The following is a 130,760-nucleotide window of genomic DNA, read 5'->3' on the forward strand; positions in this document are numbered from 1 at the left end:
GCTCCGACCGCGAGTCCCTGGCGTAACTTCCGCTTTCAGGCTCCAGACACGTAGAAACGTGGTACGTGGCTGCTGGCGTTAGCTCGGAGGGGCGGGACTAAGCCCTTCACCGACCAAGGAGACGCGGCCTAGGAAAATGAGGGGTGTGGCTAAGGGAGAGAGAGGCTTCCCTGGAGGCCGGGGTGCGCGACCCGACGATCTCGGTGTTCCTTGTGAGCTCTGAGTAGGGTGAGCGAGGGGGTGGGGGGGTTACCTACCAGGCCTGGGTTCGCTGGGTGTCACGGGTGGGCGCTCAGGTCCGAAACGGCGGGGCCCCAACAGCTGAACCGACAGGTCTCGAGCAGGGGATTTCAGTTACCGGTTTCTAGGCGCTCGTGAAGTTGCGCAGGCGCACATGGCACCGACTAGTCTTCAGTCTTGGATACACATTACTCATCACGTCCTGGCACATGGTGTGTGCTCACCTCCACAGATGCATGCATGTCATGTATAGGGGCGCAGGCTTAGTGCTTTTGCTTCATCTAGATAATAAGCTCCACGTAGTGGATGAATGAAGGAATTCTTTACGTAAAGACCCAGTCTGGACATACTTGGTGCACTGATGAAACATACATCTATGCCCCATATTCATATTAACTAGGAGTCCAGTCTTGGGTTCCTTTTAAGAGTATCTGGGCCCTGTAAAGTCATCTCGTTCAGTAAAACACACTAGACCTGGGGTGGGAATAAGCCACGACTGGCTGCTAAGTAATTGGACGGATCTTTTCAGTGTGATGGAAATGTTCCCAAATTGAATCATGGTGATGATTGTGCTGTAAATTTATTAAAAGTCATTGTACACTTAGGGCGCCTGGGTGGCTCAGTTGGTTAAGCGACTGCCTTCGGCTCAGGTCATGATCCCAGAGTCCTGGGATCGAGTCCCACATCGGGCTCCCGGCTCGGCGGGGAGCCTGCTTCTCCCTCTGACCCTATCTCCTCTCATGCTGTTTCTCTCTCTCTGTCAAATAAATAAATAAACAAAATCTTAAAAAAAAAAGTCATTGTACACTTAGAACAGATGAATTTTACAGCATGTAAATTAAATCTAAAGTTGTTTAAAAGTATTAGGCAAAGCTGCTTGGTCGTACTCTTTACAACTGAAGTTTTAATGCTGGGCTATGGCCCTGACTGCATTTCTCCATTTAAGGCTGCCCAAACAACAGACCCAGATGAGGTCTTAGTCTGATGGCAGACCTGGAATTCTCAACCTTCCTATTCCCTCGGAGGAGGCCAGCATAGCATACAGCTCACCTATGCTATACATTCCTTTCAAATACATGCCCATCTACTTGAAGTAGTTCTCACTTGCAGGAGGCCAACTCTACAAATATTTCTCCATCATGATTATAGATTTAGAAGCTTGAGTGTAATGTACTGAAAAAGCTAGCAGATCCCAGGTGCCTCAACTGTAAAAAAATTAAAACTAAGATTTTTGAATTTCCTTCAAGTGATTCTCTCTATTCAGCGGGTATAGTCATCTTTCAATGTTTTCTGATGGTTCTTAGGATAAAGACCAAAATCTTAATCCTAACTGTAGGATTGTAAGGACTGCCATGATTTGCCCTGGCTCACTTCTGTAACCTCATCAGCTCTACTTTTTCATTCCCTTATTTGTGCCAAGCTCTCTTGCACTCCAGGTCCTTTCCCCCTTTCTCCCCTCTGCCTGGTCTATTCCCTGTAAACTTGCTGAGCCAGCTCTAACTCATCCTTCAGCATCATAAGCCTTTGGTGAGTGGTTATCTGGGTTTAAGCCCCAGTTCTGTTGATTCCTAGGTATCGCTTGACCTTAGGGCTTGACCTTAGTCAGGGCTTGACCTCTCTGTACATCAGTTTAATCTATAAAATTAAAATAACAACGATAGGATTGCTGTAAAATAATTCAAGTAAGCACTGTAGTACATGGCTGTTATGGGCTGAGTTGTGTGCCCCCAAAATTCATATGAAGTCCTAATCCCCAGGACCTCAGAGTGTGACCATATTCGGAGATAGGGTCTTTAAAAAGATAATCAAGGGGCGCCTGGGTGGCTCAGTCGTTAAACATCTGCCTTTGACTCAGGTCATGATCCCAGGGTCCTGGGGTCAAGCCCCGCATCACATCGGGCTTCCTGCTCGGTGGGAAGCCTGCTTCTCTCTCTCCCACTCCCCTTGCTTGTGTTCCCTCTCTCTCTGTGTCTCTCTCTGTCAAATACATAAATAAAATCTTAAAAAAAAAAGATAATTAAGTTAGAATGAGGTCATTAGAGTGGACCCTAATCCAATAAGATGGGTGTCCTTATAAGAAGAGGAAACATGGACATAGACAGGTACAGAGGAAGACCTTGTGAAGAACAGGGAGAAGATGACTATAAGTCAAGGAGAGGCCTCAGAAGAAACCAACCCTGCTTACACCTTGATCTCAGACCTCTAGCCTCCAAAATTGTGAGAAAAGAGATTTCTGTTGTTTAAGCCACTCAGTCTGTTGTACTTTGTTACAGTAGCCCCAGCAATCGAATACACTGGCATATGCTGAGTATTCAATAAATGTCAGGTATTATTTCTCAAGGAAGCACTTTCTGAACTAGTTCAGGACCCCTTCTGTGAATTCTTACAGCTCCCAGTATTTTCCTTAATGGAATCTTTCATGGTTTATATTTACATGTTTGTGCTTTTTTCTTTCTAACTCTTGGTTATGTCATGCTAGATTGTAAGGTCTATGAGAACAGGGACCACGCCTATATTACCCATTACTATTCCCATCACCAGCACAGTTCCCTGTTCATGTACATAAAACATGACGCATATTTGAAAGTTGTTAAGAGAGTAGATATTAAAAGTTCTCATCACAAGAAAAGAATTTTGAAACTATGGTGACGGATGTTAAACTAGACTTACTGTGGTCATCATTTCACAATATATACAAATATTGAATCATTATGTTGTCCGCCTGAAACTAATGTTATGTGTGAATTATACCTCAATAAATAAAGGAAAAAGACCTACCATCAAAAAATTTCTACATTTTGGGACCAAATTAATGAATCTTTAAATGAAAAGCCTTCAATATTCAATATCATAATAGCTAATATATGTTGAGCCCTTACTATATATATATATATATATATATATATATACCAAGTGCCTGACCTGGATATCATCTGATTTAATCACAAGTGCCTATAGTAAGGCACTTCTTGTTACTATTTTATAAATGAAAAAAACTGGACTAATATTATACAATTAGTCAATGGGAAGCCAAGACTATCTGTGAGACATTAGCCACCATGCTAGACTACCTCTTTATATTTCAATTAGTCCATTTGAACTGGTGTAAATATATACACATAAGATCATAATCTAAGAGAGCTTAGATTAGGTAACTAATATATAGTTACTCAAAATCATCAAGAACAACAGTTGGAGGTGGGAGTGAAGTAAGGAATGAGAGGGAAGGTGCCATTTTCCTGTACCCAAATAAAAGAAAATGTATTATCATTGAATTCAGCAAATATTTCCCGAGGAACTACTGTGTGCCCAGCCCTACATACAATATAAAGAAAGGAAAAACGAAGCCCTTGCCTGGTCAGGGCCTTCATTCTTACATGAACACAAGTAACAATGATATATTAACCGCATTAGGGTACAAAGTACTGGGGATAGAGTTGACAGATTTAGCAATAAAACAAGATGCCCAGTTGAATTTGACTTTCAGGTAAACAATAAAAACCACTAGAAACAATCGTTTATCCGAAATTGAAATTTAACTGGGTGTCCTGTATTTTCCTCAGCAACCGGAGAAGTGATAGAATTCCAGTTAGAACAGGAGCAAAGACAAGAGAGGCAGGAAAGAACACAAGAGGATTCAGAGAACAAGTCGTGGATGTATTTAGAAGAAAATAAAGTCAGGAATAAGGGTAGGAGATAAGGTCAAAAAAGTAGATGAAGCCATATTGCGAAGGTCTTGAGAGCCAGGAGGGCAGGAGGAAGAGGAGCTAGGAAAAGACCAGGCAGAAAGGCAGGCAGAGAACCAAAGGAGTAGAGTGCAGTGTTCCCGGAAGCAACAGAGAAGACTTGCCAAGGAGAAGGGGACAAGCTAATAGGTCTAGGCTTCACATGTCAAATGCTGCGAAGAGGTTCAGTAGGAACAGGACCGTGAAGGTCAACTGAGTTGATCATAGGAAAATTAAAATCACGAGGAGGTACCCTTTTTACCCATCAGATTAACAAACTTCAAAAAGTTTGAAAATAAGCAATGTTGGTGAGGGTCAGGGAAATAAGACACTGTGGTGGGAATATAGATTACCTTAACCTCTTTGAGGGCAATTTGACAAACTAAAGAATTAATATAATATACTAAAGACCCATGCTATATGTTTATTGCACACCAGGTGTTCTTCCAAGCAGTTTGTGTATATTAACTCATCCAGTTTTCACAGCAACCCTCAAGACGGAGGTACTGTGACAGATGGGGAAACTGTGGCACAGAATGGCTAAGGGACCTATCCAAGTGCACCCAACTAGGAAGTGGCAGAGCCGGCACTTGGCTCCAGGCTTGTGTTGTTACAATATACCGGCTTTCTCAGTCAAAAGTCTAAAATACAACTACTCTAACACAGAAATTCCCTTTATAGGAGAATGTTCTACCAGAATATTCACACACGTGTGCAAAGACAATTGAACAGAGTTATTCACCACAGCATGGTTTGAAAAACAACCTGAATGTCCATTAGTAGGAGACTAATTAAATACATATTGATACAACCTTAGAATGGAAAACTATGCAGCTCTTACAAAGACGGAGGCAGATCTATATGTCTATTTCTGAGGTATACGGTTATCAATCAATATCAATCTCTGAGATATATGGTTAAGTGAAAAAAGCAAGATGTAGAACAACGTGTGCTATTAAGGGGGTTAGAAATGAATATAGATATATATATATACACATACATCTATCCTCGTACGTGGAAAGATCATCTTCGAACAGATGGGTGCCGAGAGGATCTAGAAAACAGCTGTCTCTGGAAGAGAGAACTCAGTCACAAGTGGGAGGGAGGGAGGCTTACTTTCACCTCCTTCCTTTTGGTGCTGTTTGAATGTTTTTCCTTGTGCCTGCCCTGCCTTTTCAAAACAAACCACGTTTTTTAGGTTTTAAAAAAGGGATCATGGCAGCCAGGGGTTTTGTAGCACTCCCCACATGCATGTTGTTGTTTTTTCGTTTTTTTGGAATTTAAATTCAGTTAGCCAACGTATACTACACCATTAGTTTCAGATGTAGTGTTCAACAAATTATCAGTTGTGTATAACCCCCAGTGCTCCTCACATCATGTGCCCTCCTTCATGCCCATCACCCAGTTACCCTAGGGGCATCCGCACCCCGGTGTTCATAGCAGCAATGTCCACAACAGCCAAACTGTGGAAAGAGCCGAGATGCCCTACAACAGATGAATGGATAAAGAAGATGTGGTCCATATATACAATGGAATACTACTCAGCCATCAGAAAGGATGAATACTTACCACTTACATCGACGTGGCTGGAACTGAAGGGGATTATGCTGAGCGAAATAAGTCAATCAGAGAAAGACCATTATCATATGGTTTCACTCCTATGTGGAATATAAGAAACAGAGCATGCATGTTTTTGGGTTTGTTTTTTTCATCCTCAAACAGTCTTTGAGGAAAGCCTTATTTATTCCTTCCTGGAGAGTTGTTTTATAGACATGAAATACTCCTATCAGAGACGTCCTTCTGGAATGGAGTCTGGGCCAGCAGAACTGCTGCAGTGGCACTTTTGTGATCCTTAGTAGTGACAGAGGCCTGGGCCGGGCAGGCCGGTGGGGTTAGCTGTCTCAGCACGTGGAGCTCCCCCAGTAATGAAGCAACCCCAACCTGACAGCGGGGCTTTTATAAGCAGTTTCAGCAATGTGACCGGGGGAGAACAGAGCAACTAGGGGCCAATGGGGTGGGAGGAAGGACAGGTGGCCATGGTCTTTAAAGGTATTTGGTGAAGAAAAGGAGAGAGACATGCGGTAATGAGGGTGGAGGGTAGGGGCTCTTGGGGGAAAGGCAAACTCAGAGAGACTGTGTGACCGGTTAATAATGGAATGAGCTGGGTCTTTGCCAATCACAGGTCTAGGCTTTTATCTTAGCTCTGTCAGGGGAAAACCGTGCCTCCTTAGGCAAGTTACTTTTTTTTTTGGTTATTTTTTTAATGTAGGTATTGCACAGTATTTGAATACAAGTCTTGATGTAAAGAAATTCATGCTATATGAATAACATAAAAGCCCCCATCAGCCCTACTCAGTTTCATTTCTCTTACCAAAGAAAACTACTGTACCAAAATTCTGTGGTCTCTTCTGAGATGTTTTTTTTCCCTACAATTATGCCTAAGGTACAATATATATGTAATATACATACTTAGGGTACAATATATATAATATCTACATAGCAATACAAATCTACAATATGTATATTTGGAAGCACAATTTGGTTTATGGAAATGAGATCATTCTATGTATGTGTGTATATATATATATATACATATGTACATGTAATTTTTTCAGTTTAAAATATGTCTTAGAGCTATCTTCAGATCAGTACACATTGATGTACTTTATTTTTTATAGCTGCTGCATCACATTCCATAGTACATATTTAGCATAGCTTATTTAACCACATTCCTGTTAATGAATTTTAGGCTTCTTATAAATTTTTACCAACACGAACAATGCTGCAATGAATATCCTTGTACGTGCTTGTATGTGCATATATTCCTCATGTTCTTCTATGTTAGATATTTAGATAACTAGAAATTGGGTTGCTGGGATGAAGGGTATGTATGCATAATTAAAATTTTGGTGGCTACTACCTAATTGTCCTCCAAAATGTGCATAACTCACTTAGATTTTCACCAACAATATATTGGAGCACACTTTTCTCTATATATCAGCTCTGGACACTATCAAACTTAAATTTTTGCCAGTTTGATGAGTGAAAAATAACTCGTTTTATTTTTCCTATCCTCAATCACTAGCCAGGATCTTTTGATATGCTAATTGATAATTTGTTGTTCTTTTTCTTCTTCTGGAAATCGTTCACATCTGCAATGGATATTTCAATTATTTCACTGGCATCTGTCCCTTTCCTTCTGCCATTGTATAGCAGAAATTCCATCTGGGTGGGATAGACCCTATTCCCAGCCCTAGTGAATGCCATAATCTAATCAGTGTAATCTCACCCCCATTTTCCATGTGATTAAATTAAAAGCCCTGTGGATCCAGACCTAAATCAGTCAAGCAGGAATGTGTATTCCTCAAGTAGAGTAGGCAAATTGCCTAGGGCCCTCAATCTTTTTAAGACTTAAGAAAAATGTCTTAATTTTTTCTAGAATCAAAAGGAAAAAAAGTGAACTTTTAGGTTAAAGAAGATGCTTTACTATATCTTATGGACTGAATTACGTTGCCCCCCCCCCATTCATATGTTGAAATCCTAATCCCCAGTGTAATATAGTGTGACTGTATTTGGAGATAGGACTTTTAGGGAGGTAATTAAGGTTAAAAGGTCATGAGAGTGAGCCCCTAATCCCATAGGTATCCCAAGGGATACCAAAAAGTTCTCTCTCTCCACATCCACATGGAAGAACGGCCATGTGAGGATACAGCAAGGTGGCCATGTGAAAGCCAGAAAGAGGGGTCTTACTAGACACTAACATTGACAGCACTTTGATCTTGATCTCAAGACCTATGAGAAAATAAATTTCTGTTGTTTAAGCAACCAGTCTGCAGTATTTTGTTAGGGCAGTCTAAACTGACTAATACAATACATAGTATTGGTTATTCGTCTTTACCACTAGTACAGACGTATAATCTAATTAAAAATATATATTTTTAAATTTTTATGGAGGAAGGGGTCCATGAAGGCAAAAGTGATTAGGGCCCACGAAAGTCATAATTAGCCCTGGAGTCAGGCCCTGGCATTCTCTTGGTGCAGCCTTTAGAGTGATGGCAGGGAAAGAAGACTGCTCTGGATGGTTAGGTGTGCTAATAGGAGGGCCTGGCCTGGCTGCATCGACTTTGTTATTACAAGGGAAGCTGAAACCCTGAAGAGAGCAGAATAAAGGTCACTGAAAATGCAGTCAGAGGTCTGGGCCCTCATGCCTAAAAAAACTTAAGAAAAAAAATTTGGAAGGGCACCTGGGTGGCTCAGTTGGTTAAGCGTCAACTCTTGGTTTCAGCTCAGGTCATGATCTCATGGGTCGTGAGACTGAACCCCGCATCAGGGTCCCCCCAACCCCAGCTCAGCGGGGAGTCAGCTTAGGATTCTCTCCCTCTGCCCCTCCTCTCCTCTCTCTCTCTCTCTCTCTAAATAAATGTTGAACAAAAAACTTATTTTTAAAAAAGATTTTATTTATCCATTTAAGATAGAGTGAGAGAGAGAGAGAGCACAAGCAGGGCGGAGTGGCAGAGGGAGAGGGAGAAGCAGGCTCCCCACTGAGCAGGGAACCCGATATGGGGCAATGAGGGGCTTGCTCCCAGGACTCAGAGATCATGACCTGAGCCGAAAGCAGACGCTTAACTGACTGAGCCACCCAGGTGCCCCCAAAACTTATTTTTTTTTAAAGATTTTATTTATTTATTTGAGAGAGAGAGAGAGAGGGAGAGCACAGGAAGGGAGAGGGGCAGAGGGAGAAGCAGGATCCCCACTGAGAAGGGAGCCCGATGTGATGTGAGGCTGGATTCCAGGCCCCTGGGATCATGACCTGAGCCGAAGGCAGATGTTTAACTGGCTGAGCTATGCAGGCACCCCTAAGAAACTCATTTTCAATAAAAGTAGTCTTTTATCCCACCCCTTTCCATACTTCCTGGTGGAAAACCCCCCTCAACTCTTCTGGACGCCTCCATAGTATTCAACTTTCATGTGTCTTAATATCTTTATAATTGCTGTGGGTTTTTTTTTACTCTAATAATAATAATAGGAACTGACACATGTAAAGCACTTAATAAATGGTAGCTTTAATGTTAGAAATCATCAAAGCAACCCAATGAGGAGAATACTCTTATTATTCTTATTCTCCTGATGAGGAAACAGGAGCACCAGAGAGGATGTTCCTTTCACAGGATTTCACACCTTGTTAGTGGCTGGAGCCAGGATTCAAATCCAGAGTCAAGGTCTTAACCACAGTGATTTATGTAACACCTGCAACCATAATTTTGAAAACTGCTGGGTTGGAATGTAGCACAATAGAACTTACTGAGAATAAAGGAGGTAAGGCATGGTGACGATGGGGACCCAGAAGGAAGCCTTGGAATAGGGTTGCCTGATAAATTACCCAACACCTAGTTAAATTTGGATTTCAGAAGAATCATGCATAATTTTTTAGTATAAGTATGTAGCAACCAAAAAGTTATTTGTCGTATATATGAAATTCATATTTAACTAGAGGTCCTGCATTTTTATTTGCTAAACCAGAATCCCGGGTGCCGAGGGCATGATTCCAACAGGGAGTTAGGCCCCAGGGAGGAACAGGCAGTTAGAGCATCTGTGAGGGCCTGTGGTAAATCCAACCCCTGCCACTAGGCGGCAGTAGAGGACCGGGCAGGGCAGGGGGAGGGCCTGGTGGTGGGTGGAGAGCAGGCCTAGGGCAGGGCCTTGGGAACGCTGTGCACCTCAAATCAAACCACAAAAGAAGTAACAGACAGGGGCGCCTGGGTGGCTCAGTCGTTAGGCGCCTGCCTTCGGGTCATGGTCCCAGGGTCCTGGGGTCGAGCCCCCGCATCGAGCCCCCGCATCGGGCTCCCTGCTCAGCGGGAAGCCTGTTTCTCCCTCTCCCACTCCCCCTGCTTGTGTTCCTGCTCTCACTATCTCTCTCTGTCAAACAAATAAAATCTTTAAAAAAAAAAAAGAAGTAACAGCTCACAGAAAAAGAACAGCTTACACATGACTAATAAACATGAAAAGAGGCTCAATCCCTATTCATAATTAAATGAATAAACCTAATATAAAATATTTTCCACCTCTCACATTGGCAAAAATAAAAATATCAGTAGAAGGATTAATAACACTCAGTGTTGTGAAAGTGTGAGGACGGTGTGAGGAGACTGGTGCGTCGTCTTTGGATTAATAATCAAAACTAAAAATGCATGCTGCCTTTAACCAATGATTTAACTCTTAGGGATTTTTCAAACCAGATTTGCTCATGTGAAGATGTTCATTTTTGTACTAACCAAAACCAAAACCAACAAACGGCCTAAATATCCACCCAAAGGGACCTGACTGACGAGCGATAACATGTCCAGGTAACAGAATGCTGGGCAGCCATTTAATGAATGATGTAGGTCTGCTGGTGGATGGTGTATACATGTGGATGAGGAAAGAGTTCCAGGATATTTTGCCAGGGGAATAAAACAAGATGCAGACCATTATATGTAGTTTTTTCCAATTTGTGTGTAATAGAGAGGGGAGGGATGAGACCTATTTATAAATTCATTGAACATGTTTGAGAGGATATCCAAGAAACCATCCACAGTGGTTCTCCTTGGGGAGGGAGGCAGGGGGTCCAGGATGGGAAGGAAACTTACTGTGTACTCTGCAGGTTTTACTTTCTATTATTATTATTATTATTATTATTATTATTATTATTATTATTATTTTAACCACCAACAGGTATTACCTTAGAAATTTAAAATAAAAAAGTTTGAAAAAACAAAGAATATCAAAGTCAGACCAAGAAGTAGAAGGAAAAGTATCCAAAAAGTAAGATGGGAAAAGAAATATGTCCAGCCCCTGAGGTTGGAGTGAATCATCAAGGCAGTAGCAAGCTGCTTGGAAAAAACCTTTGGTTTTCAGGATGCCTGTCCTGGCCTCCCTTGGTGTGAGCTGGGGAAATGCTCACCATCTCAGAACTCAGGGAGCTGCTGTGGGTGGACCCCGCCCACTGGCTCCTTCTTGGGCAGCTGGAGGGTAAGAAAACATTCATACAAACTGAAGGTGAACAAGGCCAGTACAGGGTGGGGCCTGAAACCTCTTTTCACCTTGGTACTTTACTTCAATTACAATTTACTTCAAGTCTTGCACATCACTTTTTTAAATTTCACAAAGAGCTTGTGGTCAGCTTAGCCGCTCAAGCTAGAAGATTAACAGTAGCCAGAAAAGAAAGGCAGAGGGGCCTGAAGTAAGGGCAGTGCTAAGGGAGAGAAACAAAGAGAAGTTTAAGTCCAGGAGATAGAATTTAGAATGGGAACAGTGGTTCTCAAAAAGTGTACTCCGGACAGGGCCCTAAACATTGAAAAACGTGGACTCCACCTCCTACCACATATGTGATTAAGAAATAAAAAGGTATGGAAGTCCAGCAAAGTTCTGAATATTCTCACTGTGATGACTTTGATCTTTTAAATACCAGACATGAAATTCTTTTCTCGTATTTCTGCTTCCCTTATTTGTTGACACTCTGACCGTGCGCTTGTCTCTCTACTGGAGAATTCATCACTGTCTGCACACGACAGCATCAAACTTATCTGGCTTTCTGAGGCTACTTCAGTGCTACTAAACGGGAAGCTCTAGACGTGGGTCCAGGAAACTGAATTTTAGCCAGACGAAGAAATAATAGTAATAATAAATACGGTAAGTAGCCAGTGTCCACTTTGGCTCTCATGACTTTTGCCTCCTGATATTCACACCCTTGTGTAGTTTCCTTCCACATTGTCCTGGGGGGGGCAGCATATGACAGAAGTGAAGCTATGCTGCTTCTGAGATTAGGTTATAAATGAGTTAGGCTTCCCTCTGGGGTGTCCACTCTCCCTCTCTTTCTTGGATCTGTCACTCTGGGGAAGCAAACTTCTATGTTGTGAGCAGCCCTATGGAGGGGCCCATGTGGCAAGACCAGGAAGCCTCTGTCCAGCTAAGAACTGAAGCTTGTCAGCAACTGGGTGAGAGGTTGGAAGCAGATTCTTCAGCTCCATTTGAGTCTTGTGGTGACTGTTGTCTCAGGCCACCAGCTGACATCTTGCCTAGAACCTCAGGAGAGACCCTGACCCAGACTTACCTCTGCTAAAGCCACTTCTGGATTTCTGATCCCTAGAAACTGTGAGATAATGAATGTCTATTTTTTTAAGCTGCTAAGTTTAGGGATAATTAAGCAGAAATAGATAACTAATATAAGTACCATTTGTTGAAAGCTTACTGTGTATCATGTTCCCTTCCAAGTATTCAACAGATGTTATTCTATGTGAATTTCTCAACCTATGTGTGAGGTAGGAATTATCAACCCCATTTTGCAGGGGAAGAAACTAGAGTTCAACACAAGTGCTGAAAACCACTATTGTGCATATAAAGTTTAAAAGAGAATATCCAAAATGTTGAGTGAAAATATTACCAACCAGTTACTTTAACCATAAAATACTTTTTTTTTTTTTTTTACTAGACCCGTGCTTTGGTATAATTATCAGAAAAGATAATTTTATATTTCTTCCAAAAAATGCACTCCCAAGTGTACTCAGGGGAGCTGAATTAGTTGACCGTTAAGCATAATGTTTTCCACTTAAATTTTGGAGAATTCCTGCCAAATCCAGCATTTTAAAATTTAGGCACAATTAACACGAAGGCAGCCTTTCTGACAATTAATTGGTCCTAAAGTAGGTTTCCCTTTTTATGAGTTTGTTTACTTATTTGTGTCAATAAAATCATGCCATCGGCACAAATGACAAACAGTGGTGAGTTGACTTGCTAAGCCTGGACTGGAGCCTCGGCCTCTGGACACCTAGACGGGGGCCATTCCTATAGCTTGCCATTTTCTCTCTCTACTTTGTGAGATCCTGTACGGTTCCCATACATTCCAGTCACACCGGCAAGGTGGAGCAGGCTTGCAGGTCCAGAAGTCACCTTGGATGTGGGTGTGCTGTGTGACTTTACCACTGGGAGGAGAGAGGGGAAGCTCTGGCTTAAGGAGCTGAATGCTATCTAACCCCCTTCCCCCAGCTTCCTCCTCCAACTGTGCTCATTTCTGCTGTTCTGGGAAGCAACAGTAGAGAAAGTATGGATTTTTAGAACCCTCTAGACCCGATATCAAATCCGGGCTCTACCAGTTACTTGCCGTGTGATCTTAGCCTAGCAACTTTGCCTCTCTGTACCTGAGCTCCTTATTTTCATTCATTCATTCATTGGTTCATTCATTCATTCAATCACGTGTTTATTTAAAAATATTTATTGAGAGCTTTCTAGGCATAGAATTATGTGGTGAACGAAACAAAGTCCCTTATCTCTAAGAGCTTTCCTTCTAGCAGCTGTGGAGGGTTGTTGGAGAGACAGACAATAAACAGGAAAACTAATATATAATGTTACATGGGGATGGTAGTAGGTGTTGTGAAGACAATAAAATAGGGTAAAGTGATAGAGGGACGAGGGGTGCCACTTATCTGTAAAAGGAGACAGTAATTCCTACTTCACAGGGTTGATCTAAAGATTACATAAGATGTAACATAGGAAGCACTTGGCGCTGTACGTGAGACAGAGTATTAATCGTTGAGTCCTTGTTATGTAATAGACACTGTTCCAAGTAGTATAGATATATTAACTCATGTAATCACCTCGTTTTACAGATGAGCTGAGGCACCGGTGGGTTGTATTATTTGCCTAAGGTCAGGTAGTTAACAGATGGTAGAATTAGAACATGAACCCTAACATTCTGACCTCAAAGCCTATGTTTTTATTTGATTTGCTAAATGATAGTGTCTCTCTCTGCCTTTTATAACTTGATTTATGGAAGATGGAGGGACCCAGAGTAGGGTGCATTCAATTTTGTTGGGGAGGGGGGGCAGCAGACAGAGGCCAGGTGGGACCTAGGGCAGCTTGTGAAGCAAAAGCAAGGGCATCTGGAAGTTGAGTAACCATGTAACCTGGTGATGCAACTAGATGATAAAAAAGGTGACAGTTGAGGATAATGGAGTAATGAAATACTTGGATGAAGAGGGTATCTTCATTTAGCTTAAGTTGCTATAACTAAATATCATAGGTTGGGTCACTTAAACAATAGACATTTCTTTTTTCACAGTTCTGGAGGCTGGAAGTCTGAGATCAGGGTGCCAGTATGGTTGGGTTCTGGTGAGTACCCTCTTCCTGGCTTGCAGACTGTTGTCTTCTAGGTGTGTCCTCAACATAGAAAGAGAGAGAGAGAGAGAGCAAGCTCTCTGGTGTCTCTTCTTATGAGGGCACTAATCCCATCACGAGAGCCTTACCCTCATGACCTCACCTAACCCTAATTACCTCCCAAAGGCCTCATCACACTGAGGGTTAGGGCTTCAGTATATGAATTTGGAGAGGGGCACAATGCAGCCCATAGCAGAGGGGATGGACAGGACCTATGGAACTTATTGCCAGAATCTAAATCCACAAAGCTTTCATGGGCAGGAATCTAACAGAGATTAAACGTAATAGGAAAAGTGCCAATCCCTGAATTTGATCCAAAAAATTGCAAAGTCAGGGGATGGAGGAAAAAATTTTGGATTTAGTTAACTATAAGCTCAGTCCAAGCAGTTGGGACAATGTGGTCACCAAAAGAACGGACACCTCTCTGGTCAGATGCATCATTCCTGGGCCAACATTATATTTGGGCGCCCCTACAACACAGTCCTAAGGTGTCCTTTCCTTTGGGGTCTCCCTGCCCCAACCACCTCAAAACACGTCTTTCCATCTGCAACCCTCTTCCTCAGCTATTTTCTTTCTTAAGTTTTTTTTTTTTTTTTTTTGAGAGACAGTGTGTGTGGGGGGTGGGGCAGAGAGAGAGAGAATCCCAAGGAGACTCCGTACTGAGCATGGAGCCCGATGTGGGGGTGGGGCAGGAGCTCGATCTCATAACCCTGAGATCACGACCTGAGCCCAAACCAAGAGTTGGATGCTCAACCAACTGAGCCACCCTGGTGCCCCTTCCCCAGGTATTTTCAAACAGACCGTCAGCTTGTTATTTGTGGGCTTTCTAAAGTATCAATGTATTAATTTTTAACTGAACATATGTTACATAATGTGCCACAATACAGGAGGCCTTTGTATGGATAATAGCAGGAATTAAAATTTAAGAAAAATACATGAAATAAGGAAGATGGAGAAAACTAAAATTGAAAACAAGCCTAGGTTTATTTTATTTTAGTGGTACAAAGCCACTTTCAGGCCAGCTCACAGAACATTAAGGAACCACTGAGGTCCTGCAGGAACACTGTTTGAGAACCACTACTTTACTGTACAATCCTCTCCATTCTTGTTGACAAGTGCCTCGTTACCAGTGGGCTTTTTCCCTCTGGCCACAATATCCAGTCCTTCCGCTTCTCCCTCTTTACCATTTCTAGTTCTCCTCCCTCCCTGGGGGCCCTTGCAGGCTGAATGGCAGGTAGACTCAGACAGTCACTCGCTTATTCAGCAAGTTGTCAGGAGAACCTACTATGTGCCCGACTCTGCTTTAAACACTGGTGATAAAATGACCAGAAACCGGCATGGGCTCATCTCTTACGGGGCTTCTAATCCAACTGGGGGGAAGATAATCAAATCCAATTAGTTACGCACACGATTATAAATTGAAATGACGTCTAGGAAAGAGCAAATGGATACAGCCACCAAAAGGGCAGATAGCAAAGGCAGTGCTTGTGGTGCTTCCGACAAACAAGCGAGGTCACCTTTATTAGTAAAGTTACATAATCAAGTCCAGAAAGTCATAGGGAGATAATTTTTACAAGTGGGTAGGTGACTTCAATGTTTTATGATAAACACATAATCTTAAACAACACAATTTCACAACACAAACAAAAGTTTCCTGTGAATATATTTATGGTCTCAAGGTTGTTAGTCAGCAATCCTTGAAACCATTAAAACCAACCTGTCCTATTATAAGGAAGTCATTTGATATTCTTAGTCCACAAACTTTAAAACTTTATAATGACAGGATATAAATAAATACAGATTTAACATAAATTTTATGGTAACCTGTATGTAAATATTCTCAATTCATTATCCAAGATACAAGGCCAGCTGATACTTTATCTCTAAGCCCCTGTGTCAACAGTCTTATGCAAGATTCCTCAATAATTGGGGAACTAAGGCTTGTGACTTCTGGCTTCAGATATAACTTCTGGCCAAGTCCAATTAAAGAATTTTGGGGGGTTAATCATTACCTGTTTCCTTATATGTGTGGTAGGTCAAGTCCCTTAGCCTCTCTGAGCCTCAAGTTCCCCATCTGTAAAATGGAACAATAATAGGGCCTATATCACAAAGGTATTGTGAGAATTAAAAAAGAAAATACAAGCACAACACCTAGCACAGTGCCTGGCATACGGCAAACACTAGAAAACATCTGTTGTTATTAATCCCGAAAGTAGAGCTTCCAGGAAATGTATTGAAACAGAAATGTGATCTTTATGTCATGCTTCAGTAAAGAATTTACATGTTTATTTAACAGAGGAACTAACGTTCTTTATAGCTGTCACAAAAGCAGAAACTCTTTTCGGCGATTTATCTGGAGACCAATTTGTGAATCATGAATATAATAATTCCCTTTGGTCTAATCATCCTACTTCCAAGAATGTTTCCTAAGAAAATAATCAAAGATGTAGACAAAGATTATATGGAATATGTTCATTGCAGCATTATTTATAATAGCAAAACAATGTACATATTCAACAATGTGGGAAAATTAAATTGTGGTGAATTTAGATTTTAAAACTTAAAACATGCATGTAAAGCAATTGGAAAGAAATATACTAAAACATTCAACAATAATTCTCTCCGGACTGTAGCATGCTAGGTGATTCCTATTCTATTATTTACACATGTCCATATTTTCCAAATTTTTCATAATGAATATGTGTTACTTTCACAAGGAAAAATGTTCTTTTTAATAGCCTCATAGACAAATTTTTTTCCCTAAGCTTTTTAAAACACCACACTGGGATGTCAGAATCCCGAAGTAGGAAAGAACTACAGAAAAATCATCTCTCCACCCTCTGCTGCCATTCCTCCAGATCGAATCTTTCCCAGCTTCCTCCTGGATGACTGCAACAGCTTCCTAATTGTTCTCCTTGCCCCCAGTACTGACTGTGCCATCCCACTCTCCAAATCAGTTGCCGTCAAAAATGAGCTTTCGACAGTGAAAATCTGTTTGTTCGCCCCATCTGCAAATCTTCCTGGCTCCCCATGGACTTAGTCATCAATTTTTTTTTTTTAGATCTCTTCCAACTGAATGATTATATATTTATATATATATTTATATATATATATTTATATATACATACACATATAATTGAATTATTCAATTAATATATTAATACTATATATTAATTGAATATTATAATTGAATATATTAATTGAATATATATAATTTAAATTCAATTCATTAACATATAATGTATTGTTTGTTTCAGGGGTACAGGTCTGTGATTCATCAGTCTTACATATAATATCCAGTGCTCATTACAATACATGCCCTCCTTAATGTCCATCACCCAGTTACCCCATCCTTCCACCCCCCTCCCCTCCAGCAACCCTCAGTTTGTTTCCTATGATTAGGAGTCTCTTATGGTTTGTCTGCCTCTCTGGTTTCATCTTGTTTCATTTGGTCATCAATCTGACTCCTTAGCCGTGCAGGCCCACCGCAATCCAGTGTCCAAAGCAAACCACCTCCCGCTTCATGTCCCACCACTTGCCCTGGCACCCTATGCTCCGGACATACCTACTCACACTCTGTCCCACTTTGATGTCTTTCCACACGTCCACACTGCTCTGCCTGGTAAACCTGGCCTGCTCTTCAAGCTGCCTGATGCCCCCAGTCCTGAGAAGTCTCTCCAGACATCTGGTTACCCTTCGGCTACCCTTTCTTTGGTGCCCTTTTCATCACAAGTCCCTGTGGCTAGTTACTGATTTGTATGCTTGTATCCAGTACAAAGGTTCTCAAACTTCAGTATGCATACGAATCCTTTGGGGGGGAGCTTGTTAAAACGCAGATGCCTGAGCCCCACCCTAAAGCGACTGAGGCAGAACTCCTGGGTGAAGTTCGGTCAGCTGGAGGTTCAGCAAGCTTCCCAAGGGACTCTGATGCACTTGGAAGTTTGTGAAGGTTAAGTCCCACTCGTCTGCAGAAGAGACCGTGCCTAAGTCATTCCAGGCAGACAAACGCCCACTCCGAGAGGAAGGTGAGCATTCTCTACGGAGCGCTTAGTTCAGCATCGGCGCATTTATGTGTAGGCGCCTTCCGTACTTTTCTCATGAAACTCCCACCAAAAACTCTCTGAGGGAACTACTCCACAAAGGAAACTGAGACTCGGAAAGATTCAATCCTGCACCCAAGAGAAAGTGGTGGTGCTGGGACTCTAACCTGGAGCCACGGGCCTGTGAGAGCCAGCGCGCTCTCTGCGCGTCTCGTTCTTCACAGGGCCCCATGCCTGCCGCTGGCCTAGAAGAAATGGGAAAAATCAAGGTCATACAACTCTAGGCTAGGTTCCAGTCTATTTACAGGATTGGCCTCAATTCTGAGACCGTTTTTCGTTTTTAGGGTTAAAAATGTTTTTTTACCTTTACAAAGTGATTTTGATGGTAGTTGGTTGCTTTCCCTTTTTTAGTCTTTATGTGGCAAAATAAAAAATTGGCGGGGCGCCTGGATGGCTCAGTCGGTTAATCGACTGCCTTTGGCTCAGGTCATGATCCCACGGGGGTGGGGGAGGGTGGGGAAGGCGGGGGGGGGGGGGGCGCTGCTCAGCGGGGAGTCTGCTTCTCCCTCTCCCTCTGCCCTTCCCCCTGCTCCTGTTCTCTCTCTCTCTCTCTCTCTCAAATAAAATCCTTAAAAAAAATTGGCAACCCCTGTTCACTGTCCTTTTTTCTTAAATTAGACTTGTTCTGGAAATCCTAAAATGCGGTACCGCTGATTTTAATGCAATCTTCTTTCTATAGCGTGAGCCTGTTTCCTTGACTCATCCTGCAGCAAGTAGAGATCACTCATAACACTTCTCGGCACAGTGGAGTTTTGGATATTATTGCGGAGTGTGTGTGTGTGTGTGTGTGTGTGTGTGTGGTGGTAACGAAGAAGAAGGGGCCAGTTTTTCAGGGATGGGAGAACTGCTCAGCATCCCTCCCCTTCTGAGCCTGGCTAAGTGGGCAGCCATTACAGCTGGGGGCCGGGGGAGGGGTATGGTCACAATTCTAGCTCTTTCTCTTTTGCAGTTTAAACCCTATTGTAATATTTGAGCACATCATGCTCCCAAAGCCCTCTCTTCTCCGGATGGGAGGCAGGAAGCCAAGCTGGAATAGGGAAGGGTTTGGACAGGACTGAGGTGACACGTATAATTCTCCTGGCCCCTGCAAAGTCACCTCAGCCTCACTGTCCCATCAGGGAGGAATGTCCTGGAGAAGGTCCAGCCAGTTCTCGTGGTCCCTGCCTAATTTTCTGGTCTTGGGAGATCTGAGGAGAGGAGACAGGACAGAGGTGGGAAGCTGAGGCCATGGTCGTTGCGTTGGCCATTCCCACTAGACTGTGGGCTCCATGAGGACAGGGAAGGTGTGTTTGCTTCATATCTGTGTCCCAGATACAGCCTGGCCCATTAGAAGTGGTTAATAAATACCTGCTACACAAATGAATGGTCGTATCTGAGTGAGACAACTAGAAGAAGGGTCTTGGCAGGGGCCAAAATGGGGTCTTTGAGAGGAAGAGACAGGAGGGTGTGGGCTCTGGCCTGTTACCCCAAGACTGGTCTTCAGGCACTGGTGTTGTTAAGGAGATAATTAGTCATGCAGGGTCCTTGACGAGTGGGATCATCTAGGGTTTGTTTGTTTGTTTGTTTTTTCCCCTCCAAAACCATCCTCTTGCCCAAACCCCAGATAGTTTTCCTTTCTTGTTTCTACTTCCTCATATTAACATCCCAGCACTGAGGAAGGAACAACTCAAAAGCACAACCCAAAGAGTTTGAGTTTGGATGAAAAGGGAAGATGGAGTGGGCCTGAGGTTGGTGAGACAGCTGAACCTGAGTGACCCCCACATGATGACTGACTAAAACACTTGGACTTCACAGAGCCAGGGACTCTAAAAGCTTGGGCATTAGAGGTCATCTAATCCCACACAGCGCATTGAAATCAGGGATCCCGCCTGGGGCATCTCTGGTATTGAACCGCATTAGGAGACCCTTGGTTTGGTAGTTTTATAGTCAGAGAAATCCACTTAGGTCTCAAGGCCTCATGATGCCCTTGTCAATAGACAAAGGAAAGGAAAGAGGAGTAAAAACCCAGGTGTGTCTGGCTACAAGCCCAGAAGTCAACCAAAGAGCCTAGAATGTCCTTAGGGACACTGACCCACGTACTATCTCAAGAGAGCATTAAAATTTAGCCCTGAGTGTCTGGAAAGAGTTCTGCTAAAATCTTTGTCTCTTTCCTAAAGGCTCCAGGAGCAGACCTTGTATCACAGGCTACGTCAGGCACTCCAGGGCTCACCTGCCAGGCCCACGTGGGCTCCAGCATGACAGAGGCATTCTGGAATGGATGTCTTCAGAGGATGGGTGATACTCAGATTTCGTATTCCTAGGCTGACTCCTGTAAGCAGAGGGGGACCTGTAGGAATGTCCTGGGCTGGGGTTGGGGGAGTTGAACCTCACACAGACCATGAGCTGATGGAGCACACAGTCAGGAATGGAGATGGGTCATTGTCCTCTGTCTTCAAAGCTTCTGACCTACTATAATGGGGAAGCAGAACCACCATCTGTCATCTGTTCTAGAAGGAGGCAACCAAGCACAGAGACCGCAGATCATCCGTGTAAGCATATACTTCTCTGGGTGTGTCTGTCTCTTTCCTTGTGAGTGTATTTCACCCTGGGTATATTTGGATACAGCCAGATATAGCTACTTATCTGTGTGTTTCCTTCCCGGTTCTCCTTTTTTTCCCTCCCTCTTAAATATCCTATCCCCCCAGGGGTCTGGCCCCTCTTCTCTATTCCCTCAAGACCTTTCCCTGGTTAATTTCATCCACATAGCCTCAGTATGGCTATGAATTCCAAATCTATATCCCTGTCTTCACCTTGGTCCTGAGCCCCAGATTTGTGTCCGGGTCCTCCCAAACACCTCAGTTTGGCTGACACACATTCAGCTTGCTCCTAAGAACTCACCAACTTCCCCACATTATTATCAGAATATCTGAACTTGCCACACCCTCTTGAATACCTCTTCACTAATGTCTGATTTTCCTCCCCAGATTTATAGGTGGGGCAGGGGTGGGATAGAATATGGTGGGGTGGCTCTGAGAGTTGTTTAAAAGTGTTCTGGGGGCCTGGAACAAACATGGAGAAATTAGCTGGGATCCAGCAATGGGTCAGGAATAAGGTAAACAATTGTCTACGGCCATACCACCCTGAACGTGCCCGATCTTTTCTGATCTCACAAGAATAAGGTAAACAATTTAGAGCTGGATTACAATGCCAAATGGAGCAAACCAGATGAGAACAAAGCATCCTGTGGCAAAACCATGGGGGTCAGAGATGGAGGAGCTACTGGGTTAGATGAAGCCCCATTGGAGAAAGTGAGGCTAGCCCAGAATGATGGTTGATCATCATTTTACACATTATACGTGTATCTGGCACATGAGATCTGGGAACAATCAGAGAAGCTAGGGAATAATAGCTTACTGTCATCTATAGATCAAGTCCAAACTCCTTAGCCAGAACTTTCAGATCCCCTCTGACCTGGATCATGCTTACTTCTACAGGTTCACTCTTTTCACTTTCCAGCTCATGCCAGTACTGCAGGCATTTCCCTGAATTCAGCGTGTCTCTTGTGCTCCTATGGGCACACACAATTCCCTCTGCCTAGAACATTATTTCCACTAGTGTTTACTCAGTAAAGACCAACTCATCCGTTTGGAGTTAGCCCCAGCTTCCTCAACTCCTCCAGGCATAACGAATGATTCTGACGTCCTTCTGATGTCACCAGAAACATACGTTTATATCTCAATTATTTCAATTGCTGCACTACATGATAATTGTTTACTTGCCTGCCTGAACTGAACCGTGTGCCCCATGAAGACAGAGCCTATCTCTTACTGCCGTGTTTAAATCCCCACATCTAACATGGTAGATAGCACATAGTTGGTGCACAGTAAACATTTGCTGGATGAATGAATGAATGAATGGACTCACATTTTTATCAGGGAGACAGACAAGTAAAGAAAAGAATTACAAAGCTATGAGGAAAAGGCCATGCTAACAGGTCATTTTGGGTACAGAGAGGAAGGAATGCCTGATTTCAGGCAGCCCTATCCCCCTTTCTGCTCCCTGCAATACGTAATTCAACATAAAAGCACTAAACAGTAAAATAAAATTTTTGAAACAAACAAGAAATCTTATCCATAGACATGAAATGACATAAGCTCTTTCTTTTGGGGAAGGGGGCAGTACCTCTGCTCTGTTGGTGACTGTAGCCGTCAGGACGCTGGCATCCTCAAGAATTTAACAGAAGAGAACGTCATGACTCTTGGCAGAGATGTGGGCGGGTTAAAGAAACCGGCCGGGACTGAAGAGGCACCTACCTGAGACTAACGACAGGAAGAAGAAGTCGCCCTCTCTGGGCCTGAGGTCCAGGGTGGGAGCCTAGAGCTGTGGCCATGCAGGAGCACAGCCACCGCCAGAACTTGAGCTCAGCCCAGCAAGCTGGTGGTGCAGGTGGGGGTGGGAGAATCCCCAATCACGCCCTCCGCCCACCTTCAGGTCTGCCTCTCACTCTTGTTAGCCAAATGCAATCAGGAGCCAGAGGGCAAGTGAGCCCAGGTTATAGTCATAGAGGTCAGCCTCCAGGGGCAGGGGAAAGAAGGGCTGGGAATGGAACTGGGTAGTGAGAGGGCAGAGAACAACCAGCACTGGGGGGAGATGCCTCTGCTTTGCAGGTGACCTATGTCTATGATTATTGCCTGTTGAGGAATCAAACATTGATTCGTGCCCTGCAGATGAAAATTCTACGTCTCATGCTTTCTCTATTTGGATATTTGTGTAGCCGAGCTTATTAAAATCTGTGCCGCTTATTTCATAGGTCTGGGATGGGGCAAGGGTATCTACGTTTTTAAAAAGCTTCCCAAGAAATTTTGACAGGCCTCGCTTGATGAGAACCACTTTTATAGTCCCATCCTCTCAATTTTATCAACAGGGAAACTAACGTCCAGAGAAATGAAAAATGCCCTGACTTGGCCATGCTCCGAGAACTATCCCTTAGGTGACATTAAACGATTTGGCTGGAAAAAGGACATGTTTGCACATGTCTCCTAGCCCCATTTCTCCATTTTCTGGTGAGAAAACCCAGGCTCCAAAGATGGAGTGAAGCCCCTAGTTAAAAGAGCTAGTAAGTCCCAGAGAAGGACAGGTTAACACCAAGTACAGTAGTTCTAACTCTCAATCCAGGCTTTTTTCTGGGCAGGACACTGTAGGAAGGTAGGTGTGTGTGTGTGTGTGTGTGTGGCACCAAGCCCTCCGGGCAACAACTGTAGTCTCCCGTTCTGGTAAGGTAGGTCTGCCCACAGTCCCTGCCTAGGAAGAGAGCAGAACAGGCAGAATTCACTGCCCACTGGGGCTCAGTGCAGAAGGGGCTTGGAGGCGATGGGAGAAGGCTGTGGGTGACCCCCAGTCCCAAGTCTTGATTCTCACCCTATTGCCCCTGACTCTGAATCTCTGCTTGTCAATTCTATTACCGAGAGAGGGCTGCTCCCCACTTCAAGTGGGTGTCAGGTCCGCACAGGCTTTGGGGAAAGCTGGGCGGGTCCCAAAAGAAAAAAGAAAGAGGCCCATTGTGGGAAGGGCTCACAGAAGGCAAGCTGTAGGCTTCTTCTGGCCCAGCACCAGACTGGGGTGCAGCAACAGGGCCTTAGTGTCACCCCAGGATGTTTAAAATTCCTTGTTGGTTGATAATTAGGGCTAATTAGGGCTGGTTATCCCCTCCAACCCCAGTTCCCAAAGCCTGACACACAGCTCCTTCCCTCCTACTGCAGATCAAAGACCACAGGCCATCCTTTAAGAAGTATCTGAAATCTCGGTCTCCAGGAAGCATCCTGGACTTTCCTAACACCAGCAGCCTGCTCCTTCCCCATCCTACACAACATGTGGGCTTGGGAGGAAATGTAGAGATTATGTGCTTATTTTATATACGAGGAAATCAAAGCCAGAGAGGGCAGGTAATTCACCCAGTCACCCAATGTGGACCTGGCAAAACTGGACAGAGATTGCAATGCATTTGACCTCTTACCAGTCCACCCATTTAATTCCCATGATTCTGATGAGGCCCGGTTCCAAATGTGCCTGTGTCCCTTTAGTCTCTGTAATCTCGACATCCAAGCTGCCTAAACCGGATTTTGGCAAAGTTAGTTCCCCCTTGTGTGGGTCCTTAAGTATGCTCAGGTCTGCCTGTCATTCCTGATGTGTTCTTATGCTACAGTTAGTTGTCTCTGAGCTATGAGAGGCATGTGCCTAAGAGCAATGAAGTATTTGTGGTCTGTAAGCTGCTGCGGGCTTGTCTCCGTGTCTCTTTTTATGTCGAAGGATGTGTGTCGATCTGCGGCTGCTGGTTTTGGGTCTCCGTACTTGTGTGATGCCTAAGGGTAACTGTGATTCTGTATATGTTTGTATATACGTGGGGACGATGAGTCTACGGGCTGCTGTGGACCTACTGATGTGTCTCTTTTCACGTTGAAGGTGGTATGTACGCTGACCATTGTGTGTCCATTTGGATGCGTGTTTGTACACAATGAAGGTTGTGGGTCTAACCGTAACTATGTCCGTGTGAACGGCGTGTTTAAAGGCTGAAGGGAATCAGCTTTTTACCCCCGGGTTATGAGAAGATGTGTGTAGCCGTGTGCCCACGACAGGAATGTGTTTGACTCTCAGCCCAAGCTCGCTCCTCACTCCGGGGTCACAGTCACGTTCCGTCCGGGGTGCGCTGGCCCGGTTTCCCGGAGGGGCGGGGCCTAGAACGCCCCGCCTCCCCGCCTCCAGCCCTCTCATTGGCGCTGTGTGCTGTGACGTGACGGGGATCGCAGACAGGAATCGGAGCGCCCGGCGAGCGGGAGGTATTGTCCGTCACCCTAGGCTTTGTCTTCGCCTGCTCACCTGGCCGCGGGCACGTCCTGGCCGCTGCAGCCCAGAGCGGAGTGTCAGCCGCTGCCGCCGCCGCTGCCGCCATGGTGTCCCCGGTCACTGTGGTGAGTGAGCGAGCGAGCGAGCCAGTGTCCGGCGCGGCCGGAGCCCACCGGCCTGGGGACTGGGCTGCGGCAGGCCAGGCCGTCGGGGGCCGAGGAAGGGCAGGGATCCCGCGGCGGTCGGCGTCCCCGGGCGGGAGGCGGGCGCTGTCAAGTGCCCCCGCAGGCCGGACCCGGGGCGCCCCTCCTCCACGCAGCCCCTGCCCGCCCGCGGGAGGGAGGAAGGCAGTGGGCACGTGACTCGGAAGCGTGACTTTGTTGATGTCTGTGTGTCTGACGGGGGTCGGCGGGGTGGCTGCCGGGGAGAGAGAGGGGACAGCAGCTGGCCGCCAGGTTCTGCGTAGGCAGACCACAGGGAGGCGTGGGAGAGGGCGGAGAAGGGCAGGAAGGTGACTGGGACCTCCTGGGAATCCTGGCCCAAACTTGTTTCCTGGCGTCCCTCATCCTATAAACAAGCCTGGGGCGCAGGAGGGGACGCCCCTAAGTCCAAGCAGCGTTGGTAATGCGCTGGAGGAAGAGGGGTCATTCTCTCTTGACATCTCTCCCTATTCAGACTTTCTCAACTCGAACCTTTGTCTCTTCCCCACCCTTCCTCTTCTAGTGTTGGATTCTCTATGACTGTCAAAGTCTCACCAGCTACTACTACTACGGCCTGTTTCTCCTTACAGGAAATATGGGGCTGGGGGAGCGGTATGGAGCAGAGGTTGATGCTTCCAAGGACTGGCTGGTGGTTGCTGGGGAGAACTGGGGACTGTGGGGTTGTTCATCTCCTCCAGTCTCCTCCTCTACCCATGCCCCTACCCTGACGAGCCTGGATGGGGCAGATCTCCATAAGAAGGGACTTAGTCATCTTTTCTCCCTGCTCTCATCCCTGGCAGAGCAAGGGCAGGCTTGGACCCTGGACCTACCCATCTGCCTCTTCCCAACCTCCTTCATCACAGTCTGATCAGTCCTCAGGTAACCGGCAGTCTGGGAATCCGTGTGTTCCCAGAGCCTTGTGCTGGACAGCTCACCCAGCCAGAGTCACAATCATTTTGGGCAGAGTGTGTGTATACAGGGAACCTCAGCAGTTCTGGATCACCCACAGAGACCCTGTACCCGAAGCCCAAAAAAAGGAGCTTCAGGGGATCACAGATTCAGAATAGCTGCAGTAGCCCCCTCCCTCAGCTTGGAGAGTACCTGCAGTGGCCTTGGACACACCTTGCTTTAGCTGCCCTCCCTCCTAATCTGGCTGAGGCTGAGTCAGCTGCTCTAACTTCCCCCTCTCAGTTCCACATCTCCTCCCAGCCAGTCTGCTGGCTTCAGATCAAAAGCTGGAAAGAGAACCCCTCCCCTGCTTCCTTCCTCTCTTTTTGATGAGCTTTTGAATTGCTCTTGTTCTCTGGGAAATGAGACTGACCAAGAGACACCCCGCCCCTTCAACTCCCCAGTCCCTGAAATGGTTCTCTAGCCAGCATCCCTATCTCCTCTCCTTGCTCTTGACGGTACCTTGAGGCTGGTACCTTTCAGGGCAGCTGGAACAAAGGCTGAAGGGCAGACTGGCCAAGGAGAGAGCCTGTGGGGGCTGAGGGCCCACCCTCACGCATTCCTGGCACTCACCGGGTGTTGCCAGGGCCCTAAGCCTGTGCCCTGGCCCCACTGTGGAGGATCACGAGTTGGCCAGTTGTGGCGTCTCTGTGGTTTCCTGCTGACTCCGCTTCATTCCAGACAGCTGGTGGTTGATGCTGGCAGAGAGGGGTTAAAGGGGTTTTGGGGAGGGACAGGGAGGAGCCAGAAAGGGAGAAATATTGCCTGCAGGAGGGGACTTTATCCCAAGATCTGCTTTCTGCCCAGCGAGTGACTATTCCGGTCCTGCTTTGGGCCAAGAATGCCCACGGGCAGCAGGAACAGTGGAGCCCTTCCCTGCCTAATCAGTTAAGCCTCAGGGTGATGATGGGAATGTTCATACTCTGCTGGCTGGTTGGGGCAGGCCAGACTGGCTTTCTGTGTGTCAGTTCTCCCTACTTGGGAGGTGGGTCTGGCTCTGGGGTGGTATATGTCTGGGTCGAGGGTGCTGGCTTGGAACACCTCTGTGTGCTTCTGAGCTCCAAGTGCTGAGTGCTTCCCTTGTCCTGTGTCCTCCAGGTGAAGAGTGAGGGACCCAAGCTGGTGCCCTTCTTCAAGGCCACCTGCGTGTATTTTGTGCTCTGGCTGCCCTTGTCCAGCCCATCGTGGGTCAGCGCCCTCATCAAGTGCCTGCCCATCTTCTGCCTCTGGCTCTTCCTTCTGGCCCATGGCCTAGGATTCCTGCTGGCCCATCCCAGTGCCATCCGCATCTTGGCGGGGCTCGTCTTCTCCGCTCTAGGTGATGCCTTCCTCATCTGGCAGGACCAGGGTTACTTTGTGCACGGTCAGTTGCCGCAGTAGCTATCTGGGAGGAATCCTGGGGCTGGGTGCCAGAGGGTCTTAGGTGGCCAAGGATTTGGGAGAAGGAGCTTTTGAACAAGAATATGGGGAATCTGAGGGTTTCTGAGGCCAAAGACTGTGGGGCCCTTGTTGGAGGATTACCTTGCAGATGATCTGGTGATCAGTTCTAGAGTTTCTCAGGGGAAGGGAGGGTGTATCTTTACCTCTGTGGATTTCTTCCCACTCCTGATACTCCCCAGACAAAGCTCCTGGGTTTTCCGAAGCACTCCCCTCCTACCCCAACCCTGTTACTCATTAGTCCCCCGAACCTGCCCTCAGCATCCCCTCATCCCCTCTCACTCCTAGGTCTGCTGATGTTTGCTGTGACCCACATGCTCTACGCCTCGGCCTTTGGCATGCGGCCATTGGCTCTGCGGACAGGTCTGGTGATGGCAGTGCTGTCGGGCCTGTGTTATGCTCTTCTCTACCCGTGCCTCTCAGGTGTCTTCACTTGTCTGGTGGGGGTCTACGTGGCCCTCATCGGCTTCATGGGCTGGCGGGCTATGGCAGGACTACGGCTGGTCGAGGCAGCCTGGCGCTGGACTGAGCTGGCGGCAGGCAGCGGTGCGCTGCTCTTTATCATCTCAGACCTGACCATCGCCCTCAACAAGTTCTGCTTCCCCGTGCCCTACTCACGGGCACTCATCATGTCCACCTACTATGCTGCCCAGATGCTTGTCGCCCTATCAGCTGTTGAGAGCCGGGAGCCACTGGAAGACTGCAGACTGAGCAAGGCTAACTGAGAGGCCAGAGGCTAGTTACCCTCTCTCCTCCCGGGGCAGGGGTCCAGAACCTGCAAGGACTGGGTCAGGATGGCTGTAGGCCTAACCTGGGGCAGCAGATACCACCCGGGAACTGTACAAGTTGGAGGGGGTGAGCAGGAAAGGGATCTCTCTAGCAAAGCTAGTGGTCCGGAACAATTCTGAGAGCGAAAAAGAGCCAGCCTGATTCTCCTTGCTGGAGCTGAAATTAGACATCTCCCCACCTCTAACCCCATCGGGACTGTCAAAACCCCTCTGGAGGGTGATGGTGCTCAGAGTCTTGTCACCCCCGCCCACTTCTTCTAGATAGAAAAGTCTGACTCACCCACTCCCACTCTTTCTGATCTGCACAGAGTTGAGGGAAGAGAGGAGAAATCTGAGCTGAGATGACCCAAGCCCAGGGCTTGAAGCCCCTTTTGCAGGCCCCTAGTTGGGAAGATTGGATGAGAATGGAGTCTCCCTTTCCTTCATCTATCCTTGTTACTTGAACAATCTCAATTTCTAAGTGTTGGTGGGAGGTGAAGGGGTGTCTGTCCGGGTAGGTGAGACTGGGGACTTCATTGGCCTGGGAGCTTGCGTTACCAAGGATTCACGTTGGTCCCATCTCTCTCAGAGGCTAGCCCAGAGTGCAGGCCCACCACCACCACCCTTAGACCCTATCCCCAGGGCTCGGGTGAACCATGCCAAAGGAAGGGGCCAGCCTGTATGTGTGTCTGTGCATGTGAGTCCGTGTGTGTGTGTGGTCTGTCTCCCAGTCTATGTCTGACTCTGCCATCTGTCTCTGTCCTGCTGTCTAAGTCTTATAGGGAGAGGGCCTCAGGGAGTTGCTGAGGGGGTGCTGAGCCTGGCTTAGAGAGCTGGGACCCCACCCTGCCTCCATCAATGCTTTCCTCTCTGCCCCTTCTGCACTGGGAGCCAGAGGAGGGGGCTCCAATGACATTCTAGGGTCATAAGACCTAAGGCATATTCAATGCAAAAGGAGCAAAAGGATGGGACAACTCCATCCTTTGCTGCTCATGTGAAAAAAAAATAAAAACCAAGGACCATTGACTGTCTTGCTTGTCTGCCTGTGTGGCATGTGGCTCTCCTGGAGAGGAGGGGGTGGGACATGGTGCCAGGGGCCCTGGATGTCCTTACAGCCTGGGTCACAGTCTTGGCCAGTGCATCTTGGCGCCAGGCTGGCTCCCTGGCTCTGGTGACACGGTGCTGGTTGGAGTGGGTCTCACTTCCCCGGTCACGTGTATGGGCGAGGATGTAGTTCAGGAGGATGGGGGATGGGTAGTATTTACCACCATCCAAGTTTCTCCTTGATACATTCCCCTGCGCACGGGTGCCTGGCCACCTTTGGTAAGTCTTAGTTACCCAGTGTCCTCTGCTGCTGCCCACCTCCTCCCAGACCTGCTGCCTGCTCCAAAATGATCCAGATTCCCATCAAGCCTCTCCTCTCTCCTTGGCCTGTGGGCTCAGTTAAACAGCAGGGAGGAGGGAGATTAGATTGGTTGATTTGTACTTTAGATGGGAAGCCCTGGCGAAACAATGGAGTGGAGTCACTCCACTCCAGGGGCATTTGCATCTTAATGGGCAGTGCCCCGACCCAGAAGCAGAAAAGGAAGCCTTGGGTGGTGGTGAATATGCCCTTAGTAGAGAGGTTGTAGAGTTGTAGAGGAAGAGGCTCAGTCCCATGTGGGTGATGGGTGAATTAGTGATTTCCAAACTAGGATTTTTACAGAGATACCTGGTGGGGGACAGTGAAAGAATAATTTGAGGAAGGAGGCTCAGAGATCCCCCCTATCCTTGTGTGATGTCCAGTAGTTTCTTATGATTTTTTTTTTTTTTAAAGGGAGAATTCTGCTGTAAAACCTAAGTTTGAAACCTAGTGAGCTGGATGACCAATTCCTTCTAGCTCTGAGATGCACTAATTCTGAAATAGTGGGAACCCTGGGCACTAAAGAGGCAAGGCCCTGATCCCCTCAAACCCCAAAACTCTGACGACAGACCTACCTGGTGAAGAAATGGGAGGGGGGGACCTGGAGAAGGATGAAGCCTCTCAGGACTTGCTGTCCCTTGCCCTGAGGGGAGAGGAGGGTGCAGTGTGGCTGCAGAGGATGGGGAGGCATGTCAAGGCCCAGTCTAGAAGGGGCTGCTCACTCCCAGTGTGTGTGGGTTTGGACTAAACTCTTGGACTCCATGCTCCGTGTGTCCCCATCCACTCCCAAGTCCATGTCCTTGGTCCCTGCTGCACATCACCCTCAGGAACAGGCAGGGGTGAGCTTAGTCAATTTATTGTCCCATGCCTTCGTGGACTGTTTACATTGACAAGCACCAGAGAGCTAACGGGGCTGCCCTCACTGGGGCCACACACAGGATAGGCCCCGAAACCACATATCCCAACATCCTCCTGACGCTTGGGCTGGGCCGGAGCTCACATAAGGTACTTTGACTTCTTCTGCAGACTTTCAGTGACTGATGCTAGAATGGACTTGTCATCTTTGTCTGAAAGAGCAAGACAAGTATTTGTCAGTGTTAATGTTGCTAGGAGGAAGGCAAACTCCAAATTGCTGGACTTACAGTTAAGGCCCCAGTCTCCCAAGGTCAGTTGAATGTATGGGGCCAAGAGCTACCAGTTATTCAGCACTTAATATTTGCCAAGCATTGCGCCAGGCCCTTCTACGCACTATCTCATTTAAGCCTCAGAACAGCCCTAAGGGACAGATGAGAGAGCAGGCTCAGCGTGGTTTGCCAAGGTCACACGGCTGGACAGCAGTGGAGCCAGGGCTCTTGGCCCACGTGCTTACAACCCGAATTAAGTTGTCAGGGATTTCTCTAGCTGTGGAATGAAAGCTGGATGTCTCCCACCGGGCCTTCCCTGGCCTACTTCTGTCACACAGTTCCGCCGCCACCATGGAGGCACCATCTCAGGGCCAGACGGCTAGCCGAGTACTCGAGACAGACAGCGACAGGGCGTGGCACCTGCCCCAAAGAGAGGCACCTACAACAGGACACCAAGGGACTGCCATGGAGAGTTCAGGGAGTGGCAGAGGATGAGGCTGGAGAAGTAGATGTGAGGAGGAGCCTTGCTGGCTGGGGTTGTCCCAAAAGGATCATGGAAAAGTTAGGGAGTTAAAGCAAGAAGGGAGCGGGGCAGGTCAGCTTTGCATTTCGAGAGTTCATGCTCCTTGCTGTGTAGTTGTGAAGATAGTAGAGTGTGTAGGAAGAAATGAGATAGTTCCCCTACACGGACGCACCTGAGCGGAGATGTGGCACACCTGGGCAGAAAAGGGTCTCCACTAGGTTCCCTTCGGTCCTTCCCCCCTTTGTACTTCCCGTCTATCCTTATCCTAGACCAGTAGTTTTCGGTCTTGGTTGTATATCAGAATCCCTTGTCAAATCTTGTAAACATAAAAATTCCTTCCAGAACCCTGCCACAGAGATGGTGACTGGTGAGTCTGGTTTAGGCCTTATCACCAGTATCTTTTTCAAAGGCAAGTCTAGGCCCACCAAGGGCTGCAAACTACAGTCTATTGAACTCCCAAGTCTGCAGCGGCCAGACACATAACAAATGACACCCAGAGGATGGGAGAGAGGAACCAACTATGGCCAGTTGGTGAATGTTTACACCACCGGATGGCAGAGGAAATAAAAAACGGTGCCAAGAGACGGCCATCTCGTGCCTCTGGACCAGGTGGGCCGCAGGGACACCTCCCTGCCCCCAGCCGGCCCTGCCCGGTGCCCTCACCGTAGACCGTGAGCGTGCAGCTGCTGCGGTCCTTGCCCAGCTCGTTCTCCACCAGCACGCTGTACTCGCCGCTGTCCTTGAGCGTGCAGGTGGGGATGATGAGCGTGCAGACGCCGCTGGTGGAGTTGTACCAGAACTTGGAGTTGGCCGTGATGTTGACGTCACCCTTGTAGAGGGTCACCGTGGGCCGCGGGTTCCCAAGGAAGGCGCAAGTCATGGTGCAGTCCTGGCCGCGCAGCACCGTGTGTGGCTTGAGCGGGGTCAGGAAGCGCGGCGCGTGGCGCCAGTCCTTCTGCTGGTACGGCTTCAGCTTGGCACTCAGGTCCTCGACTGCGCGGGGCAGGACGCGGCGGGCGGTGAGCGCGCCCGGGACCCCAGCCGCCGCCCGCCTGCTGAGAGCTCCGAAGGCGCCCCGGACACCCAGCTCCCCGAGCCCCGGTGGCCTGGGCTACATTCCCACGCGCTGGCAACTCTGGGGCCCCGACTTGACACTAGCGTGCCCGAGCTTCTCCTTCCGCCCCCCTCCCACCCATTGTCACTCCACGGTTCCACGATCAAAGCCAGGTGCGCGGGTTTTTACCCTTTTCCAGACGCGGGAGTCCTAAGTTCTTGCCAGCTTCGGGCCCCAGCTGTTCCCCGGCTGTTAACTGCCCACCCAGGCTTTCCCCGGCGTCATCTCAGCCTCCACCGTCTCCCCTCGCCTCCACTTAGCTCCTTGCAAGTTTCCCTGACCCTATCCCCACCCTTAACCCCTTCCCTTCCTGGACGTCACCCTCGGGGACCCTCCCCAGTCCTCACCCCCGTGGACCCCCGGCTCAGCTCCACACCGCCCGCCTTCCCCCGTCATCCCCGCCCGCAAGGGCACCTCCCCACCCCCACGTTGGTCCCACCCCTCAGATACCCAGAAAGTATCTCCTCTGGGCTTCAGGGTCGCTACTTCTCTTCCCAGCATCCCTGACGTTAACCTTTCCACCTCAGCGGTTCTCAGATTTTACCTCAAATCTTGGATACCCCGGCAACGCCTATGTCCTCCCTGCCATCGGGGATATAACCCGAACCCCCGAGTCCCCCAACACTCACTTTTGTCCTTGTTGATGAGCCAGGTATCCTTGGAGTCGAGCGGGTCGCTGTCACCGATTTCGTTGCGGGCCACCACTCGGAAGTAGTACTTCCTGCCGGGGAGTAAGCCTGTCACCGTGTACTTGTTGCTGAAGACGCGGTCGGCTGCCGTGAACCAGGCCGCAGTACTGGCATCCCGCTTCAGGATGACGTAGTGGGCCTCGCTGTCCTCCTGCACGTCAGGGCTGTGGTTCCAGGTCAGGGTCACTGTGTTGGGGACCTCCTCAAACAGCTGTAGGTCTGTGGGTGGCCGCGGAAAATCTGGAACGGCCACAAGGTCCGTCAGCCACCCTTGGGGGCCTGAAGACTTGGGCCCACCCCAGCCACCTGCCAAGCCCTGTGGAAGATGGAATGGGGAACGTGTCTTCTTTGAGTCTCAGGCCGCTGGTGTTTTGGAGTCAGAAAGAACTTTCTGAGGTGCAGCTCTGCCATTTACCAGCCCTGTAAACTCTGAGACCCATCTCCTCATTTGCAAAATAGGCCTAACAGTAACTCCCACAGAAATGTTGAGTCAAGTGCCTGGCACATAGTAACTATTCAATAAAAGTTTATCCCTTCATCCCTTGAGGGCTTAAGGCTTGATTATAAAGCTTCTAGCCCTCACTATGAGGTCACTCCAGTTCCGAATGGACTCATCTCCTCCTGTCCCTCCCGCCTCCCACTCATTTTCTGCTCTCCCTCTGCCAACCATACCTTGCATATGCCCCCGAAGCTCACCAGATACGACTGCAGAAACTGAAACAAGGGTTTGGTCCTAGTTCAATGCCTCTAGGGCTTCTGGACATTGGGAAAAAGTGGAAACAAACCTCCCCATCAAGGCAAAGGCCGATGACGTCTTGCCCTGTGGCGCCAGAGCAGCCTTCACTACCTTCAGGCATGACTTGAGGGTGCCAGGAACTCGAGCAGCAGTGCGGGGCTCGGTTTTGGGGTGTGTGCAAGGACGCCTCCCCGAGGCCTCCGCCCGCTGTCGTACCTGCCACCCGCACGTGGATGTCATAGTATGCCTCTCCAAACTCGTTCTGGAGCAAGATGCGGTACCCCCCTGAGTCGGAGCGCCTGGTGCTGTTGATGAGGAACTGGGAGTGGTTTTTGCCCTTGGTGATGGTTTCCCGGCCCTTGGTGGGGATGCCATCTTTCTGCCAGATCACGTTCGGTGCGGGTGAGCCCTGCGTGGTGACAGGAGATTGGCACTGGGGTCACCCAGGTGATATTTGAGGGCAGGGCCTCTCCCACTCCACTGTCGAGGGCTCTCCTGCCAGGCTCTAGTGCCAGGCGTCTGGCGAGGGGCAGAGACAGAGATTATGATAGCTAGAGCAGCCATCTTCGTTAAGTGGGGGGCACCGGGGGGCCAGGGTCTGGAACGACTCACAGAGAAGGCAGCGTGGATGCAGAGGGCTGTCCCAGCGCGAACCACCATGTGACTCTTCAGCCGGGCACTGAGGTCAAACTTGGGGGCAGCTGAGGGAGACGGAGGAGACAGAGGTGGGGCCATGGACTCAGCTTTAAACCTCCCCCCAGAGCCTTTCCCAGCCTCTCGTCCATGCTCTCACAACAGGCCATACCTACAGCGGGCAGCCCCAACGCTGTGAAGCATTTAGTTGTTCCTCCTTTGTCTTCCCCTGTTAGTATGTAAGACTCCAGGCCAGGTCCTGTGTCTTATTTGTTTCTATATTTCTAACACCTCCCTTGGCACACAGTAGGTACTATTTGGCATACAGTGAGTGGTGTTTTTTTTGGGGGGGACAGGTCACCCCTAGCTCTGTCTAAGCACAAGTATGGATGAGTTCTTAATCATAGCATCACCCAGTTTTTCCCTGTGGGATGAGGTCCCAGAGAGGAAAGTATGGGGCCAGGATGTTAGGGCCTAAACCCCAGCTCTCTCTGCATCCTCACCTGGTGGTGGCATGGCACGGACCCCCTCATCCAGCTCCACAGGCTCCCCAACTCCAGCCTCGTTCACAGCTCGGATTCGGAAGAAGTATTTCTGCCTCTCGGTGAGGCCTCCCACCACGTAGCAGGTGCCCGAGATGGGGATCTTTGTGCACTTGGACCACTCCTTATTGTCTTCAGCCCGCATCTCAAGGATGTAACCGGAGGGTGGGTCTCCCTCTGCAGGCTCCCGCCAGGCCAGGGAGATGCTGGAGTTGGAGGAATCAGACACGTGCAGACCCTGCACCAGGCCTGGGGGTTCTGGGTGGCACAGACATCCAGTCAGCCTTCCGACTCCTCTGCACTCAATCCCATGCCCAGTTCCCACATTCATTACCCCTGAAACCTAACTTCCACCACCTCTGCCTCCAACTCCTAGTTAACACTTTCCACACCAACCCTGCACACTCAACAACCTCCAAATTCAATTCTCTCACTGGATCAACCCTTTCACCCTTGAAGTCAATACCCTCCAAATTCAACGTACCCTACACCCTCAATCCCCTTATATTCTAAACTCCAGCCTTTAGCCCAACTGTCTCTACCACATCCATTCATGTGCAGTACCCCCACCTCACCTCCTAAATCAGGACCCTCCCAAACATCTACCCTACAGCCCTACCCAATCCTCAAATATGCATCCACCACCTTACCTAACCAGAAATACTCAGAGTTTGATAACTTTTTTTTTCCACCCTGCCTCCTCGCTGTCCCTGACTCTCAATCTTTATTTGCTGGCTTTCTTTTGGGTGTGAATCCTGTCCCTCTCTTAGGCTGGCAGACCCCAGAAAGTGGAGACTGTGTGGTAGGGTCACCCTGTTAGACCTTCCCAGAGAAGAAATCCACTGTCTACCTTGAATGGGCTAATTCTACTATGTGTTGGGGCTTGGCAGCCCCCTACTCACTGACAGGGTCCTTGGCTACCACTGAACTGGATGCCATACTGGGCTGTCCAGGGCCTGCCTTATTCACAGCTATAACTCGGAATTCATATTCTGTGTCCTCCAGGAGACCATCCACAGTGCACTTGGTGTCTGAAATGGGAATTTGAGGGGTCATGAGGCAGGGGGTCCATGAGATGGGAGACCATAGAGTGAGAGGACATGGAAGGGGGGGTTATGGGGTGCTATTAAAACCCCCAAAGGAGTTGGGGAACAGAATATGTTCAGGGCAGCAGGGGTGCATAGGTCCACCCAGCAAAGCCTCCCTTGGTCCTCCTGGGCCTCTCTCCCTAGGACCTCACCTTGGATGGGGTCCTTGTTGACTGGCACCCATAGGTTACTGCCTTTCTTCCTCCGCTCCACAATGTAGCCAAGCACTGGGGCTCCCCCATCCTGGGTAGGGGCATTCCATGTGATGGTCATGGCCTCTTTGGTCACATCAGTCACTTGAGGCTGGGAGGCAAGACCAGGGGGCTCTGTGGGAGACAGAGGGCAGAGGTTGGCGGGGGGAGCATGTAGATGGTTGCCCACCCTATGCTGATCTCTGGCTCCCTCCTTTAAGAAAACCCTGATGATTCTTAACTGTGGTTGCACATTAAGATCAAATGCAGAGTTAAAAAAATACCATCACCAAAAGACACTGTCTGGGTTTTACCTCCAGATAGTTTAATTTAATTGGCCTCGGGTGGAGGCCAGTCATCAGCATGTTTTTCAAGACCTCAGGTGATTCTACTGTGTGGCCAAGACTGAGAATCACCAGCTCGAATCTACCAACCTGTGTCATTCTCAATGCCACAGTTCTTAATGTTCTCGACACAGGGAGACATGGAGACCGACTGGGAGGAGTGCAGCAAGCAGTTAATTAGCATTCATAATTAAAATGCCAATGTTGTCAAGGGTTTTCTTTGGGGGAAAGTTAGAACAGATTCAAGGTTATCTCTAAAGTAACATCACTCCCACTTGGATTTGGGATGATTTCTGGAATGGAGAAACAAGTGGAATCATTTCCCTGGAATTGAATGCACTTCTGGATATACACACGGGAGTGTGTTGTGCATGAGATCTGACTGGGAAAAGTCGAGAATTCCCACCCAAGATGATGTTCGGCTCTTACTCTGGATTCTGTCTGTCTCATAGGCTAGCTACAGAGGTGACCCCAGGGAATTCCCCCACAGACTAGCATTCCTCACTGTCTGACCCCTGAGTTTCCCACTGAGCATGGGGCTATCTCACTGACCAATGGGATTTCCTGCAAACACTTCGTCTGTTTCCAGCGGGTCGCTCACTCCTTCTGAATTAACCGCCAGGATACGAAACTGGTAGGCTTTCCCCTCTTCTACCTTGTTGGTGGAGAATTTCGTGAATTTGCTGTCCACCTCGCCTATCTTAATCCAGGCCTTCTTGCCGACCATCCTCCGTTCCACAATGAACTGTGTCACTGGCCGCCCGCCATTGTCCTTCGGAGCCTTCCACTTCATGTGCACACAGTTCCCCGAGAGTTCCAGGAACTCCACCCGGCCCTGGGGAGGCTTGGGACGGTCTGAGGACAGAAGAGAGCATCAGAATGGGAGCCAGGGATGAGAAAGGCTTTATCCACCTGCTGGAGGTCCAGCCAGACTGGGGGATAGTTAGAGTCTGAGCTTTATGGATGCCTCGCCCTTCTCTGTGTTCACTGCCCCTCCTTGTAAGACTTGTCCAAAGAGTTGGATCCTTGGCCCCCTGAGACTCTCACTTGCCTAGCAATGGGGGGACTGGGGATCTGAGGGTCCCCTGCCTCAGCATATTCCCTCCTTGTCTCCTTCCAGACAAGATCTGCCCCTCCTCTCAGCTTCCAGAACTCCAGTGCTTTCTGGTATTAATAGTTTATCTTATGTTATAATTACATGTCTGCTAGTTTTCATCCCTTTTGGGTTGAGAGACTGCTGGGATACTTCCATCTCTGTCCTCAGCACTGAGAACACAGAAGAGCTCAGTCATGCTGCTGAATTGAATTGAAACCCAAACCTTCTCACTCCACAGCTTGATGGCGTGGGGTGTGTGTGTGTGTGTGTGTGTGTGTGTGTGTGTTGACTATGAGCTCACTAAGGCCAGCTCATCTCTTTCCTTAGCCTTATGATTAGACTCATCCCAAATCCCATTCCTACCCGCTCCCATTTTTCCAACCTCATTTTATCCTCAACCGTATCTCACCTCCCCTGACTTCATTTCACTTCAACCCCCAAAACTTCCCCACCAACCTCACTTCTATCCCTAAATCCCACCTCTTTCACTTCATTTCTACCTTCCAACCATGTCCTCATCTTCAAGTCAGTGACAACACAACATTGGAAGGTCTATTATGTGGTCGTGCACTCCGCTATGTGCCTTAGATTCACTTGAAAGAGATACAAAAAGCAAACTAACAAAAAACCAAGTCATCCTGTTGCAGGTAAGAAACTGAGGCTTCAGAAGGTTCATTGACTTGCCCAAGGGCACAGGATTAGGAAGTTAGAAAGTGGGCTTCTGGCTGCGATCCCTTTCTCAAGCCCCAGCTCCAGCGCTATCCCCACCCCCAGCGCTGAGCAGCAGGTACGCTCAGCCCAGCCCAGCAGAGTCCTGCCCTCACCCAGCACGCTGAGGTGCAGACTGGCTGTGGCTGTGCCGTGGTCATTCTTGAGCTTGAGCAGAATAACGCCACTGTCCTCACGCACACAGTTGGAAATGGTGAGCAGCGCCTGGTCCTCCCTGCGCTCCATGGACACACGGTCCTCCTCCGTCACCTCCACGCCATCCTTGTACCATGTCACTTTGGGCAGCGGTTTAGCCCGGAAGGGAACCTTGATGTTCGCAGTGTGGCCCACCTTCACAGTCATGGGGTGCGCCCCCAGCGCCTCCAGCACGGACGGGTCGATGGTAGGAGGATCTGTGGGGCGGTGGCGGGGCAGGGTCGCCCAGCAGGAATGGGGGGCGGGGCGACAAGGGGTGGACGAGGACCCCATGCGGGTGGGGGAAGAGCTCTGAGCACGTGGGCAGGCCAGGTCTGGTTGAGTTTTGCCTCTAGGGGGTGGTGACCTTACCTGCAATGAATACCGAGGCTTCGCTCTCTGTGCCCTTGGCCCGGAATGTGTACTTGCCCTCGTGCTCCGGGCCCATATTGGGGAAGATGAGCTTGTGCACTGCACCCTGCTTCACGATCTGCATGCCGGGCAAGTCCGTAATCTGGGAGGTGGGGGGGGTGGCGAGGGCGAGGGGCGGGCGTGTGAATGTATGCCCAGTCAACCCCTTCCCTCCTTGGACCCCTTCTCTATCCCTTGCCTCAGACCTCCTTGCCATCCTTCAGCCACACGCCCTCCACCTTCTCGTCGTTTAGCACGACGCACAGCTCAGCCAGGCTCCCAGTAGCCGCGTGCACGTCAGACAGCCCGCTCTTCACTGTGGCCAGACGCTCTGGGGAGAAAGGGAGCAGGGGCTAGGTTAGGGTGCTGGGGGCAGAAAGGACTCATGGGAAGATTGCTGGTGGCCATGGCCAAGGGAAGGAGCAGGGGTGCCATGTCTATCAAAATAATTTACGATTAGCAGGAAGTTTGGAAATGGTCAATGGGTGATTGGAGAATGGTCAGTGGGGGGACTGGAGCAAGTAGGTGGGAGGTTGGGGAAAAGTTAGTTGCATTGGGAAATGGCCAATGGGGGGCTTATCATCGGAGGATGGTCAGTGGGGACTTGGGATGCTCAGCTGGAGAAGGGGAGTAGATGGTGTGGATGCGGGTGGTTAGCGGAGCTAGATATGCTAGACTGTTTTTAGGAGTTGAGGGTGGTCAGGGACAGTGGGGAATGGTCAAGGTTAGTGAGTAGGGGCTGGGCAGGGTCAAGGAGTATAGAATGATCAGGCCTGCTAGGGATGGTCAGAGTCTGAAAGTGAAGGATGGATAAAGTCAAGGGATTTCAGATAGAGTTCGAGAGATGGGGTATGATCAGGGTCTAGGAGGTAGAGATGTTCAGGGCCTGGGAGGTCGAAGATGGTCAGAATTTGGGAGATGGGGGTGGTCAGAGTGGGGAAGTAGAAACTGATCATGGTCTGAGGAGGGTTGGAGTCAGTAGGGGGCTGATCAGTGTCCATGGTAGGGAGCTGTCAGGATGGGGGGGATTGGTCAGTGGGGACTGACAGGGTGGGTGTATACCCTCCACGGTGACCATGGCAGTACTGTAGTATTCAGTGGGGTCTCCATCCTGCATGGCCACCACGGTGTACTCGCCACTGTCACTGAGCAGTGCATCCTCAATGACCAGCTCTGCTCGCTTGCCCTCATGGCTCATGCTGTACTTGCTGCTGCGCTCCAGAGGATGCCCGTCCTTCTTCCAGTGCAGTGTCACATCCTTGGACGTCAGCTCACACTCAAGGCATGCACAGCTCCTCTCTTTCACACGTACGTTCTTTAGGGTTCTCACAAACTTGATGGGGATGCCTGTGGACAGATAGATCTGGATCTGCACCCAACCCCGACATCCCTTTTCTGCAGCTACCTGCCGCCTTGCTCCTCTTTTTGGTCCCAGAAACACAGGGACCTGTGACATGGAATGTGTTTGTGTACAACATGTGACCCATAGAGGTAACTGGCAGGGAGAGTCCCAGCTCTATCCCTTACTTCCTAGCTGACTCTCTGCAATGCATTCACTCCCTGAGCCTCAGTTTCCTCATATGTAAAATGGGATAACAACTTTTACCTCCTCACAGCATGGCAGTCAATATCTCTAATGCCCCTTTGGAACTCCAGCCATAATTGCACTGTCTTTCTGGTGTCTGGGCCTTGATACATGCTGTTCTCTCTGCTGAGAATTTCCTCTCTTCTTCCCCATTTGCTGAAAGCTGAACTCCTTTTTTGTTCTTCTGGGAAAGAAGCAGCTTGGCCATCACCTCATCACATCCTTTCTGACATCACCTAGTGGTGCCCCTTCTTTGGGTTCCCACAACCTCTGTGCCTCTCTCCGTCACAGCCATGATGATTCCATGTCACATGTGTCAAGTGCGGTTCACATGTGTGTCATGCTTCTGGGTGTACCCACCATCATGTGTAACTCTCCAAACTTGCTCTCATACAAGAGCGCAAGTGGTTAAGAGGGATATGCTAGAATATATGAGATTAGAGCCAGAAGGGCTAATAATTTCTTGACCCATTATCTCCCAGCTGATAATAAGACCCTAGCATGTCTTGACTCCTTGCTTGAGAACTTATGTTCTAATTCACACCTGCCTCCCCCACTATACTAGGAGTTAGTGAAGAGAACCCTCTGTCTTTCTAGTACCCATCACAGGGCTTTGCAAGGAGAGATGGATGGATGGATGGGTGGATGGATGGATGACTGCCCACATGGAGGTGGCTGTGGCATGAGGCCCACCCCTCAAGCTCTGGCCCAACCACTCACGGTCAATTGTGAGCTGGGCCTTCTGTATCAGGTCCCCCACCTCAGCAGAGAGCTTGCCCGCATCACAGAGTCTGGCGTCCTTAATCTTAAGTGTGTGGGTCAGACCATCCTCGGACACTGTGATTTCATACTTTTCGTCCCTCTTCAGCTCCTTCCCGTTGAACTTCCACACAAAGTTAGGCACTTTCTTGGAGAGGCGGATCTCGAATACAGCTGTCTGGCGCTCTGTCACCTTCATTGGCTTCATCTCTCCCAAGAACTTTAGGGGCTCATCTGTGGAAGAGTAGGAGGGGCAGTCACTGGGCTGCAGCCCTGGTCTCTCCTGAGGGGTGGGGTGATGAAGGGGGCATGGAGATTCAGGGGTCACTGGCCTCCTGTAGCCCACAACTGGGGAAAGCATCCTTCCTTTCATTCTGCTTGTGACCCCTTCCCATGATGTTCATATGGTCTCCTCCCCAGTTATGTTAACACAGCAATTTTACAAAGCACTTATGTAGTTTTCGATAAGTGCCAGGCACTCTTCTAGCCAATTTGCACATATTAATGCATCCAATTCCCATATAGGTAGATTTTACTATTATTCCCCATTTTACAGATGGGGAAACTGAGGCAAATAGAAGTTAAATAACTTGTCCCAAATCACAAGCTCACAAGCTCATAGTGAAGCTAGGATTCGAGCCCCACTAGTCTCACTCTGGAGACTGTGCACTTAACCACGATGCCACACTGCCCCATGGCACTTACTATCTCATAGGCCTCTCCCCATGTTTCCCTCCTCCATTAATGTCCATCCCCATACAGTCCTCAACTGCACAACCCCACAGTCCTCTCTCCCATATCCCCATGGACCCCATCCCTGGCTATTCCTCCCTTGACCCTGACTGTGTCCTCTTTGTCCCCCAGATGCCCACACATTCATACCCAGTACTGTGAGTTCTGCTCTCAACCGCTTGTCACCCACGGACAGGCTGTAGGTGTCTGCATCGTTCATGTTCACGTTGGTAATAACTAGCATGTACTTGGTGCCCATCTGCTTCACATCATACTTGCCTAGGGAGTACTGGATCCTCAGTGGTTCATTACCCTGCCTCATGAAGAAGGTAGAAAAGCTGATGAAGGACTTTAAGAGGAGAATTCCAGAGGTCCTCATTCCCCAAGGCCAGCCTAAGGCTACCTCTCTAAGATCCTCAGACACACCAGAGATCCCTAAGATCTCTTTAGCCTTATCTTCTGGCTCAGTGGGACCCAGGATCCCTGCTTCCTGTGAGACCTGAGCTCTTAATGTGACCTTCAGGACTACCTAACCCAGCCTTTTCAGATGGCTAGACTGAGGCATAGAGAGAGGAAGGTAACTGTCTCAAATCAAAAAGCAAAGTGATAGAATAGCTAAGACTAGAGCCCAGCTCCCAGTCAGTTTCAGTCATACCAGGAGGCATCCTCTTGCTGGGATGGAAGAGAGGACCTGGTTGATGGATAATGAGGGGGTCTGTGAAGGGAGGAGGTACAGAGAGGAAATGATATTGCCAAGGCAGGCCCTGCCTAGGTGCCCCCCCCCCCGGCCACCTTCATCCATATCATCTTGACATTGGGGTCCTTCAGCTCCATGATGCAGTCAAAGACCACAGTGGTGTCAATCTTGGTCTCTATGTCTTCCAGGGGCTTCAGAATCCGGATGGTCTGTGAGATTGTGATAATAAAATGGCAGGCATCAGGGACATCTGGAGCCTGACCAGTGTGTTAACCCAATGCTGGAGGAACCCCCTAAAGGTCTGGGCAGAAATGACTAGGCTGATTGGATAGCCATGATTCCCCCCCACTTCCTGTCACTGAAAGCCTCTAGCACTTAGGGGGAGACAATGAGAAATGAACCACCATTTGCAGAACAGTCACTCTGTACCTGGGCCCATTACATAAGTCTTCTAATTCCACTGTAGATGCTTAATAATTGAGAGTTGGTTGAGTGAATGAATGATGACAACGCAAAAACAAATGAAAGACGAAAGTAGAATTTTCATTTTGCAAATGAGAAATTGAGGTTCAGAGGGATGCCCATGTTCACATAGTTAATAAGGCAGTAGAACTGGGATTTGAACCCAGGGCTGTCTGACTCCAAAGTCCATGCAAGCACATTAGGGGGTAGAGGAGGGAGAAGAAGTAAAAGGAAGGCAAGTTCCTTTCCTGCTCTCACCCTTGAGCATGTGTGTGCAGGCTGGAGAGGCCTTGCCACTGGGGAACACACAGGCACTAGCACTTCTGGAGAGACCCAGACCCCTACCTGCAGACCGCTGCCCCACTATGGGCACTGACCTCCACCTCCACTTTCTTCATCTCTTTGAGCTTCTTGAGCAGCCCCCGGAAGTCAGTGAAACCATACTCCATGCAGACCTTCTCAAAGTCCTTCTTGGGCACCTTGGACAGAATCTCCAACATCTCTTTCTCACCTATCCCCTTCTTCTGCTTCTTCTTGGGAGCAGGGGGTGCCCTGCGAGGAGGTGGGTACCAAGCCTGGACTCAGCACCTCCCTCTGAAGACAGAGGGAGCCTCTCCCAACCTTGAGATTCCCCTCCCTACTTCATGGGTTCTAGGAGCCTGGGTCATTAGCTCAGGGCCCTGCTGAAAGGCCTTCAAGAAGCCCTAGCCTGGAGGGTGGAGGGACAGCACCCCAGGCAGAGGGGCCTCCCAGCCTCACCTCTTCTTCAACATCTTTTTGAAATCCATTTTCTCTTGACCTGAGGACCAGAGAGATGGACAGGGTCAGACAGGGGGAGTCTGGTCCCTAAGAGGAAAGGCCAGGAGGAGGGTGCTGGCTCACCTTCTGTAACGAGCAAGGACACGGTGTAGATGGCATCTGCATGGTCATTGCTTGCGATGCACTTGTAGTTGTCAGAGTCATCGGAGGTCAGTGACTCCAGCTGTATCAGAGACAGGCCATTAGTGGTGGGGGGGGACCCCAGGGAGACTCTCTGTGAGAAGGGAGAGGAGCTGAGCGCTGGGCATATGTGTGGAGGACTGAGCAGCCTCTATGATTTGGAGGTTCCAGGTAGTAGTCAGTGTGAGTGTGTTTGTAGCCTGATTCTGCATGGGATTCTCCTTCTTGGCTGTGAGCTGGAAGACAGGGACTTCCTCTGAGTTGTAACTATGTGCAGTTTCTATCAGTGGGATGGTATTCCTTCCTTTAACACATATTTACTCCTCTGTACCAGGCACTGGGCTGAGCCCGAGGAAACTGATGAATTAGGCTGCCTTGGTGCCTGCAGCATGGACAGCCCAGTGGGGCCTCAGAAGGTGCTTGCTGAGTGAATCAATTTGTGTAAGGGGTGGCCCGTAGGGGGACCCTGGGGCAGCTTGTGTGTGCTATGTGGGGCTGAGGGTCAGTAATGGGACCATGAGAGGAGAAGGAACCGAGTTCTGTCTGTGGGGGAGAGGGGAGGCTCTTTGCCCTTCACAGTGGTAAGTCCTGGCAGGACCAATTGGGACAGGTCTCCGTACGACCCATCCCTCCTTTTCCTCAAGGGTCTAGAGCTAAAAGATGCAGAAGCTGGTTAGATCTAAAGATGATCAGCCCTTGGTGAGAGTCTGTTGGAAGGCTCCCTGAAGAGCCCAGGAACCCCGACCCTCACGCGGACACTAGGCTTGGTTCCTCCCTCTGTTCCTATCTGCCCCTATTTAGCCTGACTCCACCCACTACGGCCCTGCCCCTTCTAGCCACGCCCACATATTTGGCCTCTCTTCCCTTTTGGCTCTCTCTCTTCTGGAACAGCTGGGTCTCTTCCGGTGGGGCCTGTCCCTCCTTGGCTTTGCCCTAGTTCTGCTTCACCTTGCCCCTGAGTTTGGTCCCCTGCTCACTCTAGCAAGGCCTTAGCTCCTCATTCAGCTTCTCTTATCCTGCCCCTCCTCTAGGGCAATGACAGCCTCTTTTCCCATGGCCCAGTTCTTGGGTCGCTGTTGTGGCTCTCTTGTCCACGAGGGGGGCTGCAGCATGCCCTGGGGTCCCTGCCTCTGGCTTCATCCATAACTGGATCTCTGGCTCGGGTCTCCACACCTTCAGCACATGCTCCTTATTAACGCTGTCGTAGAACATCTTGGCCGACTCCTTGATGGGGATGCCGCTCTCTCTCTTCCAGGAGATGTTGGGTTTCGGGTTCCCCCGCACCCGGGCTCGGAACACGGCTTTATCCCCTGCAGTGGGCACAGGACGCACGTTCACCTCCTAGCCTCCAGGCCGGACCTTCTGCCTGCACCCTGCCTCCTGCCAGGGATCTCACGTCCGCCCTGGGCAGGGAGGGACCCTCAGCCTGGCACGGCTGATATTCGTGAACTGGGGGTCAGTGGGGTGGTGGTGCGGGTTGGGGCACTGGGTGAAGAATGGGAAGCAGTTAGAGGCGTGGGGAGGAGACACGGGGAGCAACGCACCCTCAGATGCGGTGACCGGATGAGGTTTCTCCACGAACTCTGGGACGCTCTCGCCCGGAGGGATGTCAGAACTTCGAGTGACGAAGCTGAAGAACTCTACGGTGCTGGAGGACTTCCTTGTCACGACTTCCTCTGTGGTGGCAGGTGAGAGGTCAGAATGGGCTCCAGGCAGAGCTCAGCCCGGGATTGGAGGGCTGATCTTTTCTTTACGGGACAATGGAGCATTTTAGGCCAGCGTGGGGACTTTGGCCAGGAAAAGAGGACTTAAGAGTCAGTGGGTCGTTGTGTTATGGCAAATTTCAAACACCAGGGGGAGCCAACTCCTCTTACCTTCATTGGACCACAATATTGGGAGCTAATTTTTTTTTTTTTTTAAAGGAGACTTATTTTGGGAGTTTTTCTTGATCTCCTGGACTTCTGTCCTGGAAGTTCTGGTCCCCCAGTTGCCTTAAGAGGGGCCAGGGCTTTCTGCTTGGGAGGCCTGGTAGCTTAGTTGAGCTCTGCTGTAGGCCTTCCCCCTGTCCTTCTGTGGTTCAGCATTCATTGCTATGGGAGTAGTAGTGATTTTTGAGTGAGGGACAGGAAACATTCCCCCTCCAGGGGGGCTATATGTGGGCATCTCCTTATCTGAGAGAGCATATTCAATGTGGTAGGGTAACTCTATATCTGGAAAATGAAAAGTTGTATTTTCAGCATAAACTACAGAAAATCTTGTTGGCTGGTGAGCTGACAGTTAAAAACAATTGCTCTGATTCACGGAGCACTTTCCTTGGGTCAGGAACTGTGCTAAACACATTTCAGAGATTATTTTATCTCATCCTCACAATACCCCAGTGAAGTAGGTGCCTTCATTATCCCCGCTAATCTGAAGGACTGAGATGCGAAAAATGTCTTAAGAAACTCTGCGTTTAGAGTGTGCTGGCTGAACCTGCCTGCAGATGTGTGGTATTTGACCTCGTCAATGGTTAAACAAAAAGGAGCCCTAGATCTAAAAATTGAGAGATTTCACATAAAAATTCAGATTTCTGGATTCTCAGCCCTGAGCTCATACTCCCGTATGGCAACGGTCAGTGGGCGGTGACTAGAAGGGGCCCCTCTAGGTCGGGCATGTCCTCTGCCATTCTCCTCTGTCTTTTTTCTGGCATTTACATTCCCTGCCTGGACCCTGTTGGCCAGTGGTTTTAAACTCTAGCTGCATGCTAGACTCTCTGGAGAGCTTGAAACACACACACACACACACACACACACACACACACACACACACACACCTGATTTAGCAGTTGAGCCAGACTTCTGTATTGCTCCTTTTTCATTCCCCTCCTCTCTGCCTGCTACACTAAGATAATTCCAATGTGCAGCCAGGGCTGAGAGTCATTGCTATAATCACTGAAATTTGCAACTTCTGGTCTCACGTCCCAGCCGTTCTCCTTGCGTTGCCCCAACTGACCAGCAGGAGTTGGTACAGAGCTTTCATCTGGCCCTGACCTCTGTGCACAGAGGAGCTGGAAGGACTCTATCCCTCCAGGACTTTGAGGGAGGGGCAGTGACTGGGAGGAGATATTGGATATCCTGGCCCCTGGCCATCTTTTAATCACTTTCCACTAGAGACATGACTAAAACAATCTGTTCTGCTCTGAGACCATTTCTCAGCTTTCCCTTGGATCTGCTGTCCCCCAAGTTTGGTCCCCAAGGACTGAGAGCCTGGAAGCTTAGGTCACTTGTTTATGTGTTCATCCTCTCTCCACTGACGGCTCCAAATCTCCTATTTCTGAAGTGGAGCAGGGTCAGCATTACTCAGATCTAGGACGGTAGCTACATCCCTAACTTCCTCTGTGCCTGCAATTCTGCCATCAGAGATACATCCATCTGCCTGTGACCCTGTTTCCTCAAGCAATTAAGCTCATCAATCACTCATACACACTCACGGGGTTGACTTTTCCTAAGCTGTTTTCCAGAAGATCTGATCTGTGGGTAAACATCCCACTGGCTGAAGCTTTATCAAAGCACAGATTAGGAGAGGGTTGCTCTTTGTATCTCGGGCTCCTGAGGGGTCCCGGCACTCACAAAGCCTGAGGCCACCCAGGGAGTGGATGTGGAAGAAGAAAGGCTGCCCTTTCCCGATCAGCCCTCCCACCCACTCTACTTGCCTCCCACAATCTTGGTTGTCTGGGAGAAGGTCTGCATGTGGGTGGTGGAGCTGGAGAACTCCATGGACACGTGCTCCTGCAGCATCTGCTGGTGGTGAATGGTTGTCATGGTGACAGCAGGCGTGGGCACTCACCTGGGAGGACCAGGGAGAGGATGAGGCCATGAAGGACAAGGAAGGGAATAGGAGAGAGATCCAGAGAGGTTATTCTGCGCGCGCGCGTGCGTGTGTGTGTGTGTGTGTGTGTGAAGGGACAGGGCAGGTGGACACAAGGGGAGATGACTGTGCACAGGGGAGGGTGAGGGGAAGTAGGACAGCAAGCCTCTTCTTTCTGGCCTTTCTTTTCTTCCCTTCGTGTCTCACCTTCCCAGGATGGTTACAAGGACCCGTGGGCCTGTCATCCCCACCAAGTAATCCCAAACCATTCCAAGTTTCAGGGGGAGAGAATGTAGGGCTTAGATTTACCCAGGGAACCAAGTTAGGCCCAGGGGGAGCTGAGGATACATATTGATAGCTACATGGAACAAGGGAGGTGGTGCTGGATATTTCAGCAGGAGGGAATGAAGTCAGACCTAAGAAGGAACTTCCTGACTAAGCCATACTTCAGTGGGCCTTAAAAGGAAGCCGGGGATTTTCCTCCTGAGCCCTGGGGACCCCTGGCATTGGTGGAATGCTAAGACAGATGATGGCATGTGTCTACAGCTCTGCTTTCATTTGTGACTGGGTAAAGACAGAGGTTGAGTTTTCATGTCCTATACTTCTTAAAAAAAATCGGTAATTCAATCTCATAGTTAATAACAATATAAACATCTATATGAAGAGGCTCCCTCCCACTCCTGAGCCCCCAACTCCTAATCCTCCCCCAACATGTAACCACTGTGGTCTCTCAGCTCCTTCTGGAGCGCCTTCATGCAAATACGAGTATGTTTTCACCCTCATCCCTTTCTTGCACTTCAGGGAGCCCTCCTATATACACTCTTCAGCCCTTTCTTTTTCATTTAATACATCTTGGAGATCTCTCCAAACCCGTTCATAAAGACTGTCCTCGTTCTTGCTAACAGCTACACAGTGTTTCAACGGATGGATGTTGCATTTTTATTTAACCAGCATGGCAGTTTTTCCATATGAAAGAAACCGATGTCTGAGAGAAATCGCCTGTTCGAGGTCACTCAGACTAGAATCCTGGCCTCTTGACTCCCAGTCCACTGCCCTCCCTAGGGACCCAAAAGCCTGGCTCTAAGCCAATTCGAGGCTAAGCTTCACCTCCCCGCTATGACAGATCTCTGCCTGGCCTGCTTCCACCTCTGAGCTCTAAAACTGTCACCAGCTAGACCCCAAGAGCTGATCTTTACTCCTCACCTGCTTGTACCCAAACTCTGTCCCACATTTTTCCTTAAGCTCTTCTTTCCAGCTTATCTCTTCACTCAGGCAAAAGACCCTAGGGGCCTAACATCCCGTGATAGAAACCGAAACTACCCCTCAAGCAGTACCCATTGCCTGGATGGGGGCTCTGTCAGCTCAGGCGGCCCAGACCCGTCTGAGCTCACCCTCCCGACTCATGCCTGCGCAGATGGACCGCGGAGTGACCGACGGTTACCTTTACCTCAATAGAACACTAAAATCTCCACCCAAGACGGAGCACGAGCCTGCTTTACATGACATACAATGTACGTATGAGCATGTTTCCGTAAGGACCTTATGCCCGCCCCGACACAGGACGACAAGGCTCCCCTATCTAAATATTCATCCTAGCCCTCAGTAAAAGAAACCCATTCGCCCTTGCTCGGGGAGTCACAGCTTTGGAAGTTACTCCCCATGATCTCCTTATTTGCTGCAAATGACGTTTCCTTCGTGCGACAACTCACCTGGTGTAGTTTCTAGCTATGACTCACCGAGGAGCAAACTCACGTTAGTTGGGTTACTCTGGCTGTCCTGCTCTGGGCTCCGAAGGTAGCAGGCTCTGGCCCCTTCTTAAGGAAAGAGGGGAGCCTTACCTTTGTGCGACCAGTTCCTCCTAACCCTTGAATGCTGTGTCCACGGCTTTGGGGGTGCAGCTATGCCCGGGCTATCGGCAGGCCGGTCTCCTTCTTCTTTTGCCCCAACAGTGGAGCCACCAGGAGTCACGGGTTCCTTAAATGTCCGGCCCCCTGGGGGCGATCCCTTACTGAGGCCCCACAGCCGACCCAGCTAGCCTGGCACATTGCTTTGGGGGGAGGAGAGTGGGGGAAGGGAGGCTGGAGCCAAGGCTGGAGGAAATGCCGGGGACCAGGCGTGTGGGCAGGAGTCTGAGGGCGGTGGTCCAGGTTACTTTTCCTGTTCCCTCTTAGCAGAGGTTTTGGTTCTCACTGCTGGTGCCGAGGGGCTCAGGGTAGTGTGTGTGTGTGTGTGCGCGCGCACGCAGATACATACACACGCATATGTACATGTGCCCACAGGCCAGTGGGGTGGGGGGGTCAAGGGAGTCGGCCATTTTGCAGAAATCCAGGGGCACCATTCTCGTCGTACTCTGTGTCTGGTGCCCGCACAGCTTGAGTGGCCTCCCAGGGCCACCCTGGGGGAGGAGATAGAACTGTTAGCTCCCCTCCTCCTTCCCACTCCTACAGCTCAATCCTCATCTGGGTAGAGGGTAGGAGGCCCACCCTCCATGGCTGGAGAGTATCCCCCCCCCAACCGCCCCACCGCCCCACCACCCCGGGACCTGCATCCCAGCTGTTCAAGCCTCTCCCTGTTGTTTCCTCATTGTCTGTAGCTTAGCTGTGTGTGTGGACCCTCAACCAACCCACACAAAATGCTGGTACCTCTTAAGGACCCACTGGTTGGTCAGCAGCCATGCCCTGGACCCTCCCATGCCCTGGAGTGACCCCACCTGCCTGCAACAGCATCACAGCTACTTTTGCTGCCTCCCTGAGGGCAGGGGTAAGAATAGAGCAGGAGTGTCCGGGATGGCTCAGGATCTGAGCCCTGGGGCAGAGTCTCTGGGCCCCTAGGGAGAGGCTACTGGCAGCCCGGGCCTTACAAGGGAAATTTCCAGGTTGCAGCTGCTGTTGGGACCTGTAAGGCTCACGGGGATAAGTGGGTGGGCCAACAGGGAGGGGCCTGGGTGTGACCTGAAAGTCTCCCTGCCCTAGCTTTGGCCTCCCTGGCCCATCTGTCAGAGCTCGTGGCCTGCTAGACACTTGGCCTTCTCTGGAAGCCTCCCACACCTGTCCTTGAGGCTCCTCATGGTCCAGGGCTCCCAGATGGGTTGGGGGGGAGGGGGATGGTGCAGGAGAATCCTGCCAAAATCAAATGGATTTGGTGTGTATTTCCAATCTGCACGGGGGGCACCAGGGAGCTTGAGAGAGAGAGAGAGAGAGAGAGAGAGAGAGAGTGTGTGTGTGTGTGTGTGTGTGTAGAGGGTACACAAAGACCAGGTTACAGGGAGGCAGGGAGGGGAGAGGCAATCACACAGACCCAGGGGGCTAGTTTTGCTCAAAATGCTCCGTTTATTGCTCTATTCAATGACCACGAGCAAATTATAAAAAGACACCAAATGTCTCTGTCTGCCGTGGAATAAATATTTAAAGTCAGCAATAAAAACACGTGGCTCCAAGATAACACATGTTGCCAAGAGTCATGCATGCCCTGCTGCCGGGCTCTCAACACACGCATGGACACAGGAACACGCAGGGCGACACGCAGCGAGACTGCTGGGAAGGCTTTCCCACAGGGACACAGAGAAACGTTTCACACAGATCTGGGGCCCAAACCCCACCCCCCCCCCACAGCGCCCCCCCTTCCCCCCCCCCCCCGGGGCCCCGGCCCCTGGGGTTACAGCCCCCCCCTCTCCCCCTCCCCCCCCCCAATGCCTCACAGGCTGGTCACTGCCTCCTGAGGGCATCTGACACCACGAGGTCACCCTTGCTGTGACACTCCTCCCCCCCCCCAACCCAGAGACCTCTGCCCCCAGCTGAGATCTCTCCGCCAACTCCTCAGGAGCTCCCCATCCCTGTCCCCAGAACTGGGGCAAAATGCAATCTGCTGCGTGGGAAGCGGGGGTGGGCGCCCGAGGCAGGCACCTCTGCCTGGGCTGCCTTGGAGCTGGAGCTCATTACCCCTTTCCCGGGCTGAGGGGACACAGTGTCCGGTACAGACAGCAGAGATGGACGGACAGACAGAAACGCTGCGGCAGGACGCTTGGAGTGCGGCACAGAAACGTTTAGGATCAGGTAGCAATGGAACCATCGTTAAAAACTGAGGCCCCAGGTCTGCATGGCACGGGTCAGGCCCCGGGGCCCCAGGCCTGGCCTGGCACATCCCTCCCCCACCCCGCCCCCCGCCCCGGTATGTACAGTAGGAAGAGCTATGTTGCGGGGGCAGAGGCCAGGCCAAGGCTGGCAGAGGAGGGAAGGAGGGAGGGAGGGAGCAGACTGAAGAGAAGGAAGCAGGAGGGGTGGTGGTGGGGGGGCAGGCCAGGACCGAGGCAGGGCTCTGCATGTGGCCAGGGTGGGGGCCCAGACTCAGGTTGGGTGGTGCCCAGAGGACCTCAGGGCAGGAGTGCGGTCACTCTGGGGACTGGCGGGACAGCTGCTTCTCGTAGAGGCTCATGACATGGTGCACAAACTGGTATTGCTCGCATGTCTGGATCATGCCGCCCCTGGGGGCAGAGACACACGGTGGACATGGGGCTGTGGACGGATGGGCTGTGGGGGGGCGCCCCCAAACCCATGACTACCAGTCATTCGCGAGGGGCCTTGTCTTGCCCTCCCTGCCAGCCACGCCCCTCTGCTCCTTCCTGCCCCTCCCAGCTCTGCCCGGATAGGAGAGCAGGGACAGGGATGACAGGCCCCTCCAGCCCTAGCCGCCCCCCTCCCCTCTGCTCACCAGCCGTGCTGCTCCTCCCTCCCCGTCAGGCCCCCAGCTGTCCGGATCCAGCTCTCCCCATCCGTCCTCTCCACGCCCTATCTGCCAGGCTGTCCACCTGCAGCATGTGCCCGGCCCCTCAGCCCTGCCGCCCCCGGACTCCGGCGCCCCGTGCGCCCCGTGCGCCCGGGCTGACCTGTCCTGACGGAGCTGGCACGTGGTCTTAAGGATGTCCACCACGCCCTCCTGGCGCAGCTGCTGGCAGCAGATGCTGGTGGCGATGAAGCAGCCCGTCCTGCCGATCCCCGCACTGAGAGCGGAAGGGACGCCGGGGTAAGGAACGGGGCGGCTTCGGGAGTAGGGAGGCCACCCTGCCCAGGGGGCCGGCTGCGAGGACCCACCTGCAGTGGACGATGATGGGGGCACAGCGGGGCCCCTCCTGCTGGGCTGCCTCCTCCACCTCCTGCACCAGGTGCAGGAGTGGGGGCGCCCGGTCGGGGGTCTTCTGGTCAGGCCAGGATGTGAACCAGTAATGCTTCAGGCCTCGCTCTTCGGTCCCGCTCTGTCCAGGAGACAGAGACCCACCCCAGGTACATGTGAACGCTTAGAACCCATAAACCAGCCCAGAGATGGGATGGGAGCGGCAAGAACACAGCGAGGAGGACCCAGGGAGTGAGGCCATCCGTATATGGCTCAGTGGCATCAGAGACCCAAATCCAGCTTGGTGGTGGAAGCTGGTCAGTGACACAGGCAGTGGTCTTCACTGGTCAGTTCTGCCCCAACAACTCCAGGATCATCCAAGAGAGGCAGAGAGTCCCTCTCCAATCCACTCCTGTCCTCTGGTTCTTTATCTTAACAAACTGCCCAGTCACCTGTTAGTCCCACGACACGGAGCACCAGGACTCTCCCTCTCCCATCACCGCCCTGCTCCGCCTGCCCACCCCCAGCGAGTCTTGTCAGTTTTCTCTCCTCTCCTCCAGGACCACCTCCACTTTGGCCGTTACCATCTCCGCCATCTCTCACTCCTCCCTGACTGCTCCCTCCCCACCGAGGTCAAGCGGCCTTTGTCTGCAGCACCAGTCTGGACATGCCGCTCTCCTGCTCAGAACCCTCTCAGGGCTCCTGCTTCTTTCTGAATAAAACCCATTCTTCTCAGTCTCCAGGCTGGCAAATAAGACCCATTGTCCAGGGTCTAGCCCTCCAGGCCCTTCTCCTACCCCTGTATCCTCGTGTTCAATGCTCCTGCATTCCAAATGGTCTGTAGATAAAACCTCTGCCCCCCTCCCCCACACTCTCACGGCTATTCTATCTTCCATGCCTTTCTTTTTTTCCTCTGCCTGGAATGTTCTTCCCACTTGTTTGCCCCCCAGTCAATTCTTACTTATCCCGCAAAACCCCAGTCAGCACCACCACTTCCAGGAAGTCCTCCTTGAGCACCCTAACAGAGTGTCCGTCTTCTGTCTTCTTGCCTATCTCTAGCTTGGTACTTACCATCTATGGGTGCTCCTTTAGGAGAGAGTCCAGGCTTTAGACAGCTCTGTGTTCCCAGTACCCAACCCAGAATGAGGCTTAGGGCAGGCGCTTGTAAAGACTCAGGGACAAGTTGTCCCATGGCACTGAGACAATGAGGCAGCCCTCACCTCACTTCAGCCTCCTTCCAGGGAAGCAGAAAGCTGGTTCCTTGGGCCCCTAGGTTATCTGGCTGTGACAGCTACCAGAGCCTCTGCCCCCACCTCCCGGCCCTCTCATGCCCCCCAGCAAGGCCTAGATCTCAGAGCTGCTCACGTGGCCACTGCCCTTCCGGGGCTGAGCGCTTTGACACCCCACCTTCTACCTTCTCCAGTGGGAGAGGGCAGCTCAGAGGGACAAGTTTCAGGCCTTGAGTTTGACCCTGAAGCTGCCAGTGTCAGTAGACTTCTGACTGTTTCTGGATAGAGCACAGCTTCCTGGTGCCTGGCTCACCTCTTCCAACCTGTGGGGTTATTACATTGGGCTCTACCTTCCCGGAACATGGGTCTTATTTCTCAAAAACAGAACCCATTAATCCTCCTGACTCCAAAGGAACAATCTCCTCTATTATGCTGAGCCTGGAAGAAACACAACTTCAGGGTGGGAGGATACCTCCACCCCTTCTTCTGGGATGTTTTGTATTGCTCATATATATGCCTTTTTTTTTCCTTTTTGTGTAAGCATCACTTCCCTGTGAAACCCAAATGCAGCAAGGAGTGCCTGCCCTCTGGTGGACGGATTGCATACTACAGGATCTCAACGTTACCAACGGACCTTCCGTTTTAAGGACAGTGCTGGAGGCTGTTGGAGATCCCTTATCCAGGCAGTCCTGGACTTGAGTGTATCTTAAGCAGAGTTGGAAGGCATTCAGAATGACAGTGTAGACAGAGAATCTAAGAGCATTAAATGCAACTGAGGTTTCATCCTGCCTCTGGCCCTCAAGTCTTTTCACCCCTCCCTCATCCCTGCTTATCGGTACATCCTGAGAAGGCACGGGCCTGGATTTCAGCTACAGTGGACTCTTGGACCCTGTTATCTGTGGCGTCCCCAGTCATGACCCTGTCCCTCATCCTCCCAGCCCAGCCCAGCCCCTGGCCTCACCCTGAGGGAGATGAGTCGCAGCCGGTAATCCTCAGTATGAATGACTTTCTGCACGATGATCTCCACACCGTCGTACATCACCTGCTTCTCCGGCCAGTACTCAGTGCATTTCTGCAGGGGCCCAGAGCAGGCTGCATACACTCCCAGTGGCCCCCCCCACCCAGTCTCCCTAGTGCCCCACCAGGGCCAGCGGGGCAAGATACAAAAGGGCAACAGGTTTGCAGTCAGAGAGCACTGGGTTCAAATGCCCCTTTTGAGCCTCAGGTCCCTCATCTGGAAAATGGAAGTAATACCTACTTCGAAGGACTCTTCTGGGGATTCGATTAACTAGGCTGGCCTGGCATGGGCACAAGAGCCACCAGAGTGAGCCCTGGCTGGGGGTGGGGGCAGAGCAGCGTGTTTCCGGAGGTCGGCCCATCCCTGTGGCCCTGAGCAGATGACCTAACCCTGCTTAGCCTCCCATTTCCCCTCCTTGGCCGCAGGCTCCTAACCTCCCAAGACTGCTGTCAGGACTAATATGGAAACAGATGCTCAGCACAGGGCACAAAGCGGCAGACACCTGGGAACAGCACAGGGGTGCCTACCTCGTTCATCTCCTCGATGTTGGTGATCATGACGATGATGGGCGTGTGCTCTTGCCACACCATGCGCCAGAAGTCACCGACTGTGCTCACGATGGGTCCCTGAGTGGCGATGTACACCTTCTCCTCCCCACCATAGCCCTGCGGCCAGCCAAGCCCAGGCTGTCAGGGTCGGACACCGTGTTCCCTGGGCCCAGTCCCCACACTCAGGCCCTTCCCGGGGGTGCTGGCGGGAGCCACGCTGGCTTAGGGACAAGCGGGAGGACGGATCCTGTGGGCTCGGGCCTCCCTTTCAGGGAGAGGTCACTTGGATGGGGCTACGTACCCGGATGTAGTTGGCGTTGATGTAGGAACTCAGAGGGTCGTCAGGGTCTGGTGAGGTCAGACACACTCTGCTGTGGGGGTCTGGGGTGGGGGGAGACAGGTGAGGCCGGTATTTGACAGGTGCGACAACCCCTCTAGGGCAGGGCCCATCTTCTCTGGCCCACTGCAGGCCACCCGCATTTCTTCTGGGATTCTTGAAGTTCCTCCTTCCCCTGCCCACTAGCAAAACACTGGCCCATCTCCGTGGCCCTGGCTCTCCACCTCCATAGCATCAGTGTCTGCCCCCTGCCTGTGTCCCGTAGGCTTCCCCGGGCTCCCTGTGCCTCATGTTCTGGAGAGGACAGAGCTAAGTCAAGAAAAGAACAACGGAGGGCACGCATCCCGGGCAGCAGGGCAGCAAGCATTTGGACGCCCACGGTCACTGACGCGCTGGGTCCACCTGAAAAGCACACGGCCCTCCTAAGCCTCAATTTTCCTATCTGTAACCCGGGGCTAAAGCTGCCTACTTCCTAGGGTTGTTGGGAAGACAAATAAAAAAACAGCTGGGAAGGTGTGATGTAAACCGTAAAGTATAAATACAAAGGGCTGTTGGGATTTGGGGGTAGAAAGCCGAGGGAGAGCACAGGGATGGGGGGCGTGGAGCCTTCCACGCCTGCGATCCAGCAGCAGAGGGAGTGGGCACGCCGGCTTTTTATCTTTTTTTCCAATCTATTCACATGTCCAGTCCCGCAGTTACAGAGTCTCACAGCCTCCTGCTTCTCTCCCTGGAGTAGAATCTGTTTCGTTCCAGCTAGAGCCTCCCTGAATGGACTCTTCTGTCGGGGCAGAGGCTGGGACGGAGACAGGGAGGCTGCGCGCGGTGGGCAGGGAGGTGGCTGGGGGCCCGGGCCCTGGCTCCTGCTCTGGCTCTGTCACCAGCTCCCTGTCCTATCCCTTTCTCTCCCGAATAGGGAGGGCCGAACGGAAGACGCTTCCAGCACCCAGGCTGGGGCTCTCCAAGGCAGGACAGGGGAGCCGAGAGCTGGGTTCGAGTCCTGACGCTGTGACTTGCTGTGACTTGCTGGCAGCGTCAGCTTAGTTTCCCCGTGCCGCGTCTACGACCTGGGGACATCCCTTCCATCCTAGCCCTGCTCGTCTTGTAAAGGTGAAAGGAGCGAATGGTAACTCGGGATCAGTAACTGAGCCCAGCACACGCCATGGAGCACAGAGCTGTTACGACGGCCATTATTACCAGCTTCCCTAGGAAGTCCCCAGGTAGAGAGGATCCCAAACCGGGGAGGAAAAGCAGGTGACACTCACAAGCCTCTGCTCTCCAGCCCTTTCATGCCCAGCCCCAAGGCCTGAGGTCCCGGCAGCTGATCTGGGGGCCAGGCAGCAGAGAAGGGAGGGGAAGGGCAGGGGACGCTGGGTGGCCGGCAGAAGAAAGGAGCAGGGAGTGCTGAGGGGCCGGCTCGCTTCTTGCTGGTGGCTGCCCAGATCAGGGGCCAGAAGTGGGCACAGCACCCTCGGGCCAGACACCAGGGCCTTTGGCATTAAAGAACCACCGTGGGCACGGTGACCCCCCTGAGTACTGCCTCTGTGCCTGGTGCTGTGCTTGAGCGTAGGGACTCCCCAACAAACAAGACGGGGTCCCTGCCCCCAAGTACTGCAGGCAGGCAAGCAGTGGGTGGTCTGACAGCAACCGGGCTGGGTGTGAAGGCCCAGTAGGAACAGGAGTAGGGAACACCATTCTGTCCGATTCCAGGGCACAGGGCAGGGTGGGGGATGGAGCCATGAGCTGGAGAGGAACCACCTGTCAGAGGGTCTTATAAACCATGCTTATCGAAACCCGAGGATTACAAGGGTGACAATGACAGTGTTTAAGGAGGAGAAGGACACAAATGGATTTCTGGTTTGCACCATTTCTGTGATAATGGTAGATGAAGGATAGGAGGGGAGAGTACAGGACTCAGGAGACCCGTCAGGAGATTACTGCCTGGCACAACTCCAGAGGCCTTATGTCAATGCAGTCTATGCCAAAGTGCTCCTGGAACTGGGCAATATAGATGCCCTGACCCCCCAAAAGTCAGGGCATCTATATTGCCCAGTGCCACCTTTACATATGGCAGTGAGGATGGAGAGGGAGAGCTGATCTGAGAGACATTCCTTCTTTCCTTCCTTCCTTCATTCCCTCCCTCCCTCCCTCATTCAAATAGGAGCAGAATGTCTACTATGTGCCAGGCCCTATTTTGGTACTTGGGGCACAATGGCAAATGGACAGAAATTGCTCCCCCATATCTTGTCTTCAGTGCTGCCAGCTGGGTTACTGGTCATTCTGTCCTGTAACTGCGAATGGGTCTGATTCTTCCATTAGACTGTGAACTCCCTGTCTCTCATTCATGCCTCAATCCCCAGTCCCTGGGGCGGAGGTTCAGCCGATGTGTGCCAAATGAATGAGAGAACAAGCTTCAGGGTGTCCTGAATCTGGCAGGCCTCTGTCACATCTGACACGCCCTCTGTCCCACACACACCCTGCACTGGTCCCAGTCTCTGAGGCACAGGGTCACTTCTTGGGGCCACGGAGGATGCTCTGTGGGGCTCCAGGGCCTGGAGGCTCAGAGCATGGTTGAACTGGCTCAAGACCTCTCAGCAATCCAGTGGGGACCAGGAGGAGTGGTGGCCTGGCTCCCACCCTCCCCCAGGGACCATTCTGAGTGAGCAGCAAAGCCCTGGGTTCTGGGGGACCTGAGCCCCTCCCGCCACAGGGGGCTGGTTGGTTGGAGGGTGACAAGATGAAGAAAGAGGTGAGCAGCCCTGAATAATGCATCCTGGCCTTAAATGGTGCTTTGTTTAACCGGAACTACCTAGAGATGGTGTAACCATAGCAACCACAAGTCGATATTTTAAAAGTTAAAAATAAGTCCTGACATCTTACATGTTGTTGGAGATGCTGATGGCACAACTGCTTTTTCAAAGCCTCATTACTCCACAAACTGAGTGGAGTAGGTTGGTGGGGATTCACTTTCAACAAGTCACCCCCTAAGCCAGCCCTGGGGCCTGGGGCCAGAACTTGGCAGGGGTGATAGGCAGACAGGGGCTTGATGAAAGTTATCTGAAAATGACACCCCAGGGCTGAAAGAGGAACATTAGGGCACCTGGTCTAACTGCCCTCGAAGGGGGAAAATCCCTCTCAGATCTGCCAGGGGATTGATCATGCAGCTTCACTTGAACACCTTGAGTGACGGGGAGCTCACCATCTGACAGGCAGCTCATTTCCTTGTGGGGGTGGTTCTTCCTGTTAGAGGACTCAGTCTGACCAAACTCGACTCAAGGTAGACAAAAGAGCCCGATTCCGGGGTCAAAGAGGCCCAGACTGAAACTCAGTTCTGCGCTTCCTAGCTGTGTCATTGTGGATGAGCCACTTAACCTCTCTGAGCCTTATTTTCCCCTCTTTAAAATCTTCCCCTCTTATCTCTATCTCTGAAGAGATAAAGAGGCCTTTAAACTCCTGTCTAGCAGCTGCTATTACCCTCATTCTTTCTCTTTGAGTTTCCAGAGCCAAGCATAGCCAGGGCAAGGGTGAAGGAATGAACTCACCCCTGCCCTCACAAGCGGGGGTCCTTTCCCTTCACTGGGTACCCACAGCCCTCTTTCTCTTCTCCTCATGACCCTGGAGGCCTAGCTCTGGGGTTGAGGTCTTCCTCAGGGCAAGGAGCACCGAGGTGAGGGTGAGCCTGTCCCCACCCCCTGGGGCATGAGTACTCACTGGGAAGGATGGTTTTGTACCGGTTCTTCCGCACCAGCCCAGGGATGTCATACTCCTTCGGATCCACAAAGTTCATGGGGATTTCCTGCAAGAGGAGGACATGGGGGTGTTAGCAGCTGTGGGCTGCCTCTCACAGACGTTTGACTCCGGCACTGGTGGGCCCCGAACTTCTAGCCCAGTCCATGTTTGCTGGGGTGCATACATTCCTTCAGTGAACATTTACTAGTAAACGAGTCAGTGCACACAAAAAACACTTAGGACAGTGCCTGGCACATAGTGAGTGTATAATAACTGTTATTATTACGATTGTTGATCCGGGGCCAGCCTGGCACATAGTAGATGCTCAATAAGTGGTTGGTGAACAAGGAACAAGAGAAAAAGCAACCCGGCCAATCACTGCCTTCTATCACACTCCCGGCGCCGCCGCCAACCCGAGTGGCTTTGCTGATCCGAGTTCCTGCCCTGGGCATTCCCACTTCCAGGAGCTCGGCTTGTGCTGCTCGCTTTGTGGGAACATCCACCCCGTTCCTCTGTCCTCCACCTTAAATGCCACCTCCTCCAAGAAGCCTTCCCCAATGCTCCAGCAGGAAAGAAGCCTCCTTCTGAGTCCCCAGGGATGTGTTTGTGCCTCCCAATCACGCTCTGTGTCAAAAGCTCCAGGTCCAAAGTCCTCTGCCTGGCATGCGAGGTGGCCTGGGATCTGGTCTTTGTTTTCCCCAGGGCTGTTCTCGGGGACCTGCTCTCCAATTACATGCCAGTCTCTTCCCTGCTGTGAATGTGCCCCTCGCCCTCCTGCCTCCAAGTCTGAGCTCCCAGCATTCCTTCTGACCTTCTGTGGGTCGGGAGCACTGGTCCCACCCTTCTCCATCTGTCCAAACAGTTCCCGGCCTTTAAGATCCCCCCTTAGCCCCTCCCCACTGTTCTTGGGGTGACTCCCCAGTGCCTCTGGCTTCTTTGCTCCCCCCTCCACCTGTCCACACTGCTCAGTGCCTGACTACAGACAGGTTCACGGTGTCCACGGTTTCAGGACATAGTAAGTATGGGCTTCAAGAATCACTACACTCAATTTCTAGGGTTATTATGAGAATCCAAAACCTCCCCCCGCAAAACCGAGATGTACAAAAGTGCCCATGGAGTGAGGGTAAAGGCTGTGTTCCTCTGTCTCTGGGCAAAATCAACAATGATCTACTGAACAGGAAACACCAAACAGGATGCAAGCCCTTTCTTCAAGGGGAGGTGAGGGTGATGGGAGCACACAGCAAAGCTGAGGCTGGGGTGGTGGAGGAAGGCTTTCTGGAAGCATCCAGTGGGGGGATGATGTGAGTAGAGGCACGGGAAGAGGAAGGCCTGGGGTGGTGGTCCAGTTTGAAGTGGACAGTTCCTGTAGGGGTGGGAGGCTGGCCCAACTCGGGTTAGGACAGGCCATGCCCAGCCCTGGAGAATGTGGAGCAGTGGGTCGGAGGGTGGCAGAGGTTTTCTCAGAAGAAATAGCCATCAGGTGCAGGTAGGAGGCAAGGTGGCCTGGGCAAGGGAAGTTGAGGGAAGCACATGGCTGCCCCATCCCCCTGGCTTCTCCCAGGAGAGACTCTCCCCAAATACTCATGGCCTCTTGCCCATTCCTGCCCACACTGGTGGGCAAGTTACCAGATGGGTGAGTTCGAGTGAGGAACACACTTTTGAGCCCAAGCCCCTTCCTTCCTCCTCCTTTGGGGACCCTCCTGCAGAGAAAGAAATATAGGGGTGCACCTCCTGGGGTGGGTAGAAAACTTAATTCCTGGTATCAGGAAGCTCGCTATTGCTACACACCTAAGCCTCATTTCAAGCTTAGCTTTCATCATCAAAAATAAAGGTGATATTGTCACCTCCTACGTCTTAGCTAACGACTGGCTGAGTGCTCCGGCAGGCAAAGCAGAGAGGTCACTTATTGGGTCCCTCAGAGTCCAACAGGAGGCAGCTGGAGGCTCTTGCAGGGGTCTGGGGTGGGGAAGTGACTGGAGAGTTGTCAGAGGATGAACAATGCTTAGAGATGTGGGGCAGGAGGAGGGGAGGAAAGCAGGAGAGTCAGAAGGAAGGCTTTCCATCACTTTCAAAGCACAGTACTGGGCAGTAAGGACTTGGGGATGCCACTGGACACCAGTCACCGCGATGAGTGCTCTGCACACGTCAGCCATCTCCTTAATCCTTGCAACATTCCAATGCTTTTTATCCCCACTTTCCAGATGAGGAAACTGAGGCTCAGAGGGGAAGCAGCTTGCCCAAGACGGCGGGAGAGCAGATAAGGAAATGACATCAGTCTATGAGGTGCCGGGTTCTGGGCACCCCGCACCACTGCCTGGCTGGGTGCGTGACCGATGTGAGCCGAAAGGTCTGCCCGCTGCGGGCGGCTGACTCAGGGGGACTCACAAAGAATTCTGCCTGCAGCAGGAAGGGGTCCAGGGCCTTCTCGTGAAGCTCCTCAGCCTGCAGGACCTGGGAGGCGCTGAGCAGGTACTCACGGGCTGACTCCTCACGTGGGGACATGAGATAGCCAAAGCCCTCCTCACTGCAGCCTGGCGTGCACATGTCCAGGGTCAGGGAGACGTTGGAGCCCCTCCTGGAAGGACCGGGAAAGGGAGCGCGTCTCAGAGGTGGGAAGATGAGGCAGGAGAGATCCAGGGTGGGAGCAGGGTGGCACCCAGGAGAGGAGTGGGAGGGGGGACAGCACCCCTGCGTGAGGAGCACGAGGCTCAGCCCCGAGGCTGAGGCCTGACTCCCTGTCTCCTGCCGCGGAGTCGCTAACTGAGGGAGGCTTGGGGCCCCGGTTCCAGAGGTTCCATCCAAGGCAATCTCAACACAGCCCTCCCTGGACTCTCCTCTGCCACTGCTGGAGGCAGTTCCCAGCCCTGTGGCCCCAGGAAGTCATGAGACAGGGCACCTGCCTACAGCAGAGAAGCAGGGCTCTACCCTTTGCATCATGGCCTTGGCCCCACGAGTCCTGGGTGAGGCTGCCAAGGAGTCACGGACATCTCACCCAGGAGAGGCCAGGTCCCTCGGCTATCAGGGGAAGAGGGAGTCCCGGGCAGCACAGCAACTGCAAAGATGTCTGCACTAGACAAGCTCTACCATATTCAGTGTCTAAGGCACAGGACAGGTGAAAAGCCCTCATTATATAGGAAGGGAAACTGAGTCCCAGAGAGAGGACAAGAATTGCCCAAGCTCACACAGTAAGGCGATGGCAGAGCTGGGACGAAAAGCTAGGTTTTCTGACTCCTCATTTAGTGCTTCTTCCACAACGTCGTGTAGATAACGCAAACCTGGTGTGATCTGGCTTACCCAACGGGGCTCTGAAAGAGGGTGCTGACACCTCCCAAAGTACGCTCTCGGGAACACTGGGACACTATAAAAGTAGGGGTCTGGGGTCAACAGACTTTGAGGAATGCCACGTGCTACCCCCTTGTTGATTTACAATGAACACAACCATGTTAAAGGCCCTGACAAGTCCTGTAATAAAGGAACCTCCCCAAACTTACTTGAGTACAGGAGTTTTTGTGTGAGCGTGCACACAGGTATGCCCGTGTGCCCGTGTGCAGCAACAGTATTTACCCTGGGGCGTTCTGATCTATGTGAATCAGACCTGGGGAGCATGTGGCTACACTGGCTAAACCACGAGGCCGGCTCTGTCCTGGCCACTGGAGTCAGAGTCAGGCACTTGCCCTTCTGGCGGGGAGCTGAGAGCTCAAGAGCCCACGCAGCCCACCGCTCCTCCCCGCTTCCCACCTTTCCTGTAGACCCATGGACTTGACAGTCAGTGAGGCAGGGTCAGCCTCAGGCTTGATGTCCATCACGCAGTCAAACACAGGAGTCTCAGGGACGGGGTCCAGGTCCAGGAAGTCATCCTCGACCTTCTCTTCCATCCACTCTGAGTAGGTGAAGGAGGGCTGGCGGCTCACTGACTGGCGCCTATCCTCAGGGGGCACTGCGGTGTGTGGCTCTGGAGGAGTCCTCAGGAGGTGCCACGCCTAGTTGGGAAGATACAGTATCATGGACCTGGGACCATGTTGGCTAGCCCCTGAGTAATGGGGTATTCATGAGATTGAGCCCCCTGCCCTCAGTGAGTCTAAAACAGCCCTGCCCTCCTGGGAGCGGTCTGCATGGCACTATCCTTCACCTAGATGGGAGGTTCCAGCCCCCACCTTACCCCCTGCCCCCTCCCCTGGCAACCCTCAGTTTCTTGTGGACTGAGGTCTTCTTGGTGGGGTGTGGGGCTCCTACCCTAGTCTTCTCGGGCCTTAGTCCTTCCCTCAGCCTAGAACACTGCAAACCCATTTTCAAGAAGAAGGTGCCCCTCATCCCAGGCTGGGCACACTGGTGGAAGGAGACAGACACCCTGTCCTTGCCCCTACCTGAAACATCTAGCTTGGAGAGCAAATGGGAGCTGGTGGGGACTGGGCCTCAGGGTCAGAGGAGGGGAGCACTGAGGTCAGGTCAGGAGGCACCTTACCAGGGTGGTAATGAGGATCACAGACAGAGTGACCAGCAGCAGACTGGGGACTTCCCAGGTCCCAACACCCAGCCAGGCCTGGGGAACATGAGACAAACAAGTCAGGGGGGTGCTGGGGACGCAGTTCTCATCCATTCCTACGGTGACAAAACTGAGGCTCTGAAAGCCGCCGAGCAGGAGTGGGTGGGGAGCAGGGAGAAGGGTTTCAAGGGTGTGGAAGTATCTTCTGAACTCAGAGAAGCCCCATCCAGGGGTTGGTGACATTGGAGGCCCCCAGTAGCTCCGTCCTACCTGGGAGCTCCCTGGAGTTTACTCACCATGGGTCCCAGCTGTTCCAGGAGTGTGAGCAAGGAGGAGATGAGGTCTGTGGCATTCTGCGACCAGACGGGCCCATAACCGCTGAGCCAGAGCACCCCGCAGGCAAGCTGGGGCAGCCAGGGGGGAGCGGACTGAGATTGGAGCCTGGGCTCCTTGCCCCCGTTCCCCCTGCAGAGCTCACCTGCAGCCTCAGCCTAGCCCCCCAGACCGCACAGCTGAGGGAAGAGCCCAGGTGCTGTGTGCACGAAGGCCTCAGGACTGTCCCTGCAGAAAAGCTGACTGGAGGGAGCCAAGACGAAGCCCTTCCCAGGGGGGACCTCCCCTCCCCCACCAGGTACACACATAAAAGGAAAAGTTTCCCCCGAGATATCTCCATAGACGGGAAGTCCTCAGAGAGGCCCCCGCAGGCCTGGCTGCTGGGGAGGCCTAAGTTCCTGCTCCTTGCGTTAGGGAAGGCCGGGCTGTGAGGGTCTTAGCTCTGTAGTTGAGAACTCCAGCCTCCTCCGCACACCGGCCCGAGAGCTTCGAGGCACCGAGGGGCACCGGGAAGGCCCCTCATCCCCCCCGATCCCCGGGTGGCCACCTTGGGGGGGGCGTGGCGGGCCGTCCCTCCACCTGCCCTCTCTGCAGACCCTCGTCAGGCCTGAGATCGCCTTACCAGGAACTGGGAGGCAGCCAACAGGCACAGGCTGCTCCTGACAGTGAGGGAGTGGCTCCCGGCGCCGCGAGGTGGCGGCTTCTGAGCAGGCTCTGAGGGCGGCGGAGGCGGCGGGGGCGGCGGCATCTCTCTGGGCGCGTCCACGAGCCCTTCGGCCTGGTCCAGCGCCTCCATCACTACCGGCTGGGGGGGACCTGTGGAGGGCGGACACGCGCTGGTGACCCGGGCCCGGCAGCCGCGGCGGGCCGCTCCTTCTGGGGTAGCGGTGGCTTCTTCTCAGGCTGGGATCAGTCAGCGCGGCTCCACTTCCAGCCGTCACCCTCGATTAGCAAAGCAATATTCACCTACCTTCGTCAGAAAGAGCTAAGTGTGGGTGGACAAATTATTTCTCTTTTATTTCTCCAGTAACAGAGTTAAAATGGCAGGAGGTTTTTCAGGGAGTTAACATCGCTGTGTTTACGCAGTTTCATTCTTTTCCATTTCTTAAGGAAATAAAAACAACCACCTCAAACTCAATTAAGAGTGGGGGGGAAGACATGGCATAACCAGGCCGTGACCCCGAACAGCCTTCCCACGCCTGCCTTCCAGATTTTTGTCTCTTGTGGTCTGTGCCTTGACTGGGGCCAGAGGCTGGACCCTGGACAAGATCCCAGCCGTGTGCCCCTTCCCTGCCTCAAGGCGCCACACTGTGGGGGCGGCTAGGGTGGTGTGGAGGGGAATTCTTGGTGTAGTAGAATTGGTATCAAGTGTCTCGATCTAGTTCTGGATCTGTCCTTAGCTGTGTGACCGTGGGAGAGTCACCCCCTCTCTGGGCTTCAGTTTCCACACCTGGGAAATAGAAGTTCAGCTCGACCCTTGGTTCCCATACTGCTCCTGGAGCCCTGGTGCTTTCTCAGGCACACTGGGTGTTACCAAGAGCTCTGAGTCCTAGGTGTGAAACTGCTTGTCCCCGTTCCATACCCTGAGTTCCTTCTCAGATTATGTCAACACAGGGTTCCACGAATAAAAATGTGTGAACACGACTGGCTTAGATCTAAGGCCCTGGCCGTAGGGACTCTATCGGCATCCACTTTGGTGAGTCCCCGGTGTTGGATGTCCCCCATCAGAACCCGTATGGTTGACCCTACTGCCAAGAAGAGAGGGGCTAGCAAAATGGGTGTGTAACAGCTTGACAGCGGGATGGGGCTGTCCCCACAGCACTGCGTAAATGGGACAATGGACTCCTTTCCTAGTTGGGTGACAACAGAACACCCATAGCCAAGACCACGTGAGGGCAACAGTTTTTTGTCCACGTGCTTGCTTGCCCACTGGACAAACATTTACTGAGCATCTCCCACGGCCTGGATCACCAGTGCGGTGCAATGGGCCCAGGTCCTGGTGACAGCTCTGTGTGTATCCCAGGTTCTTCCTCCTAGATGCTGACCTGGTGTGGCTCCCCACGTAATGTGATCCAGCCACATTCCTCGCAGTTCCTCAGGTGAGCTCACCTACTTGCTCTGCACGCCGCCCCCCATGCTTTGTACCTGCTATTCTCTCTGCCTGGAACCCTCCAACCTCCTGCTCCCCTGCCCAACCCCCCCCCCCACTCTGCCAAGTTAACTCCTCTTCACCTTATAGAACTCACATCAGATGTCACCTGAAGTCGGTCCTCCCGTCACATTCGCCTAGCACCACCTGCCTCTCCATACCACCAGCAGGAACCATACATCTGGAATGTGGGAGGCCCCGCTCTGAGTGCTTTATACATGTGAATGTCTTCCCTCTGCACAGTACTCCTATGAAGTCAGTACGACAATTATCGTCATTTTAAAGAAGAGGAAGATGAGGTACAGGGAGGGTACAAGACTCTCCCCTGGTCAGTTAGCTAAGAAGTCATCGAGGCGGGTTCAAACCGAGGCAGACAGATGGGCTCTGGCTGTGGTTTGTAAAATTATTTCTTGAATATCACCTCTCCCACTTGTCTGTAATTTCCATGAGGGCAGGAGTGGAGTCCATTTTGTTCATCATGACTGTCCACAGGATCTAGCAAAGTCCTGACATGTAAGTCTGCGATAAATATTTATACCAAATGAGTGCATGATGGTAGGCCAGTGTTAACCAGTCACTCAGTTTTCTTACCAGATAACTGGGGATGATCATACATTCCTTGAAAAGCCGTGATGAAGACTGTAAATACTATAAATGAAACACTCAACATGGCACCTGGCATCTAGTAGGTGCTCAATAAATGTCAATAATGTTAGCACATAATTCCTGCCTCCAGAAGGCTCCCAGCCTCATAGGGAAGACAGACCAGTGGATACATGCCCATAATCCACTGCGTTCAGTGGAAAATCCAAGTGCTGGGGGAGTCACTTTTTAAGGTTACCCACTTTTGCCTATGTAGGGCCCCATTACCTATATGAGCACACAGCTCAGATCCTGGCCAGCAAGGTGAAAAAGAAAAAGCTGCTGCTAAGGATGGATCCTGCAGGAAGCCAGAAGTTTCCACGATGGAGACACAGAGGCTTGATTGCTCAAGTGGCAAGGTCTCCACCCACGCCCTCAGAAAAAGCAGTCAAAGGGCGATGCCAAATTTGGAAGGGTGGGAGGGGTCCGGGGCCCAGAGGTCACCTGGCTTGGCTCTGCAATGCACACACTGTGGACCTTGGGCAATCCCTCCTTCTCCCTGGGTCTCAGTTTCCTTCTCTGTAAAAAGAGGGGCTTGAACTAGAACTTGGTGCCTCTCAGATGTTTCTGCCATCCTCACAGGAGAGAGGACGTGGGTCTTTAGGAGAATAACAGCAAGCTCACATGATTTTGGACCTTGCTGCTTTTTTTTTTAAATTCATGGGTGCTCTGGGTTCTATGCTATGGTGTATCTGTACTTGTTTTGATATTAAAATAATGGGCTTTTTCCCCTGCCAAAGCTTCAAGTCAAATTTCTCCTTCAGGAAAATGCGCTACAATTTATCCTGTGGCTTTGCCCTCAGGGGTACATGCACCCCAGTCTGAGGAGCGTGGGACCTGCCTGCAATAAAACATCATGCTGCTATTATAAAGGACTCTGTAAATGAATATTTAATATCATGGAGGAAAATTTCGATGGTATAGAGAAAGGCAAGGTGACAAAAGAGTATAATCTCCTTGGCCTTAAAAATTAGGAGAGTATAAACGTGCGTATAAAAAGGTGGTAAATGCCCATCGTAAGATGAGAAGTTAATGTGAGATACTGCTTGTGAAGCGTGTGGCATGGCCAACTCCTGGCATACAGTAAGTGCTCAATAAATGTTGGACATGGTAAATGGGAAGAACAGAAGCCAAATGTTAACAGTTCTTTGGAGGAGGGGGAAACGAGAGGTGGTTTTTTTTTCATTGTTCACTGTTGTGTTCCCAGAGCCTGGCCCAGGGCTCGGCAAAGTATACAGTCGGTGCTCAATCAGTGTGTGCTGGACTCGTGCCTGAATGAACAGAGACGAAAAGAGAGACGGTTCCCAAGCCTGGTCTCCAGCTCCCCTACTTCCACTGCTTTCTATCACACGCCTCTGCTCCCCACCCCCGAGATCACAGGTACTTAACTTGACATCTGTGGATCCCCTCCAACATGACATGCAGAATATACTGTGTTTTTGAAAACATATCTTCCTGAATTAAACGTCTGCGTTCTGCTCAGAACAATTTCTCAGTAAACCCTGCTCTGAAAGGTAAGCATCTCCCAGGTGCTCAGTGAATACCCATCAGTTGGATTCATCTGGCTCTCAGGACTGCCAGGTGCCCTGTGGTCTCTCTTTTCCTCTCTGTTCATTCAGGCACGAGTCCAACACACACTGATTGAGCACCAACCATACACTTTGCCAAGCCCTGGGCCAGGCTCTGGGGACACAACAGTGAACGAAACAGTCTCCACCTGCAAGCACCACCGCGATCCTGGCCCCATTTGTCCTTTTGGCTTCTGGTCCGGCTCCTTGAGATTATGTCAGCTCCCATCCTTGCCCTGCCCACCCTGCCACTGGCTATCTTGCTGTGGGAGTGGTCCCGCCACCTCCCCGGACAGGGTCTGCGCACGTCCCAAAGTGCTTCTGCTCACGCACTTGCGTTTGTTTCCCTCGGCAGCCCTGTGAGATAGACATTAGCATCATCAGCCCCGTTTTGTCGTTTTGTCGGTGAGAGGCGGCTGCTTGTGTCAAAGGCTGGCTTTTCAATAGTTCACAGCGAGGAAGCTGCTTTGCCACGCATGAAACCCTGACTCAGAGGCAGCTTGCTGACAACCATGTAACGCAGGGCTCCTCCTGGGCTTGCCTCTTGCGCAGGGTGAAGGGGATTTTCTAGGCGCGCAAATGGAGGCTGAGAGGTCGAATGGCTTGCCCAAGTAAGCGAAGACCTGGGATTCCAACCCAAGGCTTCCAGACACAGAGTGATCTTTCCATTTTGCCATATTGCTTATCAGGAGGGCTCACTGCAGCAAAGGAGGGAGGTGGTGAGAGCCTGGGAGGGAGGGAGGGAGGAAGTCTCTGGGTCTGGGGGAATCCTGAACACTACCCAGCTGCAGGGGGTGGGGGTGGTGCATTTGTGCCTGACCCCCCGACCCCCAGGGGTTAATGGCTCCTCAAAGGCTACACAGCGTGGCGGGAAGAAGCCCTGGAAGGCAGGCGCTCGGTATCCTGGGCCAAAGCTCTAGGGACCCTGGGTAAGGCCTGCAAGCAAATAGCCTTCAGATTTCACCTGGGGCATGTGGAAGCACTGTGATCCCTCTCCCGTCACCTAGCGCCTGAATCCCACCATTAAACTCTGCAGCTACTGTGTGCCCTGGGGCTGGCGCCACCCGAGCTCTGGAACCGTGGCGGCTCCTGTCTGACTCATCCTCGGAGCGCGCGGGCTGCCAGCCCACCGGAACTGGAGCAGAAGGCTGGCTCAGCCTGTTCCTGTTTACATGATGAAGGAGCTTCTGTCCCATTCAGCTTTTTCTCCTTTCCCAAACATGGCCAGGAGTGACCTCCCAGCCATGCCCGCATCCTCACGGGGGCCCTAACCCACGGAACATCACACCCAGGCCCGACCAGACCCTTAGAACCAGTGACGGTCAGAGCCTGACAGGCCCCAAGGGGCATCTGGTCTGGTCTGCTAATTTGAGAGGGGGAAACTCAGGCCCAGAGAGGGGAAAGTGGCTTCCTCAGGGTCACAGAGCCAGGAAGCAGCAGAACTAGGATTTGGTCCCAGGTCTGTGGGCCTCCACTGTCCGTGATCTTTCTGCTATTCCACAGAAAGTTCTGGAAACCCACCAGGGGACAAGGCAGGGCAGGCCAATCAAGCCTATTCTGAAATTCTGCTTGGATAAGCCCTGAATGTAGAACCAAGGGAAGTAGGTGCCCCCAGGGAATGGAGAAGAGGTGGAAGAGTCTAGAAGGAAGAGGCCTAATCAGCCATTTCTGCCGCCACAATTATCACACTCCTCAGCCATGCCCGGGGAAAGAGACAGCCTGGCCTCGATGGGCCAGGACTCTGGCCTCCCCGGGAGAGGCTAGAGTGCTGGCCTCCATTTTCTGCTACCTTTTGGGAGGCGTGTAGCAGGCAAACTAGGAGGGGATGCGTTGGGAGGTGAGAAGATTCACCAAAATAATGTTTTCATTTGACAAACATTCATCAAGCACCTGTTCTATGCTCTGGGGATGTTTTGTGTCTTGATCCTAATGCCGACCGGCAGGACTCCTCGGCGTGAGAACAGCCCTGGCGTGCACGCACGTGCGTGCGCACACACACACATCCAGCCCTGCTGGGCAAAGGCAAACTGATGGTGGGTGTGGGGTTCTAGAAGTTGGCACTGGCTCCCTACCGGCCCCCCACCTCATCAGTCCTGCTGATCAGCGAGCAAGAAGGCCGGCACACCCACAGAATGAGGCAGTGCGATGGCAAGAACCGGGCTGGCCGCGAGCCCGCACTCTCGGATGGTAAACTGGCTGAGGGTAAGGCCCCAGTCTTGCTCACTGCTGCACTCCCCAGGCAGGATGGCTTGGGAACAGGAAACCGACTTTGGCAAAAGAAGATTCTGGACTAGGACATGGGTGCTCACAATTTATCAGCTACATGACTTAAGTGGGCTGCTTAACCTCTGTATAACTAGATTCCTATAGTGGTTTTCAAATGCGTCTGTGAATTCCTCCACATTCCTCCCATCGCTGGGTGGAAGAACAAATGTCCCATTCCCCTCCCACCTCCCCAGCTGGATGATTGCCTTAAAGATGGGAATGTGGCAGAAGATGATGTCTGACCCTTGAGACTAGGTTAGAAAAGTCCATGTAGCTTCTGCTGCTTCTCTTTGGATGTGTGCTCTGGAAACCTTCAAGAGTCATGTAAAAACATCTAGCTGCCCTGAGGCTGCCTTGTGGAGAGAGCAAGAGAAGAGAGCGGAGAGAGCGTGAGACTGAGAGAGAATGAATGCATCAGACATAGTAGGTGCTCAGGAAAATTTGAATACTGAAAAGAAGCCCTTAACCCTGACATTCAGCACACAGGCCAATGCAGCAGGAGGGAACCTGCACCGTAGACCCCATGGGATAAATGATCTATGATGTTCTGGGAGCTCACCTCAAGCAAGGTGAGCAATCTGTACCACAAAAGAGGTGGGGGCAGCTCTACTATGCTCCCTTCTGGCTGATGCAGAATTTTCCAGAACTTTCCTCAGTGACTTGCTTCAAGCTAGGGACCCTGGTTCTCAGACTGACACAGAGTGCAAGCCTGTGGGTGTGAGGCTAGGGCTCCGCAAGCTCGGCTTCCTCCAAGCCAATTCTCTTAACCAGCCTACAAAGCACAGGGCCACGCATCCCCGTGACGGCTTTACCAATACCCACGCGTTCAGGGCTTTCAACCACCACAGGAGGTAGGTAAGGGGACTGTCCTCTTTCACAGACAGGAAAACAGGAGTTCAGGAGGTTCAGTGACCTGCCCGAGGCCATCACGGCTCGTGGAAGGCAGAGCCAGGCCTCAGAACCGGGCAGCTGGGCTCCAGCATCTGTCTTCCTAACCAGACCCTGTGCTGCCCACCCCTGGCTGGGTCTCCATTGCTTCTTCCTCCTGCCTATCGGGGGGAGTCAGCTTGGGAAAGAGCTTCAGTCCATTCTAGAACAGAGGGGACAGGGGCGACCCCGAATGGAGGGGACAGTGCTCCCGCAGCACTATCACACCCCAGCATGGGGGCAGGGTGGGGGTGGGGAGGCTCTGCTAAGGGCAGGGTGGGCAGAGAAAAGCAGGCTCGGGATGAAGATGAGAAGTCCGGGAACTCAGGTGTCCGATGCTCAGTCTGGAGAGGGCGAGGTGGGGGTGGGGTGGGCCGGGGGTGCTGGAGGCTGTCTGCAGACAGCTGAGAAGCTGTGCTAGGGAAGGGGGCATGGCAGGGGGCGAGAATGGGACCCACGAGGGCACGCTCTCAGTAGGCCGACTGAAGTAACAGGAAATATCTCCAGGACCCGACTCTCGTGTGCTGTAACAGCAGTTCTTCCTATTCCCCAAAGTGGCTCTGTTTCCAGGGACGTAGCTTTTTGTAGAGGCTTTGTGGCAAAAGTTTAAGAGTCACACAAACTTCGGTTTGAGGCGTGACTTCTGTGACCTTGGGTAAGTGACTTACTCTCTCCTCTGGACCACAGATACGGTAAGACTTGTCTGCTGGATTTTGAGGATACCATAAGGTAAGACATGCAAGGCGCTTAGTCTGGTGCCCGACACATGGTGAACGCTCAATAAATAGTAGCACAATTCAGAGAGGAGGAGGAAGAGGGGAGGGGAGAGGAGAGTGAGGGAGAGGCAGCAGTAAGGACTTCCCTTTCATCTGCCAGGTGAGCCCCACAGGAGGACAATGGGTGCCCTGACCCCACGTGGGCAGAGGCTGTGAGGCTGTAGGCTGGCAACCGGGGTCGGTGGTTGGAGTGGGCATGGGCTGAGGGTGGCGGGAGGAGGGGGAGCAGCGTTGTCTCTGCCAGTTAATTAAATCCAGAATGCTAACAAGCATTCAAAACAAAACACAACTCAAGTAATCTTTGGATGGGATATAATAAAATGGTTCTATCTGAAATTGCAAACAGCTTTGTTGCTGCAAACAATGGCTTAGTTCTTCGTGCCTCTCCGGAGCGGAGGCCCAGAAGTACAAGGGTGCAAAGGGTCAATGAAACTCTGAGGGCGCGCCCCCCCCCCCGCCAGCTGCCCACGCTGAGAACTAAAACAACAGACAGAGAGGCCCTGGGGCAAGGGGGTATGAGAGGTCCTAAGTGCCTGAGACTTTGACCAACGCAAATGCATGGGGAGGAAAGGACAGACTTGAGAGGCATTTGGTCCACCCGCCCATTTCACAGATGAGGAAACTGAGGTTCAAAGGGTGAGAGGCAGAACCAGGATTGACATATGTGTCTTTAACGCCTCCACTCAGTTCTCGCTCATTACGCCAGCATGGCAAGTTTCACAGGGGCTGCCAGCGGGCATCTGAAGGGCTGAGGCCAAAGGCCCCAGGGCAGCAGAAGCCTGGGTCCTGGCTTAGGGTTTTTTGGTGGGCCCTGGTCAGTGCCCTCAGAAGTATAGGCAAGTCCAGTGGTAGGAAGGGAGTAGGAGCGACCCGAGACTCCCCAGGACAGCAGCGCCCACAGATCCCACGCCTTCAGAGGCCGCCATCCTCGGTCGGCCCTCTGCAACCAGGGAGGCTCAAGATGTTGGTAAAGTATCAAGAGACTGCAATGGCAGTCCTAGTTCTGCCTCTCCCAGGCTATGGGGCCCTGGGCCTCTCACTGCCTTGTGGGCCTCTGAGGCCTTCTGTAAATTCAGAGTGTGACCAGGGGTCTCTAAGGGCCCTGCCGGTGCTAAAGATACTAAAGATAGGTATCTTTAAAAAACAAACCTGAGTCCCTGCTTTAATTAAATTCAATGGTCTCACCTTGTTCTTAGGATAAAGACCAAACTCCTTGTCATGGTCAATAATAAAGGCCCAGCATGTGTTGGCCCCTGCTTATCGCCCCAGCCTCCACGCACACCACCTTACTCCTAGTTCTCTCTGTTCCAGCTTCTCCCAGATCCTCTGCTGGAACTGGCCTGGGAAGCAGAAGTCTGGAAACCAGTGGTTCTGCTCCAAGGAATTCTCACACAGTCCCTAAGGGGACATGGAAGCCTATGCTCTCTGTGGCGGCGGTGGGAGAAGTGGGGGGATTAAAAGTACAAATTAAAAGTACAAGCACACAAAATCTCACCACCCCTTCTGCAAGAGCACACAGAGACAAACAAAACACATACACTAAATACCTTAGAACACATTAACTATGGGGAGGAGCAATATGGCAGTGGGAGAGAAAAGAGAATGAATAAGTGAATAGAACCAGAGAGGGGCCTCTTGTAGACCACTGAGGATAATGGGGCCATGCAAGCAAATACCTACAATGATCATTACCCTGCCTCCCCCAAGGAAACAGGAAACAAAACCACCAAGTTGTATGTTGGGTCAACTCCAGATGGCAAAAGAGCAACAGCCAAGGGAAGGCCTGTTATCTTGTCTGGGTCCCACACCTGAGAGAGCTGGAGAGAGGGCCATCGCTCTCTCCAGGGCAGGCTCTGGCTGCTTGGGAACTGGCACCCCCTGTAGGGGGAAACGCTCATGGACTTGGCTGAAGCAGAGCCAACTGCCGAGACCCCAGAGTCTCCTCTTTTCTGAGCAACTTCACCAACATGACATTTGAGTCATTGTGTTGGCTTTCTCCAGGGAGGGGGGGTGGATTCCAGGGCTTGGTGACTGTCTCCACAGATGCCCCCACAGGGTTAACTAACCCCCATTAAGATCCCGGGGGTTGGGTCAGCCTGAGATTCTGGGCCTGCCAGGCTGAGCCACCCAACCTGGAGGAACGTGACTCACCCCACAAGGCCCCTACTACCCCCAACTACCACTCTTGCCTGGCAAGGATTGATGAATATTTTGGGGTGGCTAATCATTTTTTAAATGATTTTGGAAAATACGAGGGGAAAAAACCCTCATAAAAGCATAAAGGAAACTCAAGTCATCCATAATCCTACCACGCTGAGAAAGACACTGGTTTCCTTTTGAAATATTTTCTGGTATTTTTTCTTTCTTTGTGGGTGGATTTTTTTCCCCTCATAAATCATTCTGTATATAGACGTATCCTTAGAATATGTCTCTTTGGATTTCAAGGGTTCAACTTTTCAGCAGCATGGCAGACAGCCTCCAAGGTGCCCTAATGATCCCGCCCACCAACTGCTGATATTCACACTGACGGGTCACACATGTAAGAAAAGCTTTCTTGGGCCTTCTATCCCAGCCCAGCACCAGGTGAATACAGCTAAGTGAGTGACCTCAGTTGAAGCCACATGAACAGAAGAATCACCCAGCTGAGACCTGCAGGACCCTCTGAATCATGAGCAAATCAAAGGTTGTTAACTCACTAAGTTTTAAGACCATTTGTTAGGTAGCAAATAGATTAACCAAAAGAAGTGGTTGGGACTTGAAAGGAAGAAATGAGCTCAAATGGAAAGATGAGATTTTTTTTTTTTTTTTAAAGATTTTATTTATTTATTTGACAGAGAGAGAGACACAGCGAGAGAGGGAACACAAGCAGGAGGAGTGGGAGAGGGAGAAGCAGGCTTCCCGCAGAGCAGGGAGCCCAATGCGGGGCTCGATCCCAGGACCTGGAATCATGACCTGAGCCGAAGGCAGACGCTTAACGACTGAGCCACCCAGGCGCCCCAGATGAGATTTTTTTTTTTAATGGCTGAAATATTTTTTAAAAATTTATTCATTTATTTATTTTGAGAGAGAGAGGGAGGAAGCGAGAGCAGGGATGGGGAGGGACAGAGGCAGAGGAGAGAGATCAAGCAGACACCATGCTGAGCGGGGAGCTCAATGTGGGGCTCAAACCCATGATCCTGAAATCATGACCTGAGCCGAAATCAAGAGTCGGATGCTTAACCAACTGAGCCACCCTGGTGCCCCAAGATGAGATTTTTTTTTGGAGGGTCCCTGGGCCAGGCAAGGTGAAAGGGGACAGCATCTGTCATTGCATATCTTAGGGATACCACAGATGTCCATTTGTCTGAAAGACCTTTAGCATCAACCTGTGTGGAGGCAGATGGCCTTTCTTCCCATCATGAAGACTCTCTGGTCATATCACACCTCCAGGTAACTCCCTGGAATATCAGAACCATTTCTACACTGGTGAAGGAAAATGGGTGACTGTCTTCCCCTGCAACCCTGGCCCCCTTCTCCACCTGACTCAGCACGTAGACAACACTCTTGCCTGTGTCTGTGCTGGTTCTGTGAGGTGCCAGGCCTGTGGTGGGCAGTCAAGAAACATCCAGAAAGCTATACCATCCACTCCACTGCTGAAGGACTGGACTGCAACTTGATGCCTGGGCCCTTGGGAATATTTGAAGGATTTCCTATTCACAGTCCACATCCTGGAACAATCCTCACCCTCATTACGAGCTAGCACTTACAGAGCATTGTGGAAGAAGCACTGAGCATGCATCAACTCATTTAATCCTCACAAAATCTCTGTAAAGATCTTATCATGGTACCACCTCATTTTAGAGTGAAGAATGCGAAACTCAAAGCAGTCAGATAAGTTACCCGAGGTCATGCTGCTGATCAGTGGCAGAGGGGGGATTTGAACCCGTATCTGTCTGCCTCCTCGCAGCATCCCAAGACTCAGCTAGATGGGTTCATCCCTCCATATCTGCCCTAGTATCTGAGAAGAGTTAACCTCTACCATCACTGATCAGTGGATACCTGGGTGGGTACTTCTCAATACAATGGTATCATTACAGAATGCTCTCCAATTAGGGTTCTTAACACAACCAAATGGTGTTTTGTTTTTCTTTAATTTCTACTCTGAAGACTCAAGACAAAGACAATTCACTGTACTGCTAGCCACAATAAACCTTCCTAAATGCATTAAAAGTTTTGAATGAAAACAGAACTCCAATGATACAAAGAAAGAAAAGTCAACAGAACTTAAGCTGCTGAATGTCGATAGGGACAAGTGACCCCTCAGCAATACAACTATAGGCCTGTCTTCTCTGTTTGTCTATCTGGGCTCCTGCACTTGCTCCCCGACAAGTCTGAACCAGTACTAGGTGCCAGACCCTGACCAGAGTCTTTGTGAGAACGAGGGTTAGTAGACGGGGGACAAAGCCCATTAGGATGTTAACCTATTCGTTAAAATGCTTTGATAGCTGGCTCCTAAAGACATGAGCCAGAGCCCTATTCATCCTTCAGGTCACAGTTGAAAGGCCATTTCTTCCAGGAAGCCTTCCCTGACCCCCCCAAGATAAGGCTGCATTAGGGGTACACCCTTCCATGGTGTTCTGGCCTCCCTGAGAGCAAGAACCAGGGTCTGCTCTTCACTGTGTCACCACAGCCTGGCCCAGGCGTGGGCACAGAGTGGATGCTCAATAAAAGTTTGTCAAATTGATAAAAAGGCTTTGCAATTGGTCCTTGCTGGCTTCTGGCCCAAGATCTTGTCTGTGTCATGAAGGGACAGCCCGGAAAGCTGAGATGTGACCCTCTGTCATGGCCAGGGTTAGTCGCTGCGGGATTAGGATTTCCTCAGTAATGCATCCCCTTGGGATGCCTGGGTGGCTCAGTCGGTTAAGCATCTGCTTTTGGCTCAGGTCATGATCCCAGGGTCCTGGGATCGAGCCCCGCATCGGGCTCCCTGCTCCATGGGGAGCCTGCTTCTCCCTCTGCCTGCCACTCCTGCTTGTGTGCGCATGCTCTCTCTTTCTGACAAATAAATAAAATCTTTAAAAAAATGGCATCCCCTTTATAAAAGGCCACCCAGCATGATCAATGGTCTCTTGTTGAGACCTAGACCTTGTCCCCCTGAAAAGAGGGTCAGCCTGATATCCATGATGATTTAGAACCTAGGGCTGGGCAGAGCGTAGCCTTGAAGGCACTGGGACGTAAGTGGGAGTGAGTAGGAGAGTCACCAGGACACCAGCGGCTCCTACCGAATGGGCAATGGCCTACTCAGGCCTTCAGGAGCTACTCACAACCTTGCATAGAGCCGGCTAATCATGATACCCTTACATCTCAGGGTGGCGGTGACTCCCATGGCTCCAGCCAGCTGCTCGCTGTAGGATGCTATGGGAGCACCTGGTTTCCAAGACCAGAGTTGTCCTTACACCCGGACCGAGCTCGTTCTCCTCTGGCCACGCCACTCCCTGGGGGGCAAGGAGTTCCACAGGGCTAGGAGGTGTGCCTACGCTCTCCTTTCCAGGCCACGCTCTGGCTGCTAGGACTCCAGAGCTCCCTGCCCAAATGTCCTGGAGCCTGCCTGCATGGGTGCCTTTCTGAGGGTGGATGTGGCCTCCTGCTTGGGTACCTTTAGATTTGAGGGGTGGCCAAGGAGCAGCAATTGGGGTGGGATGTGGAGCACGTGTGGACCCACAGACTGACGTGCCCACATGCATGCACACAAGGGCCCTCGCAGTGCAGGACTCAGCAGAGGGTGGTGCGCCACCAGGGGCCTCATTTGCAGGCTGGCCTTGGTCCCTGCAAATGTTAGGAGCAGGCCAGCCCCTGAGCCTGCCCGCTGGAGACAGTGTGAGTGACACTTGGTGATGTCATGCCATCACCAGCACCTCCTATGGTCTTGTCTACCTCCTTCCTCTCACCTGTACCCCAAAGGAAGCCACGGGTTCGAGGCTGGGCCTGCAGTGGTCCTGGCTGGGGAAGGAGCGGAGGCCCCAGCATCAGCAGGGTTGCCTGGTTTCTTGCAAATATGAACACCTACACACAGAGGCGGGGGGAGTGTGAGTTTGAATGTATAAATGTATTTGGGTGACTGTGAGCAAGTAAATGAGCAAGCACTGGGGAGTGAAAGAGAAGAAAAGGAGAGTGACCCCGTGTAAGAGAGCGTGTGCACGAGGGAGAAGGAAAATGTATGTGTGTGTGTGCACAGAGCGGGGTGCACCGAGACTACGTGCAGCTGAGGGCCTGCGGAAAGGGTAGAGAATGGGAGCGAAGGAGTGTGCCCGCTGGTCTGCACGTGTACGTGAGAAGGGGCCTGGCTGCGGAAGAGAGACCTGAAGCAGGAATGACAGAGCAGGCAGATCAGCCTGGATGATGGCACCATGGAGCAAAGAGATCCCGAGGGCACAGGGGGAAGGAGGCGCGCAGGTGCATGAGCTTCAAGTGGGTGTGCGCCCGTGGGGCTTCATGAAGCAGAGCGAGACGGGGCGTGTGCCTGGGTAGCTGTGTGTGGGTCTGTGCATGTGCATACATGCGCACGGGGCTGGGACAAGTGAGGACGGAGACGGGCGTGTGAGCACATGCGAGCAGCGCCCCGGGGGATGTGAGTGAGCGTGCCTCCCAGCTGCCCGGGGGCGTGGCGATGCCGGAGGAGGTTTCCACCCAGAAATCTCAAGCTGGGAGGTCTACGTGACCTGCTTGGTGCTGGTTCAGGTCCAGGTGACCGCGGCCACGCGGTGCTTGTGGGAAGGCGTGAGTCACTCAGGCAAGACTAGCCCTCACTCCACCTCATCTCGCCCAGCGGGAAGACAGCTGGGGGGAGGGGGGAGAGATTTCTTGGTGGCTGTAGTTTTACACCATCCTTATGCAATTGCTTGCAGTGCTCTTGGGTTCATTTTAAAGGCCCTGCTCCCCGATTCTCTCGGCCTTTATACCCCGTTTCATGTCCAAGTTGCTGCTCAGATCGGTGGTTCTGGCTGATGAGCATTTATGGAAGCGTCCTCCTAACCAGCTTCCAGGACCGCCCTATTTACAATGCTACCCCCCCCCACCCCATCCTTTCTCATCCCTCCTTCTTGGTTTTAATTTCCTCCCCAGCACGTACTACTATCTACCATCCTAAATATTTTACTTATTTATTTTATTCCTTGTCTCTCTTTCTCTACATAGCAAATGCCTATAGATCAAACTACCTATGTGCCAGGTACTGTTCTGAGCTTTCCATTAATTCATGCGCTCCTCCAACAACTCTCCTTGGTTGTAAATAGTATTCGTGCTTATATTTTGTAACTGGGAGGCACAGAAAGATTAAGTCGCTTGCGCATGATCACCTCTGGGGTAAATGGTGGAACCAAGCCCAGGTCGAGAGTCCCTGCTCTTTATCAGCGCACAACACTGCCCTGTGAGGGTGGACATTTTCTCAGTTCGGTTCACTGCTGAATCTTACAAGGTTCAGTGCTTACAGGAGTGCCTGCCCAGGGATTCACTCAATGAACAATCATCCAGTGAATGAAGAAATGAGTGAATGAAGACTGGACGTGGAGGACGAAATAGGCACTTGCCTTCAAAGAAGTCACGGTCCCGTGGAGGAAACAGGCAAAACATGATTACAAGATCACATGACGATGGCATCCGGGGAGTCTAGAGGGGCGTATAGCTGGCCTAGTCCCTGGCGGGAAGGACCCAGATGGGGACAGGCATGGTGACATGGCCCATCTCCTCCAGACTCCTCCCCGGGGACAGACACACCTTAGCTCTTCTTGCCTCAGTACACACAGTGCCAGAAACTGATGGTGGCTCCATGGTGACAGTGGAGGCAGAATGGGGAGGTGACCAGGAGCATGGGCTCTGGAAAGAGACGGCATGAACTGAATCCTCACTCTACCAAACACTAGCAAAGTGACCCTGGACAGACTCCCTCACTTCCCTGGGCCTCGGTCCTCTCATCTAGAAGATGGAGACAGGAAACGATACCAACTTCTTAGGGCAGGGGACAGGATTCTGTGAGACGGACATGCGAGAGTATTCAGAACAGTGCCTGGCACAGGGAAGGGCAACGTACCAGTTCTGTTGCAGAGGACCGATACTCCTCTTCCATTCTAAGCTGGTTGCTGGCTTTCGGGGATGGTTGAAATGTCATATATTATTCTTATTACTGTAGTCTCTCTCCTGTGGTTTCACCCCATTTTCCAGAAGCAGCTCAAAGCAGGGCAGGGACTATGTCTGTTTTATCTACCACTAGATTCCTAGCACCTAGCATAATACCTGACACATAGTAGGCGCTCAAAGAGTATTTGTGGAATGAACGCCTATGTAATTACATTTTTTTAATCCTTGTGAGGATAAATACTCATATTGCCGTTGTTCCCATTTACAGATGAGGACCAGAGGCCCAGCAGGGGTAAGTGACCTGTCCATAAACACAGAGCCTATAAGCCAGACCCAAATGCCAAAGCCGGTGCTCTTTCCTTCACACCGTGCTACTCTCTGGACCTCTATACATCACGTCCTATTTTCCGTGGGTTTTTTCTGGCCACTGGGCCAGCCCCAGTCGTAGAATCATCTCTGAATTCTATGACTCATATCTGAATCACGGAACGTTTAATAGTTGAAAGGGACTTTTGATGTCATCTCGACTTCCCACCCATTGTGGAAATTTCCTCTCTCCACTGTCTATCCAGATAATATTTGAATGCCTCCAGTGATGGAACACTCATTTTCTTCCTCTTGAATTATCCAGTTCTACGAGTGGACCACTTTCAGATTCAGAAAGAAAGTTCTGGGGGCACCTGCGTGGCTCAGTCAGTTAAGCGTCTGCCTTCGGCTCAGGTCATGATCCCGGGGTCCTGGGATCGAGCCCCATGTCGGGCTCCCTGCTCAGCGGACAGTCTGCCCCGCCCCGCCCCACTCATGCTCTTTCTCTCTCTCTCTCTATATATATATATCTCAAAATAAATAAATAAAATCTTAAAAAAAAAAAAGAAAGAAAGAAAGTTCTGGATCCCTTGTGCCAACAGGCTTCTTTTTAATTTCTGTGTATCGGGTTTATGCCAGCCTCTTAAGATACACAGAACGAATCTGCTGCTCCCCCCACAGGACAGCCTTTCATATATTCACAGACAGTTCTCACATCCCTTTGGAGAATTCTGTTCTTGAAGCTAGCTGTTTCGGGTGCCCACAAGGCCCCTGAAAGATGACACCCACCCCAGACCAGCTCAACAGGCCTTCCAAAATGTTTTCGAGCAATGGTACCTCCTACTGGACACGGCGTGAACTGCACCGAAGGGCTCAATCCTTACCTGCAGGCCTGAGGAAGAAGCTGCATCAGTAGCTGGGGCACTGGCTCATGGTGGGAGTAAAATAACCACTTATTTTAAGGAGTCATCACTTTAGAGTCATACCTAGTTGTTTTCAATGTCTGTCTTAAAGAGTGTCACTGAAAACGCCACTCGAAGGTTCCTCGCCAATCATGAGGTTTCTGACAAGCTACAGGTTTGGGACTTCAAAGTCAGCATTCAAAAGGCTGTTTTTGAACCAAAAGGATTGGAAAGAAAGATGAAAACGAATATTGTGTTACGGGAGTACGACAACTTTTTTTTTTTTCATTTCTCTTATTTTCTATCATTTCTACAGTAGATATTTGTTATAAGAAAAAAAGTTTTATGAAAAGAAAACGAATATTACAACTGTCTCCTACCCTCCTTTCCTTTATTCCTTCCGTGAGCTGGGTACTTGGTCTACAGCTGGGACACGTTGCCACCCCACGGGCCACGGGCAGGAGTGCCGCGGTAAGGTCTCTGTGGTGGCGGCGAGCGCGGCCAGTGAGCCCCAAGCAGCACGCACTGACCCTCACGGCGAGGCTCTCAACAGGGCTGGCAGCTACTTTCTCCCCATCGCCCACCCACCCTCGGCTCATGCCACATCCGGGCTGTCCATGTCCCCTCACCTTACCTCTTGAAGTCTTGCCCAACACACTGCTGATCAGCGGTCAGGGCCCCAGCAGCCCTGGACTCCCCAGCTCCTCACCCCTCTCTCCACCCTCCCGGCACACCCCCAGCTGCCCGCTCTTCCCTCCGTGGGAGCCCAGAGCAGCTTCAAATGACAACAGGTCAGAGAGACATCGGGGATTAGAAAAACAAATCCTCATTTAAATGAAGACTTGTGAGCAGCTGAGTCAGCCCCCCCGGAGCAAGTTCACAGCTAAGCGGGCTCGACTCCAGCGCGGGCCATCCGGGGTGCTCTCCGTGCCCAGGGAACTCTGGGGCCCCTGGGTGCCGGGCAGACTCACCCGGCAGCCTGTCACTGCAGCACATGTCCAGGGCCCCTCCCTCGGAGTCATCGGCCGCGTGCTTCTCTCTCGCACTCCTGCAGCGGATGAAAAATGCCAGATGACGCCGTGCAGCTGGGATCAAGGCAGAACCCTGAACAAGGATAAAAAGGCTTCTTGCTCGAACTGTGTCCCTTTGAATAACCCTACCCCGTGGTGGGGGAGGGGGCGAGGAGGAGGACCAACCTGCAGAAGGGTCAAGCTGCAGAGGCGGGAGCAGAATTCTGCAGGCGTTTTCCCTGTGCAATAATGAGCAGCAAATGCCCTACAACCGTCGTCACCCCCATCCCCTCTGCCATGGAGGGAGGGCTTACTGTGTGCAAAGCACTTACAAACTTCATCACACTAAGTCTTCATCGTGACCCCCCGATTAGGGATCGATCAACAGGCTCAGAGGAGTTAAGTAACTTGCCTAAGGTCACACAGCTCATTAGGGTGGAGCTGGGTATGAAATTACAGTCTAGGACTCCAGGCTCACTGTTGTGTTTATTGTTCTGCCTCCTAGTTCCTGTAGGTTTGAATCACAGGTGAGCAAGGAGAGGTCTGGGTCATACACCGTCTATGCCCAGCTCCTCAAGGCCTGCAAGTACCTTGTGCCTCAGGCAGTGGAAAGTGGCATGCAAAACTCTCCTCCAGAAAGAGTTAGAAAATGTAGGTATATATATTTTTTGTGTATTCTAAATGTTCTATTTCTTTCTGGCATCAGAAAACCCCCTCTCTAGCCAATAAGGGCACTTTCCTGGACTGTACTGGGGTCTAGCTTTTCTCCTTTACCCTGTAAGCTGGAAAAAGGTTGCAGGAGATCAGCTAGACCCCATGAAGTGTCAGCAGAGTAGACACACCCTGGGGGCAACTGTGCAGCTCACAGGGGTTCCCCTACTCTGGAAATGGCCTGATATGCAAATATGGGTTCCAGCGACTCTGCCTGCCCTTCATGTTCTGACCCCTGGCAGTAGCTGACCGATCAAGGGCTAGACACACCAACCAGGCTGAGGCAAGCGGATCCTCTCCCCTGCACTTTTCAAATGCATCCTGGAGGGCCTGCAGTCTGCGGTTGCTGGCTCTAAATCATGGTAGCCACAGTGTCCTGGAGAGAAGGTCCAAAAACATCTGCTGCTATGGGCCTTGGGTCTGCTTCATTCCTGCCCATCCTGAGTCTTGAGTCTGTCTATCAAAACCATGAGATGCTCCAGGATCCTTCCAATAAATTCCAACATTTTAGCTTAAGCCAGTGGAATCTGATTTCTGAAATTAGCAACCGAAAGAAACCTGAATACAGCACTGCCAGCATAATACTTCCACGAACTTCAAGAGGTCAACTACCTCTCTGCCCACTATTTCTGCCATCCTACCTCTCAGACTGGTCCCAAGGCCCGTGTTAGGCCCAGCTGCAGACCTGAAACAGTTAAGGATAGACGGGCGGAGTTAAGGGTGACCCTTTTCATTCTGACATCTTCTGCTCTAAGCTGGCATTGCATTATTTTATCTTTTCCTCACTCCAACTGGCAGGGGCTCTGAGAATCCCAAACCTTGGAGCCTAGCTCTCCTGCAGAGAGAAGGCTGCTATCTTCAAGGCCCTTTAAATGTCTCCTGAATCCCTCCACTTTTCTCCCTCTCCGCCACCTACATGTTGGTCCACGCCAGCCTCTCTTGCCTAGATTACTTTGGCAGCCTTTTAACTGGTCTCTGGCATTCACTCAGGCTGCCCCTAAAACATTCTCCATCTGGTTCCAACACATATGGCTTCATAGGTTGTGCAGTTTATAACCTGCACAACTGGATGGGGCAGGCCTGAGCTAGAGACGACTGTTTCAAAATTCAACATTTATCATATAACCTTCTTAAAAAAATACTTTAAGTAAAAAATACTTTAAGTGGCATCCTATTGCACTTAGAACAAAGATAGAAATGCTTTAACATGCTTTACTAGGTCTTGCATGATCTGACCCCGGTATATCCCTCCGACCTTATTTCATACCCCTTTCCCTCTGTACTCAGCACTCTAGCTGCACTGGACAGGTTCTTTTCTCCACAGTGCCTCTGCACATGCTTTTCTCTCTGCCTAGAGAGCCCCTCCAGCTCTACTTCCTACTACTTTTTACTCACACACTCGACACAGTTTGAAATTTCATTTTCGTGTATGCCATTGTTTGATTAACATTAGACTACAAGCTCCCTTTCTGTTTTATTCACCATTGTATCTTCAAAGCCTTACATAGTGCCTGGTTCATAGTAGGTGTTCAATAAATAAATAAATAAGTAAATACTCGTTGAATCCGTGAATGTTGCCCTGACCTTCTTGAAAGAAACATCAGGAACCTCAAACATGGCCACCATCTGAGCTGCCTCATGGGCAGGTCTTTGTGAAGCCACCTGGAACCCTCCTCCACAGCTGCTGTCCAGAGCAGGCACAGAATCACACACCCGGAACGCCCCTCAATTAGGAGAGGAGGAAAAAGGGGCACAGAATGGAGGTCGGACCTGCTCCAGGTACTCTGTTGAGCTGGTAGCCGTGGGGATTGGGATGCTGAGCTTTTTCTCTCTACTGTAAAGAGCACCCTAGCTGGAGGGCAGCCTATGAGGGCTGGCTCCTGGCTGGGTGCAGAAAGGTAACCAAGGTATCCAGATACCTCTGGAAGGGGACGCATGTGTGACTCACAGCTGCTTTCACACCTTAAGCCTCCCAGGCCCTAAGCCGTGTTCAGAATAGCTCAGCGCTGCATGTGTGCAGTGGACTCTATAAATAAGCTTCCTAGAAAATGACTAATTTCATAATCAGAAAAGCAGAAAGAGTAGCACCTCTCATCTGTAGAGGAAAATGGAGCAAGAGTTCGCTGCTTGGCTTGTAGTTGAAGGACTCTGGGCAACCTGAGCCAAAACCCGCATGGCTAGGCTGTTCAGGGGAGGGTTTTAATTAGATTTCCGAAGAGAAGAGATGGTCCATTCAGGCTGGATGGAGAAGCCCAGTCTCTGGACCCTGCCCTCTCTCCTCGCCGCCAAGAGCAAAAATAGCTGCTTGCAGTGGGTTACTGCAGACTCCTTCTTTCTCCTCGATTTCTAGGAGCTGGGCAACAGGAGCAGAAAACCCAGCAACTTGCTGGGCTGGCCCCCTTGCCCCCCTGCCCCGATGCTCTTAGAACCAGAGAACCCCAGAGATAAAAGGACTTGGAGATCACCCAGCCTGTGCCTCCCTCACTGATGGAGAATATCTGGGCGGGGACAGAACCTTCCCAAAGCCACTGCCTCATTCACCAAGCGTTTGCTGAGCACCGCCTGTGAGCAAGGCGCGGAGCTGTCCTAGGAATACAATGAGGAACCACCAGGCCCCTCCCTGCACAGCTCCCAGTCATCTCGGGAAGACACACACACAAACATGACTGCTCCCACACCTGCTTCAATCGACGTCTTCACGCGATGCCTTGGGGAGCTCAGCTCAGATTGTGGTGAGGGGGCAGGGTGGGGGGGGGGAATCTTCTGCAAGGGGAAGATAAGAGCTGGTTCTTAAACATGTTTCTAGACGGATGACGGGTCACAAGGGAAAGAACCTCCTTCACGGTGCAGACAGCAAGAGCAATGCAGACGTCTGAGATGTATTTGGCACCAACTGGAGGGGGCAGGCCGGTCAGTGGGATGGGAAGCGATGGGGACTAGGCCCCAGTCAGAGGCACGTCGGCAAGGCCTCACCGCCAGGAATCCTGGCTTTCCAGCGGGGCAGCCTTCTTCCACTTGACCATGGGGCTGGCCTTGAACTGAGATGTCACAGGTGCCCCCACCCTTGGCCTGGGCGGGGGAGGTCGATAATGGATGGGGGGCCAGGAGCATGTGTCTGAGGAACGGACATTAGACCTGGCCAGTGGCATTTGATCTGGTCCCAAACTACTCCTTTTTCTAAATTGTGGTAAAATTCACCTAAGAGAAAAATTCACTACTTTAACCGTTTTGAGAGTGTACAATCTCGTGGCATTTAACACATTCACCATGTTGTACAACGGCCACCACTCTCAGGACCCAGAGCACTTTCATCACCCGAAAGGAAACCTCGGACCCGTGAGGGAGCCCCAGCTCATTCTCCCCTCCCCTCACCTCTGGCAATCATTAATCTGCTTCCTGTCCCCATGGATTAGCCTGTTCTAGCTATTTCATATAAATGGAATCATACATTACGTGGTCTTTTGTGTCTGGCTTCTTTCACTTAGCACAGTGTTTTCTAGGCTCATCCAGGTTGGAACACAGATCAGTGCTCCGTTCCTTTTTATGGCTGAACAACATTCGGCTGTGTGGATATACTACATTTTATTTATCCATTCATCAAGCCACGGACATCTGGGTTGCTTCCACCTTCTGGCGATTATGAACAGTGCTGTGCCAAACCAAACCTCTCCTTTAAACTCTGCTCCCAACCTGCTGATGCCTGGGTACTCTTCTCTCACCCTGGGCCCCTGAAGCCTCGTCTATCAAATAAGATGGTCAGACCCCTGGCAGCCTGAATGGCATCACTATCACTTGTTCACGTGTGTGTGTGTGTGTGTGTGTGCACGCGTGCACGTGTGTGAAGGCAACGGGGACCCCCGCGTTGCTGGCTGCTGGACACTGGACCTGGACCAGCCTGCCTCACCTTCCCCGAACTCATGGCGAGTGGAAGAGACACAGGACAGGTGCCTGCTGTGGGCTGGGTGCATCAGCATTCTAGCAGAGGCCCGTCTGGGATGGGCTGGGAGCACCTCACCTCTCTCTGGGGGGTGGGAGGGAGGACGGGTGGGTGATGTTAGGAAGCAATGCCAGTTTTGTCCGGGACTAGTGTAGGGAAAGAGCTGACAGCTTTGGGGAGGGAGGCTGAGGAGCCTGCACCCTCTTCCTGGGCAGGTGAGGGGCTAGGAGGAACTAGGATACTGAAGCCTTACTCTGGGTGGGAGCCTGAACCCCCAGCAACCTCCTGACCCAACCCCAGGCAGACATGCCCTCTACCTCGGGCTTCATGCTCCTGAGGTTCCGGGGCCGCTGAGACACCCCTCACTGTCACCATGGAGTGCCCACCACCCTCCCAGAGCTCTGATCCCACCAGGCATCACTATTCCCTGAATCAAACCCATATACTCCTACTTCTAGGCCTTTGTTCACGCTGCTACCTCAGCCTGAAATTTCCTTTCTCCCTCCTGCCAAATCTGACTCATCCTCAACATTTCCTCTTCCGTGGAGCACTCCCTGATCTCCTGGGGAGAATCAAACTCTCCCATCTCGGGGCTCCCCATACTCCTGGCTCACTACTTCGGTCTCTTACTTTGTTCTGCTGCTATAGTTAGCTGTTTATGCACCTGCCTCCCCTATCAGGTTTCCAGTCACTTGAGAGCATCCCCGCCCCCTCAGCCACCTCTGCATCCCAGGTGTTCAGGACCCGAGCCTGCTGATACACGGTAGAGTTCAAGTGGAAGACAGTGGCAGGGTCTTAGAGTTAGTGGCTCTGGGGGTCTCTGGGAGGACAGACCCTAGCTAGGAGCTTCCCAACCTAGGGAAGATGCCAGACCACGACCAGAAAGAGGCCCATAATGCCGGCTCAACTTTCAGCAGCGTATTCAGCATGCAGGGGCCAAGGACATGCTGGTTTCATGGAAGACAAAGGATGAGGCTGACTACCTCATGCAAATGAGTCATGTGTCCCCGCGCATGCACATGGAGAGGGCTTGGCCTCCTCAGTGGGGTGAGCGGGAGGGAAGCCCACACACACTACTCACCTGGCTTCCTCATAATTCATTCCCAAGGTGTCCGGATGGGGAAAGGCGCCATCGGGGGCCAGGGCAGGAAGCTTCTCAGCAAAAAGCACACTGGAGATGTGAATGGAGAGAGGCCAGCTTTAGAACACGCAGATGGGAGACTCAGGCAAGAGAGGTCAGGAGCCTTGCCTCACGTCACACAGCATGGACAGCGGTTTTCAGGCAGTTAACAAAATCCAAATTTCCTTTGGGAGTCAACTCTGTCTTCTCTGGGTGCCCCACTTGTCTGTTACCACAGGGAAGGCCCAAGACCACAGGTCTATTCCCTGTTACTCTGTGTTGTACCTTTCTGCCTACATGACTCAGAGTCTGTTTCTGTTGCTGGTTACCAGAGAACTCAGACTGATGTGTGCAGCAAAGTTGGGGAACAGACAGGCTCTGAGCCCCAAGCTCCCAATGCTTAGTTCACAGCTATTTCCATCTTGCCAAGCTGCCTACCCTCCCTGCCCAGCTGTCCACTGTCCAGCCATCTGTCCCCACGTCTGAGCAGACTGCAAACTTGGAGTGTTCTGGATCCCAAACACAGGGTCTGAGTGTTCTCTGCTTGGGATGTGCCCAGATAAATGATGACTTCCCCATCCTGCTCTGTTGGTGGGAGACTGGGGCGTGGGTGTGGCCAAGACCCAACGGGAGGGAAGGTGGAAAGATGCTGGAGAGTCCCTGCAGAGGGCTTCGGGCAACACAAAGTTTCCCATCTTCCATGTGAGTCAGATCCAGGGACTGGAACATTCGTTTGCTCAACTAGTCTTTACTAAACAGCTCCTATGTGCAGGCCACGGCTGAACTCTAGCTCACGGCCTAATGGGGGAATGCAGGTCAGCAAAAGGCAATGGTGACACAGGCTGCCAGTGTGAAGGAGAAGTGCAGGGTGCTGTGGGGGCACCGCTGAGGTCCCTAATGAGGCAGAGACCTCAGGAAATGTTCCCGGGAAGGAAATCTATGATGTGCCATGAATGAGGAGCCGGGCTCAGCAGCTATGGAATGACAGAGGGGCGGGTGGGCTGTTCCAGGCAGAAGGAGGGCATGTGAACGGGCCTGAAGCTAAGAGAAAACAGGGCACGTTCAAGAGATGGGAAAAAATTCAGTGTGACGAGGGGAAGGTGAAAAGGCAACATGATGCGGGACAGGGACACTGATGGAGATGCTCATTCGTGATACTCTTCCTTCTTGTTTTCCATCTCCCTCCCCTCCCTCCCAAGGTGAGGCAGACCTTATTCTTCAAATAGCCCTAGGAGGAACATACTTTCATTTCCTGTGTTTTCTAGATGAAAAGATGGAGATTCAGAGACGTGAAGTGACCTGCCCCACGCCACACAGCTAGTAATGACAGATCTGCCCCTCACCGCCCATGCTCCTAAGCCCTCTTCTCTTCTGGCTTTCCACCTTTGTTGAAAACAGTGCTCTGAAGGTAGGAAGAGAGTGAGCATGAATGAATCAGCAGACTACAGCAGCTGTGCTGTATCTGTTCTTTTAAAAAAAAATCCTCGTTTTAGGTCTATTAGGCTGCATCCCATTTTACAGATGAAGAAATTAAGGCTTGGGGGCGAAGGGATTCTGCCAGGCTCACACAGTGGGCAAATTGGTGAAGGAGCCAGAGGCGGACTCAAGCGTGCCTGTCCTCCTGCCCAGGGCCCCGAAGGACCTCCTTGCTGTAGGGCCATTAGCTTTGTGTGCTCTCCCCAGGCCAAGGACCCAGCAGCCCAGCACTTTTGTCCAAGGCCACCTTGTGACTTTGGGCTGGCCGTTTCCTCTAACCTGCGTCTCAGCAGCGCCAACTAAAATCAAGGGAATTGAACTTAATGACTTTTAAGGGCCTTTCCTTAAGGTCAAGCCCCAACTTCGGGGCGGTCAAGGTGGATTTAATGAGGCGGATGGTGGTGGAGTGGCAGGGAACCAAGGCTTTGGTCCACGGAGCCCACCTGGCAAAGGCTGCTGGATCTTCAAGTGTGTAGGGCGGCTCCCACCCCAGCCAGTTACTGACAGAGGTCATGTTCACTATCTGCTGCGGACAGTCCTACTTGTACAGTGAGCCCCCAATAAGATCAATCGAAGAGCAGGATTTCAGAGTTCAAAGGTCATCGGGTTCAACCCTGTTTTCCAACACTCTGAAAACACTCATTCTGCTCCCTCTCTCAACACGCCCCCCCAAGACCCAGGTACAGAGTTTAGTGTACGAGGAGAAAACACTCACAAACATGAAGGTATGATCACACCTCTTATGAGGGTATTCTGGTATGTCCCTTGGGTTAGATGCCCACTCCTACCTAGAATACCTTGGAATGTACTTTTCCCTTCACTGGAAAAGCCCCCCTTTCCCCTTCCCAGCTTGGAAAACTCTCGAAGACCCTTTTCAGATCCTATTCAAATGTCACCTCTTCGGCAGAACCGTCCCTGACTCCCTTGGGAAGAACTGGGTACTCCCTCTTCCTTTCTTACCTCTCTGTTCAGAAATGATCTATTGATGCCTGTAACCCCAATTCCCATGGGGCACCTGTACACAAACCTGGGGTCTAGAATTCCCGCGGCCCCCTTGGATTGAGTGCTGCCTGTGTGCTGGAGACCATGCCAACTGCTGGGCATGTTCTCCATCATTCATCTCTCACTATAACCCTATCAACTAAACACAGTGATCATCCTCCTCCTACGCATGCAGAGATTGGGACTTGGAGGGACTGAGTCATTGTTCAAGGTCACAGAGTTGGTAAGTGGCAGAACCAGGCTTCCAACTCAGGCTTTATTTAAACCACGAAGTGTACAGCTTCTGACATGGACCTTCCTGTTTTCCATGCCTACACTCTATCTGACACCTGGCAGATAGATTCAAGACATATTTCTTGAAAAGACAAATTAAAAGCAGGCTAGAGACTGAGTATGAATAAATGGCTCATTAAAAACCACAAAGCACAGGCTGTGGGATTGGGCTGCCCGAGTATGAATAAAGGATCCCCCAGTGGTTACCCAATCTTGCACAAGATACTTGAATTCTCTATGCCTCAGTTTGCTTACTTGTGAAATGGAAATAACCATCTACACAGCAAAGGATTCTTAAGGATATTAAGCGAGAGGAGCCTGGGTGGCTCAGTCGGTAAGCATCTGCCTTTGGCTCGGATCATGATCCTGGGATCCCTGCTCAGCGGGGACTCATCTTCTCCCTCTCCCTCTGCCCCTCCCCCTCTGCTCATGCACATGTGCTCAGGTAAAATCTTAAAAAAAACCCCTAAAAACGTTAGCTGTTTATCTTGTATACATACATACATTATTTTGTATACATACATTATTTTGTATACATACGTTATTTTGTATGTCACGTGTTGCCTGTTTCTCAGTTAATACAGCTCTTCCTTCCCCACACAGATGAGGTCCATGGAGACTCTAGGATGACTCTTATGATGTACTAATAAATTGGTTCTCAGAACAATAAATAAATAAATTTAAAAGCCCTGATTAGTGGCATCTGCCGATTTCCATGGTGTAAATGGTCCCACGATGGCTGATTTCGAGCTATGAATGTGAGGGGTCAGGCTGCCCGTCTTGGAGATCAGGAGTTTTACTCCAACTCTCTGTGCCTCAGTTTTCTCATCTTTAAAATCACATTGCTGGGATGAGTAAACATCCAGCTCCTAGAGGAATGCTTGGCCAGAGTACATTATGTAAGAGTTAGCTCATATGACGGTTGTTGAGAGTTGTAACAACACTCAGCCTCACTGTTGCTTGTCTGGCTCGGACACTGGCCCAACACCAGCACCTGGCTTTTCGCCTGATGCCCCTGGCAGAGTCTCTGTCTTGGTCATTTGCCTTCTAGGACTGAGGCCTTGTCCACTCTTGCAGCTCTCCCCAATCCACGTGGAACAAGAATTCTAACTTGGCCTGTGTTGGTCACATACTCACCCTGATCACAAATGGTTTCATGCTGCTGGTGTCTATAGGCCTCTGGTTTCAGCCCCAGATGTCCCTGATGCCACCCCTTGGCCTGGACTACCTGTGCCTCTGCTTTGCTCTGGATCGTCCATGATGGTCCCATTTGGCATCTGCTCTGCTCTTCACGCTTATGAAACCACTTCTCATAGGGCTTGTACGCTACAGAGGGGAGAGCCGGGGCTCAGAGCTACGGTTGCTCCCCCTGCAGCCAGGGAGAGCTCTGGCTCCTGCCACACCCATCATGAGGTCTAGTCCCGGCCAGAGTCCCCAACCTCTGCCTCTCATTTAACCCTTCTGTGCTCAGGCCTGGCCCAGGCAGTGCCAGCACAGGCTGGGAAGACCCTGGCACTTTAGGATTTGGTGAAAGACTCAGACAAACTGAGTCAGGCAGAGCCTGGGAGAGGCAAGGCAGAGGCTACATTTGGAAACCTTGGTTGGGTCTGAGGCTCCTTTGCCAGGAGAGACAATAGAGTGTCATATGGAATGGGAAGGAAAAAAACAAAAAACAAAAACCAGACGGGACCAGAGTCAAGGTTTAAATGGGTCTGACCTCCTGTATTCAAATGTAATATCAGCTGCATACCTACTACGTGCCCCATGCTTTCCAATGCCTTATTTAATTAGACCCTTGCGGCGACCTTGTGAAAAAGACATCATTAGCTCACTTTGTCTAGGAGCTAATAGGCACTTGGAGGGATTAGAGCCTGGCATGAGCCCAGGTAAGTGTCACTCTCCTCCTGCTCAGGTGGCCCATGGAGAAGACAGGACAGAGCTAGGTCCCGGGCCAAGGACAGATGGTCCTCTCAATGCCTCATGCTACTGTACAGCTGGAAACCTGGGGCCCAGGGCAGGTTGTCAACAGAGGTCCTCGGTTATGGGCAGAATCCCTCAAAACATGACAGCTGACCATTCTAAGGTCACGCACCTCAAGGCCACCATAGTGCTCTGGAAAAAGGATGGATTTAGAGGCAGAGAGACCTGGTTGAAACACTGTGCTTTGCCACATTCTCCCCATGGGGTCCCTGGCCAGTGTCTGGACCTCTCTGAGCCTCAGTTTCTTTCTCTGGGCTGCAGGAGCAACACAGCTGCCCGTGGCAGGGTTGTGGCACAGGCTCTGGAAGTGACTGCAGTAAAGAAAGTACCAGGCAACCTGAGGCAGACGGCCTCCTCCTTATTACAGCTGACCTGGCCCAAAGCTTCCCTCGCAGTCAACCCCGCACCAGAGATGCTTCTGCTCTTTGGACCAGGCAGGGCCATCAGCTCCAAAGGTCTGTTTCCTTTTTCCTCAGGCTCAGTCAGGTGTTCCTGGAGCTAATGAGAACAGTGCAGGGCCTCCCCAGCAGAACAGACTCTTCTTCCATCTGGAGAGCCCTGGGCTGTTTCCAGGTCTCCCTCGTCAGACCCGGAGCCCTGAGGAAGGTGGGTCAAAGAACTGGAAACCTGACTTCATGGGATTCCCCAAATCCTCCTGCACCATGAACACTGCCCCATCTTCCAGCCACACTCATTTTTGATTCTCGGCCTTTGTCTCCCCTGTTCTTCCTTCCCGCGTAGGCCTCCCTGTTCCTCCTTTCTGAGCTGTGGCCTCGGGCCCTTCTGCCCTCAGGACCTCTACCTCAGCACCATGCCTCCTCCAGGAAGCCTTTCCAGTGAGGCCGGTGCACGGTGAGCACGCCTCTGGCTGAATTCTTCTGCCAGCATTTGATTTGTGACTCGGAATCTGGCAACAGACTGCACCCCACCCTGGGCTGCTCCCTGGCTATCCCGTTCATACCCTGGGCTTCTGTGAGCTGCCCAGGCTGAGAAGGGGCAAAGGATGGGCCTCCTCCTATATGGTCCACAACGGGGAGCCCCGTGCAGAGGAAGAGGGATGGGAGGCAGGGCAATGTGCTTCCAGCATTTTCCTGTACCCTCGGATTTGAAAAGAAGATAGGAAGGAGTGACTAAGTGGGAAAAAAAAGAAGAAAGAAGTGAGTGAAAAGAACTGAAAGGGAAGGGCAGCCATGTGAGACTCAGGACCAGGGTCATAAGAGGACAGATCCAGGCTGCTTTGGATCATGCGTTAAGGCTTTCTGTGAATTACCCCCTGATTATGTAACTCCCTGGTTTAATAGACTCCTCTTTGAAAACATTTGGAACTTGACCTCTTCCAGGCAGCCTTCCCTGATTGACTCGGGTCTCTTCCCTGGCTCCCTGAGCTGTACTATTCTGTACTCTCTGATGCCATTTTCATGATGCTGGGTCCTCTGGGGAAGGGCTGGAGGTCTCTGCTTCACTGGCGGCAAGTTTCACTTTACATTGATCATCTGTAGTCAGAGATATCCCACACTGTCTCTTTTATCAGTTTCAGAGGGTGGGTGAGATTTATTTTGAACGGTTGTTTTAAATCCAGTTTGCCTTCAAGACAATCTTGAGACAAGGTCTGCTATTGTTTTATAATCTTATATGATTCTTTACTATCAGGCTCTGTTGGGCCCAAGACCCAGTCCCTGCCCTCAGCCAGGGTCCAGCTTAGTGCATAGAGTCAGAAATGTGCTAAATGGCCAAAATATGGAAAGAGCCCAGATGTCCATTGACGAGATGTGTAGATAAAGAAGAGGTGATACACACACACACACACACACACACACACACACACACACACAGAGGAATATTACTCAGCCATCAAAAAGAATGAAATCTTGCCATTTGCAACGACGTGGATGGAACTAGAGGGTATTATGTGAAGCGAAATAAGTCAGTCAGAGAAAGACAAGTATCATATGATCTCACTCATATGTGGAATTTAAGAAACAAAGCAGATGAACACAGGGGAAGGGAAGGAAAAATAAAATAAGATGAAAATTGAGAGGGAGGCAAACCATGAGAGACAGTGAACTCTAGGAAACAAACAGAGGGTTGCTGGAGGGGAGGTGGGTGCGGGGATGGGGTAACTGGGTGATGGACATTAAGGAGGGCACGTGATGTCATGAGCACTGGGTGTTATACGCAAGTGATGAATCACTAAATCTACCTCTGAAACTAATAAAAAAAGAAAGAAATGTGCTAAATATCACCTGAGGCCATCTTATGGGAATGCCTAGGAGGGCACAAAGGGAGGGGCTGGGAAGTTGCACAGAGAGATGATGAGCATCTCTGGGACAAGCAGGAGTTCAGCAGACAGTGGGGAGAGCATTCCAGGCAGAGGACAGCGCTGGGGCAAAGAGCCAGAGAGAGGAAGGAGCCGGGGAGTGGGAGAAAGAGGACATGTGGGTGCAGCTGCAAAGGGGGCAGGAGAGGAGACCCCCACGGCATGGCAGCCGGCTTGGTGCAGCAGGCCAAGTCATCCTGCCTTGAACTTGGAGGCTGCTTTCACTCTAGCTGGCATGTAGAAATCTGTGCCAGTGAGGCTGGGGGCACAACACGGACGGATCCCCCGAACTGCCTCATGCCACAAAGACCCCATGTTCTGATGCCATTCCTGTGAAGATCAAGAATGGACGAAACATCCAGAATGACAGGACCAGGAACCATGGTTACCTCAGAGGGCAGGTACTTTGCTCTTGGTGGTCACGACTAAAGGTGCACTGGCAATATTTAGGGGATGGGACCGGGGAGGCTTTCGCGACGAAGAGCTCTCCCACTCAAAGGCCAAGAGGGTCCCTGGTGGGAAGCAGTGCTGCAGGCCGCACCAGGGGGTGAAGGAGCAGAGGGGACTGGCTACATCTGGGTTTGGGGAAGATGGGGCTTTGGCCATGATGGGAGCCCACAAGGTCCGGGCATCTTGGGGCAGCGAAGTGACGCAGAAGGTGGACACGGGACCTCCATGGCCACTCCTGGGCTTTGTCCTTGGTCAATTCCAGCCCGCTGTCCTGAAGCTGCTCGGACCCAGGAGGAGCCCTAGATGTCCCTCTGTGGTACCCCAGGAGGGGCTGGAAGGAGGCCAGCTAGGGGAGGCAGAGGGAAAAGGAAATGCCCCCCGCCCGGCCTCATGATGAGCACCAGTGATGATGAATGATTATCCTCCTCTGAAATGGAGTCTCGGTGAGGTGGGGTGGCCCTGGGAGGTCAGAGTCCCTAGCAGGAGGGCTGGAGGCTGCTGCTGCTACAGAAAACCGTTTTCTGAAACCACGGGCAAAAGCAGAACACAGCTGACTTATGCTAAAACGCTGGCCCACCTCTTCCTGCAGGAAGCCTTCCCAGATCTCCACGCTTTACAGGTGTCTCTCCTGCGTTCCCACAGCCCTCGGCCCAGCACCAGAGGACGGTTACTGCCTAGGTCTGAATCTGGCTCTGCCACTCCCTTGCTGTGTGTTCTTGGCAAGTTCCTCAAGCTCTCTGAGTCTGTAAACTGAGGACAATAAACACCTTCTGTACTGACCTGTCATGAGAATAAGGAGATAATGTCATAAGCACCCAGAAGAAGTCAGTACTTGTTATTATCATTATCAGAACACATGTCAGGATGGAGCACTATTGCTGGGTTACTCGTCTGGCACCCCAAGAGACGTAAGCTCCTTGTGGGCAGGGGCCTTGTGGCCACGTGGATTTCCTGGCACAGTAAACACTTGCATGCATGAATGAACTGCATCCACTAAGACCTCTCCAGAGAGCTTTCTTTTTCTACCCACAAGGCCTCTAAATCACAATAATTCTTCAGAAATGGAGGCTGGATTCACTTTTACTCTGGTCTCTCTTCTCTCCTCTCTATTACCTCCAAGGCCACAAAGAAGCCACGAGCTTCTACTTTTTTATTTTTCAAAAAATTTTATTTATTTGAGCAAGAGAGAGAAAGCACATGAGCTGGAGGAAGAGGAAGAGAGAATCTGGAACAGACTCTGTGCTGAGCGTGGAGCACAATGCAGGGCTCGATCTCATGACCGTGAGATCACGACCTGAGCCGAAACCAAGAGTTGGTCACTTAACTGACTGAGCCACCCAGGTGCCCCGAGCATCTATTTTTTTAAATTAATGGCTTCTTCCCAGACTCCAAACTCCAAAGACTTCATTCAGTGGCCTTTTTCATGCTGGGCCCACAAAAATCTTTTTTAAAAAAAGCCCCAGTTGTTCCTCACAAAGTTAAACACAGAATGACCCTATGATCCAACAATTCCACTCCTAGATCCGAAAAAACTGAAAGCAGGGGCTCAGATACGTACATCAATATTCACAGGAACAATGTCCACAACAGCCCAAAGCTGGAAGCAACCCAAGTGCGCATCAATGGATGAACGGATAAACCAAATGTGGTCGTCTGGACAACGCAATATTACTCAGCCTGAAAAAGGAAGGGACTTCTGACCCATGCAATAACACGGATGCATCTTGAAGAACACTCTGCTAAGTGAAATAGGCCAGCCACAAAAAGGCAGATAGTGTATATACAAGGGGTCTAGAACAGGTGAATTCACAGAGAAAGAAAGTGGAATACAGGCTACCAGAGGCTGGGCGGGAATGAGGGATTATTGTTTAATGAATACAGAGTTTCAGTTTTGCAGGATGAAGAGAGTTCTATGGGTGGAAGGTGGTGATGGTGGTGCAACGTTACGAATGTACTTAATGTCGCCGAACTGTATTCCTTAGAAATGGGTAAAATAGCAAATTTCATGTACTTCCCAATTTTAAAAAAGCACCCCAACAGAACCAAGAAAATGCTGGAGGGACCCCATCCTGAATCGGACCACTCTGGCATACCCTTAGTGCTCTTTTGCCTCTGGCCTCCTGATCTGTGATCTCCCTGTCCATCCTCTCCTTGGTTCTTGCTCCAGTGTCCCCTGTTCTCTTTCTACCCCAGGACCCAGGGCCACATCATTTAGGTCCACGAAATCAACCTGCCTCTGTCCACAGTCACTCCTTTCTGTCCCTTGGGCCCCTCTTTAACCTCTCCATGGCCCCATCATACCCTCTTGAGGATGCTTAAAATGGATGCCTTGAGAATCCGAGATGGAAAAGCTGTGCTTGAGGATGTTCACTACTATATCCACCAACAAAGAAATGGTTAAACAAAATATAGCAAAGCCACTAAGGATAAAAAGATCATGATGGGACACAGAAGTCACAATAAAATGTTAAGTGAAAAATGCAAGGTACTAAAGCTAGATGTGGACTGATTTCATCCATTAAAAAATACAGACTTTTAGAGGCAACCAAGAAACAGACTCTTAATACAGAGAACAAATTGATGGTTGCCAGAGGGGAGGTAGGTAGGGGGATGGGGGAGATAGGGGATGGGGATTAAGGAGTCCACTTATTGTGATGAGCACCGGGTGATATATGGAAGTGTTGAATCACTATATTGTACACCTGAAACTAACATTACACTGTATGTTAACTAACTGGAATTCAAATAAAAAAATAAAAAAAAACTGCAGGAAGAAAAAAAGACAGATTTTCAGAAGAAATAGAACAGGATGTTCAATATCATGGTTAATCTTACATTTGCTTTATAGTGTGGTCACGTCATTTTTACAATGCAATTTATTTTTTAAGGCCAGGCAACACCCTTCAGCTGATGATGAAACATACAATCTTTGGAGCTGACTCTAGACACCCACATGCTGCCCATCACTGAAGTCCACAAATCCCTCTGAGTGACTTCCAGAGAGTTCTGGGAGAGGGGAACATTTTGACTTGAAGCCTCTCTAATGACTTCAACCAACCACCTCACCATGCAAAGGAAGGACAATGTAGGGTCTTCATTTTACTATCACAGTGACCAAGAGATTTGGCCACGAATGGTTTACCCCTTACATTAGCCCAAAGTTAGACATTCTCACTGAGAGCCTTGCTCTCTAACAAATCTGCAAACTGTGGACTTTTCATACTTGAATGACAACACATTCAAATCATCTGAGCTTTACCATTTTGACCATACGACACCTTACTATGCCGTAATATCTTTATTTAGTGGTTCATATAATTCCAAGGTATGCAGCTTCATACATAAATGGTCATTTCTAACATTCAGTCATTCAACAACTATTTAGTGAGCCAGTGCTGAGTGTCAGGTTTGGTTTGCTAGTCACTAAGAATACAAGAAGAATAGGACTCTGGTTCTCTTGGGACTCATTAACACTGTGATTTCTTATTCCTTAGGCCTATAAACACCTACATGATCTGGCCCTGCCCCTCTCTCCTACCTTTTCCCTTACCACCATTCTTCTCTGCCTATCTCTTACAGCCACACTTGCTAGTCCCTGAAAACACCAAGGGATTCTTACCCCAGGGCCTTTGCACTGGTGGTCTCCTCTTCTTAGAATGCTATTCTCTCTGGTCTCCTCACTTCATTTAGGTCTTTGCTCAACTCTCACCTCCTCAAAGGCAATTCTATTTAAAGGCAAATCTCTTCCTTCACTCTCCCCCCTCCCCACCCTGTTTTATTTTTCTCCAGAGCACTTCTCACCCCTTGAAATGTCATATCTCTGCTTATGTTTTATTTTCTGTCTCCCTTGGTAGAGCTTGGGCAGGAAGTTCATCTTTTTCAGCAATGTATCCCCAGAGCCCAGAACAACCTGGCACATAACAGATGTTTATATGTATCTGGAGATTGAATGAATGAATGAGCAAACTGGCTCTTGACAGTTCGGGGTGCTCAGTGAGCCAGCTTTGCAGGAGTCATTATGGTGCCCTGTCAGATCCATGGCCCCCACTGGCAGGCCTCCCCATCCCCCCCTCCTGTTGGGCTCTCTCTGTGAATGGCATCCTTAGCCACTCAGGCTCAAAACCTTGCCACCACTTCTCATTCCTCCCTCCCTCTAGCACCTACGGCCACACCCCTGCCCATTTTGGTGACACTCTAGCCCCCTGCATCAACTCCTTTCTCTCTTCGTTCTTATGACCACCCCCACTCCTTTTTTTTTTTTTTTAAAGATTTTATTTATTTATTTGAGAGAGAGAGAATGAGAGAGAGCACATGAGAGGGGGGAGGGTCAGAGGGAGAAGCAGACTCCCTGCCGAGCAGGGAGCCTGATGCGGGACTCGATCCAGGGACTCCAGGATCATGACCTGAGCCGAAGGCAGTCGCTTAACCAACTGAGCCACCCAGGCGCCCTGACCACCCCCACTCCTTATCTCTCACTTAGACCTCTGTCATTATTTCTCACCTGGCCTCCCTGCCAGTGGGTCCTCCCCTCCAATCTGTTCTCCACAGGGCAGCCAGGATGAGTTTCCTATTGGCCAGGCTGGATCAGGTCTCTTCCCTACTCAGAAACTAAAGACCCATCTCTTAGCTTGGCATTCAATGCTCCCAGAAACTACCTCCACCTTCCTACCTAGTCTTCCCTCTCACAACTCCTCTGTTATCCTTTCTGCTCCAGTTGGAATGATACACTTTCCAGTTTCTACACACGCCCAAGAAGGCCCCAATCCCTGTTCTCTGCTCATGTTGCCTCTAATACTTGAAATAATTTCCTTTCTTTCTTCTAGTGTACTAATCACGTAGACCCAACTCAAATGCTACAGAGCTTCTCCAAGAAGCGATTCCTGATTTTCCAGAAGAATAAAATCCATCCTTCTTCTCAACTCTTTCCCAAAGGTCATCTGTCTCTCTCTTAGGGCAGGCGCTGGGAAAGGACAGGCAACATGATGTAGAAGAAAGAGTTCAGAATCTGGATTCAGATGATCTGAGCTCAAGGCACAGCTCCCTGGCTCTGAGACTTTTAAAGTATGCACCCTTAGATAACTTCAACTCCAAGTCTTAACTTCCCCATTTATAAAATGGGAATGATAACACTGTGGCTATCATGGGGGTCTTAGGAGAATTAAATGCAAGTGACAGTGTAAGAAACGTTTTGACACTATATCAGTTACTAAATTCAGTCATGATTAGCTGTGAAACAACTGATAAACTGAAGTGTTCCTTGTCCCAGGGAGGCTTCATGGATGTCTTATGCCGGCTGAGCGCGAAGTCCAGTGGGAAAGAGATTTTTTGAGGGAGAGGGACTCCGAGGCCCTAAAATCCCATGTCCTTGGGCTATCTGAAGAGGGAAGACGTGAAGTATACCCTCAAAGCTGGGGCTCTAATGGTATTAATAGTTACCTATTCTGGAGCTCTTTCTATGCCCCAGGCACTGGGCTAAGTACCCTATATAAATTATTTCATCTCATTTTATTCCCTCACAGAGTAATAGAAGAGGAAAATCAGGCCCACAGCAATTATGTAAATAAGTGCTCCCCTCCCCCCTCCCCACAGTTCAGACCTGAAAGATACCCTGAAAATTTCCAATCCAACGATCTTATTTTTCAGATGAAGAAACAGACCCAGAGAGGTTATGAGCATTCACTGAAACAGTCCAGCCAGTGAGGAGGAGACTGGGCCTGGAACCCAGATCCCTTCACTTTCAGTGTGGGAGCCCCTGCTCCGCAAAAAGCCAGGGGGCACTACGCATCAGGAAGTCCATGTAAATGGCGCTCCTGGAGCGCAATGCCATTTCTGTGGACCACATACGGTGTGAGTGGTGGTCCCTGGAGTTATGACACCTAGTCACCTTGCCAGGTGGCTCACCCCACTCAGAAAGGAAGCTCTTGAGACAAGAGCCTCAGGCCCCTAGAGACTGAACATTGCCCTCCTTGCCAACTACTATCTCATCCAACGGAGTCTCCTCAAGAGTGACTGACTTCATCCATTCACCACCCAGCTTGCACTCCTTCGACATACCTCTCGGGGCACCCTGTCTGCGCCAGGCATCGGGCTCAGCTCTGGGGACACCCAGCTGCCCTTGAGGGAGCCTTACCCTGAGCTACCACCTGAGCCTGGGGAGGCTGTAATTCAAGCTTCCCCAGCAGCTTTGTCAGCAACACCAAGAGACTGTACTCAACATACATCAAGGAGGAAGGGGTGGCCTGACATGAAGGACTTGGGGGACCTCCACAAAGGGATGATGCAAGGGGCCTGGTTAGATTAGAAGACCCAGGCCATTAAGGAGGAGGGGAACATGACCTGGAAGGCATATAGTCAGGTCAAGGTGAGGAAAGGGGATGACTCTTGAAAGCCACACCAACTGGTCCAACTGAGGACACAGGACAGGCTCAATGACTCCTGGGAGAGCCCAACACCCTAGAATCTGATCTCCTGCCCAGAGCTGCTTCATTCTTGCAAATTAAATCCCCAAACCTGGAGTGCTTGCTTGCATAAGAGAGCTCTCCTCTGAGGCTGACTGAAGCAAACTAAAGGCCACCCTTTCCACCCCCCGCCCCCAGTAAGGATGGTAGCAAATGAATGGCACCTGCCGCTCCAAGTGGGGGCAGGGCTGGAATTACAGACTTCCCTGGTACACTCAGATGAATTTTGGGGTTCTGGGGCTTCAATGGGTATAGGATTGAATTATGTAGGAGAAAAATGAATAGGAAAGCCAGAGACCCTAGATTCTAATGCAGGCTTTGTCACTAACTCTGGTGACCTTGGTCAAGCCACCTCACTGGACCTCAGTTTCCCCATTTGTAAAGTGAGGGGTTTAAATGAGTTCCAAGGGCTCATCTGGTCCTGACCCTCTAAGCCACGTGATCCTTGGTAAGGTAAGCCCCCTCAGGGCTCTGACCGGGACAATCTCCGGATTTTGCAGCAGCCTGGGCCTCATCTAGGAAAAAGGGGCATGCTGGGGGAGGGGAATGCGCTGGGCTCTTATTTTGGGGGTGGGTGGGTGGCGGGTTGTTTAAGCTACACGGTCGGTCCGGGGGAGGCGAAGCGAAGGGAAGGCTGGGAGCCGCGTTTTACAGGCCAGCAGGCTAGCGGCGATCTCCTGCCTCCCTCCGGAGCTTCAGACCCCGGAAAGGCGACGCAGCCAAGAGCCGCGCACCAGCCTCGCTCGCGGAGGCTCGGACCCGGGACCACCGTCTCCATCCTTCCCCGGAACCGTGCACGGGCTTCGTGGGGAGTGGCTGCTGCTCTCTCCCCGGTACCCAGCGCCGAGCCCCCTCCCCGGCGCGGGGGCCCCCTCCCCCAGTCCGGGGGCGCAGGGAGCGCCATGGGGGCGTGGCGGTGGCGGGCTCCCGCTTCTCGGCCCTGGGGGTTGGAGGAGGTCTCAGTCGCGGGGCCGCCCCGGGAGGGACCCCGCGCCTTCCACCTACCGGCTCCCCACACAAAGGCGCCCACAGAGGCGCCACACTTACCGGCCAGAGCGGGCTCCGGGCGCCGGCGAGCGGGCGGGCGGGCAGGCAGGCTGGCGGGAGGATGTGCGCGCGCGAGTGTGCGTGTGTCTGCGTGTGTTCCTGTGTGTGTCTGCGCGAGTGTGTGTGTGTATGTGTGACGGGGGCCGCGCCGAGCTCTGTGCGTCTGCGTGTGCGGGGGCGTCCGTCCGTCGGTCCGTCCGCCCGGCGCTCCGTCCCGCGCTCCGTGCGCGCTCCCTTGCCCGGCCGCCCCACCGAATGCACTTGGGCTGCGGAGTCGCGGGCGCAGCCTCCGGGTCGGCTCGGCACCCCCCAGCCCCGGCTCCGCCCCGCCCCCGGGCGGCCTGGCGCCGCTCCCCGGGAATTGCGCAGGGCCCGCGGGGCTGGCGGGCGGGGCGCGGGAGCTCCGGCAGCGCGCAGGGCCCGAGCGGGGCTGGATCTCGGACCCTTAGTCCCTGACCCGATCTCAGGCGCCCCCTCCCCCCTACTCTGCTCGGAGTCCCCGCGCGCGCCGCCCCCGCGCGGAGGTTGCCTGGACAGTGAGGGCGGGGGAGCGGGAGAACCGCATGCATTTCATTCATGATTTTCTCTTCACGGGAGCCCCGGGCCCGGGCTGCGCCGATACGGCGACCGCCAGAGGGACCCCAGCGGGGCCGTGCGCGCCGAAGCCAGTGCGGGACGTACAGGCAGACAGATGGGGGTAGAGGAGAGAGCGAGACAAAGGGGTCAGTGCTGGGCGGCGGGGAGTGTGCACGGAGAGGGTGCTGTGCCGCTCCCCGATGTTGGCCGCAAGATGCCAACATCTGCACGGAGTGGTTGCATATCCGAGCGCACACAGTGCCGGGTGCCCAGGACCTGCTCCAGGGCTCGGAGGAGGCACCCGCCTTCCCACTCTTCGCTCTTCAGTTTCTGGGAGCAAGACCTCGCTCCGCCAGGTCTCTTCTGCCTGACGCTCGCCCTGGGGCGCGCACCTGTCTTGGCTTTCTCCTGGGCATCGGGGGCCGGGACGCGCAAGGAGCTGCCCATGCGCCCCACAATCCCACATTTCCCAGGATGGCACCCTGCTAGCCGGAGGTTCCTGATATTCCTGATGGGGGGCTTTTTGAGGCATCAGGCTGCACACACAGCGGGGATCCTGAGCTCCATTTTTACATGGGGCAACCGAGGCGCAACACCACACAGCAACCACCCTGGTTCCAGCCACCATGTCTTTCACCTGGATTTCTGCAGTAGCCACCAGACTGGTCTCCCTGCTTCCAACCTTGGCCCCCTGCAGTTGATTCTCCATACAGCAGTCAGAGATCCTTTTAAAACGTAAGTCTTCTCCTTCACTGGAAATCCTACAATGGCTCTTCATTTCAGACAAGTGAAAGCTAAAGCTGCATAACAGCCTGCAAGGCCTCTCCTGAGCTGGCTACCTTTGAACTCTCTAACCTCACTCCCTACCACTCTAGTCACACTGGTCTCTTTTAATGCATCACCAACATGGCAGCCACCCTGTGGCCTCAGGACCTTTGCAAGGCTCTGCCTGGAAACTTCCCACAGTCACATGCCTAGCGGACGCCTTTACCTCTTAAATGTGTCACCTCAAAGAGGTCTTCTGTGACCATCCTATTTTATTTTTTAAAGATTTTATTTATTTATTTGACAGAGACACAGCAAGAGATGGAACACAAGCAGGGGGAGTGGGAGAGGGAGAAGCAGGCTTCCCGTGGAGCAGGGAGCCCGATGCGGGGCTGGATCCCAGGACCCTGGGATCATGACCTGAACTGAAGGCAGACGCTTAACAACTGAACCACCCAGGCACCCCTGTGACCATCCTATTTTAAATTGGAGACCCACTCCCCCTATTTTCTCCGTGGTAGTCATGACCTTTATTTTGTGTTTCCTCACATTGGCCCTTCTCTATCAGCTCTCACCTCAGTCCTCAGGCATTCCAGTCCTCCAGGCTCACCAAAATTTTGTTCTCTAAACAAACTGTATTTTTCCCATTTCTATCCTTTGTTCATCCTGTGCTTTCTGCCTGGAAAGCCATGCCCCTATGTTTTACCTCGTTTGTAAAGTCCAGTTCAAATACATCCTTCTCCATGGGGTCTTCACTCATATCCCCGGGGATACTCAGTACTCATTCCTTTCTGTCTGCCGTGATAGCAGGTTCTTTTTTTCTTTCTTTCTTTCTTTTTTTTTTTCTTCCAAGTGCACTATAAACTCCTGCGATAGGGCTGGGTCTCTTATCTCTCCCCAGTTCCCAGCACAGAAGGGACCATCAGGACATGCCTGTGGATCAAGGGCAGTGATTTGGAAGGCCTGGATCTTGATTAGTCTTTTTTTCCCTAGGAGGGGCACAGAGCCCAGGTAGGTCTTCTTGTTCTCCTCAAGTAGTTGCCTGTGGATCCAATATCAGATAACAAGGCCATGCTGCTTGGTCTGCACAGAAGCATGCATAGATATGTCAGTTGGTGCTCAAGGACTTGCCCTCCCTCCCGGAGAGCATCATCTCTGTCCTTCAGCGTAAGGTTCATTTTCCCTGATGGCGTCAATGTAACAACAGCAGCGACCATAAATGAACATTTAGTATGCTCCAGGCACAGTTTCGTGTATTTTCAACACACTGCTCTAGCTCATCTTCATAACTTTGGGAGGCAGGCATTTTGATATCCCCATTTTCAGAACAGAAACCAGAAAGAATAAGTGACTTATTTAAGGTCCTACAGTTGATATGTGAGGGGTGTGTGTTTCAAATTCAGGTCTAGCTAATTCCAAAGCCCGAGTTCATAGAGCAGGGGTGCCTTACTGGTGAAGGCCCTGGAGGCTGGTGGAGGGGAGGGATGGAGGGCTCAGAGAGCCTGGGCAAGGTCAGCCTGGCCCAGATTCTTTTGGAACCCAGCTCATGAGTCACAGAGGCTTGGCACTCTGGTGGGTCCGGGGCCTCACAGGTTTCTGTCAGTGATGCCTATGACATCCTGTGGTGGAGGCGAGTTGTCGCCCTTCGTGAAAATACCAGAAGGCCAGCACTGCCTCACAGACATTCCTAGCTGTGTGCTCTGGGTTCCAAACCCAGCCCCAGCTGTCAGATGTGATTAACAACGTTCATCTCAAAGGGTTACAGTCAGGATCTGTGCTGATATGTACAGTAATATGCCTGCCTGATATATACCTGCATGACTATACCTACAAAGTAGGAGAGGCTCCAAAAACGATCTGTCTCCTTTGCTTCTTGTAGGGCATTTCTGTCCCATAGGGTTTCTGCCCTGTACATCCTCTTATTAAAGAGTTTCAGATTCCCATTGTCCGGTAAGTGTTACTGTGGGGCGCAGTTAAGGAAGGAAAGTCTAACTTTTATGAAGGGCTTTAAAAACAAGCTATCCATGTTGCTTCCCTGTATTCTCTCCTTTCATCTGCGTGGGTACATTAGGAGGGAGGCACTGTTATTAACGACGAGGAAACTGAGGCCCAGTACTGTGGCCATGGCTTTCCCATGGCCACCGTACTCCCTAATGAACGGCAGGAATGAGATTCTGACCTGTGTCTGACTCAGTGCCCTGAGCAGCACCCATCTCTTCACCCTGTCAGCATGCAGAGTGAGCCCAATTTCCTTTCTCTCCTCTGATGGGGAAGAAGGAGAATTCTGTGAGTCCCATGGCAATGAAGTTGTCCTTGGGGGGTTGGGAGGGTTTAGGCTTACTGGGCCACTTTCTGTGACTCATGTACCCTTTCTTGAGGAAGGGAGGAAGAGGGGTTTGGGAAAGAGGAGGAGCAGGGGAGAGAAAGAGGGCCTGATCAACCAGAGAGCGTCTTGCTGGTGGTTTTTGATGGGCTCTTAGAGATTAGAGTCAATATTTCTTGCTTTGGTCTCACTTGGAATTCACTCTACTGATAATGAAATGTTCTGCTTCAGTGAAAATGTTCCCCTATCCAGATTTTATTTATTTACTTACTTATTTATAACCCACCCCAATCCACAGAGGATTTGAGGTAGCTTACCACAGGATCAGAAACCATAAAACAATGTTAAAATAGAATCAGGACCAAGGAAGATGTAAATAAACTTTGAGAGACAAGACCAAGGCTTGATAATTACAGCTGATTTTTATCGAGTTCTTCCTGATTGCAAAGAAATTTGTGTACATTATTTTATTTAATCCGTAAAAAGAGCCCTGTGAGGTAGGTGCTATTATCATCTTCATTTTAAGGCACAGGGAACCCAGGGCGAGAGAGATGAACTATGATGCCCAAAGTCACGTAGCTGGTGAGCAGTAGAATCAATATTTGGTTTGGTTTTGGCACTCACACCCTTCACCACTGTCCGGCCCTGCCTCTCCAACGGACAAAAGACCACAAATATGTAGACCACAGGGGCCTCCAGAGCACTGGGCTTGAGGCTCAAATTTAGTTCTGATCTTCTTGGATGTCAAAAAGAGAGGGAAATAACACATGGAACTCATTCCCTCACACTGTTCAAGTCTTTGCTCAAGGTCACCTCCTCGATGAGGCCCACCCTGACTACTCTTCTTAATAGTGGAGGCTGCCTCTGCCTCGTCCCTGCTGCTGCCCAGTCCCCCTTTACCTTTTCTTTTATGATGGCACATTTTACCTTCTAACATATTGGGTAGTATATAAGCTATATTGTATATTGGTTGTAACATAAGGCACTCTTTAACATATTCTTTTTTTTTTTAAAGATTTTATTTATTTATTTGGCAGAGAGAGACACAGCGAGAGAGGGAACACAAGCAGGGGGAGTGGGAGAGGGAGAAACAGGCTTCCCACGGAGCAGGGAGCCCGATGTGGGGCTCGATCCCAGGACCCTGGGATCATGACCTGAGCCGAAGGCAGATGCTTAACGACTGAGCCACCCAGGCGCCCCTCTTTAACATATTCTTTATTCATACCTTTATTTGTAAATTTTAAATTAACTTATGTGTTTGATATGGTCACTGTTTCAGTGTCCGTCTTCTCCCACTAGAATACAGGAATCACACGGGCAGACATTGTCATCCGTTTGGATCATGGATCTATCCCAGGTGTCACAGACAATGCCTGGTGTGTAGTAGGTGCTCAATAAATTTTTGTTGCTTGCTTGAATGATTATTTCAGCGAGGAAGAAACAGACCAATATGTCTAAAGTAGGTCACCTTTTTTTTGCTAGCTTGTATTTTCTTTCTTTCCTTTCTGCTTTCTTTTCTTCGTTTATCCAAAAAGAATTTTCCATAAAGAAGTTGAGGCAGCTCTAGCACTTAGCTCTCAGAGCACAGCTTCAGGAGGCTTTTTCGGATGGTAGTCTCTTAGGGTCCCCGTGGCCAGTGACCTTAGTGTCATTGTTATAGCAAATGCATAAATGGGATTCATGAAGCTGATTTTGGTGAGGTCTCTCAACAAAAGCTGGGCACTATCCCACAGCCAAATTGGCAAAGGTAATTTAGTTTAGGGGTCTAGGAATAGTGTCCAAGTACCTTTCCCAAGGACTTGGAATTTGGAGCAGATGCTGTGGGGATGGGGATGGGAAAATTAAAAGCAGAGCGTTTATGTGAAATAATTGACTTAAAAGGAGAGGACATCTTTGTGTTCCTAAGAGCTCCCCTCTGGAGTCATATTTCCTGGCTGTAAGCCTAAAGAGTGAAAAGCCAAGGACATTAACAACATTTGTCAGAGGAGAAGCTGAGCTGAGACCAATTGCTCAGGTGGATGCGGGTTGGGGGTGTGATGTGATCTTTTTGTAGGAGCTGGCCTCAGATCTGGGCCAAGCCTCTGAGAGCCATGGACTCCAGCCTGTCAACTCAAGGTGAAGGCCAAGGGCACCTGGCTGCCAATCCTAGGGAGAAACATCTGAAACACTGTCTCAGGAGGAGTGGGAGTCAGAACTTTGATCACTCCTCTAGGATCCTATGAAGCAGATTCACTTAACAAATATTTTATGGAGGGCCTCCTCTGAGCTGGCCACTGTTCCAGAAGTTGGGTACACATTAAAGAACAAGACAGCCAGCTTCCCTGCTCTCATGGAACATACATTCTAGGGGGGGCACACTGCCAAGGAACCAGGTTAAAATAATGAATCAAAGGATAATTTCAGACAGTGGTAAGTGCAGTGAAGGAAAAGAAAAGAGAGCTGGGTGATGGAGAGTAAAGGCGGAGGGAGGCTGCTTCTGCCTGGGTGTTCAGGGAGGGCCTCTCAGAGGCGGTAACATTTGAGCAGAGACTTGAGTTATAAGAAGAAAATGGCCATGCAGAGTAGGGAAGAGCTTAGCAGGCAGAACTTTCTCTTCTAGGCAGAGCAGGAAGGCCAGGGAGAGATGAGGTGGGAGAGGAGGCTGGGGGAGTTTGGGTTTCCTTCTAGTGTGCTGGGAAGCTATAGGAAGTTTCTCTGTGGGGAACGTGATGGGGCTTGACTTGAACACGGCATCCTAGAGAGCGGCAGTAACAGGGAAGCACAAGGATCCCAGCCCTCCGCTCCCAAAGGACCCCCAGAAGGTGTCCCGTCTGGTGCTTCCTAAGCCGGCTGCATCTCAGAATCACTGGGGGGAACTATTTAAAAAATATAGATTCTCAGGGTCCCCCCCACCCTCCAGAAAGTCTGACTCAGTAGGATCAAGGCGAAGCTCTATCTTAAGATGCTGCTGCTGATTGGCTGGGAACAACCAGTGGTCAAGGTCCCCACTTTAGGGGAAGTATGCGGAGGTGCAAGAAGGAGAACTGCCTTGTCTGAGGCCACAGGGTGTCTCCTGACCCTGGAGCACTGATGGCCAGGGGTGTCTGGCAACAAGCCACAGGAGTGACTATTGGCTAACGTAGGCAAGAGGGAATTTATTGGAAGGTCATGGGGGCAGCTTGTGGTTGGAAGGGAAGGCTGAAGAGCCATACTTGGAAAGGTGGGAGTCAGGTTTGTGGGTTTGCAGAGTTGGAGCATCTCCATTGTCCCATCCGGGTGTCCCCATAGAGATGCATGAGCACCTAACTTGGTTTTCTTCCTTCCTGCCACTCAAGACTCAAAGTTCTGGGACAGCGAGAGACCGATTGGCTGGGTTCTGATTGTGGACTCACCCCATTGGCTAGTGGAGGGCACACCCTGATTGACAGTCCTATTCAGACTTCACTCAAGACTTCATCCAAAAGGAAACCAGGGGTCTGGCACCAAAAGAGCAACCACAAAGGTGCACTGCCTGTGGCATCTCAGGGGGTTGTAAAGATCACTCATCGCCATCATTGTCACCATCATCACAGTAACGCTTCCTCATTTACAGTGGGCCACGTACTATTCAAAGCAGGGAACATATATGAGCTAATCTAACTCATACTTTAAGGCTATGAGGCAGGTACTGAAGTAGGTACTGAGCTTGGAAGCTGAAGCACAGAGAAGGTATGTAGCAACTAATGTCTAGATTCTGCTTTTACAGATTCCAAAGGTCATTTACACCTGTTGCCTAGTTCACTCCTCATTTTTAACCTGTAAGGACAGGCATTTTTACAGGTGGAGAAAGTGAGCGTGCACATGCTGTAGAATCTAGTTAGTAAGAAGGGGAGTCCTTGGATTCATACATTCACTCATTCATTCAGCCACTCATCCATCCATCCATCCATTCACTCATTCATTCAGCCATCCATCCATCCATCCATCCATCCATCCATCCATCCATCCACTCATTCATTCAGCCACTCATCCATCCATCCATCCATCCATCCATCCATCCATCCATCCATCCACTCATTCATTCAGCCACTCATCCATCCATCCATCCATTCATTCATTTATCAAGCAGCAAGCAGCTGTCAGGTTCTGGGAATTCATTGGTTAACAAGCTGCAGTTTCTTCTCTCCAGGAGTTCACTAACCCCAGGTAGAATGTTTGTGGCAGTGGCAAGAGAAGAGTCTAGAACATGAGGCTGGCCCAGAAACAAAACAAAACAAAACCAAGGGCCTCGTGTTAAGGAGCTTGGATTTTGTCTTGAGGGCAACTGCAGAAGGATTTTAAGCTGGGAATGTGTGCCTTATGAAGACAACTCTGACTGCAGTATGAAGAATGGACTGGAGGGGTAAGAACGAAGGTAGGGAGACAGTTGTGGGGTAATTCGGGTGAGAAAGCATGGCTGCCTGGATTAGGATGTTGGCACTGGAGATGGAAGGAAGTGAACAGAGTTGACAGGTAAAAACTGGAATTGACAGGACTTGCTGGTTGGCCGAGGGTGGGGGGTGAGGGCGGGTTTTAGGATGAGCCCCGGGATTTTGACCTGGGCAACTAGGTGAGGTGTGGTGCCCTATATTGGGGGTGAAGGCTAGCTGAGGAACCATTTGGGTGTGGGAGATGATAGCTCAGTTTTGGCCATGTGGTGTTTGAAGTTCCAGTACGACAGCGACAGGGAGGGATATAGAAGTTTGTAGACCTTTTGCCTCCAGACCCTGTGATTTTCCCAGAATGCCTTGCTAATTGAGAATCTCCATCTCTGAGGAACATTCAGAAACTCAGAGACTGTCAGATAAACCTGAGAGACACCCTACTTCATCGCCCTCCCATTCCAGATGAGAAAACAGGCCAGAGAAATGTGGTTCCTGGAAGGTCACACAGCAAGTGGATGGTTGAACTAAAACCAGAACATAGGGCTTCCCGGAAGGCCCCTTCCCTACCATCCTACAGGACCCTCGTCCAGAGGTCACGCACCAGACACTTGCAGCCGAAGCCAGACTCCAGAAGGACTCTGTCTGGCCTGCAACTAATTCAAACTAGTTGTCTTCATTAAAAAAAAGATTAGGACATTTCAAGTACAAATCCATATTTAAAAAAAAAGATAACAGAAGATCTGGCAACTTCAGGCTCACATGCCTACATGACAGTGACCAGCGACGCTGCATAGTAGCTGTCCCCTTGAAGTGGGACGTGTTCAGTTTGCCACAGTCCCCACTCTTTTCCCCGTCACCGGGGGCGTGTGCTATTTGCCATTTGTCAGCAGGCTTGCTCTGTTGTTTTCCTTAAAGAGCAAAGTCACATATTTTTGGTATCATAACTAAAATATCTCTTATCTGTCCCCAGCTTGCTTCATTTCCCTGGCTTCTGAAAGCATTTGAGTTAGGACCCTACCCCTTCCCCTCTGTGAACCACACATTCCTCTTTTTAAAGCGAGGCATTTGAATCCGATGACTCCAAGGCCGTCCAAGTCTGCACTTCAGAAATGAGTCGTGCTATTGACAATGCGTAATTGTTCTGCAGATGGTTTTTGAGGGATTGCTCACCCTTGACTCTTTTGTCCTTGAATTATGATTTATCTAAGCCCTTGGAAGAAAAATGCCTTTTGTTTTGGGAGTTTATCCTTCATCTTTTGATTTTGAAAAAAAGATGAGTACTTCAAACAATGCAGTGTAGCTGCAGTTGTTAGGAAGAGTGCAGTACCAGAGGCTGCCTGGAGACAAGCCAGCAGAAAACTCTAGTCTCCCTTTCTCTTCCCTTCCTCTCCCCTCCCCTCGCCTCCCCTCTCTTCTCCTCCCCTCCCCTCCCCTCCCTTCCTTTCCCTCTCCTCCCCTCCCCTCTCTTCCTCTCCCCTCTCTTTCCCTCCCTTCCTTTCCTTTCCCATCCCTTCCCCCATCCTTCTCTCTCTTCTCTCTCTCTTTTCTCTTTTGAGCAAAGATGTCATAATAAAAAACCTCTTCTAAAAAGACCAGTCTTATTACCAATAGAGTTTAGGCTGCCCTGAATCCAAAGGGTTATTTCTAAAGACCACCCCTTCCCCAGCCAAACTATCAAATACTCAGTGAAATGAACTCTTGAGTTTTAATTCCGGCTCTGCCGTTAGATGGTCGGTTCATCTTGGGCAAGTAATTTATTTTTCTCTGGGCTTTGGTTTCCCTGTCTATAACATGGAAGGTTGGAGGAAATGCTTAGATGCTCTTGCATTTCCTTATGGCCCTAACATTTTAGAAGACTGCCGGAGATTTAGAGAATAAGGTAGCACCAGCAGGTAATGTCTCTGTGACTCTCCTTCAGGGTCAGCAAGACACCGAGATCTCTTCACCTTGAAACTATAATAGTCAGCAGAACGTCTTTGGCTTTCTCTCCTCTGGCTCTCCAAGTTTTTTGTTTGTTTGTTGTTTGTTGTTTGTTTTGATTTAAGTAATCTCTACACCCAACATGGGGCTCGAACTCATGACCAGAGATCAAGAGTCTCATGCTCCTCTGACTGAGCCAGCCAGGTGACCCCCACCCCTACCCTGGTTATTTAATCAGTGGTGAAGGAAGGATTTCTATCCACCCTCTCAGTAGATGTGATGTGCCCCCAGTATCTGTCTCACTGGGTAATCTTACTTTTAACATCATCCCTTTGTTGTAGGATCTAAATGTCTGTAATTAATTCTTCAAATTCCATATTGCCCTCAGACTGCAGGTCCCCAGCCACAAGGATGGAGACGATTTAAGCAACAAGTGCACCCCCTGGTGACCAATGTAAAAATTGCAGAAAGCCTCAGTTCAACAAATGCTGAATTTAAATCCTGCCTCTGCCTAACCCTCAAGGTAAGATTTTTAGAAAGGGCATAGAAGTCCTATAAAGTATTATACAGCCTAGAAATAGGAAAGTTATTGTTTATGAAGGTTGTATGTCCACTCCCAGAGCCAACATTTGCCCATGTGACATGTCCACCCCCAGGGCTCCTCAGTTCTTGACTTAACAGTTGGGGTAGTGGGTGTGTTGAGCCCCACACTGCCATCCTCCAGTTAGTCCTGCTTCTCAGTGCACCAGTGGGACTGGTTATTCAGGAACATAATCAGTTCTCAGCTGTTGGAGAGGTAGAAATGCATGTTGCAGGAGTCCTTCTTAGTACTGCTAGAAAAGGGTAGGGATAATGTTAGAATCACTTATTCAAATGATCAAATACTGAGCACTTACTATGTTCCAGAAACTTCCTATGTGACAGGTGTACAAGTTGTGAACAAAACAAAGACCTTGTTTTATGAGCTTATATTTTATTGGTGAGGGGAACAAGCCCCAATATTCTTTTCTAATCAGAGATGCTAAGATTCATCAATTGCAAGTAATGGTCGTCTGGTTTGGCAAAAATTTGTGACAATGATTTGGCCAGGGACTGGGGGCCCTAAGGAGATTTAGTGTAGCAGGCTGAAAACAACTGAGGTCTCAGGGCATCACGCTGACAGACAGAAGCCCTACCCCGTGAAGCTATTCTGGGTCCTGAAAGTGGAATCCGAAGGAGACTGGTTCAAGGTCTTCATTCTCCCAGGTATGATTAGTCTGAGGAAGAGCCTGTGGATGAGAGGAGAAGAGAAAGAGGAAGGTATACAAACATCAGGAGTTGCATATAGTCACAAATCACCAGAGCTGGAAGACCATCTTAGAGATGATCTCCTGTAATACCCCCATTTTAGAGACAGAGTAACTGAGGTCCTGGCCTGAAATCACAATTAATGATCATTAGCACAGTGGGATTAAAATTTGAATTTGTATAAATTGATAAGGAGAACAAATATAAATAAGTGTAAATATTATGATTCCAATTTTGATTAAAAATCATATGTGGTTATATTTTAGAGGTGGGATCATAAGGGTTTTAATTTTTGGGGCACACATTGATATACTTTCAAAATATTCCACAGTGAGACTGAGTAAATGTAAAATAAAAATAAACATTATTCAAAAGAACTTGTATTTTCAATGATTCAAGGGAAATAAACCAAAATCCGATAGCAGTGGTGGGATATATATATACATGTACATACATACATACATACATATATATATATATTTCTTTTTTCTACTTTCATGAATCTTCTGCATTTTATTTAATAACTGTTGTAGACATCGCTGGTCTTCCCAATATGCCGTTCCTCCCTTATTCTGGGCATACAGCAGGATTCCCCTTTCTTGGGGATTACTCTCCCTTGGTGGCCCTTGCCCTTCTTGTATTCCTTATTCTGCCCAATAGGTTATGACCTGTGCGGTCAATGGAGCCTGAGGGCTACAGCGTTCAATTTCCAGCGTGAGCCTCCCCAGCAGCAGTGAACTCTAAGCCTCACGTTGAGATGGAAGTACCTTAAGCTGGAAGTTTCCTGCACTGCCGGGGGCTGGGCCTGGAGGGCAGCCACTCTGAACAGGGGCCCAGACATGCTGTGGACTTTGATGAAAGGGAAATACCCTTTTCCCCTGTGATGTCACTGAGATTTTGGTGGTGCTTGTTACCCCAGCATTCCCTAGTCTACAGCGACCAGTACAGCGATACGTATCAACTTATAAAGTAAAAAGAATCATCATCATTTTGTAAAATGTAATCAACGAAATGTACAATATTCAGAAATGTTTGTCATATTTCACATTAAGGTATATTTGTAGTGAATAGTCATCCTAAGTTTGATTTAAAATCGAGATAATTTTTTTTTCAATTAAGGAATATTGATGTGTAATGACTAGTTTACCGAATTGCAGACTTGGACTATTGGGAGGGGCCTCACACTTGCATCTGGCACATTCTACAAGTTCATATAGAGATATATCAAAACCATCCAATACAAATGAATTGTCTAAACTAATGGATTCCAAAACCTTGATAACCAGTAATACCAGGAGAACTTTACAAAAGGTGAGACTTCTCAGTCACACCTGTGGAGTTTTGGTGAAGGAGGCCTCATACAGGACCTAGCAAAAGGCATTTGAAGAAATCTGCCATGTGATTTCAATCCCAGGTCTGGGAATCACTGGTCAAGAGGATGACTTCAAACTGCATTTGTCATTCAATTTAAGTTTCGTTTAAATTTTGTGTTCACCTTGAAATTGAAATCACTTTTGCATTTTCAGATTGGGTTCTCTCGAAGTAGAATCCAAGGTGAGGATCCATGTGCATGTGATGTGCTAAGGCGTGCTCTCCGGAGAAACCTGTAAGGGAACAAGGGAAGTCAGACAGGGAAGAAGAAGCAGCCGAGCCAGAGGATGATGTCAGCAAAGTCTAGCCTCAGCATGATCTTGCAGGGAGCTCTGGAGTGCAAATGGCAGCCCAGAGTTGTCCCACCTTGAGCCAAGGGAGCTGGGCTTCTGTGCACCCCCCAGTGATGGGCAGTCATTTGTCACAGGCAGCCTGGACTGCGGGTAATATAAGCTGTGAGGTGACTCCAATCAGCCAAGGACAACTTGCTGGTGGAGTAGCAAGTGTGAGCTGTTAGCAGGAATTCAGTTAGCAGCGGGGGGTAAGCGTAGCAGATTGGGGAAAGGGATCCCCGGGGCGCCAACAGCGTCTGCTCTGGTCCAGCTCTGGCACTACTTAGATCCACTTGCTTCTCGTGTTGAATTCACTCCACCTTGTCTCAGCTTCTCCGGGATTCTGGATGGCCACGGTTTGTAGCGAAAGCTATAAGAGAAGGATATGGGATGAGTTGCAGCCCCCAGTTCTGTGGCTGGCCCCAAGGCTGCAGCGGATGCTTATCGTCTCCTTTCTGTACCAGCCATGACAGCTTCTCTTCACCTCTGCTAGCATTTCTGCTGGTCTAGGTGGCTTGATGGTGGAATGACCTAGACACTCAGGGGGTCTGAACCCCTTTTTATCATGTTCTTATTAGGCCGTTGTTACTGTATTTTTTCCCATTTACAGTTAAACTTGGCATGAGAGTAAGAAGGGACACTCCAATGGTCCAATAGTTGCTTTAGATTACCCAATGGTAAACATATTCCTCCCTACCCCCAATATGTGGTAGCAACCCTACGTCCTCATGATAAGGACCAATTACTCCTGGAAGTATGGTGGTGCCTTTCTTTGACTGGTGGTGTGCTGGCACGGAGAGCATGAAATGTCTAAGGAGGAAGCCAGCGTTTTAAGTTCAGTGAGCTACTTATTTTATTCCCTGGTGTAAGCATGATCCTTCTGGGGACCGGGACCTCTAGATTCCCAGAGTCCAGAGTTGTAGGCAAGGGAAGCACAGATTCCCTAAGTGGGTCACTGGGAGTAAAGGTAAGTGGGGCCACTCTTACTTTAATCTCTTCATTCCCAGACCCAAGTATTCTACCTATGGAGGACATTCCACCTATAGTGGCCATTGGTTTGAGAACACCTGGCTTTTCAGCTACATCTTTAAGAGGCACGTTCACCACTTGCTATCAGGTTAGCAACTTTGGGAATAACGTGATATGTGATAAGAGCAATGGAGTCCACGTGCCCATTGCTTTGCTCTTTCGCCATTGATAAGGTTCCTTGGTCCAAAGCAATGTTATCTGTAGTTTCACGTTGGGAAATGAGATACTGTACAGGGAGGGGACTGGGGTGAGGCGAGTGAGGTGCCTAGGATGCAGATTTGAAGATGACACTCACTCTTTGGTACTCCAGATGCCTCACCTGCCTCACCTTGGTCCTGACCCTGACGCTGTGAGCCCTCGGATTACGGCGCTGGTGGAGGCACTCCAGGCAGGAAAGGCAAGCCAAAATACCTAGAATATGTGTCAATCTTAGTCAGCGTGAATTGCTGCCATTTCCAGGATGGAAGCTTCGAGTTATAGCTCACATGTCAGTAGGTTGCTCGTTGGCCTCCTTGGGGGTCTGAATGTTGGTCTTTGCTGCTGACGGGTTGGACATGAGAAGCAGCCATAGCCAGATCAGTCTTGGTGAGAAGAAACGGTGCTGCAGGACCCAGGCATACCCCCCATCTCTGTCACCGTAGCTGTTCCACTCATGGTCCCATTTCACCCACACTAAGGTGTCCAAGGACAGGGGCTGGCTGACATCTAATGGATCCTGTCCTCTTGGTTGTTTTCATGCCACTTCTGCAGAGGATGTCCTCTGCTGGGCATTTATGTGTGATACAAAGCATGCAGTTAGTGGTTTTTAGTATATTCACAGAGTTGGGCAAACGTCACTACAATCCAATTTTAGAACATTTCATCACCCCAGAAAGAAACCCTGTACTCTTGAGCTCTTATTCCCCATTTCTGTTCTTCTCCCCCTCCCTGCTGCCCTGGCCCCAGGCAACCACTCACCTACTTTCTGTCTCTATGAATTTGTGTCTTCTGGGCATTTCGCATAAATGGAATCATAGAATATGTGTGCTCTTTTGTGTCTGGTTTCTTTCACTGAATGTAATATTTTCAAGATTCATCCATGTTGTAGCATGTTTTAGTACTTCCTTAATTTTATTGCCAAATGATAGGCCACTGTATGGATATACATTTTGTTTATCCATTCATCAATTGATGCATGTTTAGGTTGTTTCCATTTTTTTTGCTGTTGAGTAATGTTTGTGCACAAGTTTTTGAGGAGATATTTATTTTCATTTCTCTTGGGTATATACCTGAGAGTGGAATTGCTGGGTCAGATGGTAACTCTGTGCTTATCATTTGGAGGAACTGCCAAACTTTTCCATGGAAGCTGCACCATTTTACATTCCCTCCAGCAATGCATGAGTGTTCCTCTTTTCCTGCCACAGATAGCTCTAGTGCCATGGGATCCGTGGGCCATATGGCCCAAGTGGCAGGGTTACACATACTGCAGACTGAAATTGCTACAGTGTCCTTTCTTGCTTCTTACCCTCAAAACTGGCATCCTTCCTCATCACTCTGGGTCTGAGCAGTATCCCCCAGTGGGAAATGTGCTGCTTCCAAAACCCAAAGAGGCTTAGCAAGCCTTGCACTTCTTTCTTGGTAGCAGGATTGTAAGTTACAACATCTTTTTTTTTTTTTTAAGATTTTATTTATTTATTTGACAGAGAGAGAGAGATAGCGAGAGCAGGAACACAAGCAGGGGGAGTGGGAGAGGGAGAAGCAGGCTTCCTGCCAAGCAGGGAGCCCGATGTGGGACTCGATCCCAGGACCCTGGGATCATGACCTGAGCCGAAGGCAGACGCTTAACGACTGAGCCACCCAGGCGCCCGTAAGTTACAACATCTTATCTTTTACTTTTACAATATCTTATCTTTTACTTTGTGCCAGCATGCGTAAAAACCACCGAACCCTTAAAACTTCACAGATAAGGCAGGCAGGGCCCTGAATTTTTAAATATTTATCTCCTAGATATCCAGAGTACTTGTCACTTCTTGATCATCAGGTCAAATAAATATGATGGCATCAATATAATGGACCAATATGGTATTTTCTGGAATGTCTCTTTAGAATATTTTGCAACAGAGGGCATAATTGTTGTATACTCATGTGCTTCCCACCTGAAGCAAATTTCTTCTGACCTTTCTTCTGATGGGTATTAAAAATAATGCATCTGCCAGATCAAAAGCAACACCATATACCAGAGGCCATGTTACTATGTTCTGGTAAAGATAGGAAATATAGCACAACAGCTGTATTTGGTAGATGTCAGTAATCCACTGTCATCTGCCATATTCATCTGCTTTTTACAGGGGCAAAATATGAATTAAATGCACATATGATCAAGACAATCACTTCTGAATCATTAAATTTTTTTTTTTTTATAAAATTTTTTTTTTAAGATTTTATTTATTTATTTGACAGAGAGAGACACAGTGAGAGAGGGAACACAAGCAGGGGGAGTGGGAGAGGGAGAAGCAGGCTTCCCGCCGAGCGGGGAGCCCGATGTGGGGCTCGATCCCAGGACCCTGGGATCATGACCTGAGCCGAAGGCAGACGCTTAACCGACTGAGCCACCCAGGCGCCCTGAATCATTAAAATTTTTGAAGGTAGTACCAATCTCTGCCATTTCCCCTGGAATGCAACTTTTAAAAAATTTATTATTTTGTCTAGAAAGGGTATAGTTTCAGGGGACAAGTATAGCACTTTGGTTCCCCGGGTTTCTGGGTCAACTCAGACTTGTATATAATAGCCCTCAAAAGATCTAGGCATTCCCCGTCCCCAGACATTGTATTATCCTAAATCCTGGCAGTTACCCGAATACTTTGGGGAAGGACTGGAGAAATCACTACTATATATACTTACTGTGGTATTTCAAGGCACTTCCTCAAGGGGACTCAGTCTTTCTTTCTTTAAAAAATAAAAATTTTTTAAAAGGTTTATATTTTGAAAAATTTCAAGCTTACCAAAAGTTGCAAGAATAGCACAAAAAAATATTGTATGCTCTCTCCCAGAAGCCCCATTCAAGTTTCATCAAGAATGTCCTTTATGAGGGGTGCCTGGGTGGCTCAGTTGGTTAAGCATCTGACTCCTGATTTCAGCTCAGGTCATGATCTCAGGGTTGTGAGATCGAGCTCCAAGTTGGGCTGGCTCTACACTGAGCATGAAGCCTGCTTAAGATTTTCTCTCCCTCCCTCTGCCCCATCCCCCCCCCCCAAAAAAGAAAAAAAAAAAAGAAAGTCCTTTTTGGCATCTGGTCCAGGTTCACATGCCGTGTCTCAGTGGTCTCCTTCAATCTGCAACTTTCAGGGGCGCCTGGGTGGCTCAGTCGTTAAGCGTCTGCCTTTGGCTCAGGTCATCACCCCGGGGTCCTGGGATCGAGCCCCGCATTGGGCTCCCTCCTCCACGGGAAGCCTGCTTCTCCCTCTCCCACTCCCCCTGCTTGTCTTCCCTCTCTCGCTATGTATCTATCTGTCAAATAAATAAATAAAAGCTTTAAAAAAAAAATCTGCAACTTTCATGACTTGTACATGGTTATGAAGATCATCTGGCCAGTCATGTTGTAGAATGTTCTTCAACATGGTTGTGTCTAGGATTTTCTCATGATTAGCCCTGGGTTATACATTTTGGTCAGAATACCACAGAAATGATGCTAATGCTGCATCCTTCTCATTGCAATCCTACATAATGTGGATTTGCCCTATGACTGGTGGTATTAATTTGATCACTTGATCAAGATGGTGTCTGCCGTGGTTCTCCACTATAGTTACTTTTCTCCCCCTTGTAAAATAGTATGAATTTTGTAGGGGAAATACTTTGAAGCTATATTAAATTCCTTGTCTCATTTTAATCCTCTAGTTTTAGCATCTATTGAAATTTCTTGCCTGAATTAATTATTACTTCAATGGTTGCCAAATGTTGATTTCCTAATTCCATCAATCTTCAGCTGGCATTCTACTATAAGGAAACACTTTTTCTGTTCCCCATTTATTTTTCCATTTATACATTTTTGTCATCATGGACTCACTGATTCCCATTGTTTCATGAGTTATAATCTGGTACTATCAGCATTTATTTTGATGCTCATATTGTCCCAGATTTTTCCAGTAAGAGTCCCTTTAAGCTGGTTTCTGTATTTGTTTGTTTTTAAGATTTATTTATTTATTTCAGAGTGAGAGAGAGAGTGTGCGCACACATGCGTGACCATGGGGAAGGGCAGAGGGAGAGAGAGAATCTCAAGCAGACTCCCCACTGAGTGTGGAGCCCGACACAGGGCTCAATATCACGACCCAGAGATCATGACCTGAGCCAAAATCAAGAGTTGGACGCTTACTGACTGAGCCACTCAGGCACCCATCTGTGTTTGTTTTCTATGTCTCCATCATTCTTTGAGTGCTTCCTTACTTTCTCGAATAATACAATTTTTCCAAGTTCATCTTTGGCTTTTTTCCTGCATCTGTCCTGGGATCAGCCATTTTTTTCAAGGAGACTTCCTTTCTTTAAATGGGGAATGGTATGTAGAAACTAAAATCTATTGGAGTATTGCTGTTTAGAGCCCTGACCCCGCACCACCAGTTGTCAGAGCTAGAATATACATATGTGTGTATAGATGTATATGTATCTGCGTGTGTTTATACATAGACATTAATATAGATATTTCTGTATCTACATACATATTGAAAACCATTAGCTTACACCTATACCTCTAATTCCAATTCAGCACCAATCCAACAATTGGATTGGATTGGATATAGCTTTCCCTGTATTTGCCTTTTCCAACTGTGAGAAATCTGGCTCCCATTATGCTCAATATATTTATTGCTGAATCCTCCCCTGCATATGACCAATAACCTGACCACACTAGGCCAGCATTCTGCTTGGACGCCCTCCTCATGCAGGCCCTGATCCTGCTCTGCTCGTCTCCTCACCCCCCTGCTCTGATGTCCTCCTGGCACGGGCTTGTCAGCCTCCCTTTCGATTGATGGGTGTTAGGTCTGAGACCTGGCTCAGGTCTGAAAACTGGGTAAAGCATCATGACACTGTTGAGATGGCTGACCTCAACCTTGGGCTCATTCATTCTTGATGTCTCTTGATTATATATATTAAGTGATATCTTCGATGCCGGCAAACATTTATTGCCCCGATGAATACCGTGCTCCACTTTCCATCTCCACAGACTCCTCCAGGTCAGGCCGCCTGGCTGCTATTCTGATACTGTCACCCATTGTGGGGATTAAAGTCATCTTGTCATTGATGATTAATGCTGCCATCTGGCCTCTACTACTCCAGAATGCTATCATCCCTTTTGAAACCAGAGAGCCCAGCTTCGTAACAGCATCTCCTGCTGCCAGTTTCAGCCCGCAGAGGACAGCCTCCACGGAGCTTCTCCACTGTGCTGACACCCTCCTCATCATTCATTCCTTTTCACCTTGGTAGAGGTAGTGTCCTCTGGGCTGTTCTGCGGTGCAGAGCCTGAACTGGGGGTTCTTGCACAAGTGATTAGATAATGGAGTGTTCTCATGAGAAACCCATGAGAGAGTGAGGGGAGTGGAATGGGGAAGGGGTGGAGCTAAGCATGGAAATGGTTTCAGGTAAAATCAAATCTCATCTTGACCTTAAGTAACATGGAGTCCGTCCTAGCTTGAGGCAAGAAGGAGGGGTTTTTGTAACTTTGATCCCCCTTGATCAGGCATCTCAGGGTAAGCTAGCTCCATTGACCCTAGGACCAGCCTCTGGAGAAGGTTGCAGATATGAGCTATTAACAGTGGCACCTGTACCAGTTGGTGGATGGACAGATGGAACAAAACCAACAAAAAGAGTTTCAGGGATCTGGACAGGTCACCAGCAGTGTCTGCTACACCTGGACAGGCTTCAGCCATAGGTAACTCTGAATCTGCTGATTTTCCCCAGGACTGGGGACATTTCCCCCGTCCATTCAACTCTGGTTCTACTACACGACTGTTCCACGACCTCTTCTTTCCTTAAGCCTCTGATACCTTTTCCATCATCCTCACTGTCAGCTGATGACCTCAACAAGGACGATGGAAACAATCAGAAGAGATATTCCCCAAAGTTCCACCTCCATATCTGTCACCTACCTGAATCTCTAACTATATACCTCCTCCTCCCTTCTGTTACTGTAGGTGAACCATCCCTTCTCTACTGTCACTATTCCTACTAAGGCCAGCCACGTGTGGTAGGAGTAGGAGGTTGGAAGGTGAAGCTCCACCCAGATGGCACGGCTGGCCTACCCGGGGCCACTCTGATCCAAGTGTAAGGGCTGTGGCAGGGTAAGGCATATTCTAACCACTCTCTGATCTCCTGCTGGTCGCCTCCTATTGGCTGAACCAAGGAAGCCCAGGTGTTGGAAGGGAGCCTCCTGGGGGCACAGAGAAAGGCCGAGAAGGGTGGAGAACTGGTTGAGGTGGGGGCACGTAGACAGTAGCCAGCACAGCCATCTATATACTGATGATTTCCAAATTTACATCTCCACTGGAACCTCTGAGTTCCAGACTCCTATAACTAGTTTCCTGTCAAATTAGTCTATCTATTGCTGCATAGCAAATTACCACTCATTTAGAGGCTTCAATCAGCACACATTTATTGTCTCAGAGTTTCTGGGGGTCAGGAGTCAGGGCATGGCTTAGCTGGGCTCTGCTTGGGTGGGGAGGGGGCTCTCACCAAGCTGCCACGGAGGCACATTTGATCTTTCATGTGGGATCATATTTGGCTCCAAGGGTTTCAACTAAAGACTATGGATCTGTCTTTATAAAATGGTAGTGGTTTGCCCTGCCAGCGATCTGAAGGATGTATTGTTCCCTGGGGGGTGAAGCCGAGACCGTGGAGGGGAGGAGTCTTGGGCGCCAGTTGCCATTTGTTGACAGATAGTATTCTTCAGTCTGGGATGACTCTGCACAAGTCAGTACTATTCTGAGGACTGTTGTGGCTGCGACTTTTTGGGTAGTTTCAAGTTGTCTTCCTAGGGGAGCATGACTGAAACAATCGATCCTATCTCTGTCAGGGCGGTTGTGTGGGTCAACATTTACAGCGAGGACCCGAGGCTGGGCTGTTCCACCCTCTGCTTATGGAGTACCCCAGAGAGTGGCAAGGAGAAGAAGACACCTTCCTGGGATGTCAGGACTGCGGTCATGTGGCTGTGGGACAAGTACAGTCATTCTTCACACACTTGCTGTGAGGTGGAACCTCTGATTTTCCAGGAGGGGGAGCAGAGAGAATAACCAGAGGGGTACAGTGGTTGTGAAAACGGTCCTGACTTTTCATTTTACTTGTTAGAGATGCAGGGCTCTCACACACTTGAATGGACCGGTCCCACAATTTGGTGTCACCCAAATGAATAGGATTTTTTTTTTTTTTGGTACCTCTGACAACTAGAGAAAACAATGTCTAATCAACTTTCTAGACTCTCTGACATTTAATATTCTGGCTTCTGCTTACCCTTCCATCCACATTTATTACTACTATCCCTCTCCTATTTTCTGGCATCATCCTTAAAAACCTTGTCCATAAAAGACATAATTAATGGATCCCAGAACCCTATCACACTGAGTGTGGCTGGAATTGGAGAATTCCCCTGAAGACAGCACTCAATAGACTCTACCAATCAATTGGTATTAACCTGAGGAGGAAACGTGCGCCTTGTTTATGCTCCCTGAGTAATTTTTGTGCCTTTCCTGAAATTACCTCCTGTCTTCCAGCTTCCCCTGTCACCATCTCTTGTTATTAAAAATTGTCTTTTCTTAAACTTACACACCTCCCAGAACTGTGTGAGTATCAAAAGATCAAAAAAATAGGGACGCCTGGGTGGCTCAGTTGGTTAAGCATCTGCCTTCGGCTCAGGCCATGATCCCGGGGTCCTGGGATCGAGCCCCGTATCGGGCTCCCTGCTCAGCAGGAAGCCTGCTTCTCCCTCTGCCGCTCCCCCTGCTTGTGTGCTCTCTCTCTCTCTGACAAATGGATAAATAAAATCTTTAAAAAAAAAATCAAAAAAATAGTTGTAGAAAGGCCCTTCCCTGAAGCTGTGCCATGTTTGCGACCCCCCCTCTGTGCTCTGTTAGCTCGGAGATGGTATTTCCTGGTAGCCGATATCCCCTGCCATCCTGAGAGCATGCCGTAGTGCAACATCTTGTCTGTTTCTACATCTCCCACAGGGTCAGAGCGGGTTGCCAGTGTTGATACCTGATATCGACTTGTGAATCAACTAATGACTGGACAGGAATGGCCGTCTGTCCAGCAGAATGTGCAACGTGGCATCGGTCCAGATTCCAAGCAGGCTGTGAATACCAGGGCGCAGTGCTGCAGAGGTCTGAAAAAAACCAGCCTGCATTTGACACTGATTTGTGTGGCTGGCTGGCTCACAAGTCCTTTAGTGCCCATGTTTCTACAACTACAACCTTTCTCCCTTTTGCTGGTGACAGATCCCACTTTCCTGAAAAGGGATGATGGTTTGTGAATAAACAGGAGCCTTCAGAATGCCCCACATTTTGTCTCTAGCAATTGGTCTAGGTGGTCATGCGACCAGTGCTGGACCAGTGAACATCATCCACTGAGGTTTTTGTTGTGGTTGTTGTTTGTTTGTTTTTTTTTTGGGGGGGGGTTGTTGTTGTTCTTCTAACTGGAAGTAGCAAGGAAATTTCCTTTTCATATGGAGCCTCTAGAGAAGATCAGGGGAGGATAGTTTATCCCCAGAGATCAAGGTGATGAGGGTTATTCCCATCTGTTGCAAGAGTTTGAGGGACTTTAAAAATGTTATGGTGAACGGGATTTTTGTTTCTGATGAGACTTCTGTGTTCACATGCACTGTGTGCATACTTAGAGGGAAAATGTGAAACAGTCCCACAGCGGGGCAGAAATCTTGGTCTTAATTTTAAGACTATACCTGGCTTTCTTTGGACTCCACCTTTGTTCTTCTCTCTTTCTGTCTCTTATTGCACTTTTTTTTTTTTTTTTAAGTAGGCTGCACACCCAGTGTGGAGCCCAACATGGGGCTGGAACTCATGACCCCAAGATCAAGACCTGAGCTGCGATCAAGAGTCGGACACTTAACCAACAGAGCCACCCAGATGCCCCCCTCTTGGTGCACTTTAAATTTCTGAGTCCCAGTGGATTTTTGTTCTCATCGTCACTTTTATCCCCCGAGTCCCTGCTTTCAGCTTTTTTTTTCATGTGATTTTCACGCACCAACTCACATGTATTAAAATCTCATACACAATCTTGGTTAGTGTAATAAATTTAATTAAGTTTTGGTGTCCATGGGAATTTGTCCCATTGTTTATCAGAAAGCAAAAACTAGAATGTAACTTGATAATAATAATTACTAACACTTATGTATCACTAGTAGTTCTAATCACCTTATATATAAACACACTTGATTCCCGAATAACCTTCTGAGCTAATATCAACATCAACATGATTTAAAAGTCTGTGCCATTGGGGTGCTTGGGTGGCTCAGTCAGTTAAGTGGCTGCCTTTGGCTCAGGTCATGATCCCAAGATCCTGGGATCGAGTCCCGCATCGGGCTCCCTGCTCAGTGGGAAGCCTGCTTCTCCTTCTCCCACTCCCCTTGCTTGAGCACTCTCTCTCTGTCAAATAAATAAATAAAATCTTAAAAAAAAAAAGCCTGTGCCATTATTATCTTTGTTATTCAATAAAGTTGGATTTAAAGGCCATTTTTTTTATCCTTTGATTTTGTCCTTTCCATATTGTTCTTTTTTTAAAAAAAGATTTATTTATTTATTTGAGAGGGAAAGAGAAAGAGTGGGAGGAGGAGCAGAGGGAGAGACTCTTCAAGCACACTCCCTGCTGATCACGGAGCCTGATCTCACGACCCTGAGATCATGACCTGAGCCGACACTCAGGTCGGACTGAATGTCAGACAATCAACTGAGCCACTCACGTGTCCCATGTCCTCTCCATATTTTTCTAATCAACTTTATTGAACTAAAATTTACATATCACATTTTATGATATGTGCCCATTTTGTGTGCATGTATAGTCAAAGTGAGTTTTGACAGATACATACATCCATATAACCATAACCCTCAGTCAAGATACAGAACTTTTCTATTACCCTAAAAAGGGTCTTCATGCTTTGTTGCAATCGGTCTCCCAACCCCACCCATTACCTCAGACAACCTCTTGTCTGTATTCTGTTACTAAAGAGTGATTTTTCCTGATTTAAAATGGACTAGTACATTATCTTATCTTTTGTGTCCTGTTTCTTTCTTTTTAAAAAAGATTTATATTTTTGAGAGAGAGAGAGAGGAAGAGCATGAGCAGGGGGAGGAGCAGAGGGAGAGGGACAAGCAGATGCCTTGCGGAGGGTGGAGCCGAACATGGGCTCCATCTCACAGCCCTGAGATCAAGACCTGAGCCAAAAACAAGAGTCAGACGCTTAACCAACTGAGCCACCCAGTCACTGTTTTTTCTTGCATGGATCCAGACTTTCTTCTTTTTATTGCTGAGTGTACTCCATTGCATGAATTTACCAAAATTCATTTATCTATCTGTTCACTTGTTGTTGAATATTTGGACTGTTTCAAGTCTTTGGATATCGTGAATAAAGCTGCTGTGAACATTCGTGAACAAGTCTTTGTGTGTGTATGTATTTTTACATCTCTTGGGTAAATACCTAGGAGTGGGATTGTAGGACCATGTGGAAAAGTATATGTTTAACTTTATAAAGTCATGCCAACCCCTTTCTCCAAAGTAGTTGTACCATGTTACATCCCCACCAACAACGACTAAGTGCTCTACTTCCTCCAAATTCTTTCTAACCCTTCATGTTTCCATTCAGTTTGGAATATTCTTTAACTTCCCTAGTTTTCTTCTTCTTCTTTGAGGGTGGGTTATTGTTTTTTTTTTAAGATTTTATTCATTTATTTGAGAGAGAGAGAGAGATAGCGAGAGAAAGCATGAGCAGGGAGGAGAGGGAGAAGCAGGCTCCCCGCTGAGCAGGGAGCCTGACACGGGGCTTGATCCCAGGACCCCGAGATCATGACCTAAGCCAAAGGCAGACGCTTAACCAACTGAGCCACCCAGACAATCCAAGCATGGGTTATTTAGAACCACATTACTTAATTCCCAAATATTGGGTATTTCCCAAATATCTTTTAGTTATTGATATTTAATTTAATTATTTTCTGTTCAAAGAAAATACATTGTATGCTTTTAATCCTTTTAAATTGATTGGGACTTTATGACAAAACCAAAAGACAACTGACAGAATGGAAGAAAATATTCGCAAATGTCTTATCAGATAAAGGGCTAGTATCCAAAATCTGTAAAAAGCTTATCAAACTCAACACCCAAAGAACAAATAATCCAATCAAGAAATGGGCAGAAGACATGAACAGACATCTCTCCAAAGAAGACATCCAAATTGCCAACAGACACATGAAAAATTGCTCAACATCACTCAGCATCAGGGAAATACAAATCAAATCTACAATGAACTACCACCTCACACCTGTCAGAATGGCTAAAATTAACAAGTCAGGAAAAGACAGATGTTAGCAAGGATGCACAGGAAGGGGAACCCTCTAACACTGTTAGTGGGAATGCAAGCTTGTGCGGCCACTCTGGAAAACAGGGTGGATGTTCCTCAGAAATTTGAAAATAGAGCTACCCTACAACCCAGCAATTGAACTACTAGGTATTTACCACAAAGATACAAATGTAGTGATTGAAAGGGCACCTGCACCCCAATGTTTATAGCAACAATGTCCACAATAGCCAAACTATGGAAAGAGATGTCCATCGACAGATGAATGGATAAAGAAGATGTGGTGGAATACTACTTGGAAGTAGTGGAATACTACTACTCAGTCATCGAAAAATATGAAATCTTGCCATCTGTAATGACATGGATGGAACTAGAGGATATTATACTAAGGGAAATAAGTCAATCAGAGAAAGACAATTATCATATGATCTCACTCAAATGTGGAATTTAAGAAACAAAACAGAGGATCATAGGGGAAGAGAAGGAAAAATAAAACAAGATGATATCAGAGAAACAAACCATAAGAGACTCTTAATCATAGGAAACAAACTGAGGGTTGCAGGAGGGGAGGGGGGAAACTGGATGATGGACATTAAAGGGGGCATGTGATGTAATGAGCACTGGATATTATATAAGACTGATGAATCACTGAACTCTACCTCTGAAACTAACAATACATAATATGTTAATTAATTGAATTTAAATTAAAAAAATAAAATTACCTTGGAATGTTTATATACTTGATTGATGGGCACATAATTTATGTAATCTTGAAGAATTTTAGACTG

At 50.1% G+C, this 130,760-nt stretch overlaps 4 protein-coding genes and 1 long non-coding RNA gene across 7 annotated transcripts in view; 2 read left to right on the forward strand and 3 right to left on the reverse strand.

The window, feature by feature from the left end:
• The window catches only part of SPTY2D1 (SPT2 chromatin protein domain containing 1), a 19,206-nt gene extending 18,844 nt beyond the window's left edge, over positions 1 to 362 (reverse strand). Inside the window, exon 1 of one of the 2 annotated variants that reach the window (XM_032414649.1) lies at positions 258 to 362. The gene's annotated coding sequence lies outside the window, so the exon portion shown is untranslated. Of the gene's footprint in view, positions 86 to 257 lie in introns of those variants that run through there. The other variant, XM_032414650.1, reaches the window with a different exon arrangement.
• Positions 363 to 25,045: 24,683 nt separating this feature from the next.
• On the forward strand, positions 25,046 to 29,451 carry TMEM86A (transmembrane protein 86A). The gene is made up of 3 exons (XM_032414669.1): positions 25,046 to 25,200; positions 27,322 to 27,586; positions 27,949 to 29,451. Exons 1-3 carry the CDS (start codon positions 25,180 to 25,182, stop codon positions 28,383 to 28,385), a joined length of 723 nt encoding a protein of 240 aa, XP_032270560.1. The 5' UTR covers positions 25,046 to 25,179; the 3' UTR covers positions 28,386 to 29,451.
• Positions 29,452 to 29,520: 69 nt separating this feature from the next.
• On the reverse strand, positions 29,521 to 48,230 carry IGSF22 (immunoglobulin superfamily member 22). Its single transcript, XM_032414670.1, has 22 exons — positions 48,089 to 48,230; positions 45,942 to 46,073; positions 45,571 to 45,707; positions 44,341 to 44,440; positions 44,218 to 44,257; positions 43,836 to 44,010; positions 43,092 to 43,205; positions 42,450 to 42,612; positions 41,529 to 41,801; positions 40,286 to 40,570; positions 39,430 to 39,554; positions 39,185 to 39,326; positions 38,734 to 39,030; positions 37,366 to 37,668; positions 36,431 to 36,604; positions 36,093 to 36,221; positions 35,152 to 35,448; positions 34,628 to 34,716; positions 34,232 to 34,424; positions 33,220 to 33,519; positions 32,140 to 32,469; positions 29,521 to 30,896 (listed from the first exon to the last, which is right to left on the reverse strand). Exons 1-22 carry the CDS (start codon positions 48,195 to 48,197, stop codon positions 30,826 to 30,828), a joined length of 3,978 nt encoding a protein of 1,325 aa, XP_032270561.1. The 5' UTR covers positions 48,198 to 48,230; the 3' UTR covers positions 29,521 to 30,825.
• Positions 48,231 to 51,549: 3,319 nt separating this feature from the next.
• PTPN5 (protein tyrosine phosphatase non-receptor type 5) lies at positions 51,550 to 105,709 on the reverse strand. 2 transcript variants are annotated; one of them, XM_032413830.1, is made up of 15 exons: positions 105,665 to 105,709; positions 89,410 to 89,499; positions 83,642 to 83,718; positions 65,646 to 65,839; positions 64,987 to 65,094; positions 64,670 to 64,747; positions 63,946 to 64,187; positions 62,593 to 62,782; positions 60,190 to 60,274; positions 56,446 to 56,525; positions 56,124 to 56,261; positions 55,540 to 55,650; positions 53,331 to 53,491; positions 53,126 to 53,239; positions 51,550 to 52,723 (listed from the first exon to the last, which is right to left on the reverse strand). In XM_032413830.1, exons 2-15 carry the CDS (start codon positions 89,427 to 89,429, stop codon positions 52,630 to 52,632), a joined length of 1,692 nt encoding a protein of 563 aa, XP_032269721.1. In that variant the 5' UTR covers positions 89,430 to 89,499; positions 105,665 to 105,709; the 3' UTR covers positions 51,550 to 52,629. The 2 variants fall into 2 exon arrangements, with proteins under 2 accessions (XP_032269721.1, XP_032269720.1); XM_032413829.1 differs by lacking the exon at positions 105,665 to 105,709 and adding an exon at positions 104,452 to 104,749.
• LOC116638121 lies at positions 105,673 to 119,419 on the forward strand. Its single transcript, XR_004300628.1, has 3 exons — positions 105,673 to 105,762; positions 114,806 to 114,940; positions 116,365 to 119,419. It is a non-coding gene; the product is annotated as an uncharacterized LOC116638121 (long non-coding RNA).
• The last annotated feature ends 11,341 nt before the right edge of the window (positions 119,420 to 130,760 follow it).

This window comes from Phoca vitulina, unplaced genomic scaffold (assembly GCF_004348235.1).
Source record: "Phoca vitulina isolate PV1807 unplaced genomic scaffold, GSC_HSeal_1.0 scaffold16, whole genome shotgun sequence".
Taxonomy (NCBI): Eukaryota; Metazoa; Chordata; class Mammalia; order Carnivora; family Phocidae; genus Phoca; species Phoca vitulina.

What these genes read in the sequence shown, in the direction of transcription:
- TMEM86A (XM_032414669.1), top strand. Translation starts at nt 25,180, where the DNA reads ATGGTGTCCCCGGTCACTGTG. An exon ending in TGGTGTCCCCGGTCACTGTG is followed by an intron (nt 25,201 to 27,321) that starts GTGAGTGAGCGA and finishes TGTGTCCTCCAG; the next exon opens with GTGAAGAGTGAGGGACCCAA. An exon ending in CCAGGGTTACTTTGTGCACG is followed by an intron (nt 27,587 to 27,948) that starts GTCAGTTGCCGC and finishes TCTCACTCCTAG; the next exon opens with GTCTGCTGATGTTTGCTGTG.
- PTPN5 (XM_032413830.1), bottom strand. Translation starts at nt 89,429, where the DNA reads ATGAATTATGAGGAAGCCAG. An exon ending in CTGCAGTGACAGGCTGCCGG is followed by an intron (nt 65,840 to 83,641) that starts GTGAGTCTGCCC and finishes CGCCCTCCACAG; the next exon opens with GTCCCCCCCAGCCGGTAGTG. An exon ending in TGCCAGCTCCGTCAGGACAG is followed by an intron (nt 52,724 to 53,125) that starts GTCAGCCCGGGC and finishes CTCTGCCCCCAG; the next exon opens with GGGCGGCATGATCCAGACAT.
- IGSF22 (XM_032414670.1), bottom strand. Translation starts at nt 48,197, where the DNA reads ATGACAACCATTCACCACCAGCAGATGCTGCAGGAGCACGTGTCCATG. An exon ending in TCAAGATGATATGGATGAAG is followed by an intron (nt 42,613 to 43,091) that starts GTGGCCGGGGGG and finishes TTCATGAGGCAG; the next exon opens with GGTAATGAACCACTGAGGAT. An exon ending in CCGTGCCATGCCACCACCAG is followed by an intron (nt 34,717 to 35,151) that starts GTGAGGATGCAG and finishes CGTCTCCCTCAG; the next exon opens with CTGCCCCCAAGTTTGACCTC.